Below are 144,179 nucleotides of genomic sequence, written 5' to 3'. Positions count from 1 at the left end.
GCACGTGTTTGATCCTCTGATTGCGCGTCGACCCTTTATGACGTCACTGAAAAATTACGTCGAACGTTTATGACGCGAGGATCCCGTGTTTATACGGATATAGATACGCATTGCTTTCAATAGTGTTATATAAAAGAAAACATTTGCAAATGTAAATATATATATATATATATATATATATATATATATATATATATATATATATATATATATATATATATATATATATATATATATATATATATATATATATATATATATATAAAACTCTGGGTGTGGGTGTATGTGTGTGTGAGTGGGTGTGAGGGAGGGTGTGTGTGTGTGAGTGAGGGTGTGTGTGTGTGTTTGTAAATATGTATGTATATATACGAGGATTGCTGGAAATTTTCGGTGATTTAAAGGAAAATTATTTTGTACTTTAAAGAATAACAAGTTTGATAAAACTTTTTAAGAGGGCAGTGGTCATCACATAACCGAAACACAGAGCGCAATGATATACCAAGTCACATTGAGTGAAAAACAAAGAAACACAACACTACGTACATGTATACATTTTCAATATTTTAATTCCAAATATTTAACTACATGTAGATTGGAACTTACGAAAACGGACCGGCAAATATTTTTTGAGTTTTGGATATATTTTTGTATGTTCCGAGCTTAGAAAATTTAGAATGAAATTTTGTTACCTTGCCTTGATTGTAGGAGAATGGGGCTATTTCGAAATATGGACCATTTTTTGTTGTTTTACACACATTATTTTGCTTAAACTACCTTATAAACAAGGGAATTGACACATTAAAAAAAAATGGTGAAATTTTTGCTTTTCAAACATATTATGCAATATCCATTCCTCGTTTAAAAAATGAAAGAAAATCGGGGTAACCTTTATTGTAGTGAAAAGTGGGCATATCAAAGCACAAAAATAGGACTTAAAATTATATCTAAGATACTTTATAAGTCGCAGTAGGTTTACATAATATCAACAAAATGATTGTTGTATTGAATATGTTTTCCCAAATTAAGTACCCCTTACATTATGAAAAAAAATTTCTCTCCATTCTTTATTTTATTTAACACAAACCGTTGTTTTACGTGGAAACAGAGTCGCCCGCATGGCGCAGTGGTTAGAGCGTTTGCTCTAGAGTTGCGGAGTAAGGAGCGGGTTTGAATCTCACTGTTGGACGTGGAGACTGATCCTTCGGATGAAGCCGTATAAACCGATATCCCGTGTCGCAGTAGGTACTGGTACGAAAAAGACCCCTCACTGCTCAATGGCCCCGAGTGCCGAGTATAGGTCAAAATTTGCAGCTCTCCACCGGCAACTGGTGGCGTCTCCATATGAGTGAAAAATTCTCGAGAGGGACGTTAAACAACAATAAACAAACAAACAAACGTGGAAACAGAAGGGGGCGTTCAAAATGCAATAAAATTAGAAAGTTTATGTAGTTTATGTAGGAAACTAAAATATTTCTTCTTAGTTGCATTTAAATGACACGTAATTTTTTTTTAAAAAATCAATCTACTGCATGCATATTTAAGTTATCAACAAAACTGGTAAACAAACATTTACAAGGAGAAAGACTACATGCGTTTACTTTTGGTTGCAATAATTTTCCAAAAATCCAATCCAAAAATTAAAATAAAATAAGATAAAACTTATAGAATACTTAGAAATTGAGAATATCTCAAAAATAAATTATATAACAAAGTTGCTTATTAATTAAAACATTTATTTAAATCATTAAACCACAAGAATTGATAGAAATGCAAAAATGTAAGTGCTTTCAACATGTACATTCAAGACCTACCAGGTATGCAAGAATAGTGAAATATTTTAGCGCAATTTGACGTCATTTTTACTTTGACGTTATTGTATTCAATTGTGACGGAAATCAAGGGTACTATGACGCGTCTGAAACAACACTGAGTTAATACGTATGCAGAGGCCAAGTAGGCTGGGCCCCGTTAAGGTATGTCACTCGTGAAATTTGTTATATCAAGGATTTTTTGAGAAGTATATTTTGGATAAGTACTCATATAGTATGACTCAAAATCGCAGAGAAAGTGGGGGGTCAGTGTGCATCTAACTGAGCTACGGTACAATTAAGTTGACCTTTTTGCACTTAAATTGTAACTCTTTGGTTAATCACTTTAACCGTTATCATATTTTATAAGATGTAACCATGGCAATAAACATAATCTTATTTTACGTAAAAAAGTATGAATAATATTTATCATTGAACAAATCATGCAAATTAATGCGCGTAAATTATTTTGTGACCTTTTTGCACTAAAAAAGTATCATGTTTGGGGTATTGAAAATCTAAATAGGCAATAGAATATTTTCTTGTATCAAACTTTTTACGACTTAAGTGCTGATCGGTCAAAAGTATCGAGTAGTTTAAAATAATGAAAGAAAAAGTTGGGGTCAGTGATGTAAATTTTGAAATATTGGTCAAAATATGCGATTTTCAGGCAAAAAACTGTGTAAATTTTATCTCGACTTCCTCAATATATCTTCATTTCTTGGCAATGTTTGTTGAGCGAAGGTGTAAATTTTGTTATAAAAATATAAATTGAGACCTATATTTAATATTCCAGGCATATCATAACGGAAAATATTCTCTGAGTAAAAGTATGTGAGGCTAAAGTTCCAAGATATTAAATTTAATAAATGTGTAGATTTGCAGAATTTTCTGCTAAATATCTTTCCGCCACAAGAAATAGTCCCTTATAAATCTTGCTTCTTTGTGAATTTTTTAGCAGTTTTTTAATTGAATGTTGAACATTTTACATTGTTTAATTTAAATATGTTATAAAGATTGAATTGTAATAAATAGTTTTTAAGTAAGAGGTTCTGACTGAAATTTTCTAAAAGGCTGACGAGTGACATAACTTAAATTTATATTTTATACATATATACAATAAACAAGTTTACATTCTGTCTCACAGTAGATATATATTACTGTGCAAACGATTGTTGGTTCTGCATGTTCTCTTAACTTGCAAATTAGCCTAAGACTGAGGCAATCTGACGCAATTCTTAACAACCACATTACACAAGGCTATTATAGGACGATATAAATATTAGAACGATTCTAATTGAAATAGCATTCATACAGTTTCAAACCTCTTTTGATTCAAAAAACTTCGCCGCCAATCGGACAGGCAGTCACTGTGGAAATAGCTTCGATTGTTGTATATTTATCCCTTCCGTTCGACTAAGATGAGGGAGTTAACTGAATTATATATATATATATATATATATATATATATATATATATATATATATATATATATATATATATATATATATATATATATATATATACATATATCAACCAAACAGAAAACCATCAAATATCAGTTTGTTTCCGAGAATAATTACACTATTTTATGAATCACCAAATCTGCTTTTTTTTTCACCCGAAAATTCTTTGGCCGCAAACCTCAGGTTTCACAGGATTTGATCATTTGACCAAGCAAGTTCACTTCCAATTGAACTTTTCAATGTTGTTTAACATTGTTGTTTATTTCTTAAATATACCTAGCAAAGTAGACAGGGTTTTTTTCTTCATTTTTACATTTTAGATAATTGAACATTAACCATGCCAATATTGACTCAAAGCAATGTAATTAAAATTAGATGTTCAGAATCTGCGACCGCTTCTTAAACATCTAAAACATCACATACGGGGTCACGTCAACGCAACCTTTCAATCATGAATAAACATGAAAATTTTGACCAATTAGATTCAAGTTTCTGACTGAAAATAATTCCACGACTACATCTTAACATTTTCGCGCCTCACTAGTCTGTCTTACAGTGTACGTTGATTTAAGTTAATTGTGATACAAATTAAATGTATAGACCGCCAATCCGCCATTCGTACCTCAAGAATGCAAACGGAAATGACAGAACTATACAAAATAGCCTGCACGTCCATTTCATGCATAGCATAGCCTTTGCCATCCATAGTTTTGTTTACTACTAAACTCCTAGGGCGTTTCGGTTTAGCTATGAAAAAGAAACGCATCCGAACTTCAAGCAAAATTTTCGCGGTGGTATTTACATTGACTAATCGAATGGTCGCTCTTACGTGACCCCGAATAGGATGTTCGAGAAGCGGTAGCGGATTCGGAACATCTCATTTTAAATAGATTGGACTTACAGAAGATGCACGAACAGTCATGAAACCAACAGGTGACGTCACATCTATAACCTAATACCCACTTAGTCTTTCATATCTTAAAAGTTTTTTATCATTGTTTACATATTTGTAAATGTACATGTAAATATTAGGGATGCCAATGGTAACCGGTTACTCTGTCAGAACAATGGCAATCGGTTGCAAAATCTGCAATTTAGTTTAATTAAACACTGCTGCATGATCTAGCATGTAGAGTGTACATTTTTTTTTCTTTAATTAGGATGATTGATATTGATTAAACTACTGTTGAGTAGGTTAACATTATTGTGTAACTCCTTTCAATATGTATCTTACACGTTCTATCCGTTGCATTTGTCGACCAAAGTATTATATTATAAAGTATTAAAGTTTAAATTGGAAAATGGATAAGTTCTAAAACACATGGTGACAATATTTAACAAACTAGTGATATTTGGTCTGACAGTTTATGTCTTTGATATCTCAGGCATGTTTCCTTTTTTTTAATGCTGATTGAATATTGGAATATATATAACAAAGAAGTCATGGACAATGTTTAAACTTTATAACTTGTAAACATTCTACCAATCCTAACCAAATTTTACATGCTATCATTTATTCAAAGTCCCTTAAGGTTGTGAATTCTTAAATGAAAATATTTCATAGTAATAATTTTTATGTTAACGGATTAGAAAATAACTGTGAATGGTAGTATTGTTTGCTGCCTGCCTCTAGGTCAATTTTCAGAAGTAATAAAATAGTCCAGTGTTTGTTGTTTTTTTTTTTTAATTAATATATACTATTAGATATTGATGTCACTTTTCATGAAATCGGAATTATCTATCAAAAGAAAAAAATAACTCTATGTTTGGTAAAATTCATAATTTTTTTCTATAGAAATCAATAAAAATGTTTTTTTAAACATTCCCCCCTCCCCCTGTGAAAGAAATATTCCTTTATAGAGATATTACAAATTGTTATAAAGCGAATTCATACCAAAGCATTTAGTGTTTCACCGAAAATGTTCATTTTAAGAAGAATTTCAAATGATATACAACTGCCAAGTTTTACTAAAATGAATCAGATATACATGTACTTGATTTAAGATTTAATTAAACATTTAATTGAATTTATCCCTATCCAAGATTTTTGTTTTCTTAAAATCTTGTACCTTTTTAAGCTTTCAAAAGATAAAACTATATACTGCCTTCTCGAAAAATTGTAATTAAGAAAAAAATAATTATGATTTAAGTGACGCTGGTTTGAGTTTTATTGAACAATTAATTATAAAGTCTTTTTTGCATTCAATTAAGGAATGTTTTTAAGTATTGTGTGAGTTATTGGTGTGTAAATCACAAAGACTTGTCACGTAGGCATATTTCATGAAGCGCGCTAGCGCCATTAATATACTCAATATTTGAATTTCTTGCTGCCCTATATCGTTACTTTTTTATTTACGTCTCTGTAGCCTCATTGTGCCGTCACTTTAACGCGAGTTTCACCGTGTATATTTCTACGCGTGAGTATACACAAAAATGACTCTCAAATCAGTTTTACAGTTGGCTTAGTAGAAAAACACAGCAAATGTAAATATATACAAATTAATAGCAAATTTTACAAACGTTGAATAGTGTGTGCATAAAATGTAGCAGGGAATGAAAGTTTCGATTACCATCCCTAGTAAATATCACAGGACATATCATTCCATTTTGCTTAATTTTTTACTTAAACTTTTAGATTGCATTACAATGGACTTTACATTTCCATGGAAGAGTGACATCGATTTTGAATATTACATTAAGGATCACTACGATATTGTGGGACGGATATGGCTTATTGAGGATATCAGCTATCACCTTCTTAACACAGAACATAGAGGACTACTCCTGAGTGCCGAAATGGGTTGAGGAAAATCTGCCATTGTTTCTCATATAGTATGTGCCAACGATGAACTATTACCAGGACATCCAATTTATATCAAACTGGCTGCTGTGCATCTCTGTAAATATGATTCTCAAATCACCTTAATACAGGGACACTTCATTCGAAAATTGGCCGGCGGAATTGCTCAGAAATTGCCGGAATTCGGTAATATTATACATTTAGATAAAATGGCGACTGAATATCTTTTTACAAACAAATGCATTGAAGATCCAAAAGGTTGCTTTGATTTTGCCATTTTAGGTTCGTTTCAGAAAGTTAGAAATGCCCCTGAACAGATTATTATAATCGTTGATGCGCTTGATGAATGCGCTGAAAGTGGATATGATAGTATTTTCTCTTTGTTGTATGAAAGGGTGCCACGTCTTCCTTCGTACATAAAGTTATTATTAACGTCTCGCAATATCTCACGAATTCGAGAAAATCTTCCACCAGGAATAATGATTTATGAAAATCGATATTTGAAGGAAAAAAATTATGAAGATGTCAAACATTTCATAAAAAAATCGGTTTAAAAATGCTACAATTAGTAGACACTTCGGAGAAATTCTAAAGGATTATGATGTGGATAGTCAGATAGAAAAATTAGCAGACCAGGTTCATGGAAATTTCTTATTTTTGATTCATGCTTTGGATTACTGGATTAAAGCTGGAGATCTTCATGAAATTCCAGACACTCTTGAACATATTTATCAACTTAATCTTGAGCGCGTTTTCGGTAAATCAAAAGAGGCGTTTGAAAAAGTTAGGTCTATTTTTGAAATCTTGTGTGCATCTTTAAATCATATAACTGAACAGGAACTTTTTCTTTATTTGAATGTAACCCAACAGGAGGGTAAAGACAATATATTACGTATTTTCAACGACGAGTTGTCTCACTTCTTGACGAAAAATTTTGAGTTTGGAACAATAGGATTTTCACATAAGAGACTGTCTGATTTTCTTTCAAAAGAAGATAACAGAAAAAAGATTTTTTCCATTTCGAAGCAACCTGGTCATGTTGCGATAGCTAATTACTGGATAAATTATTTGAAAACACACCATTTTGACTTTTCAAACTTAGACATATTGGCCTTATTTTACCATGTTGCAAAGACAGGGAATGAGGGCATCAAAAAACAGTTTGTCAATATGCTATATCTCAGAAATATTAGAAACCAAAGCAACTTTACTCAATATCTTCTACATAGAGCGGCCGCACGGTTTAATTCACAAGAAACAATAAGTTTTTTAATTGATTCTCTGCCACAACTTGACCTTTATGAAGAAGACAGTGGAGGTTTATCTCCATCTTTCAGCCGCATACGGAAACGAGAAGTCATTAAAATCATTGTTGGATTACGGAGCAAATGTTAGTTACGTGAGACCAAATTTTCAAATAGATCAAATTTCTTCTACGTTAGATATAATAAATATTTGCAAATATAAAACTCACTGGGGCTACAGCCTTCTGAATGTAGCTTCACAGAATGGTCATGAAGGTGTAGTAAGAATTCTTCTGCAAAATAATGTAGATGTGTTACACGAAAATGCAATAGGTCTTAACTCATTTCATCTCGCAGCTGAGCACGGGCATCTTCGAATTCTGAATATCCTGTTATTCAATTATTCTACCGTGCTGACATCTAGCTTAAATGTTTCACTCTATCTTTCATCAAAAAACGGACATGTTCATGTTGTAGAGTACCTCCTGTCTATCGGGGCTGTTGATCATTGTTTACCTTGTAACGGGGGTTTATACTGTGTGCCAGAGGGTAAAAAACGACTGCAGAGTAAAGATGCAAAAGAATTTACTGATCATTATTGGAATAAATATATATTAAAAGACGACCAGCAATTACTTTTTTGTGAGTCAGCTTTAGAAATAGCAACACAGAATGGATATTTAGACGTTGTGAGCGTTTTCATGAACCAACCTTCAAATACGATCTCGTGTTCTGATGCACGAGGAAGAACACCAGTTTTTACTGCAGCGGCGTATGACTGAAAAAATATTCTTTTATTCTTTTGGAAGATAGAAATAAACTTTGATTAGGAATGTGCCAAAAGAATAAAACAGATCAAAAATAATATGGGTTCATTTGAACAAATGATGTTTCTTTCCAGACAATGCACTCAAGGCTTACATTTTGCTCTTATGCTAGCGCTGTATTCGTCATTTCAAACAATGCTTGCTTTATTGAAAGAAAAATACAGAATGCCAGTTGTAACCGACGCAGTAGGAGCTACTCCAATGCATTACGCCAGCTGTAGTGGACAAGTATCTGTTTTCCCAATGTTAGAATACGTTAACATGTTGTATACCGATGAAACACTAAACGGATCTACTCCAGGTCATTCGGCAGCCATTTGCAAAAACTTTAATACCCTTAGTATAATGGTTAAACGTCACAATGCCACTGTATCTACTGCATTAGACAATGAGAACAAAAACTTATTTCACTATTATGCACTTAAATGTGAACTACAGAAAAAAGAGATGAAACTCGTTCACCCATTTCGCGGACTTCTTGAGTTTGTTCTTAATTCAAATATTCTATACAACAAACTAATGAAAGAAAGAGACAGTGATGGCCGAATCCCTCTGCATTACGCTGCAATGACGGGGAGCCATTCTATTTTACATGTTTCAACATATAATCTTGATCCAATTGTGTATCAAATTACAGACAATTATCGCAAGACTGTCTTGGATACCCTTTTTGAACACATGAGAAGGATTGATCCTCAAGGTAATACCTACTTTATTGATATATCAATGAACTGTAACCTTACAGATTTATTCACTTTGCCTGAGTGTGAGAACATGATCTTTTATGTAATGGACTCCTTTGAATATTTTGCATACATGATTATTTTGGAATTGGTCAAAACAGAATTTTTACAGCAAAAGGACATCTCAATTTATATGGAGAGTGCTTTATATAAGAATAGAATTTATATGCTAATTTTGCTTAAGCATTTCTATCCAGGATACTACAAATCTGCCATTACTGATAATTCGTCACATTTGTTTGAGCTCATAACAAAGGGACATATACAGTCAAGCCCTTTATTGGGCCCTGTCTTATTAGATGAACTTTTTGCCTTTTCTTGCACTAAGAATATTAACAGACTGTATATAAAGAAAATTCTGAAGAAGATTTTGGCCTATTTTTACCTATATAGAAACGAAACATACAGTTTATAGACTTAATGTATCCTCTACGTATTTGCTTAAATCGTGTACACGAGAAAATTTGTTAAACGTTGCTAGTAGAGGTGGAAATGTTGGATTATTTTTTAATACAAGTTTAATTCCCAATTTTAGCATGTTTGATGTGTTAGATATTGCACCGTTTATTACATTTAAGCTTTTTCAGTTTAGGTGGCAGCCTGCTTTTGTTTGGGTGGAGTACGGATCTATATCGCGTTATGTAAGCGATATGGCACCATACTCTCATCCAGTTTTGATGGAATTAATGATGAGTTCTGCACCAATTATTATTTTAAAGTTTTACATATCTAAATATTTGTCATGTTTTCATAACGAGACTTTAAGTCCAATTCATCTGATAGTTGCAAAAGGACTTACCTCACTTGCTAGAATTATAGAGAATGTATCACGAGGTTCGAATTTTAGCATTTTTCATTGCAGAAACAAATATTCTATTACTCCTTATGAATTAGATTGGTTCTTTAACCATCCAATCGTAAGGAATGAAAAAAGGAAATTATTTCATTAGACAGGATTACGTATCGCTCATGTTTAAAATATTTCTTGATTTCAAATCTTTCGTCTTTCCCAAGAATTCAGTGGCGTGGAAATGTAAAGGCTATCTTCACAATTTTAAACATAACCTGATTAGAAAATTATCCTGCAATGAAAAACTTGACAATGAATTGATTTATTTACTTAATGGTTTAAGTAAAATTAATAAATCTCTTTCTCATGACTTGTTTTACTATGATAAAATCTTAGATAAAAATGTCCACTCGTGGCATTTTCTTCTAGGTGATTTTATTTGGCACATCAAAAGAATCAAACAAAGACGCTCCATTAACAAAATACCACAAGAAATCGAAAAGTATCAGAATATGAAAATTCGTTTAAAAAAACATAATTGTCTCGTGCTACCTTTCATTAATAATGCATCACGTAATAAAAGCAGGTTATGTTTGAAACTTTTTTCAAGGCTCAATAAATTACAAAAACGCGTCCTTGTCCAAACCAAAGTTTGTCTTCAAATGTTGTTCCCAATAGCTTGTCTTATATACGACAGAACTTATGCAGAACTTCCCGTTTTAGCCAACCAGAGTACTGCTGAGAATTTGAAAACTATTGTCGTAATGGTCGATGAATTACCTGACTAATCCCTCCAGATTATGTCTAATTGTATGACAGGCTATGTCGAAGACGTCTGGCAAGACGGAGGTCAGGAGATCAATGTTATTCTGGATAGGTCGTACACGGATGAGTCGGGCTGTGGTACCACACTACTCCCCTCCTTGTAGAGCCAAGGGTATCCATTGGCGAATTTAACCAACGTCCGTAATTATGTGTAAAATCCACCTCCCAAATACTGTACAAACTTACTTAAATGCCAACTCGTACAAAATATGAAAATATACAAAATAATACTAACCAATCATGATTACTTTTCAACAAAGTACTGGTGAGAGACATAATCCCTTCACTTATACAAGTTCTAAGAAATAGAGTAATCATGAAAATATACATGTCTTTTTACACTTACATAAAAAAAATTACTTTTTCTTAAGTAATTATATACATATACAGAAAATACACTATATAACTGATATACATGTAGAGAAAAGAAAAAAAAATTACAATCGATAGAACTGCCTGACGTTGTTATTGCATATCTCCACTGGTGTGTTGCGGATAGAGGCGACTTGTGCAGCAAGAGATGCTAGGTTCCAGGGATGATTCATCTTGCAACCAGGGGCTGGCAGTAAATATGGAGCATCCGTCTCCAACAAGAGGCGCTCAACTGGGATCCTGGCCACAAGATTCGGGTCCTGAGTTGACCTCATAGTGACGCCAAATTTCACTGCAGGCAATTCCATCTCCCACTGGTGTAGCTCCTCCACCGAACCTGTGAAACAGTGCCTATGAAAGGCATGGTGAGTCATGTCCATCATGCGGATAATGGCCAGGGTGTGTTTAGCTGCCTCACCTGATCCATCGTCCCTGCAGTGCAGAATGACCGGCTTACCCAGATCTCTTGCCATATTTAGGGCATCTGCTAGGAAGTCCTGCTGGAGCCTCAACAAACGTTTCCTGCATTCCTCTGGCCTCACACAGGGGTTGCATCTGCAATTGGTGGTGAGATCGATGCCAACCTCCCCAATGGCTACACAACGCTGATGTGTTACCAATTCCATAAACCTGTCAAGGCACTGCTCTGCCAGGTCAACAACATGGGGGTGGATACCAAAGGACACAGAAATGTTTTCAGCATCTAATATGTGTGCCTGCCAAGACTCCCATTGGCGGGGAAAGACATAATTAGCCACAGCATGTTCTACTTGAACCCTTCCACCTAATTGCTGCTCTAGTTCCAACCAGGTCTTGAAATTGGTCCTGCGCAGGATTTGATCGAGATGGAAATGACTATCAACAATTCTGGCCATGACGGGGTTCCCTGTAATATTGAAGGGTCTATCTATGGTCATCCCATTCGCCAAAAGCCGCTGTTGGTGCTGCCTGAACACTTCCTGCTGTTCAATACTCAAGCCCTTTAGTAAGGTACCAACAGCCTGCCAGTGCAGAAAACATGCTACATGGTTCAATGGCTTCAGTTTAAATTGGACGACTTTGTGTTCACTGTAGTGAGTGGCGTAGAATGTCATCAGCTGGGTCTCTTGCATATTAAATTCTCCCACTACATTTTCATGAAGGCTCGATGAAGCAAACTGGCGCAAACACTCCAAGCTGTCAAGCCCAAGCCATTCTCTTAATAAAAGAAGGGACCCATTAAAAAGCTGGCACCACTCATGGAGCTTCTCGTCATCAAATGACCTCTGTTGGCCCTTGTGGGCAAGGGTGTGCTTGACAGCCAGACTAAGTATTGGTCCCTCTAATTTGCGGCACTCCCAGCATGCAAGTGTCCCAACCCAAAACCATGGCAAATGAGTGCGCAAAACATGTCGTTTCACATGTCCACTGAGCTTGGTACCACAGATAGGGCAGCTATACTTCCCGGCTCGTGGACCAGTACTACCAGAGCATAAAGCCCCAAGTACTACTGTCCTGGTATCTTCTTTGGAAGACGCTGTAGGCAACTGCACCTCCCTGTTCGCATCCTGTGTATCTCCTGAGATGCTGGTGTCAGACATCACCTCATCCAGGGTTATCCATTCTTCTGACTGGCTCCCAGATGAAGGATCATAGTCATGGACAAAATTAACATCCCACAGATTTTCTTCCATTATTCTAGCAGTCTACAAATATAATCGCTCATACAATTAACCATATTTTGAACTGAATGTAAGGACCAATGGCTGTTCCAGAAAGAAAACAGAGAAAATAAAATACAAACAGAGGTATATATACATAGGTCTACAAAATAATCAGTCTACACAAAGTCTTTGTACTTGGATGGAGGATTGATACTCCTTCCATGTCTTGTCTGTACAGCAACCTTGGGTAGCACAAGGTGCTCGTTATCATCTAAAGTTCCAGTGTGGTCCTGACACTCTATTGGCTCAGTAAGATCCTCGTCTTGATCATGCCCCTTGGATTGCTGAACCATACTAAAATCTGGATCCTTAGAAATCATGGTAGATGTACTATCCTGGAAATACTGATGACGCAGCCTTCGTAACCATATGGGGATATCTCGGTCCTTGCACAGTTTCAACCGATCATGGTGCAGCACATGCTCTTTTTTCTGATCCCTGAGGGTGTAAAGTGGAGCATCACATGAGACTACCAGATAGGGCCCAGTCCAGGGAGGTCTAAGTTTTGATGATTGACCAATTTTAGTTGTTGAATCCAACTTGTACACAATATCCCCAGGGTTATAGTGGTTTTCACACAGTCTAAGGTCATAGTCCCTTTTCTGACGAAGTTGTGCCATTTGTATATTTTGACGTGCATGATGGTGAGCCTTGGAGATTCGATTGGCAAGATCAATGCACCAATCACTTGGCTCCTGGAAGTTAAGACCATCAGGGATATTTCCAGTGAGCAAATGGATAGGTTGAATAACCTCTCGGCCAAGCATAAGGCGGTTTGGAGTATAACCTGTCTGGCGATGTATAGTGGAATGAAGGGCCATTGCTAGGAGAGGGAGATCTCTATCCCAGTTTTTATTATTTTTCTCTATGTAACATCTTATCATCTGGAGAACGGTGGTGTTATAACGCTCTATCTGCCCATTTGATGAGGGATGGTAGGGTGTAGTTCGTGTTTTGGCTATCTGTAGCATCTCACACAAGGCTTTAAACAAATTGCTGTCAAAGTTCTTTCCTTGGTCAGTATGTACTTCTAAGGGACATCCGAATGTGACAACAAAATGCACCAAGAATTTCTGAGCTACAGAAAGTGCACATTGGTCAGGGAGAGCTGCCATCTCCACCCACTTGGTAAACTGATCAATCATCATCAGTACATAGTTATTACCATCCTCGCTTGTATGAAATGGTCCCAGGATATCCAAATGAACACGCTCCATGGGAAAACCAGCGTGATACTGACCTAAGGAAGCCTTTGGCCTCACATTAGGTTTTTTGTTTTGATTGCAAGTTTGACAAGAGGCGACATAATCTATGCAGTCTCTGGACATGTTATACCACATATAATTTTGCTTTAAACGCTCAAGAGTTTTCTGTTGGCCTAAATGGCCAGATGACTTTAAATCATGACAACCATGTAATACAGAACGCCGTAGTCCTTGTGGCACAAGCAGGCAGAGACTCCTGTTTGTCTTACCATCCCATTTGTAATATAAAACCCTGCCTATAAACTGCAAATTCTTTCTACTCAACCACAGTGTCCGAGTACCTGGGCTCTGTAAACGGAGCTCTGACTGTTTGGGCTGAATATTATTCTCTAGCCACTTAATGATTGGACATAATTCTGGGTCTTCTTCCTGCAATTTACGTACTTCAGATGGCGAACTTCCAACTGCCCAGTTGCACACACAAGAATTACCTTGCCCAGGCTTGTCATCTAGTTGCATTACTGTCCTCACCTTAAGCACAGAACTCGGAGACAAAGATGGTCGATTCGATAAAGGCACGACGTCATCTACATCCTCAACGAACCGTCCCCATTGTATGTGTGCTCTCTGGCAATAATGGCAGCCTCCGCATGGAAGATCTTTAACGTTTGCTCCTGCGTTATAACAGTCACACTCTGCAATATCATCCTGCAATCGGCTCATTCCATCTGCATTTGTATGCTTTTTGCCAGGTCTATGGACAATTTCCATGTTGTATTGTGCCAGTTCTTCAAGCCATCTAGCAAGCTGCCCCTCTATATGCTTAAATCGCATAAGCCACACAAGACTGTTATGATCTGTGCGCAGGAGAAACCGACGCCCCAGAAGGTAGTGTCTGAAGTGCCTGCAAAACTTTACTACAGCCAAAAGCTCTTTTCTAGTTGTGCAGTACTAGCGTTGAGGTTTTAAGAGTACATGGCTTGCATAACAAATTACTTTTTCCTTGCCTTCCTGTACCTGTGATAGTACAGCACCAATGGTCCTATCAGAGGCATCCGTGTCCAAGATGAAGAGTCCCTCAGGTTCAGGGTATGACAAGCAAGGTGCGGAACATAGAGCCATCTTAGCCTTCTCAAATGCCTCCTGGTGCACAGTGGTCCAAGTCCATTTTTCCTTCACATTTGCCAAGTCATACAGAACTGCACAGATAGCAGTGTAGTGCTGGATGTGATCCCTATGGTAATTTAGAAATCCCAAAAAAGAGAGTAGCTCGGTGGGATTACTAGGTGTAGGCCAGTTCCTAACAGCTTCTGTCTTTGATGGTGAGATTGATATGCCCCTTCTACTAACTACTTTCCAGAAATTCTACCTCCTTTTTAAACAAGACACACTTTCTAGGCTTTAGCTTCAAATTATATTGCCTAAATCTGTCAATGGCTTTCCTGAGATTTTGAAGACTGTCCTCAAAGTTGTGACCTAATACTACCACATCATCAAGGTAGACCAAGACCTGAGTCCATGTTAAACCCCGAAGTACTAGTTGCATTGCCCTCTGGAAGGTGGCTGGAGCATTGCATAGCCCCATCCCCATACGGGTGTGTTCGAACAGACCATAACGAGTAATGAAAGCAGTCTTGTGCCTATCCCCCTCATCTATCATTATTTGGTAATAACCAGAGGCCATATCAAGGGTAGCAAAATATATTGAAGAGTGTCTAAGCAGTCCTCAATAATTGGTAGTGGATAGCAATCCTTTACACTCTTTTCATTAAGTGCCCGGTAGTCTACACACCACCTCATAGACCCATCCTTTTTTCTCACTAACACTGGTGCCGAAGCCCAGTTCGATTTGGAAGGTTGTATGACACCGGCGTCTAGCATTTTGTCCAGTTGTGCTTTTTCTTGGTCCTGGAAACCAAGTGGCGTTCTCCACATTTTATGTGGGTAACCGAGGTTAGACAGCCCAAATCTAAATCATGCTTCGAGAATATGTCCTGATAATCTATCAGCAGCTGTCTGACACGATGCTTCTCACTGTCGCTAAGTCCAGGAGTTGATCTTTCATACAGATCCATAAGATGTTCTGGGAACTTATCATCAGTTTCATATCTCTGGTTCTTTCTAATGAGAAGAGCACTACTGTCATTTGGACATATTTCAGCATAAGCCTCAGCTTCTCCAACCACACTCCCTCTTTGATCTTGACTGATGTATTTGAGTCATTTATGAAGCTCATAGTTGTTGTAGAGCCACTTCCAAGGGTATGAGACCCAAGAACATTAGATTTTAGGTGTAAGGGGGAAACAACATAGTCACCAGATAATGGTTTATCTAGTTGAACCGGCACTTGGGCTATAGTGTTAGGTGGTACACATACTGTTCTCCGTATCCGGACGCGAGAGCCTGGGTGCCCTTCAGGTGGATCGGATATCAACTTTATAGGAAATTTCCTGTCCTCGAGAAACAGCACTCCCCTTTTAATGTTAATGATCCCGTGGTTGGCCTCCAGAAAGTCTAGTCCTATGATCATGTCATCATCCATTGATACAGCACAGCAGTCCCAAGTTACATGAAGGTCACTAATTTTGAGAGGCACATTCCTGAGCAATCTACCATGCACTATTTCGGTACCTACCCCTTTAGCTTTATGAGCTCTGCTGTAGCTATTTGACTGTCCGGCATTATTTTCTCATTGACAAGAGTTATCATGGCAGCTGTGTCAACAATTGCATGTATAGGCTTCTCTCCTATGGTGACATTTAGTTTTATGCTTTTTCCTAAAGTCCTCCTTATAGTTACGACATTATCTTCTAGGCCACTTTCATCAGGGGTCAAGTGTTGGCCTACTGGCTTGACCCTTTTCTGTTTAAATCACCATTCATTGGGCTTTTCACTTCATTTGATGTATTGTGCTCTCTTTTGTTTGGAGAAGAGAAGCGCTGGCCTCTGGCTGGTGATCGACTTGGACTTCGAGATCTCTCTAGGAAATGCCCTTTCGATAGTGGTGAACTACTCTGATTTCTACCAAAGGATTGCTGAACTGTTGTGGTTAATTTCTCAACTAAATTTGTAAGGTGTAAGATTTGCTTATCCAAGGAATGGTTGCTGTCCTTCTCTTTAGAGAGCTTGGTTTCAGCCCTACAAACAGAAGGTTCACCTGCTGGGGAGCCCTCCCTGCTCGAGAGTGAAATTTGGCGTTGAGAATAGGTGGTTATTCTGGTGCTTCCTCTGGTCCCATATAAAGCACGATGGTTAGCGATGGCTGTTTTCACATACTTTACTGCTTTCTGAAGTGTTGTTGGTTCTCTATCCATAGCTTTCATAGCAGCTTCTTTATCCCGACAGCCACGTAGGAAGGTTTCTGTTGCTATTTCCTCAATCATGTTCCCTTCACAGCTCTCATAACCATCTAAAGCTAAAAAGTAGACACGCTGAGCAAATTCTTCCACATTTTCATTTTCCAGTTGTTTAGTAAAGGGGAGCTGGCGACGAGCCAGAATAGGTACTTCCTTTCTGCTGAATCTCTGTTTTAACTGCCGCTTCAGCTCTTTGTAGTCACCATTTTTGTTTACTTTCCTTGCATATTCCAGAGCCACATCTCCTAAACAATCTAAAAGACGGAAAGCCTTCTTATTGGATGACCATCCACGATGAGCAGCAACCCTTTTAAATTGGTAGATAAAGGATTCCCAATTTGGGCTTTCAGTGCCTTTGAAAACAGGCATTTTCTGAACTTGTGGGCTCTTGCTTCTGAATCTGCTCCTTGATGTACGAGTCCATTTTGACATTGTATCATCTGATGAGGAACTGGATGACGGGGATCTATTTCTCTTATTTGTTTTTGTTTTTCTACCTCTGCTTGGTTCCTTAGGAGTCGAAGACCCCATTATGTTGGGCTTATCTTGGGAAGTATGAGGACCTAAAGCAGATGTTAATATGTATTTGTCATCAATCTTCTTTTCACCACCTCCTTTCTTCTTGGAATGGAAGTTGAGATCCTTTTCAAACTTAGAGCTCAGCTGAATCGGTGTTAGATCTTGGAAATCAGCACTCTCTAACTTTCCATTCAGGGGTGTGCTTGTTTTGTGTTTGGCCCCTTTAAAAGGATCCGAGATGTATCCTGAAGGAGGAATGACAGATGTCAATTTGTCTATAATCAGCTTCTGTTCCTTCCCTTTTTCTGACGGCTTGTCTGGGGTTTGAACTGTGTCAGCTGTAAGAGTCAGCGACTTGTCAATACTTTTCTCTGCATCAACTTCATTTGTCAGTACAGGTGGCGTGTTGTACAATTGGCCTATAGAATCGACATCAGACTTCAGGACAACTTGTGACCTTAAGGAGTTGACTTCATCACGTAGCATTTGAATGCTTTTGTTCATCTCCAGTAAAGTGAGATGCAGTTGTTTAGCACTTGTATCCTCTGCTGTGTGTTCAGGCTGATTTGCCGAAGTCTCTGGCTGGAGCTTCTGGATGGTAACAACACCTGCCTCACTCCATGCTGTCCATTGAGAGAGTGCAATCTGGGTCACATCAGCAACATCATTAAAGTCAAACTCTTCTTTTGTTTCTCTCAGTTGAAGAATTCTTTTGGCTTTAGCTTGTCCAATGCCCTCCAATGACTTCAAGTCCATCTCCGAGGCGTTGCACAGATTGACTGGTTTACTTGTAGCCATTATCAGTGATAAATATTTTATTTTTCAAAATATTTACAAGATAGGAAATAGAATGATAACTTAGAGCAAAAGCAGAGCCAGTGGCCCCCAATACCTACACAATGTATGGGGCTATATTGTCAGAAATTACAATCTCAATGATAGTACAGCTGATACTTTTCTTTTCCTTTCTTTTTTTGAAACAATTAACCAGAGAAGAACAACCAAAAAAAAATTACTCAAGGAATAAGCCAAATTAGAGAAACAATTAAAATTCTATGACACGAAATGCGCGCCGTATATCAAAACCGACGGAATTTAAGTCACGTGACTTTTTTTTTCTAATGAAATGTTGATGCAGTTAATGGTCGAATATGAAAATTAATACATTTATTAATGTTTTGACAATAATTAATACTAAAAAAAACTATGGTTATAAAAAGCATACACTTATATTTATTCGTTACGAACCACCTTGTGAAATATCAAAACTAGCAAACACGTGGTTCGTGAGATGCTCGGTGATTTCACAAGAAATTACGTTGTTGCAATTTGGTAACCAAGAAAAGCGTAATTTCGCAGATTCCACAGCTACCGGCGACGCCAATGTCGTAATGGTCGATGAATTAACTGACTAATCCCTCCAGATTATGTCTAATTAGAGAAATACCGACATCTTACGAACGAACGTAACTCGCCCTAACTTCCCGTATCTCGGTAGTTTTCCCGGGACCAGTTATTGCACCTAGTTTAAAATCAATAAATCGGAAAAAATAAGTAAATGTGTATAATAGAACGGACAGTATTTTAATCACTTTGTAAATGATAATTTCTCCTGTCTAATTTTCTGTGATCACTTACAATGTAATTGAAAGCGGACAAATAGAAGAAAATACGCCAAAATACCTATGACGGGTTAGGAAACACATTTGTCATGCGTCAGTGGTTATACGTATACATGTATATACTAGTGTGCGCTGTGTTCACTTGGGGAAAGTTACGTTTTTTTTAGCATGGATTAAATCTAAACTCACACCTTGTATAGATCCATGCAAAGGCAACAAGTTACTATGTGATGCGCTTATATAGTGTCTTGTATTTAAAAGTGTACATTTATGTGTTTGTAAGAGAGAGAGCACAATGGACAATAATTGTTGTAATGAATTATACAATGTAGCATTATTTTCTAATGTTTCAGAAATCAACCATTAAAAATCAGAAAATAGTTGGCACCTCTCCGGAAAACGTAATATTTTTAAAGTTGTCGCGCGTAGATGTTTGTGTACTTGGGGAGGGAGAGGAGGTCGAAGCTCAACTTATCGAATCAAATGTCCATTTTCATTACATTTAATTAAATACATGGAATACTACGATCCATATACTACAATCCTTATAAAAGTGGAACGGAGCAATGCATGCAGGCAATAATTTTTTTCCATATCGTATCTAGTAAATGAAAAAGTAACACATAAAGAAAGAAGGGTAGGTTTTTCTTTATGTGAAATATCACTTCAAAGAAATAAACGAGCATTCATATGATAGACAGTGTCTTCTTGGATGAAATTGACAGAAGTAAAATTTTTGCAAGACACATGCAAATTTTATTCAATTCTTGAAAGTATTAGGTTTCAGAAAATTACTGGTTTCAGAACCTAAAAATTTACTTTTGTGGAGAAAAATATAAGTAAAAAAATAATATTAGTTTGCCCCAACACGAAAAAGAAAACTTAAAAGAAACACATGAATTGGCACCGTATATGATTTACATGTACACAGTTTAGCCAGTAGCATGAACAAAAAGGCCTTTGTTTTATGATTATTTTCTTTAACTCTCCCCCTTCTTTGTAAGACAGAATCTTTGACTTCATGCTTCAAAATGAGACATTTTTCATTTTCCTTTTACATGTGTATTTCCCTTTTCGGAACCCCTTTGCTCGTTTAAATGTCCATTGAAATGTATTGTAGCGTCACGGTAGCGACTACGACAAGAAGTAGTTTTGAGGTATCCAGCGGGGATTTTATCTTTTGAAATCGCAATAATATTGAAGAATTTAATAGTGCAATTGTGAATACAATGAACGATCCCCTTTTTTGGTTACGTTCGTTCGTAAGATGTCGGTATTTCTCTATTGTGTGACAGGCTATGTCGAAGACGTCTGGGAAGACGGAGGTCAGGAGATCAATGTTATTCTGGATAGGTCGTACACGGATGAGTCGGGCTGTGGTACCACACTATGTTAGCATATTCGTCATACCTAGGTTTTCATAATAGTCCTAGGTTCAAATACTGGAATGCCTTGCAGTCTTCTTTCAACAATCCCTTCCGGGAAATGAGAAATGTTATTTTGACTACAGAAATCGAAGATATTATGCGATGGACGATATCTGAAAATCCAACTGAAAACTTCACTTTTATCAATCCATTGATCGCATTTGAAAATGTTTTAGACAAATAAATTGAAGAGAATTAATCGTTCAGTGCAATTTTGTATTATTTGATTAAAAGTGTGCTATTTTCGATTTTATGTACAATGAGGAAACTGATTAAATCATTTATATAAATTTTAATTTTTTAACAAATACAACAGGTTATCAAAAATTATGTGGACTGATCCGATAAAATTAATAATTTGTAGAAGGTGCCTACAAAACTTTTAAGAAACATTAACATGATAAAACAACAAAAGTTTTATAAGTGTTGAAAATTTTAGCTTGATACGTATATAATTTGTAAAATTATCATTAAATACAAAAGGCATGATATGATCACTCGGCGCTGTCACCGTTGAGTTTTGTGACGTCCGACAACGTCAATGTTTTTCAATGTCCGCTCTATCTGCCTCGATACACATTGCTTAATGAGATTACCTGGAGTTAAAGGGGCTTGACACATTTCAATTACCATTTTGCCTACGATTTTAAATTTCTATTTTCATTCAAAATATGAGTTTAATGAATTGAAATTACATGAAAATTCTAAAATCTAATGACAACGACGTTCTGCATAGCATCACGTCGAACATCTGTGTTTGTAAACATAGGCACGGGCTCTTTTATTTTTGATGGTTACGTTTTCCTGGGTGTGTTCAATTTTCTACTCTACACACATCACTGAGCACGGACTGACAATACTGGTGAGTTAGTTTTGCTTTCTCACATTTCTACTCTAAATTTTCTGAACTTTAATTTGGACGTTTTTCATAAATACACAACAAGTTTTCCACTTTTGTAAAATATTTTGGATAAAGTTTACTTCGTGAAAGGGCAAGGATTAGTGTCAATCAAATGCGTCCCGAAATTCGCAGTTTTAATAATTTCCAGATACATGTAATAGAAAACTCTACATGCCCTTTTGTAATATTTGAAAGTGTAAAATGCTCTAGCAACATATAATTCATGATATTAAACTCAGTTGAATAGAAAATATAAACTTCAAAACTATGTCAAAGCCCCTTTAAGGAAAGACTGAAAACCACCTTGTTTATTATTCCCTTCATTGTTTGGGCATTCTATATCAAATTTACGATAAGATGTAACAGAACTCAAAGAATGAGGTCACAAAAAATTGTGTCATACCCCTTGAGTGAATTAACGGGATTATTGGATGACAAATGCTAATATCAAGTTTTTCTCCGTTAGAATCAGATAGAAAATTCGTCGTATTTGTAGGTTGCACCGCCTGGTCATACAAAAGCATTAATAATTTATTTAAAAAAATGAAACTTATTCTACAGATAGATAAGATGATGCTAATCAAATGTGTAAAAATTCATTGATCTACCTCGAGTGATTTTAATTTTTCGAATTCATTCTCTGTGTATAATCAATAATGATTTAAAGAACTGTGTTCTGATATTTTACTTTTCAACAAGTTCTGTTTTGAATTAAGTATTGCACGTTATGTTTATCAATATGCTCTAAGCATCCATATTCATTGCAGTTGTGAATTGTTTTACATACATTGGTATGATGAAAAATAAAACATTGAAGAACAGTATTTGCCAAGTTGAATTTTTTTTACCTCAATATTGCAATCTTTTTGTTGATATGTTTACTTCCAATTGAGGAATTTTCACTCATATCGAAACGTCACAGACTACAGATAATATATCAAATGTATAAAAGATAACGAACAGTGATCGATCTTATAAAAATAGATACTACATGTACCCATACGATAAACCTATGCTTTATCCAGGGTGTCACAAGATGAAACACTTCCTTTAAGTTTGGCTTAATGGTGGCTTATAGGTCCTTAATGATGGTTTAATGGTTGTCTTTAAGTCACCATTAAGCACCTTTAAGCTACATTTATGTAATAAATACACCACCATTAAACAACCATTAAGCCATCTCAAAGTCCTTAATGGATGCTTAAAGGTAGCTTAATGGTGGCTTATAGGTGCTTAATGGTAGCTTCTAGACAATCATTAAGTCACCATTAAGCCACCATTAAGCCAGACTTATAGGTGCTTAATGTCCAAACTCCATTAAGCCTCCATTAAACCACCTTTAAGCCACCATTAAGTCACCATTACGCAGTCGATAAAACTGCTATTAAGGGTTAAATATTATTTATATAATGATTTTTTCACAAAAATTATAAATGTCGAGTTTATACATTTGTTAATTCACCGAAAATAATGTAAAAGAAAGAAAATTAAAAACAAAAATAAATGAAAAAAAAGCATTCCCAACAGGTTTCGATCCCACGACCTTTAGATTGGAGGGCAAACGCTTTAACTACTGAGCTATCAAAGCTGTTGAAATTGGTGTGAAATATAAAACCTTTATTTTTAACAAAACTTGTTTGGAATGGTTACAGGTACCGTACATGTATTTTTTTTTTCTTCTGATGTTTATATTTATTAATCAATAATACGAATAATTATATTTATATATATGTATATATTTTAAAAAAGAAATTTTGATAAAGTTTTATATTACGTTAATATTTCTTAACTGTGGACCGGAGTTCAGTGTGATGGTGTGAAACAACTTTTTGATTTTAAGCAACTGAATTCCTCGTTCTGTTATTCGCCGATTTATAAGCATGAAAAGATTGAAATTCCACAGATATAACAAAATTTTGTTATTAAAAAGGAATATATCATCGAAAGAGAACGATTTTTTTTTTGGGGGGGGGGGGAACAGATTATAGTTCTTATAAATATGCTGCGGATATTTACGATTTTTGACAATCTTTGCGTAACAATTAAGTTATAAAATATTTTTGTAACACATCTTCAGTTTTAATTCTTTTTATATCATTATGGGTATCAAAATAATTGTCTTTTAGTGTACAATCGTAATTTCTAATTTGTCATATGCTTGCGTAAATTTTAAGTTTTGTAAAAAATAGATCATCAAAATCTATCACTGTACGTTCCCGTGTATAGTTTCCTGTTAATTGACCCGGAACTGGTGGGGACACCAAATTAAGGTCTATTGTCTAACTAGTCGATATACTGTACACTGATTATTTTACCCCGCTTCTCAATGTGTATAAATCTGGTCGGATACCCTGTTTAATCTGTTTAATCTGATCGGCTGTTCTTCTGAAAATTGATTTTGAAATAACAATCATTGAAGACCGACTATATTTTGATCAATTCTTACTTCTGCATTATTTTAAATAAATTCTTACTTCTGCATTATTTTAAATAAATTCTTACTTCTGCAGTATTTTAAAAGAAAGGAAAAAATAATGGCACTTAACCACGAATTAATTCAAATTATTCATGAATTAATTCAAAGATTGGCAATATAATCTATACCTATATACAGGTGACTCTCGATGGCTCGAACTCCGATCTCTCGAAGTTCTCGATCTCTCGAAGTGAACCTCCGGTCCCGTTTTTTTGATCTATATAACTAAGCAAATTTACTTCCTATCTCTCGAACTTCCGATCTCTCGAAGTTCTCTATCTCTCGAACCAAGACCTGGGTCCCGTTACACACATTTCATTGTTTTTTACTCTCTATCTCTCGAAGTTTTGATTGCGCGTGTGCACACGCCGATCAAGCGTAAAATTAATGCAGCTTAGACTTACCTGGATAAAAGTGAACGCCTCGGGCTGGCATGGAGGTGTTAATTGGGTGTTTACATAGACGACACTATACCTGTGAGCATCCGAATGATGATATAATTAATTGGTTACAATTGGTAAACTATAAACGAATTGCTTCACAACTTATTTTGACTTGACAGCGAGATGATAATTTTTAGAAAATAATTTAAGAGACGTGTCAATAATTTTTCATAGATTATGAAGTTTTATTAGGGTTTACATAACCCAGCATGACAAACACTACACAAGAAATCCTATCTGAAGAATTGAATACCCATTTAATACGAGAAATCTGTTGAAGGAGCCGATGAAGCCCTGGGGGTAGCCACGCCGACGATTGCTGTTCAGGTTTCATGTAATTATGAAATGTGAACAAATAAATACTGAAACTTAAAGAGATCGTTTTATTTATTCAAAATGCGATCATTGTTGTTGAAATCAAGTGAATTACCTGTAAAATACGAATGAAAAAGTGCAACGACATTATCAACATATACTCCCGGTATTTATAATAGTAGAACAATGATGATCGGAACTGAAAATTCCGGATTTTATTCACTTTCTATCTCTCGAACCCCTCGATCTCTCGAACTTTTCTTGCGGTCCCTTGAACTTCGAGAGATCGAGAGTCACCTGTATATTTTTTTATATCTTAAACTTTTCTCTACCCAAAGAAAAATTAAGAGACAGAGATATTCCAGAAGAAAATGACTCTAATTACATTTCCTATGAATTCGGCAGTGGAACGTGGCTCTCCAAACACGAAAGAAAAATTTGTGATTTTTTTTTAAAATTAATATATATTATGTATTTATGGATAAAAATAATTTGAAAACAAGTATTCAAACAAACTGATTTTAGGGAGCAAAAATTTAAAGGCATTTGATGAAGCTGTTCTCAGTTCCCGAGTTTATACGCATTGGCAAAGATGTTAGAAATAGCGAGAAAAAAATTATGAATTGAGTAAGTATTTGCGGAAATGATACTGAAACAACTTCAAACTTAACAAGTTAGTTTAAAGACTTAATACTGGATGCGTTAAGGTGGTTTAATTAAGTTTGGACATTAAGTCACCATTAAGCTGCAGCTTAAAGGTGGCTTAATGGTAGCTTAAAGGAATTAACTTCTATAAGCCACCATTAAGCGATTGCTTAAAGATGGTCTTTCGTCCTGTGTGTGCTTTATCAATGACACTTCCGGTTTTGACACAACTCCTCGCTTCAGGATGTAAATTTATCAAAAGTCCCATTTGTTAAAGTTTTTGCGTTATCAAAGGAATGCTAATGATAAAAAATGTTCGTTAAAGTATGAAAAGACTACTTTTTCCTTTATATTGTTTTTTTTAAAACTGGCTACTGTGATAACGGATGTTACCCCCACCCCCAATAATTCTCATAGAAAACGTTAGGCCTAGCAATGAAGTTGTTGATTCATTTGACCATGCAGGAAATTCTAGTAACTTTCAACAATGTTTTCTTACATTAGACTATATGACTTACCATGGATCTACAAGTAGGTTAGCCTATAGCACTGTCGCCGAACAAAGAATGATTTCAGAGGATTCAATGATTCTTCAGTCCTTACACAACACTGTACAAATTCCAATCAAAAGAATCTCCTAACAGATTGGCACATTTGTTTTAAATGACGCAGCAAATATCATTCCAAGATTTCATACTTTGTATTTACAGATAACTTTCATTCGGCATATCATAATCAGTCAACAATGTAACGTCATCAATTTACGTGTCATCGATTTGGGTAGAAATCAATGGACATAGTTTCATACGGGTTATTATCTCAAAATTTTTTGCTAAAAACGAAAATCGTATGAGATAAATAGAACATCTATAACTGTGTGATTTGATATTTGTTTTATCGAACGAGTTGAAATGATGTAAATTCGCCTAGCAAGCCTCGCGAATATACACCATTTCAACTCGTTGGATAAAACAAATATCAAATTACAATATATATATATAATTACTAATTTAAAGCACTAAAAATGACCAAAGACACGAACAATAAAAAATGTCAAATTTTCGAGACGACCTGTCCCTTCCTCAGGACAAAGAAAAAAGTTAAGAAGTCATAAAAACAAAGGAAACAGAAAAACAACTAGCAAGGACTAGTCCTAATCAGTCGAGCGGTGTGCGAGGACTAACCCTAATATCTCTGTTGTGAAGTTGATGATACAAAAGTTGAAGTCATCAAGTTTATCATAAAGTTTTGTTGTTAGCTTTAAATTAACGTCTTTTTCTAGTAAAATATCCAAATATTAAACAGAGGTGTCCTTTATTTCAAGTTCACTGGAATATATTGAATATGAATACGCATCATATAATCATATGAATGGAGGTAACTATTGTTAATTGATAATACGTCGTCGATATAATTATATGTCGAGTTGAAGGCCAAAGCAAGCGTCTTCTTCTCATGTAGAAGTATTTTTTTTTAATAAATTCTGCTTTATTTGAATACAGAAATAGGTCTGCTAATAACGGGACGCAATGGGTACCCATTAGAATTCAAACAGATTGTTGAAAGACCTGATCTCCAAAAACTACATAGACATTGTCAATCAGAAACTCAAGAATCTTTTTAATATCAAGTTCAGAGTACTTGTGTTTATAATCAGACTGTTTTTAGAAAAAATAATTTTGCAAATGACTAGTGACAAGGTAAGCATATTTACAAGTTCCATTTTTATTGAAAAAGCAGCTGTCTGTGATGTTAAAAAAGCCTGGACTTCAATTTATCATGGGTAGTGGTTGTATAAAGTGTTGAAAAGTCATACATTTTGCTGTTATTGATTTTGGTAAAAAAAAATTGATTTCAAATTTTCTAAGTTCCTTGAAGTTTTTTAAATATCCACATCTGATTTACACCACTTCTGAAATATACTGTTTGTACAGTACTCCTGAAGTTTCTCCTTCACTGCTGGAAGTATTTCAGTGAGGAGTAAAAAAAGAGGCTTGGTAGAACATTTACTGGAATCCGTTATATATCTTTGTAAGGATTTTTATGAACGTTTGGAATCCAGTATAGGTATAGTTATTCAAATTCATTTTGATTGTTGGGAATATCAAAAATATTTAAGAGACCAGCATGTTCTTATTTCAATAGTGGTCGCAGCATCGCACCCTTATTTTAACTCAGATTGGCATTTTGGCAAACCGGCCATTTGATTTATTATTCTCACTCCATTTAAACAAAAGGAAAAATATACCCCTAATAAAATATATAAGAGGGCATCATTCTGGTTGGCATTTTTTTTTTCATGTAGGTTATGTAGATTTTAAGGGTGATGCCACTTTTTCCTACAGGCGAAAGGTCATTTTCAACGTCGAAAAATGGTCCCTAGTCATTATTCTTCGGGGTTCAATTTTCGACAAAATGACATTAATCAGCTTCAATCTACAGTATGTGGAATTACTTCCATATTGATCTGACAAACTTATCGAGGTTTTAAAGAAGTTTTCCTTTATATATTCGGGAGAGAAAGTTGTTTATGATGTCTTTCTACAGGTTAATTAAGTTGCATTTGAGTGCATGTATTTTTATGTCAATGGTTTTTACAGTGTACATATATTTAATTTTCGGACATAAAGCAAAAGTATCTTACAATTTGATTAGCAAGATTTACGTCCATGAAACCCAAGAAATCGCAAAGTCAATTAAAAATTTGATCAGATATCAATATTTCGTGTCCAACGTACACTTGATCGATGTGCTATATACATGTACCATCTTTGATTTCTGGATGTTCTCCTTCATCAGAGAAATGATAAAGAACTGCGTACGATAGTATTGTTCTCCCGCCTACTTCCAAGTCAATTTTCAAAAGTTAACACATTTGAATGATTTTTCATATCTATGTAGATATTTTTATCAATTTTTATAAAACATTACTTTTTGGGGAAAAGAAAGAGTGATAACTCTACAATTTTGATAAAACTTGTTTGTTTTTTTTTTTTTTTTTTTCACTATAGAAATCAACGGAAAACGGAAAATATTTTTAATATGGACTGTCATTTCACCAATTTCAAAGGGGTTTATAGCTAAAACATTGTATTTTATTAATAATATATGTTGAATTTTATTTGAGGTAAACATAATAAAACATTTAAGGAACATTTATTCATATCCAAGAATATTTTTAAAATGTGGTGATGCTTTAAAGCCCGATTTTAATGAAAAATATCGTCTACCCCCCACCCCCCCCTTCTTATTTAAAGAACTGGAATTAGGGGTAATTAACCATTTAACACTGGAATTAAGATTATCAGTCAATTACCATTGAACTGTTCTTTGCATTCAACAAAGATTTTACGGCCAAATTGCCATTAGTATTTAATTAAATGGCTGTAAATGTAGGCGGAAATCAAGAGTTAGCGTGCGTAGTTTTTTTTTGTCCGAAGAAGAAACATCGAATCTGTGCGAACAAATGTGCAATTCGCCAGGTTGTCCAAGAATTAAAATTTCCAGTTCGTCCTAACCGTTCCATACAAAAACAATTTAAATTACTTTCTCCTAACTTACGAGACTCTGTGTATTTAACTCGCCGAAGGAAAAACTTATTTGTCGACACAACTATCTTGTTTGTTCGACCTCAGATGGTGATGTTGATGGTATGTTGTTTTACGTCCCATTCGAGAATTTTTCACTCATATAGAGACGTCACCATATACCGGTGAAGGGCTTCAAATTTTGACCTTTACTCGGCACTCAGGGCCATTGAGCAGTGAGGGATCTTTATCGTGCCAACGTCTGCCGTGACACGGGGCCTCGGTTTTTAAGGTCTCATCCGAAGGACCCGTCGACCTAAGAAGAAACTTGTCAGAACTATTGCTTATTTGTCAGAACATACATCGAGTTTATTATATATTTTTTCTGGGCTTCAGCGGTATCCTACTATAGCATTATATTCCGTATTTATAAAACTTGTAGCAATCATGGATTATTGTAAATTTGTTAAACTTATCCAGATTCTAAAATTACAAAATATATAACCTTACATACTATTTAAAAAAAATGGGAAGATTACTGTCTTTGCTAATAACGTCATTATAATGACCCAGAAATTTTCAAAATGTTGACTTTGATTGAGATTGTTGAATGTCCTGTAACATCAACTTTTTGTCAGTGTCTTGACTCTGTTTAAAAGTTTATCATGCGTAAAGCATGCTATAACATGCCGAATAAATTGGGAGACATAAACACCATATGCAGCGATTATCGAATATAACATTAACACAAGAAGTTAGCGATTGAAAACCGATTCGAAAGTCACCCCGTTTGTCATATAGTTTAGTTGTTAGTTAACCATAAACGTCTGTAATCAGTAAAATATTCAAATATGAAACAGATGATAGAGAAAGATTAAGATAACAGGTTTTTAACCAATAGTCACCGTGACGTATCTATTGTGCAATTATATTGTGTACTGAGGACAGAATGGGTTTAAAAGATAGGAACATGTAATGCTGTTAAATTTCATTTTTATTGCGTGTTCACCCAGTGTTCGTCAGAAAAAAAATAGAAGAATTAAACTTTTGATATCCAAACCATGGCATCAATGACCTCTTTCAAAGATTGTATCAATCTGTTGAGATGGAGATTATTTTAAACGGGGGTCAATCTTGTAAATTGCGCATGTGGACCGACTCCTAAGGTTCTTTTACTACAAACATGATTATATTCTTCTACGGTCGTGGGGTCATTAATCGTCTTTACATCGGAACATATATGGTCTTTCAATTATCTAGCATAAAAAGAGAAGAAACAGATGTTTGTAAGGTACTTCATGTATTTCGCTCTATTGGAAATATGGAAAATCATGAAAATATATGTAGACTTTTAATAGAATTTTTGCTCCTGTACATGAAAAAATAATCAGTAAACTTCATGAAAATCGAACATAATATGGATTTCGTCGGTGAAAAAGCATAAAAACAAGTCAAAATACGCAAAAATAATAAATCTAAGTAAAACTTAGGATGTTCATATGTCGATACTAGATTCCTTGGTGTGTTGATCAAGGTTAAGATCCAAAAGTCTCAAATTTACATAACTTTAAATTAGTATCTAGTAATAAATTCCAATTCCCAAAACATTGCAGGAAAGTAAACCAATTTTCTTGTCAATTTATCTGATTCAACATCTTGTGTTTCATAGCTACGTTTACCATACATTTATAATTTATTTTGTAACCCTCTATCTTCAATGGAGAGAGCGACACGATATTTCATCCAGAGTCCTTACTGAATTTTTTGGGATACTTCCGGTACAGCGAGCAGACCAGCCATGGTATTCGTTGCATCCCATAGCACATGAAGAGTTTAAACTATAGAGAGGGAAAGTATTATTTCCTACAGTTCTCTGTATGAGAATCGTCGCCGGTGGATAACCGGAAGTAGAACACACGATCTCGTAAACTCCATTCTTCTCAGATTTTCTGATATCCATCTGGTCAGCTTCACCTTCAATCATAAAAACAATCAATAGTCATTACATAAATTATGGCAATGTTCTTTATTGATAAACAATCGTGTAAGAAATGGATCTCGATTTACAATAATATATGATATATTTTAACGTACTATGGAAAACATTAATTTTTTTTTTTTTCATTTTAATTAGAATGTTTTGTAACCACGGAGTCTAATCTTCACTGACCACGAGCGCCTCCTTTCTGGGCTACGACCGAAATCTAATTAAAATGTTCTCAGTCAACAATGACAATTATTTACATGTACAGCGTCACTTACGTAGATAAGTCGTTAAAGAAGAAAATCGTCATAGGATATCAATTGATATTAGCTCTACTGACCCTCTACTGATATTGAGATCTCAAGTTCACGCAGTCTTGTTGCACAACTTTCCATCCTCCCTATTGTCAATTGATATCAGCTATTCAAGGAATTCATTGTAAAGAAATGGAGTATTTCGAGTAATTTCTTCAGTTCATAATTTTGAGTAATTTGATCCTTGCAGAGGTAGCATTTAATTTTCTGTGTTTGAACTTTGACCAACAAAGAATAAAGAGAGAAAACTTTTGATTGGCGCAGAACTTAACGTAGGTCGCGGGGTTGGTGACCTTTTAAAATTGCTCGAAAACATACCATGAAAATTACATATATGAATCTCCTACTTTTGTTGTACATTCTCTGAAAATTTTGTAAAATTCGTCTGCATCGTTTTTGCGTTATTAAATCCCAAACGTGTCATTGTTGTCGTAACATTTTCGTCGTTATTCTATTGAATTCTATAGGGAAAACGTCATTTTTGACTCGTTTTCAGGAAAGATTTCTTTTCAAAAAATCTCCGTAACTTTTAAATGGTGCAGACGAAATTGTTTCCCTTTGGGTCATTTCACCCTAAGATGATTTCAGATAAATCTATGTAAAAAAATTAGTATGTCTTCGAGTTAGTTTTCTCGTAATTTAAATGCGAATAATTGCTTGTTTTCTCGTAATTTAAATGCGAATAATTGCTTTTACATTGCAAAATGTAGCATTTTTAAGAATGACGCTATAAACTATGGCGACGTCACGCATGACGTCGTGAATACGGTCCGGTATAAAGTGCAGAAATACAAAAAAGAAGAAAGAAATTTATGTTTATATACATATATTTACATTTGCAAATGTTTTCTTTTATATAACACTATTAAAAGCAACGTGTATCTATATGCGTATAAACACGGGTTCCTCGCGTCATAAACGTTCGACGTAATTTCTCAGTGACGTCATAAAGGGTCGACGCGCAATCATTAGATCAAGCTTGCGCCGTTGAGTTTGAAAAAATAAAACATTTCACGCGTTAAAGATTATAATCAGGCTAATATATGATATGAATAAGTCACAAATGTAAATATAAGTAATAAGGCATCATTTTTAAACATCTATCGGGATATAAATACGGGTTGGTACGAGATCAAATTTACCATAAAGCCCTTCGGGCTTTATGGAATTTGATCTCGTGACCAACCCGTATTTATATCCCGATAGATGTTTAAAAATGATACCTTATTTTTTAATTAATGTAAAATTTGTATTTAAAATAAGCACAGATGTATGAGTTATGTAACAATGTACATGTATCTTGTCTGAAACACCTTGTTTAAGCTGTAACTAAGAGAGAGAGAGAGAAGGCTGGGGGGGGGGGCTTGCAGGAACAGTACTCCTAGCTTGATTCAGAGACGTTTTACTTACAAGAATGGGGAGCGAATATTAATTAGAGAAAAACATTAGAAAAAAAAGTTCAAATTTTTCTAACAAGTAAGAAAATGGGTAATCGCCAAAACGTTAGGGAAGAGAAATGGTGAGTGGTTAGGTTCAACTATTGTTCAGGAGCAAATGTGGTAGGGGATGAGTATAGTACATAATCTTTTTTCAACAAATACATATCTATTCTCTGTAGAGTTGAAATGATACATGTTATATGTCCAATATTCTCCTAAATCGAAGACTAATTTTCGTTTCATTTTGCTTGATATAAATCCTAAATAAATAATCTTCACAAGCAACAGCTGAAGTGCTAACAAATAGACTTGTTCTTAATTCAATACTGATCAACGCAGTTTGGACCCCCAACACACTTGTATTCTAGATGTAATTTGCTACTGATGCCTGTGATACGTATATCAAGTGCTTTCAAATGATCCGTATACGGAATTTTCATATTGGTAATGCTTATACGAGTACACACGCTGCATACAACTGCTCTTTTAACAGGATGTCGCTGTGGTATCATGTCATACAGCGATTTTCCAAATAAATCCCATTATTAAAAAAATGTCTTACTCATTGTGACGTCATAATCAAATGTGCACAAGAAAGTCTCCCAAATCATATAAATTGCGTACTCAGTTTTAACGACGTCAGCAAACCCGCGACCTACGTTAAGAAGTGATTTATGTTCTAAGTAAATTAGAATATATTAAGTAAAATTTTAGCAAATTTTAAGAAGGGGCTTGGTTGCTTCGCTCCCTTCACCCCTTTTTAATCGCTTAAATTTTACTTAATATGATCTCACTATTACTTACATTTACTTTGGTGTTAAGGCAGTGATTAGACCGAGATACCTGAATGTGTGTATGAGATAATACATGCTACATGTTTCGTCAACTATAAGACCTGGTAGTATTTGAGTCAATGTTATTTGCACAATATTGTGTGTGTGGGTGTTTGAGGGTGTGCGTGTGTATGTGTTGCTTAATTCTTAATTTATTTTACAAAGCAATTATAAATATTTTTTTCTTTAAGAAACCTTACTTTCAAATTTGATGTCCACTTTACTGGATAAATTTTGTGTCGAAGCAGAACTCAACAAAGTAAATCTGTAAAATCCGTTCCCGCCACATATAATGGTGTCTCCATAAAATTCAACCGAAGAATCGTGAATTTTAATGTTCCATCGTCCCACGCGGAATGTCTTCGGTTCAAGCGTACTGTCTATTTCAAGGACGTCTTCTGTTTGATTTTGGCTTATTTCCGGTACGAATTCCAAAATCACCGTTGAGTTGTCAACAGGTATGAAACTTGGATAGACACAAGTGATTACTATGGTGGAATTGAATTTCAGCTTTTCAGACTTTGGTTTCTGCTCACATTCTATACAAAACATAAATAAAGTTGAGAGTCTAATTATATACTGCATAAAACTAAGGTTAAGATAAGAAAACTTTAAACAGTTATTGTTGCACATTGCTTGGTTATTTTTAAAAATTGGTCGCAGTATAAAGGTGGTGGTCGAAATTGATATTTTCTATTAATGGAAATGAATTTTTTTTAATAAAAAGATGTGCTAGTAATTAAGATTGATTACTTACCAAAGGCACCTGAAAAATTAATATACACCAATGAGGTTAGATGAAAAATTATCTTAAAGAAAACAAAATTATTCAAGTTCATCTCTCTCTCTCTCTCTCTCTCTCTCTCTCTCTCTCTCTCTCTCTCTCCTTACCTGTCTGACTTACTGTAGGATTACCATATTTTACAACCAGTGCCACCACCACCGATATTCCCACTGCCACACAGATAATGGCCACCACGAGTTTGACAGTCTAAAACATATAAAGATGTCATCTTAGTAGAGTGTTATTAGTAGAATAGTTCATCGATGTTTTACTCAGGGTTTTTTAATCGTTAGTCATATACACCTACATGTAAACATACAACTACTCAATATTAAGTAATTTAGTCATCTACATCAGGTAAATGTTCTGCAATTTAAAAAAATACCACTTATTCACTGCACTGTTTTTATTGTACTCACATCTGTAAGAATTACCGCTTTTTCACTGCACTGTTTTTATTGTACTCACATCTATAAGAATTACCACTTTTTTACTGCACTGTTTTTATTGTACTCACACCTATAAGAATTACCACTTCTTCACTGCACTGTTTTATTGTACTCACATCTATAAGAATTACCACTTTTTCACTGCACTGTTTTATTGTACTCACATCTATAAGAATTACCACTTCTTCACTGCACTGTTTTATTGTACTCACATCTATAAGAATTACCACTTTTTCACTGCACTGTTTTATTGTACTCACATCTATAAGAATTACCACTTTTTCACTGCACTGTTTTTATTGTACTCACATCTATAAGAATTACCACTTCTTCACTGCACTGTTTTTATTGTACTCACATTTATAAGAATTACCACTTTTTCACTGCACTGTTTTTATTGTACTCACATCTATAACACTGGTTCCATTTGTTTTTGTCTGACATTCTTTCTTATACTTTGTCACAGAAGTCAGTGTTCTGAAAATGGAATTTCACTGATGTATGATTTGAATTTTATTTTATTTTTTAAAAGTTCTTTTTCTTTCACAATCTTCAAGTTCGTAAAATGCGTTTTATTGAATTATCGCTCCGAAAATTACCAATTAAAAAAAATGCAAATTTTCTTTTTTGAACTTTCATGTACTATAGGAAAGAAATTTATAAGGCTACATGCACCACATGCACAAAGTGATTACGGATTTAATGATTTTATTTTTTTTTTAAATTTATATTGTTTAATATGCATATTGTTTACATAACAATAAAGGTCAAATATTGATGTCATTTACCTAAAACTTTCAAAGTCAAGTAACTAAAAACTTTAAGGTATTGGTCAGAAATTAACAACTGATCGTAATGACTTATTGGAGGGTGAATGAATTTAATTTTAAAAAAACGCTTTTTTAAGTGAAGCGAATGTATGTGAGTATACATAACTCACATTTAGAATTTTTCATGGTGATGTCTACCTTGTTTATCAAAATCAAATGAAAACTAAATGACAAGTAATATTTGAAATTATATCACAGACTGTTATCTGTTTGTATCTTAAAGGAGTAGCAATTTGAAAGGAAGTCACGAATTATATCTTTAAATACCATGACAGTGTCGTTAATGAAATTAAACACAGCTTCACAGAATAATGCATAGTGATGGCATCTACGTATACTTTATTTTTTTAAAAAATCGGAGAAAGAAGTAGGAGTAATATCATTTTGAAAAAATGCAGTCTGCAACACAGTCGGACGACGGACACATTACCATCGCATAAACTCCTCTAACCAGTTAAACTAAAGAAACAAAAGTATGTTTAAATTCAATATTTAACTAGGTATGGGGATCAAGACTTCTGCTTTCTGCAGTTATGAAAAAGCACTTTTCTTAAATGCACTGTGGCAACTCACTTTGAAAAAAAAATTCAAAGTGAGTTAAATTTGGGACAAAATCAACACACTTGGAAAAATGATTTCAAAGTGCGTTAAGAGTATACATCAACATTTTTTACCATTGAGACACTTAACGCACTTTGAAAAAATATGTATAAATGAAATATTTGGAGAAAACGAGGGGTATTCCAGCTCAAAAGTCCATAAAACAATACAAAATAGGAGCAAGGCAAACAAGGACCTCCAAAACATCAGAGGTGGGATCAGGTGCCATGGAGGAGTGAGCATCCCCCCTGCCGACCGGTCATACCCGCCGTGTGCTCCTTGTCATGATCGGGAAATAACAGAAAAATCCGTCGACAATTCAGTGTGTAAATAATGGCCTAACAATTAGTATGAAAAACGTCATTCAGCATTTGACTCAATGATAAATTGTATTTGCTGACAAGGTCATTGTACCGACCATAGAACTTACGAAATTATGACTTTAAACAAGACTGCTGAAATTCTTGTTTCATCAACTTGTAATTTACCTCGTTTTAGAAATTGTACATACGAAGAGCATGCTCTTGCGTATCGAATCAACTAAGAGATATAAACCCCGTATGCAGGAGATGAAGGTATATTGCTGCATTAGTAAGGGAATTTGACGATTGAAAAGTTAAAGTCATCAGGTCTATCATAAAGTTTGGTTGTTAAATTACCATTTACGTCTTTTTCAAGTAAAATATCCAAATATGAAACAGATGTGTCGGACTCTGTGGTATCTTTTTTCTCAAGCTCACCGGGATATATCGTATCGACATAAGAATGGAAATAACCATTGTTAATTGACAATACGTCGTCGATATATCTAAATGTCGAGTTGAAGGCCACAGCAAGTGTTTTCTTCTTTTCACGTACAAGATTTTGGACAAATTCTGCTTCATATGAATACAAAAAAAGGTCTGCTAATAACGGGGCGCAATTGGTACCCATGGAAATTCTAATACATTGTTGGAAGACCTGGTCTCCAAAAACCACATAGATATTGTCAATCAGAAACTCAAGCATCTTTTTAATGTCAACTTCAGAGTACTTGTGTGTATAATCAGAATGTTTTTAACAAAATAATTTTGCAAATGACCAATGACAAGGTAAGTAAATTTACGAGTTCCATTTTTATTGAAAAAGCAGCTGTCAATGATATCAAAAACCCTGGACTTTAATTTATCGTGGGAAATGGTTGTGTATAAAGTTGAAAAGTTGTAAGTTTTTAAGCTGTTGATTTTGGTAAATTCTTCAAATTTTCCAAAAGTTCCTTGGAATATTTAAGTATCCACATCTGATTTACACCACTTCTCGAATATATTGTTGCACAGTACTCTTGAAACAATAGGGTAGAGTCTATAACATAACCCAGTCAGTGCATCCGGAAAAATAAATTCCGACGCGACTTTAATGCCTACAATTCAGTACCTGAACCCGATGTATTTATGTAAATAACAAACAGTTTGCACGCATTGAAATATTTCAACAATCTATGCGAATATTCTAAATTCTGATTACTAATCATGTTAATATGTTATACACGTAAGCCGATGTCTTGAGTCTCTTGATTAATCTGGCGTTTTGAGTAGTGTGATCTTTTTGTTATTATAGACTTGACGTTTCTGCATTTTCAGTTGCATGGTTCATACAATCGGTGTACAAAGTAATGCAATTTTATCCAACCACCGTATTGTTAGGTAATTTAATTGGATTCCTATTGGAACTTTGAGCAGTTAGATAGTATTTGAAAATTATCACAAAAGTAATTAATGTCTGATCTGATGATTTGTGCAATTGATTTCTTTCCACAAAAAAGTAAAACGAGTATATGTTGTATATATTATATGCATATTATTTATTCATGACTTAACATCCCCATCCATATACACATTTTATAAGCAAATTACAGGAATGTAATTATGGAAATACAAGTCACACTTCCAGAGAAGGCAGTAACTTAAATACTAATTTTCAATTTAAACCCTAACACACCTCAATCAATTTGTTTCCACACATCGTTGCAGTTATGAGACTAGAACTTTTAAAAAATAATCATTCAAATGCTTAAGTACAGAGTAAAAACGTGGCTTGAATACAAGGGATACCAAGGAACATTAGGTCTGTGCATAGTAGATCTGACTAGCAAGTAAACTTGTACTCATAAGTATTCAAGACACTCATTCATTACACACTTAAAAGTAATATAGAGAAAGAAATGTACATTAATGCAAGTAATTGTACTTTATTCAAAATTGATAATTAGTTACTGATAATTTACGCATGCATGCATTCATTTTCAGAATCATTCTATACCGACTTGCCATAGTAATTGATATATTTAACATTTCCACAATCTTCTAAATATATTGGGTCAAACAAAATGGAAAGAAAATACAAGACCAGATATATATATATATATATAATATAATGACAATTATATTATATTATATTATGTTATATTATATTGTTGTCCCTATAAATATCTTTCTCTATATTTATTACTAATAAAAAGTCCAACTAAAGAAATGTTTATTGCATCTGTCTAACAATTTCATTGTTGACCGGCCTGCCAGTTCAACATAAGAATTTTTAGACCGCAACGTCACAAGTAATTAATTGTCGTTCAATATCGGGGCACAGAAATAGCCGAAGTTTAGAGCTGCAAGAGTTGTCGTTTGCTATATGAAAGAGTATGTTTTGTTATAAATAATTTTTGTTTTGTAATAATTTTATTATTAATTTGTTCATTTGCTCCATTTTTTTTTTTATTTTTATTGATCAAGCCAAAATTTTCCAAAGAAAGTAATTGATTGTATATTGATTAAATCTGTTCAGATGTTTTCATTTTAATTATTTTATCTGAAGTGAAGGGTATAACAAAACAGATATAGACTGGGATTCGGGCAAAGTATGATCTGTTGGACCTGAAGATGAAATATGTTGCCTGCGGCCTCAGGCAGCATTTTCACTTTCAAGTCCAACAAATCATATGTTGCCCCATACCCAGTCAATAACTGTATAATAATAGCAGCATACTATTATATAATGTAAAAAACAGGTGGTACAATCAATCCGACTGACAAACTTGTACTCTAAGTATTCAAGACAGCCATTTATATTTTATAATTGACAGGAAAAAAAGAAAAAGAAAGAAATGCACATTACAAATTATTATGTACTTAACACAAAAAAAGAACTTAATGAAATGAGTTGCTGCTATTTTATATTCCATTTTTAGAATTATTTACTGACTTAAACCAATATTTGCCCATCTTATTATGTCATAAGGTAACAAATTATTGCCCAGAATTATAACCCAGAAAAAATAAAAATCAAACTATAAATCAATAACTGTACTGAATAACACAGCACATAATTATCAATTTATGTATAAACATAACTCAGTTACAAAGCATAACCAAGTCACTGCAACATAACTTACATAACTCAGTCAAGATGCAAAATATCCTAGGCATGAGACAACATAATGCAGTCATGACATTACTAAATCATAGCCCTGGAACATAACATATGTCACTTCATAACATAAACAAGACAAGCATTCTATGAATATTATAACCCAGTCACTATATCACTACATAACATTGCCAAGTCATTGTATAATGTTACCCAATAAATACAGTAAATATCCTAGTTACTGTATATCATAACCAAGTCACTGTACTACATAACCAAACCACTACACTACATAAACCGAGTCACTGAGCAACAAAATCCAGTCACTAAAAAACCCAGAAATTAAACATAACCCAGTCACTGCACTACAAAACCCAGTTACTGTACACCATAACCCAGTCACTACACAACATAACCCAGTCACTGCACTACATAACCCAGTCACTACACTACATACCCCAGTCACTACACAACATACCCCAGTCACTACACAACATAACCTAGTCACTGTACAACATAACCCAGTCACTGTACAACATAACCCAGTCACTGCACAACATAACCCAGTCACTTCACTACATAACCCAGTCATTGTACAACATAACCCAGTCAATGTAAAACATAACCCAGTCACTGCACAACATAACCCAGTCACTGTACAACATAACCCAGTCACTGTTCATCATAATCCAGCCATTGTACAACATAATCCAGTCACTGTACAACATAACCTAGTAACTGTACAACATAACCCAGTCACTGCACAACATAACCCAGTCACTACACTACATAACCCAGTCCCTACAAAACATAACTTAGTCACTACACTACATAACCCAGTCACTGCACAGTGCAACCCAGTCACTGTTCACCATAAATCAGTCACTGTTCACCATAACCCAGTCACTGTACAACATAATCCAGTCACTGTACAACATAACCCAGTCACTACACAACATAACACAGTCACCACACAACATAACCCAGTCACTGCACAACACAACCCAGTCATTACACTACATAACCCAGTCACTATACAACATACCCCAGTCACTACACAACATAACCCAGTCACTGTACAACATAACCCAGTCACTACACTACATAACCCAGTCACTACACAACATAACCCAGTCACTTCACTACATAACCCAGTCATTGTACAACATAACCCAGTCAATGTAAAACATAACCCAGTCACTGCACAACATAACCCAGTCACTGTACAACATAACCCAGTCACTGTTCATCATAATCCAGCCACTGTACAACATAATCCAGTCACTGTACAACATAACCTAGTAACTGTACAACATAACCCAGTCACTGCACAACATAACCCAGTCACTACACTACATAACCCAGTCCCTACAAAACATAACTTAGTCACTACACTACATAACCCAGTCACTGTTCACCATAAATCAGTCACTGTTCACCATAACCCAGTCACTGTACAACATAATCCAGTCACTGTACAACATAACCCAGTCACCACACAACATAACCCAGTCACTGCACAACACAACCCAGTCACTACACTACATAACCCAGTCACTATACAACATACCCCAGTCACTACACAACATAACGCAGTCACTGTACAACATAACCCAGTCACTACACTACATAACCCAGTCACTACACAACATAACCTAGTCACTACACTACATACCCCAGTCACTACACAACATAACCTAGTCACTGTACAACATAACCCAGTCACTGTACAACATAACCCAGTCACTGCACAACATAACCCAGTCACTGCACAACATAACCCAGTCACTTCACTACATAACCCAGTCAATGTAAAACATAACCCAGTCACTGCACAACATAACCCAGTCACTGTACAACATAACCCAGTCACTGTTCATCATAATCCATTCACTGTACAACATAATCCAGTCACTGTACAACATAACCTAGTCACTGTACAACATAACCCAGTCACTGCACAATATAACCCAGTCACTACACTACATAACCCAGTCCCTACACAACATAACTTAGTCACTACACTACATAACCCAATCACTGCACAGTGCAACCCAGTCACTGTTCACCATAAATCAGTCACTGTTCACCATAACCCAGTCACTGCACAACACAACCTCAGTCACTACACTACATAACCCAGTCACTACACAACATAACCCAGTCACTGCACAACACAACCCAGTCACTACACTACATAACCCAGTCACTACACAACATACCCCAGTCACTACACTACATAACCCAGTCACTGTACAACATAACCCAGTCACTACACTACATAACCCAGTCACTACACTACATAACCTAGTCACTACACTACATACCTCAGTCACTACACAACATAACCTTGTCACTGTACAACATAACCCAGTCACTGTACAACATAACCCAGTCACTGTACACCATAACCACTGTAGAACATAACCCAGTCACTGTTCATCATAATTCAGTCGCTGCACTACATAACCTAGTCACTGTACACCATAACCCAGTCAATGCACAACATAACCCAGTCACTGTTCATCATATCACAGTCACAGAACAAAATAACCCAGTCACTGTACAACATATCCCAAACATAAGATAAACAATAAAATGTCTTTCTTAGTTATAAGTACAGGAATTAACGTTGCAGCTATTGCAGTTAAAATAAACATACCGGTAACCCACTTATGCGGGTTATGTATTTTTTCTGTACGAGCTGCAACATTTATCACCATACTAACTTACAAAGAATAAATTATTGTTTTATTGTATGGCATAATTAATTTTTAGAAAGTACACATAAAACTCTGATTTAATATATTTTACAGTCACTTATAGATGGAGATCCTTTACTGAACACTCTGTTGATGAACATCTTGTATCAGCCTCTTCATATGGCAATCCTGTTTTTGTGCAAATAAGATATACGATTGCTTCCTTTAGTAAAATGAGTGAGAAATAGTGAACTGCCATTCTGAAAAAAGAAAAACTTTTTTAAAATAATACATGTTTACAGCTATTCTCACTAGTAGAGGAAGTACATTCATAAATTGATAAACTGCTTTTCAAACATGTATTTGATGTGCTTAAAAAAATAAAAATATTAAGCATACATACAGTGGACTATTTATTAAGATACTTTCCAATTCTTCATTTTTAAGATTTTGGAAGGTTCTGTATCGAGTGAAAATTGATCTGGAAATAGATTTATAATTTTATGTAAACATGGTAAAAATGTAACTGAAAAGAACTGGAAATAAGATCATAAATGACAAAGAATTACCAATTGAATACAGTTCTAATTTCTAATGCATTCATGGCTTCAAAAGAAAATAAATATCTGTAAATTCATACCCATGCAAAGGTTTGCTGCAGAACATTTCATTTTGGAGAACTGTTTGTAGATGTTCCATTTCCTGTAAAAAGAAAGTCATCATAATGCCCATTGAGATGTAAATGAAATATATTTTTGAACTGCACATATCTTAAGTTACAATCAAAAGCTTTCATAATTATTTCATTGTAATTTTGGATATGATAACATTTAAAATGCAAGTACATACATGTATTAATTCAGATATAATTCTTCTTCTAATTCTTACCAGAGAACTTAAAAATTTTCTTCCAAAGAAGTACTGTTTAATGTATTTCCCATACATATCTGCCGGACTCTTTACAAACATATGATGGCGGACATGATCAGCTTCATCACTGAAATATTTAAGTGGAAAGGGAGTTGTATATGTACCTAAGGCTTTATCTAAGTACTTCTTATGATATAAAAATGTATAAAATTTCATCAAATTAATATCATATTTGTATGGAAACATCAACAAAACAAATTACCATTCACTAATTTTGCAGTTCATTATTCTTGTCAGAGCACCTACTACACTGTTCATCTGCAAAAAGAATATCAATAATATGAATTGTAGGAAACTATTTAATTATGGTGATTAAACATGAATAATGTATCAAACTTTCTTATACTCACATGACTGTTAATATAATCTGTATCTATTACTGAAAATAAAGAGCTTTTTATTAAAATTTTCAGCAAATAACATAACGATATGTTTGTCTGAACATAGTAAAGTACATATGAACTACCCACCAGAAGAGTGTGTCATGACACCAGCCTCTTGTACCTCCTCTTCCTCATTTTCAGTGTCCTCTTTTTCCCTGCATATTTATTACATCAAGTTTGTTAACAGTAATTCTTTTACCATGCAAATGAAGTCTTTAATAATCTCAATATATATTGCAAGTAAGTTTTTTTGAGCAAATGTTCTTTTCATTTATCTGCAAACCATCTATAAGTTGTTTTGCCAAAGCTTAGCATTTCTGTATTTGAAATATCAACAGCTTAAATAAATAGTATACATCTCAGCTACATGCACTCACATATTTTCACTCTGTATCTGGTTCTTTGTCTCACAAGTAAGTCTACATTAGCATAAAATGATATAAGTTTAGATTATTAATTCCAAGTAGCAAAAATTCACAATTTTCCATACCCCATAGATAGAGTTTAATAATTATCATTTGATAAGAAAGATTGTTGTCCTTTAAACGTAATTTTACAAAAAATGATTGAATATATTTACACTTACTTGCAATCATCCGTACTTAAATACTTTTCTTTGACAGGTAGATATCTAAAGAAAAAAATTAAAAATCATTTCCATACTTTTCATCGGGAAATTTACAACAGAATTGTAAATATTCATGAATTGATTGGTTTTATTATCCTTCCTATAATTCCATTACTAGCTGATCATATTGTTCTAAAATAATAATCATGCTAGGTTGATAAAGACATATTAAGATGCTTTAATGAAAACCACAAGTAAAACAAGTAAATCATTTAAAATGGAGTTAAATAACAACAATGTAATGCATAATTCAACGCAAGTTTTAGTAAACTTGCTGAAAGGGTGTACTAAAGATTAGAAGGCTAATACTGTTGGATGTAAATAATAGATTAGCAGGTTCATAATGTTCATTTTAACAAATTCTTTACTTGATTTTTAGGTCACCTGACCCAAAAAGCTCAAGTGACCTTTTTCAAATCAATATTTGTCCATTGTCTGTCTTGTTGTAAATTTTTCACATATCCACTTCGCAAAAACAACTGGGCCAATCTCAGCTAAATTTGACATAAAGCACACAAGGATGAACACAGTTCATTTTTGTTCAAATAAAGGACCATGTGCCATGTCTTTTTTCAAGGGGAGATAATAAAGAATTAGTGAAAAATGGACATCTTACAAAAATATTCATTGAACAACCACTGAGTCTGAAAAGATGAAATTTACATTTATGAAAGCTTCATTACATAGTGTAGATTTAAGTTTGTTCAAACCATGACCACCAGTGGTAGGTTGGGGCCACAATAGGTGTTCACAGCAACCTCGTAGTATAGATTCAACTTTGTGACCCAGGTGAGTCTTGTGACCCATGGGCCTATTGTTTGAAGATTGTTCATGCAGGTCATAATTTTCTAAACTAAATGTATAAATCATCATGACATTAACTTGTAATATAAAATATACAGCTAATCTATTGAATGCTTATGATAAAAAAATCTGAGAAATGTTGTACAATATGTAAACTTTAACTTCTTTTGGTTGACTTTACTTGTGAAACATTTTTATTCCCAAGTCATGTGACATCACTTTAATGACATCAATCAAGAAAAACTGAAAAAAATTCACTCAAGAAACAAATAAATTGTTCAGGGTACACATGCATACTTTTTCCCAGATATCCTTATGATTCTGAACAGTCATGCAGATTTACAGCAAAGAAAACTAATGTATTTATGTATCTCATATACAATTTGTGTCTCTCTCATAAATCACTGACAGTACAAAACACATTAATTAGTCATTACTCCTAACAAATTTCATTGTTTGTTTTGGTGGTTAAAATATGTCATTTAGAACTATGAGATTCATAATCATATATCAACAACAACAGAAAACTATGCAGGAAAAAATGCAACATCATGCTCTTTTAAAGGGAATCTCTACCTTCCCCTAATATCAGGATACAAAAAAGAACTTCTTTTTTTCTTCTGAAATAAAGTTTAATAACTATTCATATATTCAAAAGACATATTTTCCTCTTGAATATCAGCATAAAGAGAAAACAAAGTTATGGTCATTTTCATCTGAAAAACAAGTGAACATATCAGTATGTTGTGTATCTGATTATAACATACTTGTTTGTATGTGCATACGTTTTTGCAAACAAAGATTCAAGATTTATGAAAACCAAAACTTCAAAAATACCTTTATTGGATGTTTTCTTAAGTCATATGAAGGGGTGAAGGAATCCTTGAAAAACAAAAATATTTACATTATTAATTATGCATCATTTAGTGTCATAATGAAATTTTGTAGAGTTGAGCAAGCATGCATATTTATGAAACACTGAAAGTAATAGTGATTTTTGAATAAATTTAAATCCCTTATTATTGTTATTTTGTATATAAAATTGAACTTGTTTAAAGCTGTTTTACCTTGGCAATTTCTTTGTTAACTGATTTCAAGTCAGCTTCATACTTTCCCTTCAACACAAATTGATACAGAATTAGAGACCAAATGAGAGAGAGAGAGAGAGAGAGAGAGAGAGGATGAGGAGTATTTCAAGCTGGAGAACAAATTGAAAGTATGTCTTCTGAATTGATTCAATTTTTTTACCCAGAAATTTATTCTGCACATTCTGCATTTAAAGTCTGTCAAATCTTCAAGATCTATAATGTCTTCTTCAATGCAGAAAGGCTTAAAATGGTAGGTTCTTTTGCACATGCTGCATTCAATCTATGGTAGATTTAAAAAAGAGATAAACAATTCTTTCAGAGTTAGTAAACAAGATTGAAAAACAATGAAATGATCAAGAAACAATCTAGATATATTTTGCTGTCAGAGCATTTAGTGTGGTTGAATTATTTAGAATTAAACAAGACAAATCTGGGTTATACGTGTTAATGTCAAACATTAATTTGAGTTGAGTTGTTGGTAAACATCCTTTCTCATTTTGTAGGAAAACATTAATATGCATGGTGTGCTATGGTTCTAAGACCTACCTTTTCCTCATTTTCAATTTTTTTAGCACATTTTGGGCAGCATCCCGTCAAATAGACTACAATGAAAAAAGAAGGTACAGTTCTGCAATATTCAAATTTCTGTTAAACTAGGCCTGTCCTGATTTCTTTTCTTTTATTATAACTGGAAGTCTAAAAATGAATAAAAAATACCTACCTTTATAAAGCATCAACTCTAAAGCTACTTTTCTCCTCATGATTTGCAGATCTTTTTTAGTTATACTTTGTAGATCATGTAAGTGTCCATTTAAATGCTTCTCTGCAAACTAAAATAAAATTTCAAAAAGTAAACATGATCTACTATCATAGAAAAAAATATGAACAAATACCCAGAACAGCTAGTATCAACCATAATGGAAAGATATATAAATGATATAATGAAGTATTGGCATCATGGGAATTTTTTGTGGAAAACGTGATGTCCTATTTTATGGACAAATATGAAGCTAGTTAAATTATTCAGATGGTATCTATTGATATAGAAAAAACAATGACAATACCACAAGGCAATATATTCCACAGTTGAATGAATCCCTCTGAAGAGCATGTGGACTTGAACATATCTTCCAATCTGGTGACTTGTTGCTTATTTGGTACTTGTGCCGATATTCATGGTCATATTTTCTTTAACAATTAAGAAAAATATATTAATGACTTGTGAGAAAACTTGAAAGCACTACCAGATATATCATATATTGGTCACAACTCAAGGTCAACATAAGCTTATTTTTAGTGGATATACCTCCAACTCCTTTCAATTTTTTTCATCTCATAGCTCTTCTCTCCACATGGATTGTAGAAAAAAATCTTGCCTTCTCTTACTTCAACAATCTAAAAGAAAGAAAGATGGTACATATGTAATAATAGTGTGGTTTACAAACTCCTTTTTACAAAACAGAGTGAACATAAAATCTCACCACTAAAGTCCAATGATATGACCTGTGATACACTCCCACAATAACATCAGCCTCTAAATCTATACCCTGTAAATGTGAACACATTTTTATGCAGACTGGTATCAAAATAGTGACCTTTGTCTTATTTTGTTAAGACATATAATCATGTGTTCGTAAATTAACTGTATTTGATATAATTTATCAATATAGTCTTTTCACTTACAGAGTTTTGGGATACATCTGGTAATAGGAAATCTGAATTTATGATCCCTGTCATTTTGGTTTGGTCATAATGTACAACATTTCTTCCTAATTCACTTTGTTGTGTGACCAGCAATAACAAATAACAGTCAATGACCTGGTATGAAATAGATGTAGGCATTATTTCAAAAAACAAAAATTGGGGAACAACAAATGAATTAAAGAATATTGCTATGGGCCGTCATGCTTATATGGGTTAGCTTTGCCCTGATTTTCTTTGCAAGGCCCTGTTTTGTGTGAAGAGGTCAAGACATATGAACTTGAATTCACTCATTGTTTAGATGATACTTTATGAATATGGCTATATAATTTATTGGAGCTGGCATTCAATTGAGTTCTTTTTTCATTAATCTTTATTATACATACCCTGTCAGTGAGACATTCATTGCTTTTTAATGAACGAATGTCTGTGTCCATGATTACTTTACCAAATACATTAGCCACTGGAAAATTGAAATCCTTTTCTAATGACCATAAATTCTCTACCAAATCATAGCCTGGAGAATACGATTAGACAATATAATTATAAAATTAACAATGACAAATACATTTCATGTGTAAAAATTTCAAACAATTACTACTGTACCAACCATTATTATTCACGAGGAATTTTGTATTCTTTCCCGATACTTCCAAGTTTTGATCTGATCCATTCTTTGTGAACAGCACATCAGAATCTGCTGAAATTCAATAGAACATTTTAAGTACTGTATAATATACTTCTAGTAATACAATGATTTGAAAGTGAAAACTCAGTTTCAATATGATATGCAGATATAACCTAAAATTCCCAAACCATTTTCCATTGCTTTCCTTTTCTTCAGATTTTTATCATTTCCAATTTCTCCATCGTCCGATTTCCTCTTGGGTATTCTCCCCTAATTTTTATGAAATATTAAACATGAATTTCAGTAAATATGAGGATTTGCAAAGGTAAAATGAATGTTTAGACACATACCGTGAATTTCATGGAACACATTCTGCAAGTGATTGATTCCAATGACATGCATCCAGACCCTACACAAGCTTCAGTCCTGTGAAATTTTCTTAAGCACAATTCACATGTAATCTGCAATATTATTTTTTTTTTTAATTTTTTTGTTTAAAATCAATTTAAAAAGTATTGTAATGAAACTTTTTTCTTTCTTATTTCTTTTGTCCTCTTTCTTTATAATGGAAGATAAAACTTTTTTTTTTCCATTGATATTGTTTTTTGGTTAGACTTAATAGCTTACTGTTTCTTCTGCATATGTCAGAAATCCACAACAAGGACAGCGGTCTGTGCTGTAAACTGCATGAGTTAAAAAAAAAATGATTAAGATATATGCTAGCACAAAAATGAATTGGTCATTTTAATTTCTCATCGAAATTATAAAAATTTACATTAGGAAAGTAAAGTACAGAAGTCAACAGACATATATATGTCCAATTATTAAAATGTAAGATATTTTTGCTTACCAATGCTCATCAAAGTTATAGTCTAAGAATGGTTCACAAATATATTTTTGTTAGTACTGTTTAGTGCTTTTTGTTTACCATTGTACATCATTAGAGAACTTGCTATTTTTTCCCTTGCTCTCTTTAGGTCTGCATTTGAAGCATTGTCAATGGGTTGCTGGTTGAAATACTGTTCAGCAAACTAAAGAATTTTAGAAAGAAATTACTTTAAATGTGATAATTTTGTTGTGTGTAATACTTAGCATAAATTGCACATTATTACACACAATTATAATATATTCCATAATTTACTATATGATGAGATGAAAAATATTTGAAGAACTGTACTAATGATAAGAATTACATTACTCACTATCAAACAATACACGCCACAATTGAAACTGTCTCTCTGTTTAGAGTGTTCTCTTGTGAGAACAGCCCAATTCCTTGTCTCCACTTCATTGTATGTAAGCATCCTCTCACCGGTGAACAAACTTAAAATGGAAATTATAAATAATTTAATCAATCTATAAATAACAGAATGCAAAACTAACCACAATCCTTGTAATGCTTTACTGTGTTAATTAAAAGAGGGATTGAATTTTAGATATAGAGCCATAGAGTTGTTTCATTGACAACATCTTAATTAATTACCACCAGTTTCTCTTTATTTCTTCAAGTTGTATTCGGGTCTCTTTCAGGGGATTAAAGTAATGTATGACACCCTTCAAAGGATCAACAATCTGAAAAAAAAATGAGGTTTTGTCTCCCTTATTTTTAATGTGTAAATTTTGATCCATTAAAATAGACTGAATTTCAACAATGCAGATCCTTTTATTCTGATCAGCAGAATCAATTAATGATTGCTGCAGACAGAGTGAACATGTAATACTTATTACCTAATATGCATGAGCTGTGAATACATGTGTCTTTCCATTTTCAGTAATCTTACTAGCTTCCATGTGATTAATATTTTTTATGTACCAACCTCATTAAAACTAAAAATTGTGTATTTACCACAAGAGTCCAATGACGATTTTTATAGATAGCTCCAATTATTGCAGAGCACTCATATAACTTCAACTGAAAAACAAAATAGTCAGTACATGTATATAGCATAAAGAGACATTATTTAAACCATCTTTCATTAAACTTGATTTCTGAGTAACTATTACTAGTATACCTTCCTGCGACTCTTTCTGACTGAAAAAGTTCCTTCCATTATCTGAGTCATAGTTTGTGATGGATATAGAGCAACCTTGTTGCCTTTCTCAATTTCTTTTTGAACAATGGCAGCTAAATATGCATCAATAACCTGCAAAAATGTTAGAAATTAATGTACATGTTAAAACTGAATGTATATTAGAAAAAAATGAAGGAAAGTGTTAACTATTAAATAATTTATAAAGCTAAGATGTGATTACCTGATCAGTCACCCAGTTTGTACCATTTAGGGACCTTATGTCCTCATCTGTGATGTTGAAATTGCTTACTCTTCCAATAAAAAACCCTGTGCTTTTTTCCATACTCCAAATTTTGTTCACTTCCTCGAAAGCTGTAAAGATAAGTTTTTAGAAAACAGCCTCCTAATGAAATGATATATATATTTTCAGCATTACTTAATTTTTAGGACTGATTAAAAGCACCTACCTTCCTTATAATCCATTTCTTGATATTTTGTAACTGTTTGAGGCATGGTACCAGTATCTGGAAAATGTACCTTCTTCACCTGTTTTATACATTCGTGTGTTTTCTTTAATATACCCTTCCTTCCTAAAGTAAAAAAAATATATATATATATAAAACAATATAACATTGGTTAGCCAGACACATATTTAACCCTTTTCCTGAACAGAGCTTTAACTTATTTTATATTGGACCTTTAAAAGTTTATTCAAGTTGAAAATTTTACCATTTGTTTCTAAATGTGGATGTTGATGATCTTCAATGGTAATGATCTCTGCCACCACATTGCTCTCTTCAATAAGAAAATAACCATTAATTATTTTTTTCCTACAATATATTCTTACATGGATTTGTCCAAAAAGAAGGTAATCATTTAACTAACCATTAACATGTGTTAATAGGTCATGTACACCCTTGGATGTATGCTTTCGCATACTCTCAGCAGATGAACCATGTCTCCCAACTCCTTTGTTTCTTCTCTTTGAAAGGGAAAGCCTATTTACTCGTTTTGGTGGTGTTGTTGCGATGTGGGTCATTTGTTTCTTTGGATGATCTACAAGGAGTATGTTAGTTTCACTGAGACTAGTTGTAAAACTATCTAATGTATCCTGCAATTTGGAATTGAGGGTTTGCAAAATTTCTTCGTCTTTACAAGAGTAAGAATAGTCCCTAATCATCTGACAGTAGCTGTTGATGCTGGATCTAATTTTAGAAATTCTAGATTTTGATGATAAAAGAATTTCTTGTATGTTGCTGTCTGTATTGGTCTCTCTTCTTGACTCTTGTTCTTCTTTGCAATCGGTATGAGTGTCATTAGATGTTGAACTGAACTCGCAAAGAACGCTCTCATCTAATGTCAGGAAGGGATTGTTCCTGTACTCTACGGGTAGTTTCTCCCAATGCCAACCAGAAACATTTCTAATGACTGCAAAAAAGTGTTTACAAGGCAAATGATGTTTGGTCCAGTCCTCACAGTCACAGGATGGTACTGGAAAGTCAGGTGCTGAAAAACGGACACAATAAACTTGTGAGCTCTCAGGAACCTGACTCTCTACCAGAAACTGGTCTTCTCCTATGGGATCTATTTCATCTAATTAAATGTTTCCTGCTTCTTCCCATCTTTTAAAGCAGTGCTTTACAACATTTCTTGGACGATTAATTAAAAAAATGGGAATATCAGGATTGTACTGCATTGATTCCTCTGCGGATAGCAAATTCAGTTTCACATATCTGAAATTCCAAAATACGGTAAATGATTTTCTTTTTGGATAATTAGTGACATACCTGTATATAAATAATGTATTGCAACACAATGCAGCATTAATGTAATGTACCTTCATTTTATTACCTTTAGTAAATGTCTTGAAGAAAATCATTCCACAGAATTGTAAGAAGATGACACAGTGACTTTGCTTTCTTTGCCTCAAGAAATTCATATTTAAGGGTCTTGTTCTGTCTCTCAGCGCCATTGTTGGTATTGACAGAGGTGTTATATCTTTTCTGTCGGAAAGCTTGCACCCATCTCTACAATTAAGAAAATTACATGTACTCAGCAAATGAATTTATTTAAAGCAAGTTTCAAATGACATAAATGTATAATGCAGTATGATTAGAAAAGAAATCTATCTCAAATGTGTTCCCAATTTTTTGTGGACATATGCTACATATGTATGTATACAATGTACACACACAATTATCTTACCTTATATTTATTTAACCATCTGCCTTCAAACCATTTTCTGAATCTGTTATTTTCTGTCCAAAAGTGACTTTTCTGAAGAAGGAGATATAAAAAGAGATTAATTACGGGTTTAACTACATAGAAAAAAAGCAATTATAAATAGTAATTATAAATAGTAAATCAGCACCAAGTGAAATTTTATTATGACAGTTTCATTAACAATGCAAATACTAGTAATAGGCAAGAATCTTGTAAATGTTTAAGAGTAAGAAGTTTTACTGTACATGAAAATAATGAAAAATACCTTTAATCTGTTACTTGACATTTCAAACTCTTCAATGGTTTTTGATCTTGCTATAGAGCGTAACAAAGATAAAATTTCATCTTTGTTATCTCCAACACCATTGTGAGTGGCTTTAAGCCATCTTTCCCATGCCTGCTCTCGATGGAAATCACAGAGGTAGACAAAGGACTCTTTAAAAAAGTGAAATAAAGATGTTTGATGTGTTTGTGAAAACATACCACCTACATGTACATGTAATGATTATGTCATTGGTAGTTCAGACAAGGACCTAAATAAATGTCTTGATCTTTCAATTCATTGAATATGAAGCATTAAAAAAGAGAACAATCTGCTCAGAGCATAATTAGAAACAACAAAACAACTTAAAATAGCATGTACAAGAATATTCATTAAAATACCTGGAAAAACAGATTCAATAGAAGATATTTCTTCATCTGCATAGTCACACATAAAATATGCTGGCTTCCAGTTTGGGTTCCATGATTTTATGATAGATAGGGCTTCCTGGATGGATATACTGTCCTCTGTTTCAACTATGAATGTGGCAACAGTCATGTAGTTAACATTTGTTGGCACACATAGGAAATAAAGAGGCAAGGTGTATCTGGTTGTTCTATATGTTGCATCCAGAAGACAAATCTCGTTTCCATATCTACTTAGCAGTTGTCTTTGCCAAGCAGTCTGATGGACGTAGAGGAATTTGTTGACTCCATCAGCACTCTTTCCATAATTTCCAATGAATAAATCTTCATCAACAAATAACCTTTCATCAGGATCACCACTAACAGGATGTTCTAAAATCATACATAAACAACATGGAATGAAAATTCATTTTAATATTGTATGATTTCTAGGCCTGTGTATTGGCTGGCAATTTTGTATTGTGATATACTGCAATACTTTTTAAATGTAGTGCATTGTGTATTGCAATATTTCAAATCTAAATTAAAATGGTCATTTTTTATCTCATAACTTCCATTTATATGCAGAATGTACATAAATGATTATATAAATAACAAAAATAGTTGACTAAAGCTAACTTGAAAATACAGAAATGAGAAAGAGTCAATAAACAAAATTTCACTCCATCTAGACCTACTAACTGTCTGGTACTATCGCAAATGTTTCTGACATTAACTACATTATATTTTAAATCTAATTCCTCAGAGCAATTACCGGTAGGCGGTATAATGTATTGCAATAAAATATTTATTTGTAAACGAACAACAATACTTCAGAATATTGGTATTATTGCACAGTACGTCCTAATGATTTCATAGAATGATCATGTAGAAAAATTACTGCAATTTTGCTGGATTACCTTGTACTTGATCAGTCTTAATTCTTAAATAGTAATTGTCGTCTTTATGGAGTGACCTCTGATCCTCAATCATTCCTTGAACCTCTTTCTAATGAAATGAATTAAAAATATTTTATTTCTTTTACTTTTAAATATATCTGCAGACTTATTAATAAAAATACAATCACACTTCTTTTTTGCTTGAAAATTTTATAGGTTGATCAGTATTTTTGGATAGAAATTATGTCTTATTGCATTTAAAGACAAAATAAGAAATATATTTCCTTAATGTGAGTAAAATGCCCTCATTATATACATTTCAGTAATGTTTGTGGAAAGACATTTGACTTTGCATACAACCTGTTAATGTCTTACATGTGGTTGACTAGTTGTGGATATACATGTAGAATGGAATGGACTGTTGGATTAATCCTATATCCTTGACACATTCTTTCATAAATAACTCAGCACTTGAATTCTTAATGAGCATGTTATTTTTTTTTTCCCCATACCTGATCAAAACTGCTATCTCTTAGTTTGAGAAACTGTGTTGCCATGTGATTATAAATGTCTTTCAATGAAGGCCAAAATCTCTTGTTGTGTTTAGGTGGCAGTGGAGAATTTTGGAAGATGGACTGCTTCAAGAAGACTTCAATAAGCAGTTTCATTTTGAGTGTGCTTGTGACACCATGTTCATTCACAACTTTCTTAATATAATTGGAAATTCTCTTGTCCATTGGCTGCAAAATGCTGGATGCCTGTATTGTTAGGACATTGTATTAAAGTATATTTTAAAGCATTTTTAGTGAATTTGAATTTCAAATATTAAATGTTATAACAAAATCTTCAATTTAAAAAAATACTAAATTAATACAATATTTAAAATCCATTTACCGCTCCTTTCAAGTGATTCCTATGATCCTCTGCTGGTGGAAACGAGACATAGAACCGATGTTGAAATTCTAATTCACCTGTACAGTCATTTAAATCCTTCTTAACACTTGGTACAAACTTCCTACTTGGTTTATGTTGGTCTTTCACCTATTGCATAATTTTAAAAAAAATGTGCATCAGTTAATTACTAAACCCTCAATTAATTACTAAACCCAAGTCTCATACAAAACACATGTACATGCATGTATGTAATTTTGCAACCATTTATATTGCAATATTACCTTGTAATTCAAAAACTTCACTACGTGGCGGATTTTTATCTTTACAGGGCATCCTTTCTTTTTGGTGTTCTGTACTAATCGGCGCTTACGTCTGAAGGTATGGTCAGACTAAAAAGACAAGATAGAGTAAATATGTAGGTTTTCATTAATATTTACATTATTGTATACCATGGTATCATATCAAAATCTTTCCAAATCTGGCCCAAAAATTCTGTAGTAAATGAAAAGTTGACATTTTTAAATAAATACAATATAGGAATTTTAATTTGATTAAAAATGGTGAGCTATGTTTATATTTTTAAAAATCAGACAATTGCTTAAACACAATTTAATTCAGTATAATTCTTAAAAAGATTCATAATATCACTTACTTCAGGTGATCTCATTATTTTTCTTTGATTACTTTTGCTGTCTCCGTCAAATCCCTGATGACATTCAAGCACTTTCTTGCCCATGATGATAAAAGGAATTCCATCATACCTAATGTAGGGGTCGGCATTGCTTTGGGTATCCCAAAGTCTTACTTGTGGATCACTTACCCTTGATATTTCTATATACAGATTCAATTTTTTAAAACTATTGTTGTTTTCTCTCATAACTGAACTAAATCACTGATTAAAAAATAAAAATAAAAAATACAGAATTGAATACATTCTTAGGTTGTTTCAAATATTAATATAAGCTAGATATTTCAGTAACATCTTGTAATAAAAGAAAATTGAAGTGGTTAAACAGAAGGATTGTTATACATAATTAATTAAATGAATAAGAGAACTTTAAATTTATGGAAACATTAAATACATGTATATGAACTACCTGGTATATATGGCCTTCTTCATTTCGGACTTACCAAATAATTTTCCAAACTGCTTTCCACTTTTCAAACACCGAAATCTAGATGATGTTGCGCACTCATACTCTTCTAACAATTCAGTTAACTTCAAAGATGATGTTACATATCCACAATGAGAGGAAAACTTTTCATCAAAAAGATACTCCCATGGGTATGTGGAGCTATCACTGCCAGTGAATAAATTAGAATTAGAATAAAAAGTGAATACATTAGGCATGCATCACAGTTAAGTTACAAGGTTATTGTTAAGTGACCCAGTTATGAGGTGAAATGAATGAAATATTTTTGTATAAAATCTGGGTTATGTAGTACGATGACTGGGATATGAAGTGTAGTGACTGGGTTATGCTGTACAGTGACTGGGTTATGTAGTGCAGTGACTGGGTTATGTAGTGTAGTGACTGTATTGACTGGGTTATGTGGTGCAGTGACTGGGTTATGTTGTACAGTGACTGGATTATGTTGTACAGTGACTGGATTATGTAGTACAGTGACTGGGTTATGTAGTGTAGTGACTGGGTTATGTTGTACAATGACTGGGTTATGTTGTGTAGTGACTGGGTTATGTAGTGAAGTGACTGGGTTGACTGGGTTATGTGGTGCAGTGACTGGGTAATGTTGTACAGTGACTGGATTATGTAGTATAGTGACTGGGTTATGTAGTGTAGTGATTGGGTTATGTAGTGTAGTGACTGGGTTATGTTGTACAGTGACTGGGTTATGTAGTGTAGTGACTGGGTTATGTAGTGCAGTGACTGGGTTATGTAGTACAGTGACTGGGTTTTGTAGTGTAGTGACTGGGTTATGTAGTGTAGTGACTGGGTTATGTTGTACAGTGACTGGGTTATGTAGTGTAGAAACTGGGTTATGTAGTGTAGTGACTGGGTTATGTTTCACAATGACTGGGTCATGTAGTGCAGTCACTGGATTATGTTGTACATTGACTATATTATGTAGTACAGTTACTTGGTTATGTTCTATAGTGACTGGATTATGGTGAACAGTGACTGGGTTTTGCGGTGCAATGACTGGGATATGTACTGTAGTGACTGGGTTATGTAGTACATTGACTGGGATATGAAGTGTAGTGACTGGGTTATGCTGTACAGTGACTGGGCTATGTAGTGTACTGACTGGGATATGAAGTGTAGTGACTGGGTTTACATGGTACAGTGACTGGGTTATGTTGTACAGTGACTGGGTTATGTAGTGTAGTGACTGGGTTATGTTGTACAGTGACTAGGTTATGTAGTGTAGTGACTGGGTTATGTAGCGTAGTGACTGGGTTATGTTTCACAATGACTGGGTCATGTAGTGCAGTCACTGGATTATGTTGTACATTGACTATATTATGTAGTACAGTTACTGGGTTATGTTCTTTAGTGACTAGGTTATAGTGAACAGTGACTGGGTTATGTAGTACAATGACTGGGATATGTACTGAAGTGACTGGGTTATGAAGTACATTGACTGGGTTATGTAGTGCAGTGACTGGGTTATGTTGTACAATGACTGGGTCATGCAGTACAATGACTGGGTTATGTAGTGTAGTGACTGGGTTATGTAGTGCAGTGACTGGGTTATGTTCCATAGTGACTGGATTATGTAGTGCAGCGACTGAATTATGATGAACAGTGACTGGGTTATGTAGTGTAGTGACTGGGTTATGTTGTACAGTGACTGGATTATGTTGTACAGTGACTGGGTTATGTAGTTAGTGACTGGGTTATGTAGTGTAGTGACTGGATTATGTAGTGCAGTGACTGGGTTATGTTCCATAGTGACTGGGTTATGGTGAACAGCGATTAGGTTTTGTAGTGCAATGACTGGGATATGTACTGTAGTGACTGGGTTATATAGTACGATGACTGGGATATGAAGTGTAGTGGCTGGGTTATGCTGTACAGTGACTGGGTTATGCTGTACAGTGACTGGATTATGTTGTACAGTGACTGGGTTATGTAGTGTACTGACTGGGATATGAAGTGTAGTGACTGAGTTTAGGTGGTACAGTGACTGGGTTGTGTTGTGCAGTGACTGGGTTATGTTGTACAATGACTGGGTTATGTAGTGTAGTGACTGGTTTATGTAGTGTAGTGACTGGGTTATGTAGAACAGTGACTGGGTTATGTTGTGCAGTGACTGAGTCTTTCAATGATATGCTTTGCAGTCACTAATTTTTTTTCATACAGACCTGATTATTGTTATTGGATGCTCTGTAGTAGTCCTGTGTTTTTGTCGTCACCACTGATCAACAGCCCTGAACTGCAACTTTGTCGAAAACTATATGATTTTATGATTTATGATTATTGGAGAGAAAGGCACAATCAGGATGGGTTTAAACAATCGTGTACCTGACTTTTTGCTGGAATAATTTTAAATCATACTGCTTTTGTCAAAGCAGCAATATTCACGGGGTGTTGCCTGTTCGATCAGCCAGGAATCAAGTTATGTGGTGAACTTGTAAAGAGGAGAAAATGCATGCATAAATGAAATAATAAATTGTATCAATACCTTATTTCTTCATCCATGTAGAAACATTACTCCATTCGATTCCTTTTCTTCTCATCGGACTGCGCTATGTTTAATTTTCCCGCTGATATATCAATAAAAATGCATCGGGTTCGGCTTACAAAAAATATATAATATATTAACCAAATCGGAATTTATTTTTCCGGATGCACTGACTGGGTTATGTTATAGACTCTTCCTGACGTTTCTCCTTCACTACTGTTAATATCTTAGTGAGGAGTAAAGAAAGAGGCTTGGTTGAACATTTACTGGAACACGCTTTGTATCTTTGTTTGTAAGAATGTTTATGAAGTTTCGGAATCCAATACAGATATGGTAATTCAAATTCATTTTGGTTGTTTGGAATAATAAAAATATTCAAAACGGACACATGATTTTGAAGAATTTCTTCCTTAGAAACAAAAATTTCTGGACTTTTAATTTTAGTAATAGACAGCATTATTCTGTTATATTTCTTTCGAAAAACTGACAAATTGATCTGTCCTCATCGAAAACGAGGAGAAGACAGGTAGAAGGTCCCTCAGCCCGACTCTATATCTTTCCTATCCTAATATATGTATTTACATAACTGGTATGACATTGATATACTTTCTCTCAATAAAAATGAATTAACGAAAAATAGATGAAACACTTGAGAAAAGATTTCCTGAATAAAAATAACGACACACCCTAATAAAGAAGATAGGCTCAGGGACAATATCTCTGATCTAAGAAAAATAGCCAACTGACTATACTTTGGCAAAAGTAGTTTTACTAAATCAATACAAATAAAAAAAAATCTTGTATAAAATGCAGAAATTTTTTTTTTCATTCATCTTAAAACTAATCAAATATCTGTAAATAGGATCATCATATTGATCATCATACTACAAAAAGATCATCAAATTGTGCGGGCAAATTATTTTCATTGAGCACACAAACTTGGAACCCATTTTGTCACATTTCGCATGCCCCTAACAATCATATTTGAAAAAAAAACTAAAATTTTAAATACAATAAAAAGTATAAGGAAGTCTTTAGTACAATGAATTTTATTTCTTTTAAAAATGAAAGTCCATTAATTTTCATTGTCAAAAAAAAAAAAAAATCAAATAATTAATGACCTTTTTACAAAAACTGTCGCCAGATGTTGTTCTGGTAAGAAATGTAGGTCTTTTTCCTTTCAATGATAAAAAATTCATTCAGCTCTTCAACTATTTCCTTTAAAAGGTAAAATGTTAAACAACATGGGATTTTGAGAAACTACCTATCATGTTAGTTTTACATGAATGTATGTTCGTTGGTTGTCTGTTTACTACCCCGCCGAGTTGCATATCCTTTATTTAAAATGTATCCACAATGGCATTTACAGGGTAACTAAAACATGCTATTTTACATGTTTAGCCTTTTATGATATCAAATTACAGATTTAGAAGTAATCCAACTGCATAACTTTTTATAATTTTTTTTCTCTAAATTTATTTCAAAATTAAGGATTATCTCCCTCATGCATAGCTCTAATCCTTCAACGTATTTGGCTCTAGTCTGTGGCACCTTTTTCAGCTCTTCCAAGTCTTTTTTATTTAATAATTTGGATTTCCAACGTTTCGGCTTGAGCATCACCGAAGAGACATAAATTGTCGAAATGCGTATCTGGTGCATCAAAATTGGCACCGTAAATGATTTACATTAAAAGGTTTTTATGAGAAAAAATTATTTGTGAACGAGGTAAAAATTTCAGTCAAGTGAGTAATGTGGCGAAGGTTTATTTTTCTTAATATCAATTAAATGAGTCAAGCATTGTTTCATATATGTTCACGATAGATAGAAAGATGAATGACAGACTGGCAGATAGATGAATGAGAGAGAGAGAGAGAGAGAATTTTCACTGATGGAAAAATCATTGATAATAGCTCCCTTTTCCCTAAGAAAATTGCGATGCTTTCAGTCAATTAACGACTCCTAAACTACCAAACTTATTAGAGACTGGATAGAAATTTAAAAAAAAACGAAATTGTGCTATTAAACAAGCATTCATCCATTATTTTTAAAAGAATATTTCCCTTTTGTAATATTGACAAAAACCTTTGGGAACAAGACAACCCCTAAAAGTCCATGCAGTAGATCCTGTAGTAACGTCATTACCGAAAAGTTATTAAATCAGGTTCAAATAATTATTTATCATACCTTAAATTTGCAAGAATATTGACCAGACCGTGCACTTTTTTCCAAAGTGTGTTAATATGGTCGATATTAACACGCTTTGAAAAGATTTTTTTTCAAACTGCATTAACTTGGTCCCAATTTTATATATATATATATATATATATATATATATATATATATATATATAACTCTGATTTAAGGACTAGGGAGACCAGACCATTATATATGGCTTAAGGAGACAATATACAAATTTTTTAAATTTGCTTTTTTCTAAAAAGAAATACCAGATCAAAGATCTATAGAACACCATTTAGTCGACTCTTGCTTTATTTTTTCATAATAAATGCCTCCTAAAAATATATGAAAAAAATGGTCTCCTTAATATTTTATGTTTCTCTCATATGACTTAAGGAGACCAGTGTATATTTTTTATAAATATAACTTGTGGTTTAAGTAGACCATTTTTCTTTCATAGTAATTTCACTTATTATGCATTAATTAACATATTGTTTCCAACCAGAATAGTTGCGGATGGTCATTAGTCAAGGTCAGCAGAAAGATATTTGTGCTAATGTGACTCAACATGATCAGTACAAAACGTTGAATTAAACTAAAGTTTATCATTGCACAAGTGACTTAAATAGAGAGTAGTTGCCCCAGTGGCACAGTGGTTAGAGCGTCTGCTCTAGAGTAGCGAAGTAAGGAGTTGATCCTTACGTCGCAGGTTCAAATCCCACTGTGGGATGGGGAGACCGGTCCTTCAGATGAGACCGTATAAATCGAGGTCCTGTGTCGCAGTAGGTGCTGGCACGAAAAAAATCCCTCGATGCTCAATGGCCGTAAGTGCCGATATAGGACAAAATTTGCAGATCTCCACCGGCATGTGGTGGTGTCTCCATTTGAGTGAAAAAATCTTGAGAGGAATGTTAAACAACATACAATCAATCAATATATAGAGAGTATAAGCCCAGAGTAGCTTGTTCTGATATCCACATTTAACTCTCAATGCTGTTGCCCACGTGGTGCAGTGGAAAGAGCCAATGCTCTAGAGTCGTGGAGTTAGTTGATCCTTTTCTCACATGTTTGAATCCCACTTTGGGACGTAGAGACCAGTCCTTCGTACAAACAGAGGTCCAGTGTCGCAGTAGATGCTGGCATGAAAAAGATCCCTCACTGCCCATTGGCCCTGAGTGCCGAGCATAGCTCATTTGCAGCTCTCCATCAGCAAGTGTTGGCATCTCCATATGAGTGAAAAATTCTCCAGAGGGACGTTAAACAACAAACAAACTCTCAATGCCCAAAACAGTTTAACCTAAAAGTGAATGCAGACATAAATTATTCTTTAAACCAAGTATAGTATACTCCATATTGTTTTGTTGAGGACACAAAGTTCACAGTGGACTTCAAGTAGTTTTTCCTGCTATTTATACCAAGCTTCTTTTAAACCATATAGTCACTGAGTGCATTCGCTTTCCAACTAATTGATGAAGTTCTGACCTATGCCTATATTTGTTTAAATTCTTTCTGATTTAAGAATACATTTGACCAGTTGAAACCAAGAGTACATGTCCTACATAAAATTTCAAGGTTGTGATTAAGATTCAGTAAAAGTTATGCCCCATCCAGTATAGCAATATGTGGATGCCATGTTCAATATACATATTTGCTATCATTAAACTTGCAGAGACCATGAATCAAAATAATTCAAATGCTTAAAAATCATTTTATTTTTACTGCTAGTCAAAATACAGTCACTCAAGCATATCCTTTGTTAATTTGAAAAAAAAAAATGATAGTTTAACATTTATTATTAATACCATACCAAAGCACTTCTTACATAATCCAATGATTCATGCTGTGATTTTACCTATTTAGATGTTTCTTATTTACAGTTCAGTATACATGATATACCAGTACAATGTGACACTAACCTAGTATCAGCTAAATGGATCATTACTATTCTGTTTTTAAGAAGTTTGCAGGGTAAAAAGTATAATAAAATAAAAATGTTGATACATTTATTGATTGCATATGCTAAAAACTTTTATAAAATATCAAACATTGTATCATAACAGCTTTTACAAATGAATTCAATACATTCAAAGGTACAAAAATCAAATTATTTTCATCCACAGTTTTATCATATTCAGTTGAACAACAGCTACATCTATTATATAAAATGTATGGTAGTTGGCACTGATGGTATATATATCCTGAGCAAAGAAAAAACACTTCTATAAATGTTATCTACTAGTAAGGCAAAGTCTCACTCAACAAACACTCTGGTAATGTATATCACCTGGATCCAAAATCTATGCAAGTTGGTCTGGGTTAGATTTAACTGCTCAATAACCCTGAAAATGTATGTTACATCCAGCATCAGAAGCAGGATACATCATCTATGTTTACTGATCACCAAAGAGTATATTGTTACTTTGAATGAACCTTCTCTAAAAAACTGGTCATTAATCCAGAAAATCTAAGTCAAATCAAGGATTGGTACCCTGAAACATTTACATGTACATACATCATCTTTGCAGGTTTGTTCAACATAGAGTTTATAATTACATGAGAATAGGACTGCTCAAAACACTTAATCTTGTGGAGTCCCCAATGTGGCGCAAAGGAGAGAGTTTGTAATCTAGAGTCGCGAGTAAGGATTTAATCCTTAAGTCTCAGGTTCAAATCCACTGGGGTTGTGGGGACCAGTCCTTCAGATTAGACCATATAAACTGAGGTCCCGCCTAGCAGTTGATGTGGGCACAAAAAAGATCCCTTACTGCTCAAGGCCCTGAGTGCAAAGTATAGGTCAAATTTTGCAGCTCTCCACCAGCAAGTAGTGGCATCTCCATATGGATGAAAAATTCTTGAGAGGGATGTTAAACAACAAACAAACAAAAACAAAAAAAAACACATGAGGAAAATGTAGATCAGGTCAAGCATCTGAAGTAAATCTGTTAATGTGCTTTAATCCATGCAAGTTTGTCCAGGTAGAGCTTAGGAATGAACCTTGCTCCTTAAATTTTAACTGGGATGACAATGCTAGGTATATAGTAAGAACTCATCTAGACTGTCCAGAAAAGCTAAATAATATTTAGCAATTTCTTACTTGCATGATTTAAAAAAATCTGCAATCTAACATTATTTAAAAAAAAATTCAACACATTTTCTAATTTTCAACAAATTCAATGCACTATGAGACGATTTAACATTTCTTAACCACATACACTGTACTTAAAGTGCAATATACATGCATTATACTGTATGTTAAATCTTTACAGTTTTCTTCAAGTACTCTAATAGTATATGAAATATGAAGATTACCAACAGTGATCAAGCTTTAAAGTCCATTGAAACAATACATAATTAGAGCAGAGCAAACACAGACCTCTAAAAACACCAGGTGCAATGGAGGAGAAAGCATTTCCTGCCATGTGCTCCTTGACATGACTGGGCAAATGGAAAAATCCACAAACAATTCAGTGTAAACAATTTTGATGAAAAACATTAGTCAACATTCAACTTAATGATCGATTGAATTTGCTATAACAATTAATTTACACGTAAGTGTACACACATGTATGCATACTAGATGAATTATTTCACAATATCCAAAATTGGACAATAATAGTTTCTAATCTAGCTAGACAACAGGAAATTTTCATTATTACTTACATTACATGAAACTATTGAAGTCTGTGAGCTACAAATTATATCTAAAAATTATACACATTTTAACAAGTGTTTACAGTTTAGTGTATTTATTATACACAAATGATGACTTAGTAATTATGACATACTAGTAAAGTCCACAGATTGACTTCCAGATTTCAGCTCAAAGGCTTGAAGATTTTTAGTGGCTCTTTCATCATTTTTTTTTCACTGAATATTTTCATTTTTATTTTCAAGATGCTGTTTTTGTTGAGGTCTTTTAGCAGTTTGATGCAATCCAAGAACTCCAAGGGCAATTTAAGAACTCCTGAATTTCTTTCTTACCTGGAAAAAATAAAAATTTAAAAGTTTAAAATATATTCAACTTACATGAAGAAAACTAGTAAAACTAGTGATAATGTAATAGACCTTTCAGATGTTCCAAAGCAGCTACATGTATCTAATTAAAAAATATAAAGTTTGAAGTATTTAGAGTCACCTGTACTCTGAACATGGGATATATGTATTTGACAGACAGATGAATGAATAGACTGATCACTATAGAGCACCTTAGTCTTAATTTTCAATAATCTTTATATTAGTGAAAATCAAATAGGAACTAGAGTGTTTCAAGGAATGTATATGTCACCTGCTACGTATCGTCATTAAAGAGGTAAATAAATCTAAGAGTGGTCAGCTATTAATTTAATATTAGCATGGAGGTTCATGCATTTGCCTGCAAGGAAAAAAAGGATCCAAAAGTAAAAGACTGGGATAGAATCTGGCAATCAAAGAAAATATGGTTCCCCAGTCCTCAAATGAATAATTTAATTGAAATTATGAGGAATAACTATTTATCATTTTATTAATACACATGTAGGTGCTTCCAACAATCCTCGGAGGAAAGGAATTTCAGACTGTCTTTACTTTAATTGTCACTTTGTCAGTCAACACGATTCATTGTGGAATACTGATCCCAATGTATTTTCATAGTATTTAAATATAAGTTTGTGTGGTAACTGAATTTCATACAGTTTCAAAGTATAGTATCATGAGCTCAAAAACATATATAAATGCTAATTATCAAAACCCTGCCTCTCAAAATTTTGGAGATATAAGGTGTGACACACGGACAGACAGACACCAGGTAAAGTGATCTCTAAGTGTCGTTCTGCTCTGCAGTTGACACAAAAATGAAAGTTAGTCAATTTTTGACCATGTATATCACTTCAGTGATGAAAGGAATGCTGAAGTGGTAAGTCTATCCTAATTATTTGAAAATACGGCAACCCCATTGGTCAGAATATAATACATATGCTGTCCAGCCTTAATTTCATTGGCATAAAGCAGCACAAAACACGATTTGATTGGATGGTGCAACTTGTTTTTCTAGGGGGCGCTGTTGCAACCCTGGAAAAGAAAACAGGACTGGGGCTTGCCCCTAGAGGGCACTTACTGACCGGAAGTAAACAAACAACAGAAATAGCAATACACTAGAAATATGTCCATAGGACATGTATGCCTGCCGAGTGTATAGTAATGCAACATGAAATTTTGTGTTAGTGTATGAAGTTTGATGAGAATATCTTGAAAAGTTTCTTTAAAATTGAAATTGAAATCTAAAAAAAATGGATATAGATGATAAATTCTCACCAAATTATGTATAGATGCATAGCCTTAGATATCAATATTTTAAATGGTTTTAAAACCATGCAAAATGCAAATTGAAGGAAAATGAGGTCAAGGTCACAGGAAAGGTCAAAAGTTTTTGAAATAGTTGAATAGGTCTTACTAATTATATATGTATCAGCATATTAAGTTTGATAAAAAATATCTTGAATGATTTCTTTAAAACTGAGCTAGTCACAAGCGTGGCGACATGGTTAGAGCGTCTGCTCTAGAGTCGCGAAGTAAGGAGTTGATCCTTATGTCGCAGGTTTGAATCCCACTGTGGGACATGGAGACCAGTCCTTTGGATGAGACCTTATAAACCAAGGTCCAGTGTTACAGTAGGTGCTGGCATGAAAAGACCCCTCACTGCTCAATGGCCATGAGTGCAGAGTATAGGACAGAATTTGCAGCTTTCCACTGGCAAGTGGTGGCGTCTCCATATGAGTGTAAAATTCTCGAGAGGGCCTGCAGATTACCTGTAATGATTGCGCAGCTATGTTTAGGCTTCCCAAAGCTTTAAAATGGTCTCAAAACATAATATGTCATTGCGAGGTTGGTTTTAGTTTTAATTTAAAAGTATTGAACTTAAGTACTTCCAATTTATATAGAGGATTTCCTCGGCTATGTATTAACATATTTGTTATGATATCACATGACTTTGCTGATCACGTGACGGTCATTTATAATTTTTTGAAGTGTTTCATATAAATCGCTTCGGCGCAGTTGATTTACACAATAATTATTAACATTTTGTTATAAAAATAAGCTCATCGTATCCTTGTGTATCCGAAATGTGCTTGGGAAAAGTTATATTATTACTTAGATACAAAATATTTCCAGAGAAATTCAACTTACCTACAAATTTGAGGGTATTTTCCACACAATATCGTAATCTGTATTAAAACAAAGCCAACACACATTTTTCCCAAGCAAGATTCAGTTAGAGAACAACCTCTTCTTACAGATTTCAACAAAAATTCTCAGATTAATCCTCATTCTTCACCTGCGCCAGACTCTTTTATACACACTAAATAAATTCTACCTCCAACCACGGGTATAAAACAGAGTACATTTCAAAAGTATATTTTTCATAAGCATTTTGAACATGCTGAATTTCAATCAAGGGTAGGTAAGCGGTGTATTTTTAAAATATTCTGACATATACGACTTAAAAAAACCTTTAACGACCCGTGAATTTTGCAATAGCTACCTAGCATTTTACATGCAGTTTCAAATAAAGTGTAAAGTTCATGACACTCTCCCCGTCATAACACCTCAAGATTTCAGTGACTTGACGTCATTTTCCATTATGACGTCATATTTTGGTAGTTCAGAGATGTGAAGGCACAGAGTGCACTGTGATATTCTACGGGAAGCCTAACCTACCTGCGTGACCAAAATCCCTACTGGGCTTTAAACTCTTCATTCTTGACCTGTATTTCGTCAAATAAGATTTTTCCAGTTAATTAAGGTAAAATTACTAATTGTTAAAACTGTAAATGATTTTTTTTTTAACCTGAGCCAGATTAAAGTGTCTGTATTTGACTGTTGGTTCCACCTATCTCAAGGAAATGATCTGTAAAAGCTATTAAATGTTAGAAATCATAATCTGTTCTCTATCTACTATAATCATGAGAAAAGGTGTTGAAAATTAACAGATGGAGATAAAATCAGCAGTCATATTAAAGGCTTTTTTTCAATAATCAATTTATTAGTGAAAATCATAAAAGTATTAGGCAAAAAGGAAAAATAAATGTTGTCATTAATTAACCTTGCATATCTCTACAATTTTCTGATAAGAAAATTATACCCGATGGATGCAATATAATCACCCTTTGCCTGCCCCTAAATTAAATTATGAAATTTTGATAGATTTTGATCTAGTAAGCAATTATTTAAAACAAGGTTCTTTTAGAGGTGCCTAGGGTCGAAATTCATAGAAAAAAAAACTACAAAAAACGTGAAAACCTATTTCAATCATACTGGTTTATATTTATTACAAATGTCCTCATAGTCAGCATAGCCCAGAACGATAGATCGCAGACTCTCACCATGAACATTTTTAGTGTCCTGGTTCGAAACCATTTGTTGGCACATTTTTATTTTTTCAAACTTTTTACCTGTATAAACACTAAAGAACGAGTGCACTTATGGGCCCCGGTAAAATGTGACAAAATGAAGAATTAAATTAAGCATAATTTTCCATCTCAGATCATTAATTGATATCTAAACCATAAGATTCAACAAATTTTATCACTGAAATTCATGAATATACAAAGAGCAAAGCCATACAATGTGGTAGGGGTCAGCCGACATTCGTGATTTTTTATAGTAAATCGAGGACGGTCATTCATTTCAAAGCTTTTGTTTATTGTCAGCCTAACATTGTACAAACTTGTGCGATTGACAAAAAATGCATTATACATTTATAAAACTTGTGTGAAAGTAGGAAATTTGTACATGATTAGGCTTGTACTTAAAATATTAAAAATGTATGAAAAGTTCAATGTTTTTCCTATAACAAGCAAGAGCTATTTACCTGTATGACCTATGTTGAACCCACCTGTGGAATAAATTATTTAAAATACTGGTAGTCACGTGAGTTCTACCCAGGTTAACATTCCTCAAAGATGTTCACTGTAAAACATAACCACGTTTTGTATCATTATATCGAAGTCAAGCCACATAGAGAAGTTTGTATGTATTTGGTTTTAGGAACACAGGATGGTTAGGAGAGTTTAGTGTCGTTAAAATGTCATCATAAATAAAAGTGTCAAACATTTTTAACATTCATGCAAGACAATGGTACTGGTATTGAAAGCCACCTAAATACACTTTTTTTCACTTTAAAATTTAAAGGAACTAATGTTAATAGTTATTGTATTATTTCAAACGCAAGCATGCAAATTTCTTAGTTTGATCACTATGGATACAGGTATCTATACAACTTCATTCGATTTTTTTCTCGGGTAAAATAGCACAAGAAGTATCATTCGGCAAAAGTGGATGCTCTTGTGTATCGAATCAACTGAGAGATATAAACCCCGTATGCAGGTGATGAAGGTATATTGCTGAATAAGTAAGGGAAGTTGACGATTGAAAAGTTAAAGTCATCACGTTTATCTTAAAGCTTGGTTGTTAGATTACCATTAATGTAGAACTAAAGCAATACATGAGAAACAAGAAACTACACACATGTGGCCTAAAGTCAGTGACCGGAACATATATCGGTAAGCTTTTTCTAAAGACAGAAACCAATATTGGTCCTATAGGTCATCTCATATTTTTAACTAGAAGTGTTCCTTTGATATACTATATTTTACTTAATTTCTATAGACTTACTATACCCTGAAAAAAAAAGGAGGAAAACAGGAACTACCTGTTTAAATGACCCCGACCACCGAGGTTAATCTAAAGTTTGTCCCTGCCTACCTGAAAAACAGACTGCCTCGGGCAGTCAGTAATTTCCAACTCTGGTTATGAGATGCTAAATGTTTAATATTTACAATTAAATGCTTATATTTACATTTTTAAATTCATGATAGATTGAGAAAGTCGATAAAATCATTTCTATATTAAGTCTGTATATTGTATAGGGGGAAAATAACTCGCGGTGTTAATATTCGCTATATTCACGGTGTGAATAAATCCGTGAATTCAAGAAACAGTGAATAAGTTTTCAATAACCTACATGTTATATTTGGAAATTTGAGAATAGACTACGATATCATAGGTAAATATATGTGCAGTGCATGGTCATTTCAGTAATTACGAATCGTACTTGTCATTCAATTATTTTAATTAAAATGCTTGACATTAATTTAGATCACCCAGCAGATAATAACCTGTATTTGTTTAAAAAAAAAACTGTTTTAATAGCCAACGCTACATGTTTCATCAATCAAAACACTAGGGTCATGGGTTTTGAATACCCGTACGTAACTATGTTACGATGTGTATTTGTTACCTGCATTATCATGTTTTTATCGACATTTTGGTTTTAAAAAATCATTCAAATAACTATTGAACTTGCTGATGTATATATAAATCTACCCTGTTGTTCGTGAAGTGAATACATAACGCTGATTAATGCCTTCTAGCTATGCTATGGATTAAACAGATATAGACATTGAAGGGAGGTACATGTAACCTTAGTTATATACCGATTCTGCGAATTCAACAAACCGCGATCGTGTCAGAGGAGAGAAAAACATGAAAATCACAACCCCTGAAATTAATCCCCTATACAGTACTTCAACCGAGAAATTAGTTGAAACTGGTTCCAGAAAAGAAGCTGAAAATGTTCAATAGTTTACAGACAATACTTGACACGTGATGACTGAACAAGAACAGATAGCAATAAGTAATTTAAATGACTCAGGTGAATTATAACCTGTTCAATCTTAGATCCATCTTTTTTCTAATACGAGGGTTGATTCAAAAGTTCATGGGATTTAATTATTTCTAAAATTTTATTGTGATTTGATGAAAGCAAACAATAGGCATATTTATAATATAGAGTCATTATGCAACAATACTGGAAAATTTCACCACGTTCCAATTACCAATAAGGTCACATGAGCTTTCTGAACACTGATAGTTGTAAAATCCGGGGGAGACTTCGACGTAACGTCAAGTTAAGTATGTCATGTCATGTTATAGGAGCATCTCACCCTCATGTTCAATTCAACTAAGTAATTCTACAGAATATTCTGCCTTTTTCTCTTTTTTTCTCTCAAGAAAAGCCTGGGTATCCACCAATCAACTTATCTTTATATTACACTCATATTTCAAAAATACTCCCCATCTTTCCATATGATGTTCCAATTTCAGTAGCAAAGTCAAGCACAGTACGTCAGTGGTCAACATCCATCAACGCTTAATTTGTCTACGAGAAAAACAGACCCTCCAAAAGCAGCCACACCTTTAATCAACCTCCATGGAAGTTCTATTGTTCTTAAATTTCTCACGCCACTGGAAAATCAGTTGCTAAATGCATTTTTCTCCAGCCTGTATCAGTAGTATACCCCTTTAAGTCAGAGTGTTCCTAAGATTTTAACAAAACATAACTTGACTGAAATGTGACGTTCTCTAACAATTAAAAGATGAACAAGAAATCATCAACTAATAATCTAAATATCAAGTTAAATCAGTAAAACTCTCACAGACAGATATATTAGTGGTCAAGCAATCGTAATAATGACAAAATTCTCATTTTATTTGCCACTTAGCGCAGGTTTTTTCTTATATCACGTATTAAGAATTAAAATGATAATGAACGAGTAAATGTCTCCCCTGCATTTTAAAACATCCTTTGCTATGGCAACTGCCATAGAGTTACTATCATTAATATTTAAAATATTTTTTTATTAAAAAAATTCAACAAGTGTCTATATTTTTATTTGTAATTTTCAACCACTTTCACTAATAAATAAATAAAATAAGAAGAAATTCCATGAACTTTCGGATCAATCCTCGTACATGTCAGTCATTAAATTTATATAATATACAGTATGCATAAGGGAGACCAAATGTATTACATTATGTATTACTGCATTAAGGAGACCAACCACTATCCATATGTAAATCAGTATTCAACCACTTTCACTTAATAAAAAAATAAAATATGAAGAAATTCCATCAGCATTTGGATCAACCCTCGTACATGTCAGTCATTAAATTTATATAATATACAGTACGCATAAGGGAGACCAAATGTATTATTACTGCATTAAGGTGACCAACTACTCTCCACATGTAAATCAGTATTCAACCGCTTTCACTAATAAATAAAAAAATATATGAAGAAATTAGTGATGAGACATCGGTTAATTTTCATAATCGATCATCGGTTGGAATTGGTTACTGCTTCTGATGCGATTTCACCGATTATAATCGGATTTCTTCATAGTTTTGTATACAAAAAGCAGACTATTACAATAATTTCATTTATTTCTTTAACATGAATATATAAAATACATAATATATTATTTTCTTTGTTGTTTTGCTTCTTTTACACTTTCTAGACCTAAAAATATTTACAGTGGACACCCAACATGGCTGCCTAGCGGCAGAAAACGAACTTCAAAAAGCTGTGGGGGGAATTGATCACTCTATATTTAAGGTAAATGTTGACTAAGTTGCATATTTTATATCTCAAATAAAAGATACAATTAATATTTTTTGAATAAGAAGAATCAGCTGATTGATCAAACCAAAGAGCAAACACAGATTTGGCAGAAAAAAAATTCACCCGGGGGTAAATTGAATGGGTCGGTCGGGTTATTACAGGAAACAAAAATAATTTTTTTTAGGCCCTATATATGCATCTTCGGTTCTTAATCACCTCTGCTTTGTGCTAGTTGGCTAGTATCAGATGCAGATGCCATTTTTTTTCATTAAGAAGAAATAAATTTTAAACCAGAAATGGATAATTCCGGAATGTATTGTATTAGAAGTATGTTTCCGATGATCGATTATGAAAAACTATAATCGATCATCGGAATCAGTAGCATTTTTTTTGTCGACAATCGATGTTTTTTCTGATTATCGGTACAACACTAGAAGAAATTCCACGAACTTTTGGATCAACCCTCGTACATAACAGTCATTAAATTTATATAATATACAGTATGCATAAGGGAGACCAAATGTATTATTACTGCATTAAGGAGACCAACTACTATCCACATGTAAATCAGTATTCAACCACTTTCACTAATAAATAAATAAAATATGAAGAAATTCCATGAACTTTTGGATCAACCCTCGTACATGTCAGTCATTAAAGGGGGAGTTTCGCTAAGGCCGTTTTTCGGCCCCTCACGAAATTTTATGAAATTTTGATATTTTGTAGAAAAACTTCTAAACTTCCTAAAAATATGAAAATAATTTATGTTACGCATTTTCCGGTCACGTGATAATTGAAAATTTAAGTATACCCCCATTTCGTATATTTTGGGAGTAGACATTTTCATAGGGGGAAAGTGGATTTTTTAACCGTCAAAATCGTAAATGAAATAGGATAAATATGAATAAAGACATAAATTAACCAATCTCAACAATTTTTTTACGGAAAATGGTGTTTATCTTATGCGAATGTTTTTTTAAGGTGCGATATTTTTCTGGTGTGTCAAATGTTACTTTTCTTTAAAAGAGGATGGATTTAACTTATGAAATGTAAAATATATAGAAAGATTTAACATCATAATTAATCGACAATTTATACATAAACTATATAATCAATATTTAACATTTTCCCATACGAAAAATGCAAATGAAAAGATATGTAGACATGAGATAGGTGAATGTAAAAACGTCATATACAGGTATATGCACTACATTTTCATCAATAAGGTTATACAACTACATGTTTTATAAAAATATACCTTAGTATCATAAAATTGAAATTAAATAACATGTTTTGAAATAAAAAGATTAAAAAATATTTTAAATACATACATGAATAAAAAGTTTACTTAAAAGCATCATATTGCTAGGTAAGCCAGTACATTGTAGGTGCAAGGTAAGAAAAATATTTTATCTGGCGTTCGCCACATAATTATTCGGCGGCCGCTAGAAAAATTGGCGGCGGCCAAATAGTTTTCCTGCGGCCACCACATAAATGACTGGCGGCGACCAGAAACTTATCTGTTGGCCGCAACATAAATAACTAGAGTCCGACAAATAAGTTCCTTGCGGTGTAGACATGTAATCTAATAAAACATAAATCTAAAGTTATGAGGTGAAAACCTTATGAAGTGAATTTTTGTTTGAAGTGTAGATTTTACCTTTGCTAATAAGGCATGAAACTCCAAGATTTGACTTCAAAGAGAAGTTGTAGATGTCGTTAAGATGGCTGGGGGGTTGTGGCCATTTTCAGACTATATTGATCTCCTTCAGAAGAAGAGCTCCATATAAAGATATACAAAAATGATCAAATTTTAAAACAAAAATGTATGAAATTTTTCTTTGCCAAATAATAGTTGACAGCTTAAGATATCATATCTAAAAAATTAAGTTATATCTGATGGTTAATTTGTTGACCCCCCAGCCTCCTTAAAGGCAGAGATTTTAAGCACCGCCTTCGAAAATACCTGGTCTGTGTACCTCTGTCAATCAAGTGCATTGAGGTATATCATTGGGTGCTACAATTTGATTGGCAAAAACACTACAATTTTATCTGGCGGCCGCCAGATATTTCAATGGCAGAAACTTATCTGGCGGCTGACAGATAACATATTTTTTTACCTTGCACCTACTGGCTTCTGTATATTGCAATGTATTTGATAATATGAATGATATTGATTACAGTCAAAAGTATTTTATCATGATACGTAATATGATGGAAAAATCTATAATGCATTAAATTTTCCTTCTCATTATGAAACTTGTAAGTATTTGCCCACATAGATCTGCATTATGTTTTCAGCGTAACTGAGAGAATCCCAGCCAGGACTTATTTCCTCTCGCTTCTCAAATCTCCAGAGATACTTAAGTTTTTACACCATTTCTAGTCACTTCTCATTTAGAGAGTTCTAGAATTCATTATATATGATTTGCTAGAACAGAGCGCAGTTCGAAATATATGTGAAAACGCCAAAGATATGTGTTTAATCCGTAATCAAGCAGACATATGCCCCTAGACATCCAGACTTAAAACAAGCCACGTTTCCTATATCAACCACACATAAATACATGGGCGCCTCTCTAGCATGTCGGAGCGTGGATTTCTATTTACAAGAAAGTCAAAAATATAACTATGCATGATGAATAACGTTAAGGAATGGACTTGCTCGAAAACTTATTTTTTGTTCAGTCAGTAGGAAAATGTAAGAAAGATGCAGCATCTGAACCATGTCTGGTAATGTGCAATCCTAGATGCATCATCAATGCAAGTTTGGTCACAATGGGGCTTATAGTTATATAAAAATGAGACCAGCTTCAAAATCTTTAACCTGCTCATATCCAGCATCTGAAGCAATATAGTAGTGTGCATCATAAAGCAAGTCTGGTCAACAATTGCTTTCAGCTGCTCTGCTCCAAAAACTTAAACCTGCTTTTAAAACATTTACTTGGACATTCTTTGACTATAAATCCAGCATCTGAAACCTGACTGGTGACAAGGAAACACGCTGGTTAATATAGGGCATAGATATACTTGAAAAAAAAAATCTGCTTCAAATACTTTTACCTGAAACACCGATGCCGACGGTATTACGAAAGCTCCCCCAACTTCAAGGAGGTGAGCTAAAAATGTGACGTTAACGTTATACGTTGGCGACAAAAAAAACTGTCGAAATGAAGATAGGATACGATAATGTTTTCTACTGTTAATATAATCGAGAATCTTCTTTGATTTTAAAAAAAATGCTACTTTTGGCCTAGTATTAACAGAGTCAGATCAAGAAACCAGGAGCTTCTAATTTTAGATATGCAAATTTTATGCAATTTTCATTTTTTTGGATATGAAGTGCACACACGACACTCATCATATTTCAAGAAATTAGTGTGCAGAGTATATCTAATTACTGAAAAAAATTAGGTGAGTGTCCCTCATGCACTTCATATTCTAAACATCGATTTTTAAATGCCACCCTCTTATATTTTCCCATAAGCCTAATGTTAACGGATCTGAGGGTACATCTAAGTATGTATCAGCTACGTTGTGAATTCATCTCATATTAACCTCTGAAATGTTAATAACAAAAGTTAATATATTTTTCTTGAATTCTTAACTAGTTTTGAAAAAATAAATTGAAATTTATTTTTATTAAAAAAAGTGGGCCGCTGAGCGACCTTATCGAAACTCCCCCTTTATATAATATACAGTATGCATAAGGGAGACCAAATGTATTATTACTGCATTAAGGAGACCAACTACTCTCCACATGTAAATCAGTATTCAAAACTTGAGATTTTAATACCCTAATAATTTACATGTTTAGTTACATGAACTAAATCTATTTACCTTTGTCATAACGCAAGAACTGTTTTACATTCAGCCAACTTTAACATTACACATGCATACAGTGTATGCCATGCATTAGGAAGACCAGATGCATTACTTCAACATTAAAGAAACCAACTACAATGGAACAATTAGACAGTATTCCAAAAAGTTCATTCCAATACCATAGTAATTTCCCTTAATTTGTTTGTATTTAGATGACCTAAATCAATTTATCTCAGCCAGAATTGGAACAAAAAAACTAATCATAAAAGTGGCCAAACACATGAACAGACAGATGGACATGATGATTCCTATGCTTATATACTCCCAAAGTTGCCAAAGTAGAGCAGATGCAGTGGTTAGAGCATCTACTCTAGAGTTGCGGAGAAAGAAGCTGATCCTTACATCGCGAGTTTGAATCCCACTGTGGGACGTGGAGACCCGTTCTTCAGATGAGACAGAGGTATTAACCGAGGTCCCATGTCACAGTAGGTGCTGGCTCGATAAAGATCCCTCAATGCTCAATGGCCGTAAGTGCTGAGTATAGGACAAAAATTTGCAGCTCTCCACTGACAAGTGGTGGCATCTCCATATGAGTGAAAAATTCTCAAGAGGGACGTTAAACAACAAACACTCTACACCCAAAACTTTGTTTGCAGAAGATTTTGTGATACATGCTTTACAAGTATACATATTGTTCATAAGGGAATAAAAATGCTATAATATATCATTAAGGAAAGCAACTGAAATTAAATGTGCACTTCTAATTGAACTAAACAAAATTACCCTTTGTCAGAATGTAGATTTATAAACAGGAAGACTGTTTTTCTTCATTTTTCCATGTCAGATTCAGACTGTTCTTGAAAAAATTCTGGCATTCATCCTGTAAAAGTGAAGAGTGCAGATAATAAAGAGCTTCTAAATAAACTGCATAATATTTAAATGATCCACTTAAAAGGGATAACAAATGCATTTAACTCCATCAAGGAGACCAACTGATATCCATATACAGACCCTGAAACGTGCTACTACCCCAAAAAAGCGTGTGACTTTCGTGCGCTTTTCGTTTCGTGCAAACCGTGTAGCGTTTCGTGTAAACCGTGCAGCGTTTCGTGCAAACCGTGTAGCGTTTCGTGTAAACCGTGCAGCGTTTCGTGTAAGCTCCAAAGCGTTTCGTGCAAACCGTGTAGCGAGCGTGCGAGAAGCGTGTGAGAAACGTGCGACTTTCGTGTAAGAACCGTGTGAGAAACGTGCAACTTTCGTGCAAGAATCGTGTGAAAAACGTGTAGGATTCATTCGGAAGTCATTTTATTTTAGATATGGATATTGATGGATCAACATGTCATTCTGTGTTGTTTGTAAGTAATATTATTCGCATATATTACCGGTGGTATAAAATAAAAATACGGAAACAACAAATTAAATAAAATTACTCGGTAATGTATTACATATTTGTTTTTCTTCCTTTTTTTAAAAAATAAAGATGGACATAAAATATGTTCAAAGTAATTAATTATATATACATCAATTTAGAGGTATTTGATTCAATACATTTTTTAAAGGGGGCAATACTAAACATTTTTAAAAAAAAGAAAATTCACCAAGAATCCGGTCTTGTCCTTTTCATTCATTCATTTGAGTCTCTTCACATTTTACAATTATGGTATATAAAGATTACAGGAACATATGGGTGATTAATACAAAATAATACTAGATAGATAAGGCAGGCGTGAAAAATAAAATACAAAATTTAGTGCGTTGCTATAAATGTGAAGTATGGGAATTCTAGGCCGGGGAGCACAGTTAATTCATTTTCTTTATAAACGAACATGATTTTCTTATATCACAAGATTGTGTTACAAATAATTTTGAAACGAAGAGTTATTTATAGTCTTTTTATGCATACAATTGGTTGATTAATAATTGTCACATAAATGAATTATAATCCACATGCTTCGGCAAATACAGGGTAAATTATTTCCGGGGGGGGGGGGGGGGGGGATGTTCAAATGAAAACACAAACTGAGCTTTTGTTGTTAAGTGTTTTATATATAATTTTGTTTTTAAAGAAATCTATTGCTTTTTTTCGGGGTGCGCCCGATGCACCCCTTAAAAATATACTAGAATCTTCTTTACACTTCCAACACTCTTCTTACGACAGTGATCAAGGTCATTCACAAAAGCGATCACGGGCACCTCGTGCCGGGAACTGAAAACTTGTTCTGTTATTATCTCTTGTCAATCATAGCTAAGATGACACGGGACAATAACGATTGATTTTGATTAGTGAAATTAAATCGTTTTATTAGTATTTAATGGGTACAAATCAATACGGTCCGTGGATTTTATTTCTTAAATTTATCCGATTGTCTGTAAACAGTGAATTAATTTGCCAGTGTATTCGCGAATAAAAAAAATATATAGAAATAAATCTTGAGTACAGTATAATTATTAGTTGTTTTATTAATCACGCAATTACAGAACATAATTTTTAGTTTATAGGACATAGGACATGTACATACATGTATATTGAATGTATTACTAAAAGCCGCGACTTTTGATTACTTTTTTTTAATTGTCCAGACGGGGTTTGAAATCAAGGATTTTACAAGGTGGTGGATATATTGTTTTTATTTGATAAACACAATGCCTCAAACGAGAACTAAAGAATTACAATACCTTTCTCCCCGGCTTCTCTACTGTATAAAATTTTATGATAAAGTTTAACTCTGTAATGAAACGATTATTTATCATTCTGAATAAAGTGCATTTAATGAATTACATGTATCTGGTCCCTCAGGATATCCTTTTATTTTCTTAGAATGGGCACCTGTTTCTATAATAATATTTCCCCCAATGTTATACTAACTGAAACAAGTGCCCATTATATTTAGCCATGTACAGATTTGAATATACAACAGCAAGATCTCGGTAATCTACCCCCCCCCCCCCCCCCTTCCTGCACAATGTAGTTTACATGTCACTTTTTCAAATTATAAACAGAACCTAATCTAATCCAATGAATATATATTTTTTTATAAATCAAAAAATGAATAAATCAATCAATAATTAAAAAAGAAAGAAAAGAAAATCGATTCGCTTTCAAAAACCATACGCAATTTAATCATTTTTTTTTCAAATCAATAACTGAGTTTATTTGTCAGTAATGAAACGACTTTTTAATATCAAACTATAGGATAATTGTAAAAACATTGGATGCTATAAAAGATTATGAATTACAAATATAATTATTTTTTTTCAGTGCGTAATTTAGAGTCTATTTAAAAAGGTTTGTACATAGACGATGATAAGCATTTCACCGAGCGGGCACATACTCAATGATAACTACATCTGTATTAATTAATTACAACCGAAGATTGAGTATTTTACCTGTTAATATAGTACTGGTGTAGCGACTTTTAATCTTAATCTGAATGATTGCAATTCTTAACTAATCTTTGATTAATCCGTAATAATTGAAATAAAGTCCGAGAGATTCCGAATAGAAAATCCAGATCGAGGCCAAAGCGTGCGAGAATCGTGTACAAAGCGTGTGAGAAACGTGTACAAAGCGTTTCGTGCAGGCTTTCGTGTAAACCGTGCAGCCTTTCGTGCAAAGCGTTTCGTGTAAACCGTGTAGCGTTTCGTGCAAACCGTGTAGCGTTTCGTGTAAACCGTGCAGCGTTTCGTGCAAACCGTGTAGCGAGCGTGTACTGTTCGTGCAGCGTGCGTGTGGGGTAGTAGCACGTTTCAGGGTCTGTATATATATAAATCAGTACATGTATTTTAATTGTGATATTTTAATATCCTAGTAATTTACATGTTTAGTTTCATGAAATAAATCTAGTTACCTTTGTCCAATGACCAATGAGCACAAGCACTGATTTTTCCTCTTTTTTTTTAACGGAATCACCAGGGCCAGTCTGCGGTCCATATGATTCTGGCATATGTACACTCTGTAAAATGCATATTTGTACCATGTACAGGCATATGAACAATATTTCTATACTACATACATGCATCATTAAACTTAATAATCTTTTTTTTCCAAAATTCATTATTCATAGTGTTTTGCTGTTAGCAAAATTCAACAAAAACTATACCGTATATATACTTGCCTATAAGGTGGTCCACCTATAAGTCAGTTGTATTTTTTGAGGTTATTTTGGAGGGATTTGCTATTGACCCGCTTATAAATTGGTACAACTTTTTGCCAGAATCAATTGACAATTTCAAATCAATGCTCTGATGTTTTAACCTGGTTTCAAAATACTAATCTTTTTATGACTCACCTATAAGCTGGACATAGAATATATACAGTACCTGCATTATACATGCATTAGGAAGACCAAATGCATTATTGCAATATTAAAGAGACCATTGTGGCAAAAGAAATCAATGTATGAATTGTATTCAAAACTACGGGTGTACTAATTTGTCTGAAGTATATCATGATATAATGTGATACACAAAGACTTTAACAGGATATGTACATATACCCACATGCCTAAATGTAACAACAGGAATTATCGTTCTACAATAATTTATTGAAATTGCCAATATGAATAAACAAAAGCAAACTTTGTTTCGATTGTATGAACTTTAAGTTTTCTTTTTCCACTACGGTCAGATAATCTAACTATCCCCCCTGGTTGGCTACCGGGTCCTTCGTTAGACTGCCTTATCGGACATGATATTTACTGAAGATTTGATTTTTGGTACTGACTTTTATACTCAAAATAATGTCTTTAATTGTTTAATTTCTTGAGGTCAATATCACTTTGATGTGTTCAGTGTTTACTTTGATATGTAATGATGTGTATAAGCGTGTATTTTCGATAATTTAAATTTCTAGTACAGTAATCGTCCCCAAGCTGCTGTTTCATTATCGTGTCATAGTATCTCTGAGAGTGCATTTTATTAACACCTCCAAATCACCTGGCCTGCGTAATTAAATTTAACTACCAAAAACAACAGCTTGGGACTAATAAGGTGTGATTATCAGCAATGGTCCCATGAAGCCTGTGCTAGACCTAACGGAAACGTTCAACAGACCGTAAAATTAGCATAATGGGATTATTGTGTACTAAGGTGTGAATTCAGTGGAGCGAGAATTTGTTGGACTTCGAGATAACGCATGTGTTTATAGCACTTGGGACCGTAAATCTGCTTCAAGATAAGCGAGGTATTCGAGATTTCCATGTTCGAGATACCGGGGTTTTTTAAAATCATAAATATAATAAAAACGGCTGGGACCGTTGATTCATTTCGAGATATCCGTCGTATTCGACATACCGGTGTTCGAGATACCGAAGTTTACCTGTATATCGATACGTATCTAGATTAATGAATATATCGTATCAAAAACAAGAGGCCCATGGGCCACAATGCTCACCTGAGCACATTGGCTAGGAAAAAGCACAAATCACTTCAGTATTGTAAAGTTTAAAGGGGAGGGGGCTTGGATTTTGAACTACCTGAGGATGCTTCCATATCAATATTACAAATGGCTTTACTGTTCTTGAGCAGAAGATTTTTAAAGATTTTTTTCCTATATATTCCCTTGTTAAAAATTTGATCCCCCATTGTGGACCCTCCCTAACCCCCCCCCCCTCCATCATTTGAACAAACTTGAATCTACACTACCTGAGGATGCTTCCATATCAATATGACTAAACATGGCTTTTCTGTTGATGAAAAGATTTTTTCCTATATATTCCTAGGTAAAAATTTGATCCCACATTGTGGCCCCACCCTACCCCTGGGGTTTATGATTTAAACAAACTTGAATCTACACTACCTGAAGATGCTTCCATATCAGTATGACAAAACATGACTTTGCTGTTCTTGAGAAGAAGATTTTTGAAGTTTTTTCCTATGTATTCCTATGGAAAACTATGATCCCCCATTGTGGTCCCACCCTACCCCCCAGGGGTCATGATTTGAACAAACTTGAATCTACACTACCTGAGGAAGCTTCCATATCAATATGACAAAACATGGCTTTGCTGTTCCTGAGAAGAAGATTTTTCAAGTTTTTTTCCCTATATATTCTTATGTAAAACTATGATCCCCCATTGTTGCCCCACCCTACCCCCCAGGGGTCATGATTTGAAAAAACTTGAATCTACACTACCTGAGGAAGCTTCCATATCAGTATGACAAAACATGACTTTGCTGTTCTTGAGAAGAAGATTTTTGAAGTTTTTGATCCTCAATTGTGGCACCACCCTAACCCTGGGGGTCATGATTTGAACAAAGTTAAATCTACGGGAAGTTTCTAGTATGCCGGTCCCCAGAATCACGCGATTGCGCATGAGCAGTTATTTCCCTTGCCGTTGCTATGCAGAATGTAAACAAACCGCCATTTTCCCCTCGCTTCAACAAAACGCATTCGATCGAGTGATTAGGGTTAGGGTATATTGTTTTAAGATTGGAACTGTTTTATAAATCCACTCTTAAATCTTCCTGACTTCGGGCTAATTCATGTAATTTTTGCTTACAAAAGGCACTGCCAAGTGCCTTTTGTGACCAAAAACTTGCATGAATCAGCCTAATGTCGAACCGTGCCGATATACCATCTTATAGGAGTAAAGCATGAAACATGCAAAACTTAAACAAACCGTTAATTAAATATGGCACTGTATGCCACCTACGGATTAGGGTTAGAATATAAATAGCTCGGATATTGTAACTGTTTTACATTCACCCATGCTCGCATCTATATCACTTTGGGCTTATTGAAGTTATTAATACAATTTTTGCTTACAAAGAACCGGAAGAACAGGAAAGTTTTTTGCGAAACTTGGATGAATTAGCCTTGGTCTAATGTTGAAACGTGCCCGATATTGTGCGCTAAGTTTTGGCAAGTAATTGGTAAAAGCGACTTACCGTTTACTTAGCTCGATATCCTAACCTCCTAATGTCCATATTCAGAATATTTTTTCTTTCAAATCAATGGTGATGCACAATTCAATCAACCAATTACTAGTAATTAGTTATCACTTGTTAAATCCCTGCATTTCTCACAAAAATCTTGCAATTTTAGTAGCATTTCACTTTGAGTCCTATCAACTACTTCTTCATAAGTCTTCATTACGTCAAAACACAAGTGACGCACGTCATGAATATTTATGAGATTACGTCAAAAGCTGATCATGTGACCACATTCCTAAACAACGCAAAATGGAGTTTTATCTACTAAACAAGTACGTTATTTTACAAAACCTTTTAATTCTCATTTAAAAAACTGTGTTTAAAAACCAGTTTTTTAAACCCAATTTTTCACAAGGAACACGATTTTTGGCTCAATTTTGCGATTTGTGGCCTTTTTTATCGATTTTGTCGATCGCTCACGCGATCGTATTATATTGTACACCGCCTTCGGCGGCACCTATTTTAGCGCCATATTTATAGGGACTATATATTCTTATGTAAAACTATGATCCCCCATTGTTGCCCCACCCTACCCCCCAGGGGTCATGATTTGAAAAAACTTGAATCTACACTACCTGAGGAAGCTTCCATATCAGTATGACAAAACATGACTTTGCTGTTCTTGAGAAGAAGATTTTTGAAGTTTTTGATCCTCAATTGTGGCACCACCCTAACCCTGGGGGTCATGATTTGAACAAAGTTAAATCTACACTATCTGAGAATGCTTCCATATCAATATGACTTAACAAGGCTTTGCTGTTCTTGAGAAGAAGATTTTTCAATTTTTTTTTCTGTATATTCCTATGTAAAACTTTGATCGCCCCTTGTGGCCCCACCCTACCCCGAGGGGTCATGATTTGAACAAACTTGAATCTACACTACCTGAGGATGATTCCATATCAATATGACTAATCGTGGCTTTGTTGTTCTTGAGAAGAAGATTTTTAAAGATTTATTCCTATATATTCCTATGTAAAACTTTGTTCCCCTATTGTGGCTCCACCCTACCCCATGGGGTCATGATTTGAACAAACTTGAATCTACACTATGTAATGAAGGTCTCACCTAAGTTTCAACTTTTACAGCCCAGTGGTTCTTGAGAAGAAGATTTTTAAAAGATACCACTAAATTTTCACTAATTCTTAATTATCTCCCCTTGAAAGAGGGTGTGGCCCTTCATTTGAACAAACTTGAATCCCCTTTACCCAAGGATGCTTTTTGACAAGTTTGGTTGAAATTGGCCCAGTGGTTCTTGAGAAGAAGATGAAAATGTGAAAAGTTTAAGACAACGACGACAGACAACGGACAAATTTTGATCAGAAAAGCTCACTTGAGCCTTTGGCTCAGGTGAGCTAAAAATAACTTAATTCCAATACATTTTGGGCAGGCAGTTTTTTTTATGTAATTCTGTGAAAAACTTGGGAATTTCAATCACCAAAGATTATATTTACCGGTAATTGTTTTGAATTAAAACTGATCAAAAATGATATAATCATTAAGGAGGTAGCACATCTTAAATGATTATTACAAAATCATAAAAATACATAGACAACTTTACTTAACATGTTGATTTTACAGTCAAGAAAAGTTTGAATTTGAAGTGTAATTTTTAAAGACGGTGAGACAAAAAATTAAAAATTAGAAAAAAACAATTATTATTTTTATAAAATTCATGCATAATGATTTATAAGACTTTTTTGATAGAATTGTTAAAGAATTCAATATATTGCATATCGCATTAAAAAATGTCTTTCTTTTTCTTTTTTTTTTTTTGCTCAATACACAGCCCTAGCAAAAATGATATACAACAAGGACTTTGATTGGATTATTAACATTCATTCGATTGATCATAATTAAGGTCTTCCGTTTCCAACGGAAGACCTTCTACTGATTGTGATGATTAAGATTATTCTTTTTTTTTTTTTTTCCTAGACGCCAACTTTGACGCTTCATATCTTCCTCATTCCTAAACAGATTTTGTTCAAATTTTCAGAGCTTTTAGACTTTACAAAACACTGTCAGAATACCGTAATACAATTCGGAAATTACCTTCTGTTCACGAGTTATTCCCCTTTGATTGAATTTTGCATGCCTCCGATTTCCAGACAAAGGCTCAGAAATGGTTATAATTGGAGCACAAAACCCTTTGAAATTGAAAAGAGGAAGCATTGAAGTTGTGCACATCGGTTTTTGTTTTTTGATTTTTGCATTAAAAATGGCGCTAGAGAGGGGTCAAAAGTTAGAACGCGGAAAACAGCAAAAAATTTGACATATTTTCCTTTATATCTTGAAAACTAGAAATATTTTGTTAATACATGTTGAACAAAAGTTGTGCATAATTGCAAGGGCTTTCATATTATACTATTTAAAAGGGGCTGGCCCCTATGATTAGGGATCTTGGGCCCTTAAAAGTTTTTGCTGTATAACTCAAAAACGGTAAATATTTCGATCTGGATCTTGGGAACAAAATTGTTCTTTTACACCTTTTTGATCTAATGAAAATGTTGTTTTGTTCGAGTATACCATGGGTATTGCGTAATACGTATTAGAAAGCAGGCCAGGTAAACAGGTAACGTTTTTCATTCGGCAAGGAAATCAGATCTCTTCATTTGTATAACTTAAACAGACTTGCTATCAATAATATACCCTGCGGTATTTAATGTTAATTTTCTTCTAAATAAGGTTTTAAACGTGTTCTGTGGTTCTCTCATAAATTATTTTTTACAACTTTCTTTTCTTTTTTAATTTAGTTTTAAAGGGAACAACGTCTTCAAATAAAGGAAGGAATTAAATGTATCTATATAACTATGTAAGTAATATTAAACTTTAAGCATCGAATAATTAATGATCATTAACTGTACGCATTTTACGTTCTCCATGTTCACCTAGATGTTTTTAATTATGTAACACAACCCGCGATCCCACGTTGCCGAGGTCACCATCGACCAGCCACCTGCGGTCATAAACCATGTAAACAAAACAAATATCTGTGAAGACTGTGATCACGTTTTAAATCCATCGTGTAGAAACAACGACTAATGAAACATTGTGTTTTTTTTTTAATTTATATTGAATCTTTAAGATAACTTAATCTCATCTTTGATTTAATCTTAATTTCAAACACTAGTGCATAAAATCATTTCGAATTTTAATCGTTTTTTACCGGCCTGTTCACTGTCGACACAGCAATGCGATTTAAAAAAAAACAAAACAACAATTTATTTCTCTGTCCCGTGTAATTGTATTCTATTTCAATTGTAATTGAAAAGGTGCTAAGGCAAATAATTGCAATTAGTGATGGAAGTATTAAGTATTAATACTTGTGTAAAGTATAATTTTTACTATCAGTCTCTTAATTGTTTCTTCGTTTAATTTTTCATTAAATATTAAACTATTTACATCAAATAATACTTTTAAACATACAATAATTCACGCCTTCTTACAGCACAGTTTACATTCTGCTCTGTCGCTTTGTAACCCAGTCTTCGTGCACACGTGGCCGCAAAGAGCCGGGGTCATATCGGTGTTAAAATACATTGTGTACTCATAGCGATTAATGGAAAATTGGTTTTGAAATCATTTCGAATCTTACATATTATTTTATTTTACTCTATCTCACGCTTATTTTTATCAATCCTTACCGCCCGTGCATTTATTCATTTCAAGTTTTACGCATTTTAATTGCCGACTTAACCATTAAGTTTGCAACAATTTATTTTTCTGTCTCGTGTTTTAAACTGCATGTACACATGCATGATAATTGTAAGTGGAGGTGACTTTTTCAATTCTCGGCATCCTCACAATGTCAAGGTATTGTGATTTCGGAACCTTAATTGACATTGGGAGGACGAATTCTCGGGAAAATCGAAAAGTTTTACGGATACATACATGCATGCAAGTACAGAACATGCTCTTTTTATATGCACGATCATGAATTCGAATGTACAAGTGTACATGTATATGCAAGAGCGCCCCAAATGTACGCATATCGAGTGTTTTAAATACAGAGAAATACAAAATCCCCGGTCTCTGTTTTACATTATCTTTGCAACAAAATATTGGTTAATCTGAAATCAATTTTATTGATCTATAGCTTATTTTGAAGTAAATGATCGGTCCACTGAGTTGATAATGAGTTGTTTTTATAACGGGTACATTTAGAGTATTCCGAATCACTTTTTACATTTTGACTGTAAACGATTTTATTAACAAGTTTATAAATGGTTGGTTGGTATTAAAGGAAAGCCAATTCAATGAAAAATCAAATTACACGGCGAGTCTATCTACGATACAGCGGCCCTGACAGGGGTTATATTTACATCACCTTTTTAGTGTATTGCAGGTCACTTCGGGTATTTCGAATCACCAGGTAAATGGCTAAAAACAGTCAGATAACAACATTATAATTAATGAATTAGTTGGTATTGTTTACCAAAAATATCAAAAAAATAAAAAGAATTATTTTCTTGTTGAATGTTGTTTTTTTTTTATTAAGTTATTAAAGCCCCCCCCCCCCTCCCCCCCTTCTGTAGACACACCATAAAACAGCGTTCTCAGAGGCGGATCATGCAGAAAAGCAAATACCAACAGAATATTACTTTCTGAAATTACCTGATTGTAAATTGTTGTCCTGTAAATATAATCATGATAATTATGTAATTTTTTTTACCTATGTGATTTTTTTAATGCAAATAATTAACACTGAACTGTCATAATTCTACGAGTAGGCTACCAAATAATGATATAATGATGATAAAAAAAATTGTGAAAAGGAATTAAACCAACTCATGTTTAGATTTCATGATTATCAAGAATGACGTATATCACTGCATACGTGTACTCGTACATATCAACATTGATTTTATTTATACATAATTTTATTCACATGAAGTGAATGGGATTAGGCAGCAGGCATAGCCTATTTTAGCCCTCTCCCTAGGTCAAGGTCAAGGTAAATACACTGATCAAGTGTATACCGGGACCCGGGATAGTCTTATTATAGCTCTTGCTTTGTCAAATCATTACTTTCATACCCCTTGCATTTAAGAAAAACAATGTTAAAAAAATAATAATCTGACATATAACAAGCATACATGTAGCGTGTGCAATTTTTTTGGCTAGGGGCATGTACACACGTGGTTTGAAACTGTAGGGGGCTACAAATGCGGCCATAACTAGTATATTTTTGAGGTGTTATAAAAAACAAATAATACTCACAAAAGCTTATAAAATTGCCGTTCTATCGATACCTAATATGCCATGTTTCATCCACCAACAACGCCACGACATCGATGAGAAATACCATGCAACGTTTCTACACGGGCATTTTCTTCGAAAAGGATAGGAAGTTAATGAATTAAAATAATTAATTCTTTTAGTTAACGCATTATGTTTACCTCTTTATTTGTTGTATGCAATAAGTATAGACCTTACTAATAATGACTGTTTGGTTGTCACACCTGTGCATGTGTCGTGCGAGGTACAGCGGTAAGGTAAATTACCGAGAGTCGCGATATGCTGGGTGATTCGGAATACCCTAAATAACTGTGGTCCATTGAATTTCTACTAGTAAATCAACCTGTCAAATCTAACATGGACCCACATAATACGACTAAATTCGTTTCATGAATGAACTGGTTCTTAACAAATATATGTACAGTATACAATATCTTTTCTTTAGATCTGTTTGTTTATTATTTTCAACCACAATCTGCAGTACATGTATAGTTACACGAAATCCATGCACAACGGCGCTACACCTGTCAATCAAAATCACTCGATATTGTGAACTCAGTCTGGTGTTACGGCAGCATTTCCGAAGTGATTCAAAATATTCTATCGGCTAATTCTAATTTTTCGCGTTGAATAATAATATTTTGGAACAAAGTTGGAATTAAGGCTGGAGCTGCATGCTGTGAATTTATCACACCTGCAGCCTGCAGTCTTCCCTTCTTACATGTATATGTATATGAAGCATCTGTTGAGTAATGAATCAGAGAGCATAATATGCGGAACAAGTTTGATTGAGATTTTTACTTTCCCTTTAAGATAAAATGATTAATAACATAATTTATGCATTTAATAGATACATATAAATGTACATGTATCGCTTTTTAAAAACAAGAATCTGTAATTGAAAATGTGAAAGTGAAGAGTTTAGGTAATAGTTCTTAACCAAAATTTAATGACAGTTCATTCCTTCCTAGTCTCTATATAACTTTTAATTACGAACGTGCCCTCTCCCCTTCAATTGATGTCTTATACATGCTTTTAAATTCTGTTTAATGTATCACGAAATTTCCACAGGTACTTGTGGACAGGATCCCCCCCCCCCCCAAAAAAAAAATTCAACCCCGATGTTTGTTGGACATTTTTTCCCACAAATTATATTTATTACACTTATTCATCATGTGTACCATAGGAAAAAATCGAGTACAAGTACCTGTGGAAATTTCTATTTCCCCTCCCCCCCTCCCAAAAAACTGAAATTGCTTTCTACGGGCTTGACAACAGGTACTTGTGGACAGACCCCCCCCCCCCCCCCGATATTCAACCCCGGGGCTTGTTGGACATTTTTTCCACAAATTATATTTATTGCACTTACTCATCATGTGTACCATATGAAAAAATCGTGAAAACCCCAAAATAATCGTTCCACACAAAAAATGCCTCACTATGTATAGTTAAAACATTAATTTTTCATATTTCTTGATGAAATTAACATTTAAAAAATCAACACAAAATTAATACCGAATTACATATCACTTGAATTTATCATAAAGCAGAAAATCTGTTCTGCGGGCTTCAAGGCCAGCTCAGGAACCTAAAGATGTCCTAATTTTCCAAGTCCAGTACAGAATGTAAAATAAATGAAATAAATCACACGATCACTTGGATAAACTCAAAGAAAGAAGACTCTTTAGGAAAAGATATTTTGATTCGACTTATAGACTGAAATAAACCGATATTCTCTTTTTGCCACTCTTTCCTGGTGCCCTGGAACTCTGAATGTAGGATCAGTATTTTTTTTTTTCACAGGTCCGTTGTACGGATTGTACGGGGGGGGGGGGGGGGCAGACCTTCTGAAAATAGTCTTTTGCTGTAGTTTTAATATGTAAATTTTGATTTAGTTGTTGCTTGCCCCCTCCCCACTCTTTCTTTCTCTACGGTCATACATAGGCGAATCCCAGCAAAAATGTAATGACCCCCCCTCCAACACACACTTTTTTTTTTAAATGTGTATTGCGATAGGACTTAAAATTGGAAAACATTTTCTGCATATCTCTACATCGAAAAATATAAAACAAATATTTTTTTTTTTATATTTCCTTTTTAAAACAACATAGATAATTATGCATAGCTAACTAAATACTGAATTAAATATTTATCTTTGCAGACAATATGCTCTGGGTTATAGAACATGATGTGACAGCGTATCGTAATGCACCTTGTAATCCTTTGGATTTTCAGATTTAAGGCCAATGCGAAAACCCAAAGACGCCGACATTTTTTTTATGCTACTGTAATCGAAGATCCGGGGGCATACAGTTTTTGTCCTGTCCACCTGTCTATTTGTCTGTTAGACTGTGTTAGCCTCTTTGTCCGCAAAAACTTTAACTATGCCCATAAAATTTGATTGGTTGGAACTACTGCTTTCATATTTCTTATGTGTATTCCTAGTAACAAGGACTTCCTTCAGGAATCAACATATTTGACCTCTTGACCTTGAACTTGGAGTTTGATCCTCTTTCGCAAAATTTTACCAAACTATAACCTTGGCCAAAACTTTTGAACAGTTGGTGCTAGGGCTTTTATACTTCACATCTGTATCCCTTGTGATAAGTCTCCTTCTTGGGTATAAATATGTTTGACCATTTGACCTTGACCTTGGAGTTTGACCAACTTTTAAACAACTTTAGCCTTGACAATAACTTTTGAATGACTAGTACTAGGGCTTTTATATTACATAGGTAATTTTCTTGTGACAAGGCCTGTCATTGTATACCTTTAATTTTGACCATTTTACCTTGACTTTGAGTATGTCCTACTTTTGAAAAACTTTAATCTTGGTTTTAACTTTTGAACAGTTGGTGCTAAGGCTTTTTTAATACCACATGTGTATTCCTGGTAACAATTAAGACCTTCCCTCAAGTACAAACAATTATGATCCCTTGACCTTGGAGTTTGACCTTTTAAAGAAATTAACCTTGGCCATAACTTTTAAACTGTTGCTGCTGTGGCTTTCATACTATTATATATTTCACAGTATATTCTTTGTTCAAGACCTTTATTTGGGTAATAACATTTTTTTTTTTTATCTTTTGATCTTGACCATGGAGTTTGACTTGCATTTGAGAAACTTTAACTTTTGCCATAAGATGCCATATGGGGACATCAGTGTTTCAAAAGCACACATTGTTCATTATCCAAATCGGGCATAAAACATTTACTATGATCCTTTAAAGCAGTGAGTTGAACCTAATAAATTACGACTATAGAAATTATGATAATTTATTTCGATGTATGGTCTAAAAAAAACGTTTATTATACCTCTGTGAAAACTAGCTTACAAGTGAAAAATCACTAGTAAAATAGAATTTGATTGGCCGAGAAAGTCACGTGTCCATCATGTTTGCCCTGCAACAAAACGTCGTGTTTCACGATTGTGACGTCACAATTAAACGAGTAAGGAGTTAGATTGTTTATAGCAACGCTGCTAACTTCGTTCGCGCGGTAACAACAACTAAAAATTCACCCCAAAAAAATCACCTTAATTAATGGAATTGCATACAGATAGTAGATTAAACGTTCTTTGTTAAAATGTTTGCACTTTTCAAAATTCGTTTATGGAAATACAGCTAACATACGTCATGAGACGTCACAGTCTAGACGTTCCAAATGTCTCGTGCTGTTTGAAGAGGCGGATCTTAAAATTAAGTGAACAATGCACTCGCCCAACGGTCGCACCGTCAACATATTATCGTTGATTGATTGTGTCGATTTAAATGTGTAAAAATGTAATGGTGTTTGAATGTTACTGGTGTGATCACAGGAATTTTTTTTTAATGAAACGAGGCTATTGGTGTACCTGTAACTTACATCTCTTTCATATCGTTCTCATCAAGTGCATGGTTGCTTTATTCATTGGATCTCCTTTGTAATTCCTGCATTTTGGTTAATTCGGTATTATAAACAATTTATTGCATAATAGTGAGGAAGACATAAAGATTTCTTCACAAATGAAAAATCATATTTCCCTCGGGCGTTGCCTTCGGGGAGTATGATTTTTCATGGGCGAAGAAATCTTCATGTTGCCCTCGGGGAATATGATTTTTTATGGGCGAAGAAATCTTCATGTCTCCCTCACTATCATGTAATAAATGCAAACTGTGAACTTGTCAAGTCCGAAACACACAAAAGGGTATCGCTGATATCATACAGAGTGTATCATTGCCTTGATCAGGCCCATAGGAAGCAAATTCAGTTTTTTTTGGGGGGGGGGGGCACAACCATACATTTTCAGTTGACAGTTGAGGGGGCACTACTACCATAAATTTCCTGACAAGCAAAAAAAAGGTCACCAACTACCAAAAATTCCTTGACAAGCAAAAAAAAAAAAAAGAAGGTTATCAGACGTTTTTATTGAGGTGGCACAAGCTGTAGTATCTATGTCTACTATAGTAATCTATATATCGGCAAAATTATTGGGGGGCACGCCCCCCCCTTCCCTCGGTTCCTACGGCCATGTTGATTAAATTTAGGGTCACTAAGGAAAGAATGTTTTGACTGGATGAATGGTCTGAAAGAACATGTGTTAACTTGTCGAGTCGGTAACACATAGATGGGGTTTGCTTATAACCAGGCAGAGTGTGTCATGGTTTGATGCAAGGTCATTTGAACGAGTTCAAGGTCATCAACGGAGAAACAACATTCCTTAACTGTCTTTCTACTGGTGAGACATTGCAAGTTGATACCCCTTACAAGATTGCTTATAACCTTAGAATGTGGCATGACCTTGACTCAAGGTCACTTCTTCCTGTTCGCAGCTCCAACGGAAGACCTACTCGTTGCTTTGCAACGAGCTCTGCTCTAGTTATTAACTGTTATTGCACTTTCATTTTCAAAATGTTGTTAGGTACATTGTTTGTTCACTCTTTTGCATTGATATTATAATTTTATAAAAGAGTATTTTAGCAGAAAAAATTATCAATTTACCTTTCTTGGAATAAAGACATGTTGACCCTTGAGCTGAGATTTTCTCTCTTTCCATAGATTTGTTACACTGGGGTCCACATGATACTAGCAGAGACCCTGTAAAAAAGGACTTAACTATGGAAAAGCATGAAGAATATATGCCTATTATACATATCTTAAATTCTAATGAAAACAATGTTTTTTTAATTAAGATCCATATATTTCTAATGATTGACATAATACAAATTCAAAATAAAATATGCATGTCTATATTATACACTATACCTTAAGCAGACCAATTGCATTATTACATCCTTCAGGAGACCAACTTAAATCAATGTTTGAGAACTACTTGTGAGAACAATAAATTTGTCTACTTTACAGTACTAAATGTACATGGAATCTATAGGATCATGTTACTTTAATTGACCTGCCTTAGTTCAACACAGTAATTTAACAAAGAAATTGAGCCAAAACAAAATTTTAAGACTTTTTGAACAGTGCATGTTCCTATCATTTCAAAACCATTACCAGTAAAAATGCTAATATAGGAAAATGATGACAATTAATTAATATTGTACTTTCAGGTATATTAGATGAATTAATCTGATTCGTCAAGAAACATTTGTTAAAAAGCACTATTATCTGCTGAATAATGAAGCCACGCCCAGTGTCACAACAGTCAACATTGCTTGATGACGGGTGATATTCCAAAAAATAGTGACTGCGCAGATTTATGCGCTCAAGGTTCACTATTATTTGTATTTGTATAAAACATTCAGTATAATATAATAAATATTGCATGTAGTTGAGTGTAATATTGAAAATTTTCACCCCTCGAAAACCAAATACGTCAAAAAGGGGATGGGTTTCTCCAACTTCTACATAGTTTCGCCCCTGCAAAAACTGGTATAGACCTTGGATATGTTTAAACGGGCTAAGAGAAATCAAATGCATCAAGAGTACTTAATTGTTTTTACCCAAGTTACATGCCAAAAAAGATTCAGAGAGACGTCACATAAAGTTAACGTTGATTTGAACTGAAGTTAGGGTGTCAAAAGTCATTCACATCCAAAAGTGACATTGATCATGTGTGGTAGATAATAAACTCCTACGGGCTAAATATGCTGCCATAATCAAGTGAGGATCTTTCCCTAATCCTATATATAAATCCATTTAGTACAATATTATATGCACTTAAGCAGCTGTTTATGACATTGTAAAATTATATAAACAAGACCGGTTTATATAATTTATATCAATTTATATAATTAATAATATAATTTATGTAATTTTATCAAGATAAGTGTATGGGGTAGAGGGAGCAGACATTGAGAATCAATGTTGTCGGACCTCATGAAACTAAACTAACAGTCTTCCAAATAACCCGGGAGTCCAATGCCAGGGACCTGTTAAATTTGCAGCCGGGCTTGTAAAAATTGCCAAATTACATGTCCGAAGAGGGCATATGTGAATCTTCTTTCATTGTACGATCTTTACTTGCCATTTACTCTGTCCTACCCCCATTATTCGCTTAAACGTTGCTATATGTAATGTCGATGGATTGCCTGTCTACATTCTCGATACGACCTGTCAAATGATTGTCAATCTAATCATTGAAGTGTTTAGTTTAACCTATTTGTTTTCTCGAAGTTGCTTGCTAAATTACGAGATGTTCATCCATGCCACATACTGTGGCACTACAGTCATGATCCCATTTCTGAAATTCAGTTCAGCTAAACCGGCCAACAAATGACCAGCATGCAACTCAAAAGTTATTTATGAACAAAAACGCTTTAGAAAATGGCAATCACAGGCCATGGTTGGTTTACGACGCTGAAAAAATTAATATAAAACCTTTATACCTAATGGGTTTTTTTTGTTGCACAATACTGGTAAATGTAAGACTTTTGAGTAGGACATGTACAAATTTGAATGGGCTTGGTAAAAATGATAGGTCTACATGCCCGAAGGGCATGTGCTGAAAAAGAATTGTTGTGAAGACTGAACTAAAGCGACAGTGCCAGGTGATCATATAAAGTCCCCTTTATTACATAATAATTTGGAAAATTATCAACACATCAAGCTAAAATTTCCAACATATCTTAACAGTGAGAATTTTTATTTTTTAAGTTGAAACCTCGTGACCTGTGAAAAAAATGAAATTTGTATCCCATCTAAAGTCTTAAAATGTGTCAAGGTAATTTTCGATACAAAAATGCGGTTGGGGTTATAAATGAAGGATAAAACCAGAGACCTCGGAATGGAATACTCTGAAGTCTCTGGTTTTATTCTACCCCCAACTGGAAGTTGTAACCAATCTAAAGTCTTAAAATGTATCGAGGTAATTTTCGTGGAATAAATGAGTGCTTTACAATAAAGAGACTCGACCAGAGATGTCTGAAAGGATTTATTTGACAAGAAAAAAGTCTCTTGAAGCGAACGATGTCATTTTAAAGTAGGTTAATGATTGATAATGATACATGAACAAAATACGAGCTTGAAGCGGGGATGCCTGAAATTGAGTTAGATACCTTGTGGTAAAAATAAGTAGGGGTGCACCGTATATGAAACAAGTGCCTGTGATTGATAGTCTGAAATTTCTCTTCACCTAAATATTAAAAGCTTGCAGTGATCGCTATAAATCTATACAACAGTCAAGTTACATATGGTAAACTAACATAAAAACAAGATTACAACAGTCATGATTACAGAAGGTATATTTTGAAGACTCTAGGTCAGTAGGTGAATGTAAACAGGTAAACACACGTGGGACAGTCACCGCAAATATGAACCACAAAACGACTTATAACATTAAAATGTAAATATTCATCTGCACACAGATTTTTGCATAATAATAATAATTTTTAAAAGTGTAAATTAAAATATAAAATAAACAAACCTCAAACCTTGTAACAAGGCTTGTTTCCCTACAATCTTATTCTGGTTCTCTGTGGTTCACTGAAAATGCAGGGAACCAGGCTGCGTTATTAACTCGTACACAGATTTGTTGATACGAATAAACCTATAAACATATATACGAAATAAAATATTATCATAAAAAATGAAGAATTTCAAATTGCTTGAAAAATTATCTTTATGTAATTTATAATAAATGGTTGTAATTGTTTATTAATTTCTATCTATCCATTAAAATTTTATACGTATATCAGCTTAATATGTATCCGTCTGAAAAATTATTGTTATTACACTCCCTGTCACATCTTCATAGTTAAGCCTGTAAGCATGGTAAGTAGGAATCAATTTCAGTTGAAGGGGACCAAAACCAAACATTTTTCAGTTTCATTTGGTGGGGAGGGGGGGGGGGATATAAACCTCAAATGATTATTTTATCTCTGTCACTGAACTGCTGAAAATAATGAAGGGAACTAGGCTGCGACAATGATTTGTTGACAGAATTAAAATACGAAATAAATTATCATACATACGAAATAAAATAATTTCATGAAAAAATGAAGAATTTCCAATTGCTTAAAAAAAGAAGCTTTTCATGTATGTGATTTACAATAAATGTTTGTACTTTTATATTTTCTATATATCCATTAAAATTTCACAGTATCAGTATTTCACTATTTGTAAACATTAACAATAATATTAAATAAATGTTACACTCACTGTGGCTTTGACTGAGTTACTGTCACATCTTCATAATTAAACGAGAATATTCCCTTCCGTAAATATTGCTATATATATATCTGAACTGTTACCAATTCATCTTTCTTTGGTGAAAGAAAACCTCAGGGATGGAGAATAGGCCCGTACGTAATTTAGTTGGAGGGGAGGGGGGGGGGGGGGGTGAGCACAACCAAACAACATTTTTCAGTTTCAGGTTGGGGGAGGCTACAAACCAAAAAAAATTTTAATAAGCAAAAGAAAAATACATTATCAGAGGTTATTATTGAGGGGGCCCAAAAGCAAAAGAAAAATAGATCATCAGAGGTTATTATTGAGGGGGCCCAAGCATAAAGGAGCAATGTTTTCTATAGTATACCTAAATTTCAGCAAAATTACAGGGGGCCTGCCCCCCCCCCCTTCCTTCAGCCATGTATTGTATCAAATCTGCTTCACCCTGATTCAGATTTTTTTTTACAGCATATATATTCTATTAGCAGAGGACCAGATTATATTAATAAACAATTATTAAATTACAGCTATTTTTTTCTTACAGGGTCTGTTTCATTTATACTATATCATGATGAACATGTCCTGCATGATGTTTACAGAAAGTTTAATTTAAATTTTTAAGCTCGAAATAGCTGCGTCAACTTGCGAGACTATTTTTTCAACGTTCGGCCTAATCTTTAAATATTTAATTTGTTTGTGGACTTGCATAAAAGAATTAAAAAAATATAGGGGCCTATCATTTAACTTTATTTCGAATTTCCTTCAGGATTTTATATACCGAACTATAGTCTAACGATTATTTAAAATCATACTTTTTCTCTTGAAAGCTAAATTACTAGGCAAAAAAAAAAAACAACAACAAAAAACCCAAACGAATGTTTGTCTTGTGTATTCTTAATTACAACTTATTACTGTATCATTTTAGTTACTTACCCAAATTTCTCAACATCCATGGTGTTCAGAGGTCATTTTCTGAAAACTGAAGGGGCATTCCGATGGCATTCGGAACAAATGACGGAAAGCACTTGCTAAGAATTCAAAACATGGTTCATAAATTTACAATATTTTTCCTTTTTAGGTTTTTAACATAAAACATGGAAAACTAAGTTAAAGAAACACTCATTTGAACAAATCAAAAGCGGAAAAAATATATATGCTAGATTTTTTGTTTAATTGCATGTTTTTCATGGTCTCCAAAATGCAGAAAAATTATCCTTTGAAATTATACGTAGGTTATAAATTCTTTTCTTTTTTAGGGAAGATGATAGAAATTAGACAACTTTTGAATGTTAAATAACAGAGTTAAAGATTAATAATATTTAATGGCAGACTGTTTATTTATCTATAAAAAGACATTTGCAATACTGATGAGGTCAAAATAATAGGGAGACCGAAAAAGGTCGCCTTAATCCAGTGGTCTCCCTAAGCCAGAAAATATATCCTCCTTGGTCTCCTAAAGCCATATGTCATATATATATATATATATATATATATATATATATATATATATATATATATATATATATATATATATATATATATATATATATATAAGACTAATGTCCAAATAATTGTATCTCACTTCCATTCTCAATGATCTTGTAGTGTAGAGAAGTGCCGCGAGAATTCCGTCGGCATCGAAAGCAAGTTTTTGACTTGCCTAGATAGCCGAGCGGTCTAGCGCGCTGTTCCTGTACTGCGAGGAGACAGATTCCGTAGGTCGAGAGTTCAACCCCGGGCTGGGGCGAAGTGGGTATCCTTATAAATGTGCTTTATCCTGCAACTACCCCTTGCATTGACCTAATAAAGGTAACCTAATAAATCAAAGCTTTATTCGGTCAGTGCCCTAATAAAGCCTCGTGCATGTATTCCGACGTTCTAAAAGCATTGTGACGTCATGAATATTGCAATGTGTACGCCATGGCGTCTTAGATTAAACTGCAGAGATGTATCTAAATCGATTGAAAATAGCTCGTTTTGAAGGTCATGTAATAATATGTTGCAGGATAAACAAAATACATCGATACTGTCTTGAAATATAAGCGATATTTGGGCTCGGGTCGAAAACGTTTTCTTACCCTCGCCCAAATATCGCTTATATCTCAAGACAGTAACCATGTATTTTATATATATATATATATATATATATATATATATATATATATATATATATATATATATATATATATATATATATATATTCATTTATTCATTTATTTATGTATGACTGCAATCGAGTACAGAATTGTACAGATTAAACTGTTAATCGTATCAAATACCCATTTTCGTGACATTTTTGTTCCTAGTAAACTCATTAACACATGTAACTAAAAAAAGAGAATTTAGTGAAAATATTCAATTTTAAAATACAAAAAATAAAACCATGAAACATCCCTGAGATATCAAAGACATTGATATTTTTTGTTACACAACGTCATTCTCCCTTTGTCACTATAATCAACAGAAACTGAGTCTGTACTATAACTTTCTTTACACTGTTTGTTTATAAATGTAATTTGAGAGATAACTGTAAATGATATTCTGGGAAACAAACACGTTGCAATCAGTTCACAGTACTCAACGGTGATTTAATTGATATCATTAAAGAAACACAGGACAGACTGGGTAACGACAAGGTATTTAAACAGCAATAAACACTTCACACACTGATGATCAATCAATCCGAAGAGCCTTAATTAATTACCTTTAAATCAGCTGAAATAAATAGGTAAAGAAGTATATTACTTATAATAAACAGAGTTTTTTTTTTTTTTTTTTTTTTTTTTTTTTTACATTTTAAATTGAATTTTAAGGAAACTTGCACGTTTTCAGTTAAATCTACTGTTAAGCCCGCATGGGCCGAAAGCGCTTTGAATTAAAGTTTGAGTTTTTCATTTAAATTTCGATTTTATTTTACCCCTATACCAAGGAAAAAGATTTCACTGAATATAAATATAAATCAAAGCAAAATGTACGAGAATTATCACGAATTATTCTATTTTAATTAACCATGACAGTACCTTTTAGTGAAATTTAACGTGGATTCATAGAATTATACATTGTGATGTGCCCTATTTGCACAACAAGTTTTATAGAATGGAATAAACTTGTGGGAGGAAATATATTGTGAAACATTTATTAAAAAAGGATTGAGAGACGTATACCTAGACAGGCGGACGGACACTTAACCATCACACAAGCTCCCCTGATCCCTGACCAGAAGTGCTAAGACAAAAAGGAATATATCATGACATACCTTAATGAAGTATTATACATGTACCTGAGTAAAATCCTAAATAAACAGCTGTGTAGAAATTAACAAGGTACGAAAAATCTTTTGTGAATTGCAGGTTTAAGAAAAATCTCTTCTGTATGATATGGAGTATTTCAAGGTAGAGGAAAAGAACACATGTCCGTAAACGATATATGCAAATACTCATTCTGCAAGTGAAATATTACGTAATACACAACTATCCCTTTGTATATACCTTTTTATGACAAAATCTAAAAATCTTAATCATAAAGACAGTTTGTTTTGTATCTCGATTACATTTTGGCATAGAATATTCTTTATCTTTTAAGATATTTTGCATGTTTGAATTCATAACATGACTTGTATTGTGTTATTTGCTGACAATACCAATTGTTCTGAGAACAATATACATGTAAAGAATCAGAAATAGCGTACTTTGAATGAAGGCTCCTTATTAGCGGATAAGGAACCCGGAACTTAAAATCAAAGAAGTGGGATATTCATGTATTTTTACTTACTTGTATTTTCTTATTTTACTACGGTGGAAGTGGGTCATATGTTATTAAAAACTATTAAAATATTTCTTCCCAAACTTATTTTTATTATATGACACCATAAGAATATAAATAAAGAAAATACATGCCAATATTTCATTCAATGGTAAGTTATTTACGGCAAATAAAGTGCTAGCTAATTCAGTTCATTATCATGCATGTCCTTACATTTACGAGTATTTTATATAAACCAAAAGTAGGAACACATTATACTTCTCTATATTTCAAATTTCGTCCTGTTTTGCCGAAAAATATGGTAGTTATTGTCATTTACAGTTTCAGCGAATCACATTTAAGCAGATGTGCATGTTTTCTTCATTAAAAAACACACAATACAAGTCGTTACCGACGCAAAGGGAGCTACGCCATTGCATGTGTTTACAATGCTATCGAATATGCTAACATGATGTAAACTGATAAAAAAAAAAACTACACGAATCTACTCCTGATCATTCGGCTTCTGGTAGAATGGTTAAAGTGTATCTAGTGCGTTAGAAAATCATAACAAAACACCTCTTTATTAAAAACTAGTAGAATTACGGGTAATCATTCTCTTTATCATGACTAATTTGACTTTAATAACATCTTTCATAGTGTTCAATCAAGAACTTTGCACAATAATCGTGTGTTATTTGACTCATCAAAAGGGTTATAGGGAGACATTAATATAAACAGAGATGCTACATTAAGAAAATACCATCAGATATAGAAAAGTATCATGATAATGTGAAAACTTGCCTACAAAATCAAAATTGTTTTCTAAGTCTCATTATGAATGGTCAGAAAACCAAACCGGTTTGTGTTTAAAACAATTTTGAGACTCAATAAACAACGAAATCAAGTCTTTATCAACACTAACTGATAGTACATGTAAATTTGTGTCTGCTGTTGAATGTACGGAGGTACGGAATTGATAATAAGCAAGAAAAAACCCTAATAGTAGTAATAGGTATGGTATAGTGTTATGAGCACTAACATGATTTCAGGTATGCAATCAACGCAAGAGATGGCGGGAGGCAGAATTTCACAAATAAGAGAAGGTTATTCGTGAGGGATAGTATTTCCTTTCAATATCATTTCTGAAGGAATCAAATAAGGAAGAAAACACATTTCCGGAAGGAAAACTAACCATGAGTAGGTCAATGTGAGAAGGGAAGGGGTTTAGGCTAGGGTTGTTGCCGTTCCCTTACTAGACAACGTAATATAGGCTTTGAAATGGCCCATTACTATTGTTTAATAAACTGTTAAGCTTAATATTTATATCGCAAAAGAGATTCCGTATATTGTACAAGTGTAAAAAAAAAAAGTCGTTGATTGTAAAAGTCAGCGCTTCTCGCAAAAGTCCTATAACGGGGCGCAAATTATAAATAAATACTTTGTAAAGTTCAGGTGTACATTAAGCGTAGTAAAACTGTGTATCTAGCTATAGGTTGTCACCAATGCAAATTGATCTAATTTATTTAAACATTGTTACTTTTTGTTGATTTTATTTTTAGCTTGTGTTTGTATATCTTTAATTTTTATTGTAGCTTTTAACCAAATCACCAAACCAGCACGCAAAACTTTATATCGTCACCACTTTTGTAAACAGGGACACATTTTCGCTAATTAAGGTCTGGGCCCTTATTTGTACTGTTTGTGGTCATCAATAAAGTGAACTGGTTAACTGGCTGCAATCAGTGTTCTTACAGTATGTTTTATTAAAATTGAAATGGAAGGCAGTACACTTATGAATTGTTTTTGATAATCATCAAACCCTACATATGGGATTCTAGAACAATTTTCACATCAAACATTTCCCGTAATCCTTCTATTTGGATTTTAAATTCTTGACTTCAGCTGTTTATATGTAAATCTGCACAACATAGGGATGCTTTTATATTAATTTTATTACTTATAGCTGGTTTTGCTCTTTTTTTGAAGAACATACATTTAATATTATTTTTTATATGAAATCTCTTTTAAGTGTGCTCTTTTATTGTTGATTCATCATTCTGGGAGGGTCTAGTTGAACCAACTTCAACTTACACTACATAATTATTATGCTTACATATATTAATTTAAAGCAATATATGTTAAACCTTTATGATCAATTAGACGAAAATAAATTAAAATATTAATTTTTTATCAGAAGAAAGATTTCTGTACAATGGAATGTATAGTATTGTATAAGAAATCAATATAGTACCGGACAACAATTATGTAACTTTGCTTCAATCAAAGATTATAAATAGTTCTTCCATCGCAAATATGAACTACAGAAGTTTATAAACGTTCTTTTTTTCCTGTCATTGAAATAGTTAATTATAATATAACAACAAATATTACCGAGATCAGAGTTGCAGCTCATGTTGCTTTAACTGTAGAATTTTGCTATATACATGTCTTTTAACGCACAACTGTTATCTTTTTGGACCCAATTCGAGATACAGTAAACATTATGAGGATGTATTCCTTTTAATTTGACTAACCCCTAGCTCAGGAGATGAAGATTTGTAAAAACTTTTCTACATGTTTACATGTATAATGTCATTCTAGAGTGACTGCACACAAGCCTCTGGTCATGAATGGGAAAAATACATGAGTATGCTTCTGTGTTAATCTGAAGCAGAGATAACGAGGTTGTAGCTCCACAGTTTTGAATCCATAGTGTGTAGTCTAAAAGCTGCTCAAATCTTTTGTAAAGATTCAACATAATATTCTAGTATTAGTTATTCTAAACCGAAGGTTCGAAGAATTAAAGCTATAGCTATCTGTGAGCATCAACTTTTTGGAATGTGGGCCGTATCTCAAGAATCGCTTGGCCAAATTTTGTCAAATTTGTCACAGAGTATCCTTGGCTAAGGGCTTTTATATCTGCTTAAATTAGGGATGTGACCCTTAAACAAGGAGTAATAATAATGGAAATAAGACAAAAGGAGAGGTAAGATTTTACCTAAAGTAATGTCACTATATTCAATTTCCATTTAAATTTGTTATACGAGTGCTAGTAAAAATTGCACAGGGAAGTCTTTGCAATTTATGAAAAAAACAATTACAAAAATCTACAGAACTGTTTTAAGTTTGCATAAAACAAAAAAAATATATTATCACAGTTGCAAGAAAATAGATTTCAATTTTGAGATTTGGGGAAAATTGTTAACGTTCTTAACATGCCATATACGATGAACGTTTAATTACGTTTCATGTTGACGTTCTCCTCTCCTCTTTTCTTACTTATATTGATTTAATTCTATAAGCTATAATACAGGGCAAAATTCTTAAAAGACAAACCATTATAAATGCCAAACTTTCTGAATTAATAAACAAATTTAAAAACTTATACATGTACGATTTAAATTAGACATAACTATTGCAAGAAAAAGTGATCGACAATCGTTATCTGAAATCCATATAAAACAAGATATATAATTACGAGAAAAAAGCTGAACTGGATACAGGATTTCTATACGAGGAAAGTACATTTATATGTCGATTAACAAAGATTCATTTTTTACCTATATATCGTTTTAAGAAAATGAGGTTTGGCTTTAATTTATGGCATTCAATTCTTTTGTTTGTAGCATGTCCTTTATCATTAATTGGGTGAAAATTATGCTGAATTCATCTTCCTACGGATGGCCAAGAAGATAATACGAAGAGGATAATGCGATTGTCCACAGGATAGGCCAAGAGTATAATGCGATTATATTGTCCACAGGATAGACGAAGAGGATAATGCGATTGTCCACAGGATTTTATACACAATAGGAAGCATTTAAGTGTAGAGTGGTGAATAGAATAGACAATATGCTTAGGTGTCAAGACTACGAACCCTCTTTGAGGGTTTACGAATGACGACGGACGGGCACATAAAGCAATAGATCACTTGCGTGGTTTTGTTGACAGTAAAAAAAATTCTCAAAGGTTTAGTTATTTCGCTAAATTAACGATACATAAAATCACAATCAGTAAAGTTTATTATTTCATTAATAATAAAATAATTTATAACATCCACATACATATGGGGTTTTTTTTTTACATATAGGAACCGGATTTCATTTTTAAAAAAAATACATTAAATTCAAGCCACTGTACTGTGTAGACAAAAGGGAATTCGGTGAAATGCCAAATGTACATTTTTACTAACGAGATAATGCCCGAGGAATAATCCTTCGTTCATTGTATAACAATTAATACTGCGCGTTTTGATTATCTTTAGTTTATGAGAAAGAGAAAATGGTGTCTTGGTTCTTGTCAAACTTCTTGTTTACATATTTCTGAAATTCGCGCCAACATGTTTGTTTATGCCTTTTTTTATTACAAGGCTAAAATTGTGTGTATATATCAGCTTAATAAATGATTTTCAAGACTTACCCGTATTTTCATCTTGCAATAAATATATGTCTACATTTAAATACAAAAATGTATGTGTATTACTCAAAAAATAATGTCCCATGATTATTTCCTCGTCTTTCGCTGTCTCTAGGTAATATTCATAAGTTTCAGGTTCAAATTGATGATTACAATTCGAAAAATTGCTCCCAGTGAAAGCCAGATATGATCTATTCTGAAATTTCCTTTAACCAGAAAAGATACAATAATTTTTACATCATACAAATCTAGGCATAGCTAGAGAAAAGTGACATTTTTTTTAAATGTGAAAGTATTTCTGTATCATTGTCTCCTAGCTACATCTTATGGTGTTAACTAACATTAATAAACAATGCACATCTAAATGGAACAAACTTGTAATGATATAATCGCAATTACTTGAACTAAGTGAAAACTTTCTACACTGATTTATGATAGAAATTGTATTGTGTTTTGTAGCATATAAGTACCTAAAGATTTTTAAGTTTATTCATTATTCTTGTCAGCCACTGCTCGAATCCTCACACAACACTTTCTTATCCCCTAACTGTTTGACTCGATTCCCATCTACGTTACAGTCTGTGACGTCACTAATATGGCTGCAAACGCATGTTTCACTTGAGAAATACGTCCCCTTTCCACAGGGGGCGGTGTAAAGACGCTCGCCGACACATCTGTGAAATATGTTGCAGTACTTTGGATCTGTATAATATCTGTCTTCATTTTTCTGGGGACATTTGAAGGTACAATCTGTAAATAGATATAATATACTTTTTAGGCTTTTGGGGAACTAATAAACTTAATCATACACAAGGGCAAAAATTTGGATGATGAATTTGGAGTGGTAAAATTTTCCTTGATGAGAAGAAAAACTAATAATATTGTATACAAAATTGTATACGAAATTCGATTAGATACTGATAAAAGTTTGGTAAATTTTAATTTGAACAAACCTTCATCGTTTTGGCAGAGAAGTACATCTTTAGGAACTTTGGCTTCCGTAGTGTTAGCCTCGGCTTCGTTTAGTAGAACAGGACGACATGTGACCTCGTTGATACTACTTACAACATCTTTGGGAATACTTCCGGTACAGCTAACAGACCATCCATCGTACTCGTTATATTTGACAATGCACGTGAAATTTACACCATAAAGTGGACCAACTTTATTTCCCATAGTTCCTAGTAAAGTAATTGGCATAGGTGTACAATCGCTAGTGGAAGAACACGTAATCTTGTAATTCCCATCATCCTCTGTTTGTCCAACCTTCAATTGAACGGCTGATGTTTTACCTTTAGAAACAAATGAATAAAAGGTTAAATTGGCGTCAATATTAATATACATATACAGGCATTGGACATTTTTTCAACTTCATTTCGCTAAATAATCAAGTAGTTAATTTTATCTATGTCATAGTTATAAACAATAAGTGCTCAGTAGTTCTGTACCATAAGCATGTCATGCCAACTCGAATTTTTTTTAAAAAAAATTAGAATTGATTACTTTTCCTTGCCTTTTTTCTTTTCTCTCTCTCTCTCTCTCTCTCTCTCTCTCTCTCTCTTAAATGGAGATCCTTCACGATCCTTCATGCTTCTTAATAACTTACTAGGACATACTACTTATAAAATTTTGGGTTTTTTTCAAATTTAGCGGATTGTTTAATCGATTGAAATATAGACAAAAAACTTTCTTTATTTTAACTTTAAGGTGTAGAATGTTTTGCCATTAATAAATTAAAAGAATGACTGAAGAATAAGAAACTTACTGGCTTTGTGATCGCAAGAACTGGAAATCAAATAGAAAACGCTAAGTGCTTGGACGCAAAAATAAGAGTAGAGTGACTTTGGAAGTAATGAGAAATGAGATGTGAATAACCCTATAGAGAGAGGGGGGGGGATAATTCAAGTTCTGATTTTCTCATTTCGTACTCTATTTCTTTTTATTGTCTTATTATTTGCATGTATTGTCAAAATACGCTTTAGGTAAGTTCTTGACCATATGGTTATTTATTACTCGCTGTTGCCAATGAAACTGTCTGACTAGTGTTGTTTTTTGGTCTTGAAATGACAGAGATTTTAATAGAAAATCATTACATGCTATATATTTTGAAATTAACCATGTTTGAGAAAAATCTTTGAAATGCTTAAAAGATATGCCCATTGTCAGGAATAAATCAAACCATTAAACATTTCTTATAACTTACTGTCAATTTCGATATCCACATGGCTGGGGAAGCTATCTTCTGATGTAATTAAAGTCAATTCATATTTTCCGTCTCCACCACATTTCACAGGATCTCTTCGAAATTCAATAGAATTACTTTTCTTGGTGGAAAATTGAATTTCCCATCTTCCATCCCGAAACGGGATAGATTGAAGTGTGCTGTTAATTTCAATTTTATCCTGTGACGGAACAAAATAATATTTCGGTGTAAATTCCATGATTATAGAAGAGTTAACAATATTCATATTCTCTTCATAGTCACAAGTAATCACGATGCTTGAGTTAAATTTCAGTCTACCGGTCTTCGCCATTCCACTAGAATTTAATACACAATCTACAATATTAAAAAAGGGGAAACCTGTAGTTAGATCTATGAAAAGCAATTTTTGATGATTTTAAGTTTCTTAAAAGCGAACATTTTTATAACTTTAAAGAAATTGTCGACTGTAAAACCACCTAGAAGAATGAAAAAAGTAATACAGGACCTTAAGTATTAGTAATCTTGACCAATTGACCTTGATCAAAGCAATTAGAACCTTTATGGACCTTTTTTATATTCGTGTAGCGAAAAAGACGTATGCATGCTAAAAATAATTTTGGGACCTCATAAAAGACATTTGGAAACAAAACCATTTTGATCTTAAAATCTTGAATGAAATCTATATATAGGTGTCATCCTCTAACCATTCCTCAGGTATAAGGTAAAAATGTTCTTTTTAGTTAAATCCAAAGTTAACATGCTGCATAAATTTAAGAAATAAACTTATCAGAAGTATTGACCCTGATATTCAAGAGATCTCTTCTCTAACCAACCTTTTCTGTGTTGTAAAAGAAAATAATTTTGCGTTCAAAAAGACATTCAAATTATTTAATCACAATAGTCATTTAAAGAAACATAGCCTCCAAGAGACTTGTAAGGAGTGTTTCCAAACCCCTAAGGAGTCTCCATTTATATATAAAATATGAAGTCTATTGGTTACTAAGTGCATTACAATTGTCATATCAGTATAATCTCAATGTTTTACCTTAAAATGACCGGACTTTTGACAGAATTGTATTTTGACATAGAGGCCCTAAACTTATAAATCCTTAACTCGGATCATTCGTTTCCTGTAACCTAAAAACTGTTCAAATCATTACGTCTATATAATCAGATTAATTTTCCCTAAGTTTCACCTGGTCTTTGACGAAGGGGCCATAAAACTTAGGCGAGCTCATTTTTTTTTTATTTCAGTTTCACTTTATAATGGAAAAGCGAGACTGAGATCAAAAGTATGCTCGCCTAAGTTTTATGGTCTCCAGGCCAGGTGTCTTCTATCTACCATTTTTCACCCATCTAATAAATATTAACTCTTGAAGATCAAAAATATACAAGGTATATTCCATCTATGGAAAGCCGTAGGGTACCCCCACATTATTATTATTTTTTCCTATATAATTATACCAAAAATAATTATCTCATCCCAAAATAAAAATCTTGTTTGTTTGTTGGTTTTTTTTTTTTTTTTTTTTTTTTTTTTTTTTTTTTTACATTATTATTTTCCTACAACAATTATAATCTTGTCCGTCCATGTGTACTCATTATTTTTATTTTGCCCCTACATTATAATAATTATTCTCACTTTACAATTATAATCTTTTCAGTTAGTACGGAGACATTATTTTTATACACCTCCAAATTATAATCTTGTCAGTCGATTCGTACACATAATTTTTATTTTGCACCAAGATTATAATTATTCTTGCTTCAACAATTTATAAGACTTCACCTCCTGTAACAATAATGTACTGACTGAAAATAAATAAAAATGTACACGCTTAAATTACCAAGTCGACGTTATAATCTTTGCAACAATAATAATGATGTGCGCCCTTGTTCGCAATTATTTTTATTTTTCAACAGGAAAGATAACTTCTTTTCTAGTGACAGGAACGAAAACTCTGTCCTCCTGTTGAAACAATAATTATGTTGAGACGCGATTATAATTGTGACTGCACACATTATTTGAAGCGTGAAGGAAATATTATCTTGAGCGTGGAGAAATATTATTTGAAGCGTGGAGAAATATTATTTGAAGCGTGGAGAAATATTATTTGAAGCGTGACGGAAAACAAGCGTCGATGCGAGGGAGATCGTCACGTGAAAAGGCCATGTGCGCTGTTCGATCATGTAAACAAAGTGGAAGACAGAAAGTCCAACGTTAGCTAGGCTATAAGAGGTAAGTAAAGACTAATCATTAATGTACATGTAAATGACTGGCATCATTCAGATAATGTCTCTTGAATCAGCTGTCAGTTTATTGTAATTAAGCTAGAGCTACCGAACAAACAGGTAGTTCGAATTGCCTCAGACAGCTGTCAGAAATAGATCATGTGCATAAATGTGAGATTAAGCACATACTAGTACTTTATTAAAACCACCTGCCTGATTAAGCGCATATAGGGACGATCATTTGATTGGGGGGGGGGGGGGGGACTGATAGATTAAGAAAATAAATATTTTAACCTCTACCCCCACCCCTTTATGAAAAGGTGGTGACCTTAACATGGTGAAAAATGTTTTTCCTAACCAAAATTATTTCTCATCTACCATGTCTACTACTTTGTACATGCCATAATCATACTCGTACATGTACCTGTTGATATCTTTTAGATTTTGCATACAGTTTGTCTTTCTGCCACAGATTCAAAGAGAATTCAGATAGAAAATGGAACTATTGAACAATAAATTCTGCCTGGAAGCAAGAACTGGGGATTACAGTGCAAGGGATACCCGCTGCTCTATTTCAAAAGTTATTGGTAAGGTGATTAAGTCCTTGATAAATATCATTAAAAAATATAGCCTTTGTTAACAATAGACAACTTAAACATTTTCCAAAAAGTATTTCTCTTTGTGGGGAGAATCTGGGTTCAGCTGGAATGAGGGACTGTTCTCCCTTTAAGCCAATAAAAAAATTATAATGTGTTTGTTTCTGGTAACATGCCAAAAATATTAGGGAAGGTAGGTAGGCGATAACTTTTTTTTTTTTACTTTGCTTTTTATTAGCTCACCTGAGCCAAAGGCTGAAGTGAGCTTTTCTAATCACATTTTGTCTAGTGTCCATCTGTCTGTAAACTTTTCACATTTTTTACTTCTTCTCAAGAACCACTTGACCTACATGTATTTCAACCAAACTTAACAACAAAGTAGCCATGGGTAAAGGGGGTTCAAGTTTGTTCAAATAAAAGCCACACTTCCTTCCAACTGGAGATAATTACAAATTAATTTAGTGAAAAATTAATATCATCTTTTAAAAATCTTCTTCTCAAAAATCTGTGGTCCAGGAAAGATGAAACTTTTGTGGAAAAATCCTCAGGTAGTGTAGATTCAAGTTTATTTAAATCAGGGGTAGGGTGGGGCTATAATGGATTATCAAAGTTTTACATAGGAATATATAGGGAAAATTTAAAAAAATCTTCTCAAGAACAGCAAAGCCATGATTAGTCATATTTATATGGAAGTTTCTTCAGATAGTGTAGATTCAAGTTTGTTTAAATCAAGATCCCTCGGGGAAGGTTGGGGTCACAATGAAAGTTAAAACTTATAGGAAAATAATCTTTAAAAAATCTTTGAAAGCCACAATTAGTCAAATAAATATGGAAGTTTCCTCAGTAAGTGTAAATTCCAGTTTCTTCAAATCATGCCCCACCACTTTAGGGGTAGGTTGGGACCACCAATATGTATTTAAACTTTTCAATACTGAACTGAGTGCTCGGGTGAGATATATGGCCCTTAGGGCTCTTATTTTGTAAGCATCAGTCAAATATTCAGTATGCCGCTGTTGTTTTTTTTTTTTTTTTTTTTTTTTTTTTTTTTTTTTTTTGGGTCATAGTCATATATAAATAGTTAAATACACATATGAATAAAATGTACACAACAAAACAATTGTACTCATTAAAACACTTGGATAGACATGTTTTAAAAGTATCATGGGGGACATCCTTGCAATGCCATGGGTCCTGGGTCCTGGCTAATTTCATGTGATATTTTAAGTCTTGCTTCTCTCATTGAGAAGCACCAATCAAATTGAAGCTTTCAGAAATATTTAGATATGATAATGTAAACAGGAAGAATCACCTGTTACAAGTTGTTTATCATAGAATATGGCTTAATGTGATTGGTTGAGAGATGAGAAAAACAATGGATTTGAAAATTCCCCTAAAGATAATGCTACAGTCAGCCCATGATATTAATGAATGAAATTGACCAGGGGTCCCATGCAATGTATTGAATCAGGGCCCCTTGGCATTGCAAGGGGGGGGGGGGGTGTAGCCAGGACAAGTCACTTCAGATGCATGACACTCCTAACCATTTTACAAGGGTCTGTTTTTCCTAGGGGGTCAAAGACCTTTTTATTTTTGCTTATTTTCTTAAGCATTTAATATTTTTGTAAATTCCTTGTGGGTCTCCTGTAGATTTATGCTTACTGTATGCATAGCATAGGATTAATATAATTATGTACTATTTAATGTAAAATGTTCAGGGCATAATTATTAATAGTGTTATTGGTTTTGTATTCATCACTCATATAACAGAATGTCTTTTGGCAGTTTACCTTATATTATTCATCATATTGTGTACATGAATAAAAGATAGAACAAAAAATTTAAAGCCAAACTCCGTTGACCACAAAAAAAAGGACTTGTGACAAATGAAATAAAATGTAGATCATAGATGCATTATTTCTCAAATCCATCAGCCTGGCTTGATTTTCTTGAACTTGGGTCTCTTTTTCTATTTTGACCTGGAAGTTCATCTGATCCAATGGTTCAAGAGAGCTTTTCTGATCCCTTAAGGACATACGCAACATAGTTTGAACTTTATTGTCGTTTTCCTTGGAGTTGTAGAGTTCCAATACTTAAAGGAACTGTGTGCTACATTTTAATGTCTATATATTCTGTTGTACACTTCTTCTTAAACAAGTATGTTTAGTGATTTTCGTATATTTTTCTTTGAATATTATACAAGAATTTTGCCTCAATTGGTGTCTTTTCAAAACCCCTGGTATTATTAAATAAAAATACTCCACCAAAGGAATTGTCAAATAAATTGCACCTTGAATTTTACAATGAAGTCTATGGGGAGTGCAGGTTTTATTAAGATATTGTAAGAAGTAATTTGAATTTCATGTAGAGCTCTTGGTGAAAATATGCATAAACTCTCTCTTTATTAAAATATGAAATAAAGTGAATCATTTGCCACAGATATTTTGATAAAATTAAATTTTTGGGTTTTTCATCAAGGGCAGATAACTCTTCAAAAAATGTTAAAGTGCAAAATGACCAGCTTCTTTCATGTTATCAGTCATGTGAATTTGGTTCATTTCCCTTTCATCATTATCTAGCAATACATTTTTAACTAGTTTAAAATGATTCCAAACAGTTCAAAATCCATTCAGTATACACTGAATACCTTAATACATGTATCAGACTTTCTCAACAGAACTACTGGACCAGTTTTAACTAAACCTGGCACAAATGAAGGAGAAATTTATTTTCAATGAGGAGAAAACTAAAAAGTAATAAAATTTAAGTAAACAATAAATCAATTCATTTTGGCATGAAGACCATTGGTTTCACTAATAGGATGCTTCCTTTTCATACTAGTTATCATGAAAAAAATTGGCAGGAAAAAAATTCTCCATCTCAGGTTTCCCTTGATTATGCATGGTAATTATAAAAACTCTAACTGTGTTTCAAACTTTTTATTTCAGGGAATTTGTGATAGAAGATTGTGCAGATCTGGACAAAAATTCAATGTGAATAACTTTGAAGAAAGAAGTCTTGGCAAATTTCAGAGAATTTTTGATGGAAGAATATGTGTTGTTCCTGAACATTTTGCACATGAAATTTGTCCTTTTGACATCATTTGACACTAATTTGAAGTGATGCATTTTTGATAAATTTGTACATGTATATGAAATACTCCATTTAAAGTGTCACATCTGTGTCTCAGGTTACTGCTGATAAAGTGGGATCTGCATGAGTGAACAAACTTGAATTTCTGCATTTATATTGATTGCATTTATGAAATTTGTATTTATATTTACCAAAGTACCAAAGAATGTGTTAAAATTATATGAAAATGGATGATATGTGATGATTTTTTATGGTATTTTCTTGGATCTGAATGTCAAACATATAAAGGAATGCATGTTGGAAAAGCTGGATTGACTTCTTTGAGCTCTGCCATACATGTATGTACATGCGATAATGGCATTTTTATGTATGTATATGGCAGCTTATGGTGAAGGTCGAAGTTTTTCAAATTCATGTCAAACTCCAAGGTCAAGGTCAAGAGATCACAAATGTTATTATCCAAAGACAGGTCTTGTCTCAAGAAATGTGCAAGTAAAATACGAAAGCCCTAGCACTTACCTTTGAAAAGTTATGGTGAAGATTAAAGTTTTTCAAAAGTCGAACAACAAGTTCAAGGTCAAAATTAATGGTGGTCATGGGAAGGTCTTGTCATAAGAAATATGAAGCCCTAGCCCCAACTGTTCAGAAATTATTGCCAAGGTAAAAGTTTGGTAAAATTTTACAAAAATGGGTCAAACTCAAAGGTCAAATATGTTGGTACCCAAAGAAAGGTTTTGTCACAAAGAATACACATGTGAAAAATGAAATGCATAGCTCCAACAAAACAAAAGTTATGGGAAAAGTTAAGTTTTGGGGACATACAAACAGATAGACAGGGCAAAAACTATAAACCCCTGAATCATCTTTGATTAGGGGGGCATAAACAACACTGATGTATTATACAGATTTGTTCGCACTGTACAGGAACCAAATGATGGCTATAATATGGGGTCAAAACTGAAAAAAGGTAAAAATTAGGAAAATTAGGAAAATTATGCATTTATTTTGTATAGTGTATATGTGTCTGATAATCCATAAATACATGCACGCATTTTAATGTAAAAATGACAATTAAGCAGTACCTCATGCTTGACCATGAGAAGAAATTCACACTCAAATTTAGTATTCAAAAAAAAAAAAAAATTACATGTAAATGTAATGTGAAGCAGTCACCCATTCAAGGGTTAAACAGGCTCGACATTGCTTAACTTGTCTAATATAGAGGGAGAATTTACCGCATCACTAGAAAAGCTAGCTCACTAGCGACTCAGTACAAGTTCCCTATATACTGTCTGATACATTGGTACATATTTCCTAAAAATATAAGCACATAACAAAATTAAAGAAAATTGTTTATTATATTGTTTCAGTCTGACATAAACCTTTTTTTTTTCTTAGATCAATTTCAATCCGCACAAGAGAGAAATGAAATATCTCTAAATTTCAGTAACATATCAGTGTCCTGTTTGTGTATGTACATGTGGGATTTCATCTGCTATTGCATCTGTACATATTCTGTATTGGTAATCTTGAAATGCTTAAAGATTGATGTCATGGATTCTCAAATTAGATAAATCATCTAGTCTAAAACTTATAGGCTCAGTGTAAAAGATCTAGTAGTACAGAATTAAGTGATAGCAATAAGTCTGGCAGTCTATAAATCCATCCGAATTTAAATAGATCTGTCTCCTTCTTCAGATCCTTTTCTTTCAAACAAAACATTTTTCAAAATTGGTTATGACGTCATCCATAGACATTTCTGAAATATAACAATACTATTACATCACCTGATTGTTGATCAATGAAAAGGACACATAACAAGAGGCCCATGGGCCATAATGCTCACCTTAGACACCTGATAATGCTCACCTTAGTCACCTTCCTCCTGGCTGAAGAATTTAAAAAAAAAAGTCCTTTATTCCAATGAAAAATTACCTAATATTGTGGCCTCACCTTAGCCTAAAGGTTTGTAATTAAAAATTTATTTGAACCCCATAACATGTTCTTGTGTCCTTCCATCACACTTTGAACTTTTATATGCTGATACATATTGATGAGAGCTACTCAACATTTTTTTACCTTGACCTTTCCTTTGAACCTGACCTTACTTTTCTTAAATTAGAGTGTTAAGCTCAGTTTCAAGAGCTATTTAAGATATTTTTATCAAATCTTATATGCTGATACATATTGATGGGACCCATTCAACTTCATCAACATATTTTTGACTTGACCTTTCCCCTGACCTTGACCTCATTTTTCTTAGATTAGTAAGTAGCTCTATTCAAGAGATTTGGATCAATCTTCATATGCTTATACATATTGATAAGAGCTATTCAGTTGCATAAATTTTGTTGATCTTGACTTCTCTCAATTTCTCTCAATTTTGTGTTAATTGCTAAGCTCAATTTTAAAGAAAAAATTGTGATTTTTTATTCAAACTTCATATGCTGATACATTTTGAAGAGTGTTATTGAACTGCAACATAAAATTTTGACCAGGACTTTTCCTTGGACCTTGATATCACTTTTTTCTTAAATAACTATATGCATGTAACACAGTTTCAACAAAACAATTCCATATGCTTTTATGTAAGCTTATGCACTGATGCAAAATTTGTTAAGAATTTATCAACTTTGTTCAACCTTTTTACCTGGACCTTTCCAATGACCTTTTTTTTTTTCAAGATATTATCATCAAACTTCATACACAAATGCAAAAATGCAAATTTTCATGATGCATGATAAGCCCTAGTAGGGGTATTCATGTCCTATGGTCAAATTTCTAGTTTGTAGTATATTCCCATGCAAATTTTTAATCCCATACTGTGGCTCCATCCTCTCAAAGGGCAATCTCCTATGCAGAGTTGTCATTCGTTCCTCTCTCAGACACCTCTGCAATGGGCTCGCATCAAGATTTTGACATTATAATGTAAAAAACATAACATTCCCAGAATTATTTTAAATTAAATTAATAGTTCTAGATCTACTTGGAAAGTAGCTACCTTTAGGAACAAAATTAGTGCAGGCATTTAATTAAAATGAATTTAAACAAACACACTATTTTTCATGTTTATCACTGTGATATATGCGAGCAGATGACAGAGGTGAATGTATGAGCCGATGGTAGAGTGCTCAAAGGGGTCCTATTTGACTGAAAATGAAACTACGCTATGCCAGGAAGTTTTCACATAAGTTTTAATTTTTCTGCCTAGTGGTTCTTAAGAAGATTTTCAAATGACACCGTCAAACGTTAATTTTCTCTTTATGACCTCCCCTTGGCTCTTCATTTGAAAAAAATTAAATCCTTTCCACCAAATATTGTCTAGTGACAAATTTGGTTGAATTCTGGAAAAAAAAGTTGAAAATGTGAAAAGTTTACAGATGACTCAACATTTATGAATGATAGACAGATGCCAGACACTCTTTAATCAGAAATGTTCACTTTAACTTTGGGCTCAGTGAGCTTAAATGTACGGTATTTAATAATAATTATAAAGTAGATGTCTGTTTTCAATATATTAAGAATGTAAATATAAATATAGCACCTACTATATTATCCACATCCTAAAATTTATATATTTTGCAGCATGTTTTTTTTAAAATTGTACTGCAGAATATATCAATTCTAGGATGTACATAATTTTCAAAAATTCTGATTAATGTAAAAATGTGCAATTACTCTTTAGATTTTCTTAATGCCCCCCCCCCCCTTTCCTGGCTAAATCTGCCACTGTGATAAATAAATCAATTTCTAATTCTTTTGAACACTGAATGTCCTTTTTACCTCTGTGCCATCCATAATTCTTTGAATGTAAAATCCTTTTCTTTCTTTACAACACTGTTTTCTTTTTTTTTTAAACCTGTATACTTCTATAAATCAAGATTCTTTGTATAGCTCCTAAAATAAAATGTGCAAATTATTCTTTAAACAAGAGGCCCATGGCCCACATCGCTCACCCGAGCACTTTGGCTAGGAAAAATTGGAAATCAGTTCAGTATTGAAAAGTTTTAAATATATGAGTGGTCACAACCTATGGGGGGCATGATTTGAACATACTTGAATCTACACTAAATGAGTATGCTTCCATATTTATTTGACTCATCATGGCTTAAGAAGATTTTTAAAGATTATTTTGTCATAAGTTTTATCATCTATTGGGCCCCTCCCTACCCCCATGAGTCCTGATTTAAACAAACTTGAATCTATACTTTAAGAGAATGCTTCCATATAAATATGACTAATCATGGCTTTGCTGTTTTTGAGAAGATTTTTTAAATTTTCTCTATGTATTCCTATGTAAAACTTTGATAATCCATTATAGCCCCACCCTACCCCTGGGGGTCATGATTAAAACAAACTTGAATCTACACTACCTGAGGATTTTTCCACAAAAGTTTCATCTTTCCTGGCCCACAGATTTTTGAGAAGAAGATTTTTAAAAGATGATATTAATTTTTCACTAAATTAATTTGTAATTATCTCCAGTTGGAAGGAAGTGTGGCTTTTATTTGAACAAACTTTAACCCCCTTTACCTCAGGATTGTTGTTAAGTTTGTCGAAAAAGGTCAAGCAGTTCTTGAGAAGAAGTCAAAAATGTGAAAAGTTTAAAGAGATATGGACACCAGACAAAATGTGATCAGAAGAACTCACTTCAGCCTTAAGGCTCAGGTGAGATAATAAAAAGTAAAGTAATAAAAAAAAGTTATCGCCTACCTACCTTCCCTAACATTTTTGGCATGTTACCAGAAACAAACACATTATAATTTTTTTATTGGCTTAAAGGGAGAACAGTCCCTCATGCCAGCTGATCCCAGATTGACCCCACAAAGAGAAATACTATTTTGAAATATGCTAAAGTTGTCTATTGTTAACAAAGGCTATACATGTATTTTTTAATGATATTTATCAAGGACTTACATATGTGTAGTCACCTTACCAATAACTTTTGAAATAGAGTATCGGGGATCCCTTGCACTGTATTCCGCAATTCCTGCTTCCAGGCAGAATTTATTGTTCAATAGTTCCATTTCCTATCTGAATTCTCTTTGAATCTGTGGCAGAAAAACAAACTGTATGCAAAATCTAAAAAATATCAATGGGTACATGTACGAGTATGATTATGGCATGTACAAAGGAGTAGACATGGTAGATGAGAAATAATTTTGGTTAGGAAAAACATTTTTCACCATGTTAAGGTCACTACCTTTTTATAAAGGGGTGGGGGTAGAGGTGGCAAATTTTGTCAAGTCAGATTATTTATTTATTTTTAGCATTCACAGGACAGAATATTTATTTCCAGTTGATCTAAAAATGATTATTTACTTTCTTTTCTTGTCCAAAATCAGAAAACCACTTAACCACATGCAAGAAGGGTGTGTGTGTGTGGGGGGGGGGGATATCACAGTGACAGTCATGGTCTGACAGGGTCATTGTTTTCCTTTATTTCTAGCAATGCCAGTGGATGAAGTTAATTTACTTAAAAATCAAGGTTAAAATATTTATTTCCTTAATCTATCAGTCCCCCCCCCCCAATCAAATGATCGTCCCTATATGCTCTTAATCAGGCAGGTGGTTTTAATAAAGTACTAGTATGTGCTTAATCTCACATTTATGCACATGATCTATTTCTGACAGCTGTCTGAGGCAATTCGAACTACCTGTTTGTTCGGTAGCTCTAGCTTAATTACAATAAACTGACAGCTGATTCAAGAGACATTATCTGAATGATGCCAGTCATTTACATGTACATTAATGATTAGTCTTTACTTACCTCTTATAGCCTAGCTAACGTTGGACTTTCTGTCTTCCACTTTGTTTACATGATCGAACAGCGCACATGGCCTTTTCACGTGACGATCTCCCTCGCATCGACGCTTGTTTTCCGTCACGCTTCAAATAATATTTCTCCACGCTCAAGATAATATTTCCTTCACGCTTCAAATAATGTGTGCAGTCACAATTATAATCGCGTCTCAACATAATTATTGTTTCAACAGGAGGACAGAGTTTTCGTTCCTGTCACTAGAAAAGAAGTTATCTTTCCTGTTGAAAAATAAAAATAATTGCGAACAAGGGCGCACATCATTATTATTGTTGCAAAGATTATAACGTCGACTTGGTACATTATAATTTTTAAGCGTGTACATTTTTATTTATTTTCAGTCAGTACATTATTGTTACAGGAGGTGAAGTCTTATAAATTGTTGAGGCAAGAATAATTATAATCTTGGTGCAAAATAAAAATTATGTGTACGAATCGACTGACAAGATTATAATTTGGAGGTGTATAAAAATAATGTCTCCGTACTAACTGAAAAGATTATAATTGTAAAGTGAGAATAATTATTATAATGTAGGGGCAAAATAAAAATAATGAATACACATGGACGGACAAGATTATAATTGTTGTAGGAAAATAATAATGTTAAAAAAAAAAAAAAAAAAAAAAAAAAAAAAGCAAGATTTTTTATTTTGGGATGAGATAATTATTTTTGGTATAATTATATAGGAAAAAATAATAATAATGTGGGGGTACCCTACGGCTTTCCATAGTGTACACATGGACAGACAAGATTATAATTATTAAGAAAGAATAATTATTATAATTTTGAGGCGAAATAAAAATAATGTGTGCAGACATCGACTGACAAGATTATAATTTGGAGGTGTATAAAAATAATGTCTCCGTACTAACTGAAAAGATTATAATTGTAAAGTGAGAATAATTATTATAATGTTGGGGCAGAATAAAAATAATGTGTACACGTTTGGCAGACAAGATTATAATTGTTGCAGGAAAATAATAATGTTGTAAAGAAAAACCAAGATTTTTATTTTTGTATGAGATAATTATTTTTGGTATACTTATATAGGAAAAAATAATAATAATGTGGGGGTACCCTACGGCTTTCCATACTCCTTATATGTCTTCCTCTTACCTAACTCCACATGAAGTATTTAAGGATAAAAGTATTCAAGTTACTGAGTCACATTTAAGTGTTGACCGGCGGATAGACAGACGGACCCTACCTTAATTACGAAACACCGGTATATTGATGCGGGACCCTTATTATCCTTCTTTTTCATACCTTTATACGAATTTATTGACATATAAAAGAATTTAAAGAAAATAAATTATCATGAATATAAATCATGATGAATCTCAAACTCACCAAACTTTTTCGGTTGTACTTCTGAAAATAAAACATACAAGAAAGCAAATTAAAGAAAGAGCATATAAAAATCATTATACTCATATCAGTAAATAAATATTCACATTCTCTATAACTTACGTCTCTGGGTTTCCGGTGGAGGATCGCCATATTGCGTTGCAAGAACTACTGCTGCTGTTATCCCCATCGCCATGCAAATTAAGACCACCACAAGTTTGACTGTCTACAACAAAAACAAACAAACAAACAAACAAACAAAAACTACATATAAATTTAACTTAGAATGAATATCGATGTCCTAAATACATGTAGATTGCCATATTTATGACACTTATTTCATCCTTCCTCTAGTTACAGTAACCTCCACTTCAGCTGGCATAGAAATTTAATTATGACAACGTTCAGAGTCATCAGTATGGATCTATCTCAGTGTGTCTTTTACAATGAAATATGGAGGAGGGTTTCTTTAACTTTTTAGTACTCACTTCCATCACACGCTTCTTTGCCATGTTTGGCTTCTTGTCTTCTTCATCGTCTTTAGAGGTTAACGTCTAGAAAAAGAACAGATATGTAAATGATAGATTCCTGTGACTTTAATTTCAAAACGTTTATTCCAGATTAAAATTCATGAATTATTTAGTATGATTTCATTATTACTGTAATATTTGTTCCTTGAGAAGGTGCGTATGAACTGGAAAAAGATATTTCTTCTCGGTCCTTGTTGAAACCAATTGAACCATTTCCAAGTGACTTACTTTCCTCTCTTTTCCGTAACTGTATGCATAATTTTACGAAAATGTAAATGTTATGAACTGTACATATCTTAACGTATCAGCTTTAATGAATTTTCATTAAAAAAAAAAAACTATGATATAAAATACAGGTAAACTAGTTTTGATAGAATATGTTGCCTTTTTTTAATTTAATCATAATCAATAGTACTCGTATGTCTCCCTTTAATCAAAAATCTAAAGATAAAAGAAGTATGAAAATGATTTCACAATTTGTAAATATACCCTGTTTGGATCAAAGCTATAACCAGGATTGTAGGACTTCGTTGTGGATGTGTTTCTCTGCGAGAAATCTATAGCACTCTGCAATCATAAAAGTAATCCTTTTAGAACACTTATGTTTGATAACTCATCTTAAATTGATTACAAACACGTTTTCTGTTTATTATAAATTTGTATCAGCACCTGCAAGACAAAAACATTCAATGTAGGATTTGCGGTTATTTCAAACTTTCGAAATCTGTTTGTAATAGTGTATTTTCAAGGAAAAGGAAACAAAATATTTTGATATGCTAATAAGTTTCGGTTTTATATTCCAAAGAAGTGGACTCATGTTTCTCCCCTTTAATAAGATTTACTTGATTCAGCTGGTAATTAAGATATTTTTAAGGAGGTTGGATGCTGAATTCAAAAGTCTTAAGATTTTTAAAAGCATATTTTTTGCCCCAGTATTCGAATATTCGGGGGTATACAGTTTTTGCTCTCTCCGTTCGTCTGTCTGTCTTTTTTTCCGCAAACTTTAACCTTTTGCCCATAAATTTTGATTGGTTGGAGATATATTGCTTTCATATTTCACATGTTTATTCCTTGTGACAAGACCTTCCTTTGAATACCAAGATATTTGACCGCTTGACCTTGACCTTGGAGTATAACCCACTTTTGCAAAAATTTACCAAACTTTAACCTTGGTCATAACTTTTGAACAATTGGTGCTAGGGCGTTCATACTTATAAAGTGCATTTATTGTGACAAGACCTTTTCATGGGTATAAATATTTTTGACCTTAATCTTAGAGTTTCACCGAATTTTGAAAAACTTTTACCTTTGCCATAACTTTTGAACAGTTAGTACTAGGGCTTTCAAATTTTACAGGTGTCTTTCTTGTGACAAGACCTTCCTTAGACACTAACAATTTTGACCTTTTGACCTTGACCTTGGAGTTTGACGTACTTTTGAAAACTTTTACCTTCGCCATAACTTTTGAACAGTTGATGCTAGGGTTTTTATATTTCGCATGTGTATTTCTTATGATAAGGTCTTCCCTTGCGCACCATTAATTTTGACCCACTGTTAAAAAACCTTAAACCTTGACCATTACTTTTGAACATTTGGTGCTTGGGCTTTCATATTTACCACGTATATACATTGACACAAGTACTTTTTTGGTAACAACATTTTTTTATCTTTTGACCTTGGAGTTAACTTGCATTTGACAAACTTTCACCTTAACCATTAGCTGCAGTGTTTCACAAACATATCTTGTTAATATCTGCACACATAGCTTAATTAAAATTCTAAACGAAAAATTGGAGGCAATAAGCTTCCTTTGGCGCTGTGGTACATTCCATATGACCTTTTTGCACTGTAATTAAACCTGTGCATAAATCACTTTTTATGAGGTTTTTTCTTCTTTCTTTATCCGATAAATTATGGAACCAATCTTATTTTGTGCTACTTGGACGCAATCAAAACGGAAACAAAGAAAAAACATTTCAAATTACTTCGCGTTTTTTCATCCTGAGTTGGGAGAGGGCAAAAATACATTTTTTTTATATTTCATGCATAATATTTATTCTATATTGTTTGTTGAGAATCACAAAACTAAGTTCGAATTATAAACTAAACATGAATATAAATCATACTGGCATAAAACGATTGCACATGATGCCCTGTCAAGTCAGAGTAGAAACTTCCTTTATAAACCATTTGAATTCTATTATATATATTATTCTTTCGTGGTCATATTACATGGTATTATCTGCTTTGTAAAATGAAACGAAGCTTTCAAAATCTGGACGTACGTTCATTTATATTTTGAAGTTTGGCATTTTTTCTATGACCATGATCATGATACAATTGTTAAAAATAAATGATTGTAGAAGAATTATCAAGAAATTGGTGCATGTGCACTTGAAGATCTTTGTAGTAAATTGTTTTTGATAATCCAGTGTGGATTAAAGTTCCATAAAATATTAAAGGTAAATGCAACTGGAACCCGGAAGTAGAATTTTTTAAATGTCAGTTAGTGTTTTTCCTTTTGTGCCTATGTTTTCAAAAAAAAAAAATAAATACAAATACATGTAAATATCCTCTATAACCTTGAGCTGGTTTTTACATGAATTACTGTATGCAAGACATACACTGATAACAAATTAGCTACACAGATGTAATAAACGATGAATATTACTCTAGTACTTTCAAAAGCAATGTTGGATATTTCAATAAGAATTCTAAACACAAATCAAATTAGGGTGTATTTTACATGCATGATGAATGGGGGGATCGACAAATGAACATAGGTTATCCTTTTCGGGGTCGGGGAAAGGCTGGCGTGGTTCACTGAAGAAGAATAAAACATGTGCGTGACATATATTAAAACAAAAAGACTGAAGCTTCCTATTTTAAAAAACAGTGCAGATGAAAGATATTTAACTCTGTTCAAGTTAATCAGTGTAGTACTCGAAAAACTTTGAAAACTTACAGGTGAAACAGGTTGTGCCTCAGGAACAATGGCATTTGAATTGTCGACATTTTTCTGCAAGAAAAAGTGACGGAGATTTAATAAATTATTTTACCAGCCGATCTGTCGAGATCTGTCCATCGAGAGAGAGAAAGAGAGACTTTTGCATTTTCTAACATCCGTTCTAACTAATAAATTATTAGTTTATAAATTTATTATTTAAATTGCATAACAGAGAAGCCATAAACAAGATTAGTTCTTATTTTACCAAAACAATCGATCGTTTAATTAACTGCACACAGGTACAGTCAGATAGTTCCATGGGATCACCATATTTACTTCCTGATTACAAAATGTCTATGATAATAGTACTTAAAAAGATATTTACCGAGGAATATACACTAGAATCACTAAGATTAAAATCCGTGGTATTCCAATTAGTGTATTTTTGTGATATATCCCCCTCTGCCATTCTGGAAATGGTGGAAAATCACAAGATATCCATTGAAATCCGAAGATCTATTTTGAGTGTTTGTGTATACTATGTGGAATATTTAAAAGACCCGATATTCCAACAACACAATGCTCTGTAAATTATTGCATGGTTGCTTCGTCGATCAACAGCATGCATGATTTCGCATTTTGAGTTGATTTAAATAATTGTGTTTTGAATGAATAGTTTTTCGTATTGATCCATTTATTATTGATCATTCATTTCCATGCGTTTATTTTTCAAAAAGTGCACTTAAAAGTTTTGATTATTGGTACGTATAAATGATTTTGCTAAATCAACTTTCTAATCGATCTATTCAATTATATATATAGTTTCACTTAAAAAATTGATATTCATCTGCAGAACAAATTAACATGGAAAGTCAAGGTTTGTAATGACAAGATATTTGACGTGTGAAGTGCATTTTTTTTCAGTAACTACCTACCAAACAAATAACTATGTAGCAAGCTATGTCCAATTCACATGTTTGTAATATTTGTGTATTTCTCTAATAACCGGAAGTACAGTAAGGTTCTCTCTTTCTCTCTTTTTCTCTATACTTACTAGATTTCCAGACAGATAATTTATGTCGATGTCATCTTCAAAGTAGCGATCCATTTTCAATTAATATTTCTTAACAGCATAGTATGAGAATAATCCATAACTTGAACAATTTCTTGGGAAAGTTTAAGCCCTTTTTTTTACCAACTACTTGTACTTAAACTACCCATGAATATTTCAAGTCCCATGGTTCATGATTTTCTTTTGACTGGTGTGTTTACACGGACAGGTTTCAACTTCCTCGTCTGTATCTTTTAGAAAGCTTATGCGTTAAAGTGTTCATGCAATTACATCGCAAATTACCAAAATACTCCAAAGCCTATTTCAAAGATCATGACACAATTAGTATATTGTATTTGAAAATCTAACCTGCGCTGTGAAGTTGAATTTAGAATGTATTACCATTTAAAATCTCTCTATCGTTCGAAGTTTTGTTGAACTTCCCAGGGATTTTCATTTGAAATGTTTATGCAATCTGTTATGGGCATAAGCCTAAATTGTTCAATCTAGAAAGAAATTTGACTCGAGCAATTCCTTTTTAGCTCACCTGAGCTGAAAGCTCAAGTTAGATTTCCTGATCACATTTTGTCATTTTGTCAATTTTTTTTAAGGACTGCCTTAGTTGTGAAAAACACTACTTCCTGCAAGTGGAATGAAGTTCTTTTCTTTAAACCAACAGGCATGCTTATGATCGAAGCTGTCTTAAGACTAAGACATCTCATAACTTACGACATATCTTAGTCTTAAATGGGGCCAGCGAAGCTATCCTATCTTAGGAAACTTCCTAATCTTAGTCCTAACTTTAAGACGACGACGAGGGTGTCCAAAGACATATCTTAGGTGTTATGGTTTTTGTATGTAAAGAACCAATACACCGATAGGCCTAAATGATAACAAGTCGAGGAGCACGTTTTGTACAGGTCTCTGTATTTAAGAACGGAAATTACAACTGGCGCCTTGCGCATACTCAAACCAAGTATATGTAAAAAATCAATATCTAAGGGGGATAACTCTCATAACAAAATTAGCCAGATAATGTAACATCTCCCCTTTTAACAAAGAAATCAAATTCACTTAATTCATGTACAATTCATCATATTACATTAAACAGAGTCATTTGAAATCATATGTGTCCAAAGCTGTAGACAATGTTCTGATTCACAATGAACATATCAACAATGTTTTTTGAACATACATATGCAATTAGTGTAGACTGATTTGGTAATTAAGATAACAACTGATTGACAATTTGATTACATAGAGGGAATAATTTTTTGTTTTACAACTCTACCAGACCTAGTTACATATGGTTTGGATTGCTCTGGAGGCTTAGGTGAGTTACCTGTATCAGGATTTTCTCCAGGATGCACATCATTACCAGAATTCAAAATTGGGGTATTGTCTGGCAAAGGCTCATGTTTGAAAACATCATACTGGGGAAGAGCAAGCTCTCCTGGCTGGGGAGCCTCATTTGTTTTAAGGAGAAATCTCCTGTTGCGCCTATACAAAGAACCAGCAGGTGTTTTGACCAAATAAGATCTGTTCCCATGTGGTTGCATTATAATGGCTGGGGACCATTTTTTATCATTCAGCTGAACCCTAACTGAATCACCAGCATTGAGAGGTCTAAGAGGATGAGCTGATCTATCATGGTAGAACTTTGATTTGTCATGACTGACTTGTAGCTTCGCCCTTATCTTATCTGTGTCATGATGAAAGGGTTTGAGACTTTCTTGAACAATAGGGATGTTAGACCTAAGTCTTCTGGACATTAATAGTTGTGATGGGGAAAGTCCTATGTCCAAAGGAGTAGTCCTGTATGTCAGAAGGGCCAAATTAATGTCTTGTTGGTCAGCCTTACACTTGGTAAGAATGCCCTTTATGGTTTGTACTGTCCTTTCAGCGAGACCGTTAGATTTAGGGTATCTTGGGCTTGAAGTGACATGCTGAAAATTCCACTCCTTAGAAAAATCAGCAAATTCATAACTTGAATATTGTGGACCATTGTCTGAAATAAATTACCATGTCTTGCAAAGACTTCTTTGCATTTCGAGATGATGGTGGAACTATGAGTATTGGTTAGTCTGAAAACTTCAAAATACCTACTGTAATAGTCAACAAATAGAACATAGTCCTTGTCATCCCAAAGAAAGAGATCTGAGGCAATTGTTTGCCAGGGGTATGAAGGAATTTCATGAGACTGCAAAGGTTCCTTAGAGTTGGAATTCCTAAATTCTAAACATACATTACACTTCAGTATTAGGTCTGTAATGTCTTTTGTAAGTCCTGGCCAGAAAACTGTCACGAGCCCTTCTCAGGGTTTTTTCAACACCAGTATGTCCCACATGTAATATTTTTAAGAGCTCATTCCTGAGGTCACGAGGAATGACAATTCTAAAACCCTTCATAATGAGCCCATTCTCTACTGACAATTCATCGCGGAAGTTCCAGTATTCCTTAATGGTGTTCGGGCAATCTCTGCGCGAATCTGGCCATCCTTCCAAAATATATTTGGTTAAGGTTTGAAACTGGGGGTCTGATTCTGTAGACAACCTAATCTGTTCTAGACGACGATCACTGACCTGAATGTTTTCATGTACCAAATGTACTTGAGCTTCAATGCCCTTGGAGAGCTCTGGCATTGTATAAGGTAAGTACTTCCTAGAAAGTGTATCTGCTACAGGGATCTGTTTCCCTGGAACATGAACAAGCTTAAGGTTGTATCTCTGTAATTGCAGAATCATGCGCTGTAAGCGGGCAGGGGCAGTAAGTATAGACTTCTGCATAATAGATACTAATGGCTTGTGGTCTGTTTGAACGCACACCTCACGCCCATATATGTAATGACGCTTACACCCAAACAGAATGGCTAACATTTCCTTTTCTATTTGTGCATAGTTAATTTCTGATGGGGTAAGTGATTTAGAGGCATAAGAAACAGGCTTGCCTTCTTGTAAGAAAGTAGCTCCAAGACCAAATTTGGAAGCGTCGACTTGCAATACAGTATCTTTGCTAGGATCAAAATAAGCCAATACTGGTCCTGGTGACCTTGTTATTATGTCCTTGACCTTAGTAAAAGACTCTTCTTGGGCTGGGCCCCAAACAAATTCAGACCTTTTTAACAATAATTGTCGCATGGGGCTAGTAATATCAGCCAAGTTTGGTGTAAATTTGGATAGGTAGTTTACCATACCCAGCACTGTTTCAAGTTCGTTACGATTTTCAGGTGGTTTCATGTCTTTAACCGCAGAGACCTTTTTAGGATCTGGCTTGATGCCATCTGCAGAAAGCAAGTGACCAAAGTATTCGACCTGCGACTGACCTACGTCGAGCTTCTCATCATTGAGCTTGATGCCCATTTCTCTTGTACAATGTAGAGCAGCTTTCAAGTTGCTATCGTGTTCAGCACGGGTCTTACCGTACACAAGAATGTCGTCGACTATAGCAACAACACCTTTAAGGTCTGCATAACAATAGTCAATATTGCGCTGAAATTCATCTTGCGAAAAGGTAACCTGAGGAAGCGATACCTACCATAGGGGGTATTGAAAGTGGTAAGGTAGCTAGAATCGTCGTCAAGCTTAATTGTCCAATAACCTGATCGTGCGTCAAGTTTGGTGAAATAACGTGCACCAGATAGCTCAGGTAAAATATCATTGAGAGTTTTAAGGGGGTAATGGGGTCGATGAATGACCTTGTTCAAATCTCTAGGGTCAAGACAGATTCGTAGAGCTCCAGATGGCTTCTCCACAACCATGGAGTTTACCCAACATGTGGGGGTATCGACCTTAGTGATGACCTGTAACTTCTCCATCCGGTCTAACTCAGTTTTTACCCTGTCACCCAAAGCTTGTGGTATTCTACGAGGGGGGTGGACAGCAGGTATAGCATCAGAATCTATATGGATAGTACATTCCCCTGGAAATAACCCTAACCCTTCAAAGATATCCTTAAACTGTGTCAAAACAGTCTCCCTGTCTAGTACACTGTCTGCGTTGGAGTCTGTTTTAGTCGAGTTTACTGTCACTGAATTAACAAATCTAACAAGTCCCATGTTCATACATGAAGAAAGTCCAAGGATAGGTGGGGCTTGCCTACCGTCAGGGTCAACAACATGAAATTGAGTGTGAAATATCTTGTCCCCAACCTTAAGAGCTACTTTACAATAACAGCGTTCTAACGGGGAACCCTGCATAACCCGACAAATCAGATGATGGACTCAATTGATCAGCAATACCCAGTTGTTTATAAGTAGAAATTGGTATCACATTAACTTGTGAGCCAGTGTCAAGCTTACATTTGACTGGTACATTATTTGGACCTAATGTGACATGTGTAAATGCTTGATTTTGTTCATACAAAACATCAAGTTTGTTAAGAGCATGAACTACACTGATACAATCAACAAACAAATCAGTAAAATTGTCATTAGAGCTGTGTAAAGGATAATCTGCTCCAGTTGGCTCACGAACTTCATGAACTTTCTTGCTACGGCAAACTTTGGCGAAATGGTTTCGTTTATTGCAAAGCTTGCAGGTTTTCCCATACGCAGGACACCTTTCCTTTTTGTTATGTTTGTATCCACAGTTTGGACAAACATGTACGGGTTTACTGGACGCATGGCTTGTGCTTGTGTCACTATACGGTCTTGGTACGGGTTGGCTGGTGCCATGTCCGGTCTTGGACGTCCTGTGGGAATCGCGATTTCCTGGCCTAGATGTAACAGCATGAACTTCCTGTGATGTGGTGCCCATTGACTTAAGCTGCTCTTGCGAGTATTCATAGTTTTGGGCGATTTGGATGGCTTTATCCAGAGTTAACTTTTCCCCTTCATTAATAAGTTTCTCACGAATCTTGGCAGAATTTGTCCCAAACACAATCCTATCTCGGATCATTTCGTCTGTATCGTTATACTGACAATCTTTAGCTAACAGATGAAGTCTGGTGACGAATTGTTCAATAGATTGTTGACCTTGAACTTCATTATAAAACTTAAATCTGCTAAACACTGGGTTAAGCTTAGGCTGAACGTATGCCTTAAAACGTTTGTAGTACGTATCTAGCTTCTTCTTTTCGTCGTTCGTCAAATTCCAAGTATTATACACATCGCGACCCTTGTCGCCTACCCAAATAAGTAAATAACTTATCTTGACAGTCTCGTCTTTCTCCTTCAAGGGACCGTCGAAGATGAGTTGCACGTGCTGTTGAAACTTTTTCCAGCTATCGACTAAATTTGTCGATGTCCAGTCTAAGCATGGCGTTGGGATGCCTGTAAGATCCATTTTTAAGAGACTTCTGACACCATGTTATGGTTTTTGTTTGTAAAGATCCAATACACCGATAGGCCTAAATGATAACAAGTCGAGGAGCACGTTTTGTACAGGTCTCTGTATTTAAGAACGGAAATAGATAGTTTTCAGTAGGCCCAATTTAGCAAGAGTTATTACCCGTTGGCCGCCATATTGGAGGCCAACATGCTCATATTCCTTCATTATTCAACCAACTTTAACTTTTTATACTGGCCATTGTGGGGTAAGAAGCATTGTTTTTCTGAAAAATATACATTTGTTAAAGCCTCCTTTATTTCATAATTTTTATCCTCTAAAGATTTTCCCCCAAATATTTCTGCTACATCCTCTTAAAATTGGTAAGACAAAGAGGAAAAATTACCAGGTTGACCACCAAGATGGCGGCCAAGGGAAATAACTTGGAGAGAAAATATGTCATATAAAAACTATCTATTACAACTTGCGCCTTGCGCATACTCAAACCAAGTATATGTAAAAAATCAATATCTAAGGGGGATAACTCTCATAACAAAATTAGCCAGATAATGTAACATTAGGTGATTTTAGAAGCGCTGCTTCCAGGAAAACAACAAGAAATTATTGAAAGCACATTGTTTATGTAATTAATCCAATAATTTTTGTAAAATATTAATTTCTTTTATGAGTTAAAACAATTTACTATTATGCCGTGTCACTGTATATCATATGTAAGCATGTACCTAAATAAAGGGAAATAGATGAAGTAATAAATGAAAATCCATTCATTAATTGATGTAGTAATCATGTATTGTAGCAAGTTAAAACGTTCTGAAGTAGTTTTATTTAAAATCTTTTGAAATATGTAAACGTACCAGTTATTAATTTGCTCTCTCTCTCTCTCTCTCTCTCTCTCTCTCTCTCTCTCTCTCTCTCCACTGACCTATTCACTGAAAATCTGTATTTCCTTTGATAGTCTTTTTTTGGATTGTTTTTATAATCGGTTACGACAATAGAGAAAGTATCACTTTGTTAGTAGTTATATCTTTATTAAAATGTGTGAAACTTACTAATTCACATATCATATGCAGATCCATGCATTTCTTCAAGGGGGGAGGGGTGCCACACACTCAAAAAAAAATTCAGACTCAGATATTTTTGGACAATCCAGGGGAAAAACACCAACTTCTCCAAACCTGATAACCTTTTCTTGTTTGTGGGGGAGGGTGTGTGAGCTGGTGGGGGTTAAGTTGCTTGTCTTTACAAATACACAGGACATGTTCATGTATAAAACTTTCCTTGCCATCTTTACCAGGGGTCCATGTTTTGTAGGGGGTTAGTTTACTATATACTTTATACTTTTAATAACTCAAAAAAAAAATCAAAGGGGACCGAGCCCAATGACTCTCCTAACCACCCACCCAACCCTTACATCCACACATGCATATGATGGTATATTAACATAGGAACAACATATGATGTTTGTTTTGCAAATATTAAAAAAGAAAAAAAAAGAGAGAACTGCTTGGAATGGAATTTACGACATCTTAACTTAAGATATTCCAAAGATACTTCCGTTTTACACAACAAGACGTATCTTAGGATAGTCTTAAGATATGTCCTAAGTAATATCCTAAGACATGTCTTAAGACACATATCTTAAGAAATTTTCATAAGCATGCCTGCATGTTCCACCTACAATTATATTTCTTTCAACTTACAATAATGTAGTTAGAGGGATACTGATTTTTTATGCTGCTTGTGAGTCAACACGAGAAACTTTTATTTACGATATAAGAAAATACCATATAAATTTTAAAAAAATTTAAATTGCTATGATTGGACAATATTTGATGATACATTTTAACCCAAAACATTTCAAATTTCTAAATCTTTTAGTTGGGCATCTTTATGATCAGTGTCTGTCTAATTAGTTTTCAAAGTACGTGTACTTGTATTTAAGCACATTTACCAGATGTCCTCTTAAAGATTAAACAGTGCTTCCTTGAATAAAATAAGTTTATTTTTAATGTACATGTAATTGTATTGAATGTAGCATTGAACAAATGATGCAAATCTATCAAAATAAAATTACGTTTTTTTTTTTAATTCAAGGCTGAGGATTTTCAACTATCGTGACAATTAAATTTGAAAGAAAATAAAATCAGGTAGGTAAATTCAAACGTAAGGTATTCATTTTTAATTAAAATATATTTAATTAAGATATATTTGAAATAAACTATCCAGTATAAATTTTTTTAACCTTGTTCCTCTCAATTTCAATATTGGAGGTTTTAGCTGCCTAAATACTAGAAGTTAAAAGCAACAGCTCTCAAAAATGTTACTGTCATTTTGATTTATCTTTATGTCCTTATTCTTAATTTTAACGACAATGCAGCGACAATGTATGTGAAGATCGAAACCGTTTCATAAATAGGGGTATGATCATCTACAAACATAAGTAACGAAAATACATTCAAAATACAACAGCACACCCAGGAGAGTTAATGATTCCTTAACACAACTTTATATTACAACCGTTTCCAACGATAATGTACAGTCCAGGCTTTTTGACATCTTAGACAAATGCATTTTTTTTTAAAAAGGAACTCCTTAATTTACGTATCTTGTCAATGGTCATCTGCAAATAATTTTATCAAAACATTCTGATTGTACAAACAAGTACTCTAGGGTTAATATTAAAAAGATGAGTTTCTGATAATATGTAGTTTTTAGAAATCAAGTCTTCCAACAATTCCCATGTGTACTAATTGCGTCACGTTATCAGCAGACCAATTTTACATATGAAGCAGAACTTAAAAACTTCTACATGAAAAGAAAAGGTCTCTTGCTATGGCCTTAAATTCGACATTTTGATCTATCTACGACGTTATATAAATAAATAAGATTAATTTTCATTCTTACGTTGATTCTGTATTACCCTAGAACTCGAAATAAAAGGACACCACGGAATCTAACACACCTGTTTCATATTTGAATATTTTACTAGAGAAAGACGTTAATGGCAAACTAACGACAAACCTTAATGATAAACATATGACGTCAACTTTTCTATCGTCAACTTCATTTATGTAGCAATACACCATTATCACCTGCATGGGGACTTTTTATCTCCAAGTATCTCCAAGTTGATTCAATACGCAAGAGCAATATTTAAAACGAAGGAAGCTATTGACAAATAGTTGATGACTGAAGGATATCAACAGTTTTCTTTTAAGTCAACATTTCACAAATTTTATACGATGACCTTGTAAGCAAATAAAGTCTATCTTTGAGTCGAATGTTGACTGACGTTTTCATACACATTGTTAGGCCAATATTATCACACTGAATTGTCTACGGATTTTCCGTTTGCCAGATCATGAGCATACGGAGGGTATGACAAGTCAACAGAGAATGCTTGCTCCTCCATGTACCTGATCCCACCTCTAATGTCTTTACAGTTCATTGGTTGCTCTATTCCCAATCTGTATTATTCCAGTTGATTTTTGAGCTTGATTACTGTTCGTTATCTTCATATTTCATTTTTGCATTTAATTTTTTTATCGTCAAACTCTTTTCTCAAATTCCCAAATATGATTTTTCCCTTCAGTTTTTTTTTAAATAATGATTAGTTTCGGTGATAAACAATTGAATAAATATAGAAGTTATACTGAAAGTATTTTTATTCAATAAGATCAAAGGAGATATTCTATTTTGCATTCTTTTTGTTTAAAATAAACTTTTTTTCGTTATCTTTTTTTTTAATTTCTAAAAAAGGTCCTTTTTTCTCCTGCTATCTTAGTTGTTCAATGTTCCGGAGGGACACAGATACTAAATACTTTGTAAAAGATTGATTGATTGATTGTATGGTGAAAGGCTTCAAATTTAGACCTTTACTCGACACTTAGGGCCATTGAGCAGTGAGGGGTCTTTATCGTGCCAACGCCTGCCGTGACACGGGGCTTCGGTTTTTAAGGTCTTATCAGAAGGACCCGCAACTTTCACTTCAAAGTGCCGAGCGCTTGGCGAAGGAACAGTTGCTACCTATTTTTTATTGACTTGGGTCAGTCGCGGCCAGGGTTCTAACCCACGACCTCCCGATCACTGAGCGAGCGCTCTACATGTAAAAGATGTTTCTAATTTTAATTGTTTTCAACATTTAAATATATATTTTTTCTGTATCTTCATTTTCCTTCAACAGTCTTTTCTATGGCCATTTTTTTTCTCTTTCTCTTATCTTGCTCTTTTTCATGAGCGGACAGTCGTGGCGTCAAAAATTAAAAATAATAGTAAGGACTACTTTAATTGTGCATTTTTCTTTATTTTCAATCTTTATTCGAATATAGAGAATTCTTCATTTTCATTTTATTTTATGTTTTTAATCTAATTTTCTATTTGATTGACTTTTTGACAGTCATGTTTTTTTTTAAACTTTTACTTAGCTTGCACATAGGTGAGAATAGCAAGTCGCTATAAACAAAATTCTCATTGTAGAAAAGACAGGACATCGATCAGGACATACAAACATACATCAACATACATCAACAGAGCAGATGAAAGTGGGTAACATTCAAGATGAGAATTCAAACTTTTTACAGAGGAAATATGAGGAAAGTTTTTGATGAACGTGACGAAGATGTTTCTGCCTATAAATAGGAATAAATAGGAATAACAGTAATAAATTATCATTGCTGGTCATGCTGAGTTTGTGATTGATTGTGATTATTGGAATCCTTTTTCTGTTTTTTATCCAAAAAAAAATGTTCCATGTTTTTGTTTTATATTTTTTGAATAATATTATTATTTCAATTTGCTGCAAGTATTTTCCAAATCCAAAATTTTTGTTAATTATTGGCCACATGGGACAAGACATTTCGCTTGTAGAACAAAATAATGAGCTTTTATACTAATAATGGGACATTCCTAAATATACTGGATTAAAGAAACAAAAAAAATAATAATTATGGCAATTAAATGTTTCTGTTGTTGATACAGTCTGATTTAAATACTTCTAGGATGCCATATCGTTGTGTACGCGCAAAATGTTGTAATTTCATTGGAAATAACCGCACAAAAAAATAATAAAACGAACTCCGAGTCCGATGTCAATAACTTCTTATTTGTAAATTAACTATTAAGCAAAGAAATGAGCAATGATTTGTATAATTGAACTTTATTAATATGATTTGTATTCTTATAACGAAAGAAATGTTATGTTTCATTTTTTTTCTGAATTGGTACAACATTATTTGTTTTTCTAAGTAAAGCGCGCTAATTTGGATTATGGTTTGGCCATTGTGACGTTATTGGTATCCGACGTTTCTATGTCATCATAACTTTTGTAAATAAAAGCCAGCTGTTTTGTATATAAAAGTTCAGTTGGCAGTGGGGGGCGACTCGGTATACTTCGGGTATATGACAGTGGCATGTATTAACAGTAAGTATAAGTATACTAAACCATTAGTGAAATTCATTTACTACCAAGTGAATAGGGTCGCCCTGGACTGACCATTGGTTCGTCACTCTTTTATTAACCAAATAACGTTGTACTAACCAAGTTACTATTGTGTTTATAACTGGACCTTTTGATCTTCTGATTAAATGTCATAAACTTTACACAGTGTTATTCATAATAATTCTGGTGCAGATATTATTTAGAGTAAACCAAACATTGTTCATTTCGTCAATTATTTAGTGGACCAAAAATTGCAATTGGTCGTTATTCCGACTTTATATAAATTGTGGACAACCATTTCAACCTTGACCAGTGACCAGTACAGACCCTGAAACGTGCTACTACCCCAAAAAGCGTGTGACTTTCGTGCGCTTTTCGTTTCGTGCAAACCGTGCAGCGTTTCGTGCAAACCGTGTAGCGTTTCGTGTAAACCGTGCAGCGTTTCATGTAAGCTCCAAAGCGTTTCGTGCAAACCGTGTAGCGAGCGTGCGAGAAGCGTGAGAGAAACGTGCGACTTTCGTGTAAGAACCGTGTGAGAAACGTGTAGGATTCATTCGGAAGTCATTTTATTTTAAATATGGCTACTGATGGATCAACATGTCATTCTGTATTGTTTGTAACTATTATTGTTCGGATATATCTTACCGGTGGTATTTTAAGAGTAAAAAAAAAAATACGGAAACAACAAAATAAAATTACTCGGTTATGTATTACAAGTTTGTTTTATTTTCTTTCTTTTTTTTTATTTAAATAAAGATGGACAGAAAATGTGTTCAAAGTAATTAATTATATGCACATTAAGGTATTTGATTCAATACATTTTTTTTAAACGGAGCAATATTGAACATTTTTTAAAGAAAATTCCTCAGGAATTTGGTCTTGTCCTTTTCATTCATTTATTTCAACATCTTTACCATTTTACAAATATGGTATATAAAGATTACAAGAACATATGGGTGATTAATACAAAATAATAGATAAATAAAGCAGGCGTGAAAAAGAAAATACAAAATTTAGTGCGTTGCTATAAATGTGAAGTATGGGTATTCTGGAGGCCGGGGAGCACAGTTAATTTATTTTATTTATAAAAGAACATAATTTTCTTATATTACAAGATTGTGATACAAATAATTTTGAAACGGTTAGTCATTTATAGTCTTTTTATGCAGAAAATTGGTTAATTAATAATTGTCATATAAATGAATTATAATTCATATGCATCGGCAAAATATTTCTGGAGGGGGGAGGGGGTGTTCAAATGAAAACACAAACTTTGAGTTTTTGTTGTAAATAAGTGTTTTATAGATTATTTTCTTATAAAAGAAAATTACTGCTTTTTTCGGGGTGCGCCCGAAGCACCCCTTAAAAATATATTGTAATTTTCTTTACACTTCCAACACTTCTTACGACTGTGATCAAGGTCATTTACAACAACGATCACGGGCTCCGCGTGCCGGTGTACATGTACCGGGAACTGAAAACTTGTTCTGCTATTATCTCTTGTCTCTTGAAAACATCCGACAATAACGACTGAATTTTAATTTTTGAAACTAAATGTTTTTTTTAATAAGTATGTTATGGGTTCAAATAAATACCCGTGGATTTTATTTCTTAAATTTATCCGATTGTCTGTAAACAGTGAATTAATTTGCCAGACTGGTGTATTCGTGAATAAAAAAAATATGAAGAAATGAATTATAAATAATTATATATTAGTTGTTTTATTAATCACACAGTTCTAGAGCATAATTTTTAGTTGTTTAGGACACAGGACATGTATACATGTATATTGAATGTTTTGCTAAGAGCCGCGACTATTGATTACATTTTTTTTTGTCTAGAAGGGGTTTCAAAATCAAGGATTTTACACTTTGGTGGTGGGTACCGGGATATATTATTTGATAAACACAATGCCTCAAAAGAGATCTAAAGAATTACAATACCTATCTCCCCGATTTCTCTACCATATAAATTTTAATAATAAATTAAAGTTTAATTCTGTGATGAACGATATATTTACCATTCTGAATAAAGTGCATTTATTGAATTACATGTATCTGGTCCGGCTGGAGATATATGAATATCTTTTTTTTTTTAGAACGGGCACTTGTTTCTATAATAATTTTTTCCCAATGGTATACTTACTGAAACACTCAGATGTATTCTTGAGCCAGCCCTCAGCTGTTCAACATGTGTGATCCACTATACTGGAGAGCTTTATCAACACATCGAATGTGTATTATGTGAAGATAAGTGTTTTATTTCTGAAGTACACGATATTTTATTCAGTAGATTGTCATTTTGCTTTTTAATTTCTAATTCTGTAGACCAATTGTTACACGCGTCACTGTCACCATACCAGTCTTTGACATTACAGTATCACACCGCTGATTTTCTTGTTCATGCAGCCTTCTTGATTGTAAACAATACTACAAATTGCAATCATAAAGGTGTATACTATATGGACAGAATGTTTTGCAACATGTTGAAAATGTCATCAAGGATAGGAACTATTTCACATTCATTGTATTTAGCTTTGTATTTGTATGGAACGGGGAAATATAAGAAAGCACTATATATCACTAATTTGACAAAATAAAGACTATCAAAGCCCTTTACTTTGTATAAAGATAATCAAGCAGACAGACGTAGATACCAGAAATATTTTAGTGGTTTATCTAGAAAAATGAAAGGTGCCTGGTTAGTTGACATTCAGCTTTATACTGATATAAACTACATTGAAGAATTAACATTAGAACAAGAAGATTTAAAATTAAGGGGTGGTGATGCTGCAGGTGTTCCAGTATTTGTGTTAGTGGAAATGATGTCCGTGTTATTGAACTACCGATTAGGCAACAGATTCCAGTGTCTGCAGTCGCTTAAGGACCTTCATATTCTACTCCTTTATGATGATGGAACATTTGTACCATTAGGAATCGGAGGCGAAGCGCGGCATTTACTTGGAATCTGTCAACAAGTTGTGGGGGATTTACATGGGGCATTGAACTTTTTTCAAGAATCACTACGTGAGGGATCATCCTTACAGAAAGCTGCAAAAACTAGAATACACAATATAAAGCATCGATTGATTAGAAATATGCATGTATAATGTGAATTATTGCAAAAAACTATAGATAATATACAGCATCGATTGATTAGAATGTACATGTATAATGTGAGTTCTAGTAACAAAAAAATTATTTTAGCTTTATATCTTTTAAGGAATTTACAATGCACAAAGAAGTTGAGTACATGAATTTGTAAAATATAATGCATAAATAAAAAATAGAATGTACTGATAAACACGTCAAGATGACAAAGAGTTATATGTAAAATAATAATTATTTGTATAGCCTAGTTTGTCTTGATGGACATGCAAATATTTTTACCACTAAATATCTTTTCTATTTCAAGGACTTGATAAAAGTTTTCATCACTACTGTTAAGATGTGACTGTTTGTCATCCACAAAGCCAAATATAACCTGATAAATCTGAATTGTTAAGATTCTTTTAAAATTGTTATTTACGGAATGTTTTTAAGTTTTGTGTGAGTTATTGGTGTGTAAATCACACAAACTTGTGACGAAGGCATATGTCATGAAGCGCTCTAGCGCTTCATAAAAATATGCATACGTGCAAGTCCGTGTGATTTACACATCAAAAATTCACACTAAACTTATAAATATTCCTTATATTTACATTTTACATGTTCAAAAGCACCAAAAAATATACTCAGTGTTTGAATTATTCGCTGCCCTATATCGTTACATTTTTATTAACGTCCCTGTAGCTCATTGTGACGTCACTTTAGCGCGAGTTTCTCCGTGCATATTTCTACGCGTGAGTATACACGAAAATGGCATTCAAATCAATTTTACAATTGGCTTAGTAGAAAAACACAGCAATTGTAAATATTTTAAAGTAATTCAATCTTTTGATTAATATCGTAATACTCCGTTTATTCAATGTATTAGAATTTTAGAATTAATATTAATTTGGAAGTTTTATGAAATTTGGATATTTTTTTATCCTCGTGTATTCTTACATTGAATTGTTGTAAATGAACATAACGTTATATCTTCTAAGGATAAGATCTGATATATTAACTAAAATTCAAAAATATTTTTTTATATACAATTAAATATTGTCATAGTTTATATACTTGAAGAAAATATACCTTAACAAAAAAGAAAGATTTCTCTTTATTTATTTCTAAAAATATATATATAGAAATTCAGCAATTGACACTAGTCTTGGACTAATAGAAATAAATCAGAAAATGTACGTCTTTTTCTTTACTCTTTTCATCAAGTTGAAAGAACAGCCATATGTTTTTGTTTTCTTTTCAAAAAATCAAGTCGGAGAATTTCTATAATTTAAAGGAATCAAAATTTGATGATTTTCTTGTAAAGTTTTGCTTTTTATTTTTACTATTATTATTTATTTATTTCTTTATCTATTTATTTAAGGTCTTCCCTCTTCACAGAAGACCTTATAGTGATTCTACTTTTATGGTCGATACAATCACCTTGTGAGCAAATACAACCTATCACTGAGTCAAATGCTGACTGGCGTTTTTTTTATACTACGTGTCAGGCCATTATTTACAAACTGAATTGTCTACGGATTTATCCGTTAATTTTTTGGTTCCAATCAGGACAATGCAAGGAGCACGCGGCTGGTGTGACCGGTCGGCAGCGGATGTTCACTCCTTCATGGCTCTTGATCCCATCTCTAATTTTTTGGAGGTCCGAGTTTCCTCTGCTCCAAATGTGTATTGTTTTAATGGACTTTTGTCAGAGATTGAATACTCTTCGTTATCGTCATATTACATAGTTAATGTATGTCAGAAATGAAAAGTTAGAGAGATTACACAATGGTAGTACATACTTGTAAGTAAAAGCTTTTTAAGAAGCTTGCCTGACTAAAGAAAACAATATTTAAAATAAGTTTTACGTGTCAAATCGGGCTAATCTCATATATAGAAAATGACAAAAATAGGAAAACCTTTTTTTTTGAAAGATTGTTTAATGAAGTCGATAGAAATATTTTTGTTATAGATGCATATTACTGAACATAAATGGTATCAGTTTCCTTTACTGTCATACGGCGAGACATGTTTTGTTGCAAAACCTTCCAGTCTTTTCATGAATGTATAACTAATCGGAATAGTCCACTTTTAGTAAAACAGGAAAATAAAATATGGAGGAAAACTTAGCGAATTCATTGCTTTAGTGTTATTTGCCATATACGATATAGTATATGTACAATGTGATAAATATACATTCTAAAACTCTTAAATAAGTCTTAGAGAACATACCTATTAAATATCATTGAAGTCAACACACCCATTCGATAGAACATTCATTCCAAAGAATGACCTTTGGCGCAAAATAATCGTATCCCGCCTTTTGTAGTAGACAAATGGACTAATGCAGTAATATAGTATGTAATATAATATGTCTGTATTTAGAATTGCATGGAATATAAAGTTGAATGCATAAAGAATAAAGGAAGTAAATATATCAATAGTTTTCATCAGTAGCAGATTATTTCTTCTGCTAATAGTTATTGTTAAAACTAATGTAACAAATTCCGTTGTGAATCTGCTTGCACAAAATTTGGCTGGCTAGCTTTCTTCCCATAATTCCGCACTATTAAAAAAAAACTTTTACCCTGACGGCGCCTGAGGCTCAAAACGTCAGACAATGAGTGAAAACATCGATGGTGGGTGGTGCATCACATAGGTGTAGTGGTTTTCATATTAGATTTTCACGCAGGCGATCTGAGTATAATCCCGACTTTGTCCTTTCTTTTTTTTTCATTTTTTAGCTTAAATTTATACCTGTTCAACTTTATAAATTGGCGTTTTTTTCTCTGTGTGAATTCTGCCCTATTTTTATTTTTTTAACTAAAAAAACCTTTGAAATCCTAGTATTTTTTAGATCCATTTTACATTTTTACGTGAAGTAAAGAGCACATAGAAATATAATTTTACATGCAAAGAAAATCACATATAAGGATAGTTATTCGGACGGAAGACCTCTCGTTGCTCGCAAATAGTATCTAGTTATTTTTTTATTTTTGCACCTACTTGCAGGTATTTGAAATGTCTGTACACGTCTATCTTTTTTTCTTTATTTTCGTATATGTATATTTCTTGTTTCATTATTTTTTGAATATCTTACTTTATTAGAAAAATGAAAGTTGTCTGGATAGTAGAAATTAAGCTATATAATTATATATACTACAAAAAGAACCATCGGGTATTGCCCTAACAAATCATTTAAATGATTTTTTTTTTCATTTATATGGTATTCTTTGATGCCGTAATTTGTTTGTTTGTATGTTGTTTAACGTCCCTCTCGAGAATTTTTCACTCACATGGAGACGCCACCACTTGCCGGTGGAGAGCTGCAAATTTTGTCCTATACTCGGCACTTACGGCCATTGAGCAGTGAGGGATCTTTTTCGTGCCAGCACCTACTGCGATACGGGACCTCGGTTTATACGGTCTCATCCGAAGGACCGGTCTCCACGTCCCACAGTGGGATTCGAACCCGCGATTCCTTACTTCGCGACTCTAGAGCAGACGCTCTAACCATTGCGCCGTAATAAAAGTGGGGATTTAAAGACTTTATTTTGATGTAAAATGAATTTTTGGACATTATGTCTGCACAAAATATTTATTAAAATACATCCATGGGATTGCTGATTCATCACAACATGTAACAAATTCAATCAAAATTTAGTTTTTCTCATTCGCATTTCAAACTGAGAGGACATTTTGTCAATTCGCTTTTTCTGTCTGAATTTTATCCATGATCTGGTTTATCATGAACATGCTATCCATAGTCTAAAATTTTCTATTTGTGTTTTTTAAAAAAAGATTTTGCCTTGAAAGAGGATATCTTTTTGTTAATTTTGCCCGAATATTGGGTATTATTTGCTTTTGTTTATTGTTATAAATTGTTTAAAAATAAAAAAAATCATTTCATTCCCCTCTCCTCTCTCTTTCTCTCTCTCTCTCTCTCTCTCTCTCTCTCTCTCTCTCTCTCTGAGAATACATTCAAGAAAAAAAATAACGTTTTAATGGCTTATTATACTTATTGTTTAAGGTTTTAATAGAAAAAAAAAACAACTCTTTTTTTACTCCTCAACAACAAATTAACAGCAGTGAAGGAGAAACTAAAGAGATGCTTGAGTTTCTGATAATATCTTGTTGATTTTGGAAATAAAGTCTCCCAACAATCTGCCCATGTACTTATTGCGTCTCGGTTTCAGCAGACAAATTTTTTTTATTCATATGAAGCAGAATTTATTCAAAAACTTCTACATGAAAAGAAAAAGTCAATGTTTCGCAAATTTTATACAACGACCTTGTAAGAAAATGCAGTCTATCGTTAAGTCGGATGATGACTGACGTTTTCATACACATTGTTAGGCCAATATTATCACACTGAATTGTCTACGGATTTTCCGTTTGCCCGATCATGACAAGGATCACACAGCAGGTGTGACAGGACGACAGGGGATGCTTACACCTTCCTGCGCCTAATCCAACCTCTAATGTCTTTACAGTTCATTGGTTGCTCTATTCCCAATCTGTATTATTCCAGTTGAGTTTTGAGCTTGATTACTGTTCGTTACCTTCATATTTCATTTTTGTTTTTATATATACTGAAAATTTTGAAATCAATAAGATCAGAAGAAATATTCTATTTTGCATTTTTTTTTGTGTGTGTGTGTGTGTGTGTGTTAAAAAAAGTTGGGTTTTTTGTTATCTTAAATTTAATTTCTTTAAAAAGCTTTTTTTTCCTCCTGCTATCTTGGTTTTCCAATGTTCCGGACGGACGCAGAAAATAAACATGTTGTAAAAGATGTTTCTAATTTAAGATTTTTTCTTCCGTTAAAATATATTTTTATTGCGTATCCTCATTTTCTTCAACTGTCTTCTCTCCGGCCATTTTTTTCTCTTATCTTGATTTTTACATGAGCGGACAGGAGTCAAAATTTTAAAATACATGTATTGATAAGGATTTTTTTTCTAATTATGCATTTTTCTTTATTTTCAACATATATTCGAATATAAAGAATTCTTTTTCTTTTATTTTTTTTATTCTAATTTTCCATTTGATTGACTTTTTTTCTGACAGTCATGTTCTTTTTTATTTTACTTAGCCTGCGCAAAGGTGAGAATCACAATTCATTCAAACACTTCAAGCAAGTTTGAGCAGATAAACACTTAATTGTGAAGGCCAAGAACAAAATATAGGTCTGGGGCAACCCTTGTACTATTTATCACATTGAGTATTCATAGATGCTTCCATCTACCAGTTTGTTTTAGATACTTTAGAAGAAGGATTAACTTTAACCCTTAGCTAAATGATTACTAAAGCTGACGTAATGAA

The 144,179-nt window shown here is 33.6% G+C and overlaps 6 protein-coding genes and 4 long non-coding RNA genes across 11 annotated transcripts; 1 reads left to right on the top strand and 9 right to left on the bottom strand.

The window, feature by feature from the left end:
• Positions 1-41,967: 41,967 nt before the first annotated feature.
• Positions 41,968-43,662, bottom strand: LOC133187115 (uncharacterized). The gene is made up of 6 exons (XM_061322473.1): positions 43,632-43,662; positions 43,484-43,539; positions 43,240-43,348; positions 42,992-43,053; positions 42,755-42,832; positions 41,968-42,611 (listed from the first exon to the last, which is right to left on the bottom strand). The coding sequence occupies exons 2-6, from the start codon at positions 43,537-43,539 to the stop codon at positions 42,470-42,472; spliced, it is 447 nt and encodes a 148-aa protein (XP_061178457.1). The 5' UTR covers positions 43,632-43,662; the 3' UTR covers positions 41,968-42,469.
• Positions 43,663-43,785: 123 nt separating this feature from the next.
• LOC133187114 (uncharacterized) lies at positions 43,786-48,968 on the bottom strand. Its single transcript, XM_061322472.1, has 15 exons — positions 48,864-48,968; positions 48,702-48,783; positions 48,496-48,585; positions 48,272-48,402; positions 47,868-48,002; positions 47,666-47,731; positions 47,491-47,579; positions 47,249-47,372; positions 46,906-47,014; positions 46,731-46,786; positions 46,345-46,464; positions 46,164-46,211; positions 44,251-44,295; positions 44,042-44,083; positions 43,786-43,819 (listed from the first exon to the last, which is right to left on the bottom strand). Exons 1-13 carry the CDS (start codon positions 48,909-48,911, stop codon positions 44,257-44,259), a joined length of 1,137 nt encoding a protein of 378 aa, XP_061178456.1. The 5' UTR covers positions 48,912-48,968; the 3' UTR covers positions 43,786-43,819; positions 44,042-44,083; positions 44,251-44,256.
• A 160-nt stretch (positions 48,969-49,128) lies between these two features.
• LOC133186985 (uncharacterized) lies at positions 49,129-52,349 on the bottom strand. Its single transcript, XM_061322363.1, has 11 exons — positions 52,313-52,349; positions 51,411-52,118; positions 51,255-51,320; positions 50,993-51,115; positions 50,767-50,897; positions 50,526-50,657; positions 50,360-50,425; positions 49,997-50,085; positions 49,716-49,836; positions 49,442-49,544; positions 49,129-49,196 (listed from the first exon to the last, which is right to left on the bottom strand). The coding sequence occupies exons 1-11, from the start codon at positions 52,347-52,349 to the stop codon at positions 49,129-49,131; spliced, it is 1,644 nt and encodes a 547-aa protein (XP_061178347.1).
• Positions 52,115-56,493, bottom strand: LOC133187113 (uncharacterized). The gene is made up of 11 exons (XM_061322471.1): positions 56,339-56,493; positions 55,860-56,038; positions 55,489-55,596; positions 55,208-55,354; positions 54,826-55,071; positions 54,335-54,422; positions 53,412-53,807; positions 53,014-53,183; positions 52,731-52,802; positions 52,377-52,552; positions 52,115-52,258 (listed from the first exon to the last, which is right to left on the bottom strand). The coding sequence occupies exons 2-10, from the start codon at positions 55,941-55,943 to the stop codon at positions 52,379-52,381; spliced, it is 1,485 nt and encodes a 494-aa protein (XP_061178455.1). The 5' UTR covers positions 55,944-56,038; positions 56,339-56,493; the 3' UTR covers positions 52,115-52,258; positions 52,377-52,378.
• Positions 56,494-62,725: 6,232 nt separating this feature from the next.
• Positions 62,726-77,171, bottom strand: LOC133187112 (uncharacterized). Its single transcript, XR_009721128.1, has 2 exons — positions 77,079-77,171; positions 62,726-65,014 (listed from the first exon to the last, which is right to left on the bottom strand). It is a non-coding gene; the product is annotated as an uncharacterized LOC133187112 (long non-coding RNA).
• Positions 77,172-80,148: 2,977 nt separating this feature from the next.
• On the bottom strand, positions 80,149-96,510 carry LOC133187111 (uncharacterized). Its single transcript, XR_009721127.1, has 3 exons — positions 96,325-96,510; positions 93,444-93,539; positions 80,149-80,248 (listed from the first exon to the last, which is right to left on the bottom strand). It is a non-coding gene; the product is annotated as an uncharacterized LOC133187111 (long non-coding RNA).
• An 8,381-nt stretch (positions 96,511-104,891) lies between these two features.
• Positions 104,892-124,510, bottom strand: LOC133186629 (uncharacterized). Its single transcript, XM_061321865.1, has 10 exons — positions 124,380-124,510; positions 124,013-124,066; positions 121,537-121,614; positions 121,178-121,294; positions 121,006-121,071; positions 120,641-120,743; positions 120,521-120,541; positions 107,431-107,784; positions 106,181-106,519; positions 104,892-105,977 (listed from the first exon to the last, which is right to left on the bottom strand). Exons 1-10 carry the CDS (start codon positions 124,461-124,463, stop codon positions 105,730-105,732), a joined length of 1,464 nt encoding a protein of 487 aa, XP_061177849.1. The 5' UTR covers positions 124,464-124,510; the 3' UTR covers positions 104,892-105,729.
• LOC133186630 (uncharacterized) lies at positions 109,345-113,580 on the top strand. Of its 2 annotated transcripts, none has more exons than XR_009721076.1 (3): positions 109,345-109,669; positions 110,135-110,249; positions 113,204-113,580. It is a non-coding gene; the product is annotated as an uncharacterized LOC133186630 (long non-coding RNA). The 2 variants fall into 2 exon arrangements; XR_009721077.1 differs by having other exon boundaries at positions 110,104-110,249.
• On the bottom strand, positions 117,138-119,249 carry LOC133186631 (uncharacterized). The gene is made up of 3 exons (XR_009721078.1): positions 119,119-119,249; positions 118,285-118,399; positions 117,138-117,245 (listed from the first exon to the last, which is right to left on the bottom strand). It is a non-coding gene; the product is annotated as an uncharacterized LOC133186631 (long non-coding RNA).
• Positions 124,511-129,205: 4,695 nt separating the features above from the next.
• On the bottom strand, positions 129,206-130,327 carry LOC133186984 (uncharacterized). The gene has a single exon (XM_061322362.1). The coding sequence runs from the start codon at positions 130,325-130,327 to the stop codon at positions 129,206-129,208; it is 1,122 nt and encodes a 373-aa protein (XP_061178346.1).
• Between the last annotated feature and the right edge of the window lie 13,852 nt (positions 130,328-144,179).

The sequence above is a fragment of the Saccostrea echinata genome, unplaced genomic scaffold (assembly GCF_033153115.1).
Source record: "Saccostrea echinata isolate AGI-Se365-2 ecotype Australia unplaced genomic scaffold, CSIRO_AGI_Sech_v1 ptg000014l, whole genome shotgun sequence".
Lineage (NCBI taxonomy): Eukaryota > Metazoa > Mollusca > Bivalvia > Ostreida > Ostreidae > Saccostrea > Saccostrea echinata.
Note: the sequence above shows the minus strand (reverse complement) of the source record. Positions and strands in the feature narration are given on the sequence as shown.

Bases quoted from the DNA above. Each gene is read 5' to 3' on its own strand.
- LOC133186629 (XM_061321865.1), bottom strand. From the start codon at position 124,463: ATGGCAGAGGGGGATATATCACAAAAATACACTAATTGGAATACCACG. The intron at 124,067-124,379 runs GTAAATATCTTT...TTTTTCTTGCAG, and splicing joins ATTCTAGTGTATATTCCTCG to AAAAATGTCGACAATTCAAA. The intron at 121,072-121,177 runs GTAATAATGAAA...TTCTTTTTCTAG, and splicing joins CTCAAGGAACAAATATTACA to ACGTTAACCTCTAAAGACGA.
- LOC133187114 (XM_061322472.1), bottom strand. From the start codon at position 48,911: ATGTCATTGGAATCAATCACTTGCAGAATGTGTTCCATGAAATTCACG. The intron at 47,732-47,867 runs GTAAGTGAAAAG...TCACATTTACAG, and splicing joins CAGATGTATCCCAAAACTCT to GGTATAGATTTAGAGGCTGA. The intron at 46,212-46,344 runs GTAAAAAAATTG...TTTGTGTTGAAG, and splicing joins TGTGCAGAATAAATTTCTGG to GGAAAGTATGAAGCTGACTT.
- LOC133187113 (XM_061322471.1), bottom strand. From the start codon at position 55,943: ATGGGCAAGAAAGTGCTTGAATGTCATCAGGGATTTGACGGAGACAGC. The intron at 54,423-54,825 runs GTATGGGGAAAA...TCATTTCATTAG, and splicing joins GAGATAGCAGTTTTGATCAG to AAAGAGGTTCAAGGAATGAT. The intron at 52,803-53,013 runs GTATTTTTCATT...CTCCTTCTTCAG, and splicing joins TGTCAAGTAACAGATTAAAG to AAAAGTCACTTTTGGACAGA.
- LOC133186984 (XM_061322362.1), bottom strand. From the start codon at position 130,327: ATGGATCTTACAGGCATCCCAACGCCATGCTTAGACTGGACATCGACA.
- LOC133187115 (XM_061322473.1), bottom strand. From the start codon at position 43,539: ATGAACAGTGTAGTAGGTGCTCTGACAAGAATAATGAACTGCAAAATT. The intron at 43,349-43,483 runs GTAATTTGTTTT...TAAATATTTCAG, and splicing joins AACTGCAAAATTAGTGAATG to TGATGAAGCTGATCATGTCC. The intron at 42,833-42,991 runs GTATGAATTTAC...ATCTATTTCCAG, and splicing joins TGCAGCAAACCTTTGCATGG to ATCAATTTTCACTCGATACA.
- LOC133186985 (XM_061322363.1), bottom strand. From the start codon at position 52,349: ATGCTGCATTGTGTTGCAATACATTATTTATATACAG. The intron at 50,898-50,992 runs GTAGGTGCTTTT...TTATCTTTACAG, and splicing joins AGAAATGGATTATAAGGAAG to CTTTCGAGGAAGTGAACAAA. The intron at 49,837-49,996 runs GTAATTAATTAA...TTCCATTTTAAG, and splicing joins GAAATAAAGAGAAACTGGTG to TTTGTTCACCGGTGAGAGGA.